Here is a 144,179-nt window from a genome sequence, read left to right on the forward strand (position 1 = left end):
ACAAGTGAAACTGGCATTCTTTATAATTCAGGTGTGTAGCAATGAAGAATACAGTGACTACTGATAAGAGTTTGTGCCATAGCTTTGAGTTATCTGAGTGCCAGTTTTATTATGAAATAGTTTTTACATCAGTATGACTATGAGATGCCCTGGGATCAGTTTTCCACACTTTGAGAACTCTGGCCTAGTCCACTCTGATTAATACAGTATTTTATATACACTCCTGTCTCAGCTTCCCATCCCCAACAGCAGTGCTGCTGCTCAGAGTTGTTTCATGAACTGGTGCCAGTCCACGATGCACAACAAAATGCAGAAGTTGAGAGTGAGCATTTAGAAACTTTTATACTAAATTTATGTTTGTAGAACCTGACCCCTCCCCCCAAAAAAACAAGGATGCTTTGTACACCTTTGTTTTTTGTTTTCTAACATTTACTTTTATTATATTTTACAAAATATCTATGACAAATTAAAATTTTTAAAGCTCTTAATTTCCAAGTAAGAAAATAAATTTTTTTAATCCCATTTGTAACAAAGCCAATACCATATAGTCTACATTATTGTGCCTACATACAAGATCTTCATATCAGGAAGGAATTCCTCCTACTTTATTCCTTTTTTTTTTTTTTAAACTTTACATAATTGTATTAGTTTTGCCAAATATCAAAATGAATCCGCCACAGGTATACCTGTGTTCCCCATCCTGAACCCTCCTCCCTCCTCCCTCCCCATACCCTCCCTCTGGGTCGTCCCAGTGCACCAGCCCCAAGCATCCAGTATCGTGCATCGAAACTGGACTGGCAACTCGTTTCATACATGATATTATACATGTTTCAATGTCATTCTCCCAAATCTTCCCACCCTCTCCCTCTCCAACAGAGTCCATGACTGTTCTATACATCAGTGTCTCTTTTGCTTTCTCGTACACAGGGTTATTATTACCATCTTTCTAAATTCCATATATATGTGTTAGTATACTGTATTGGTGTTTTTCTTTCTGGCTTACTTCACTCTGTAACCTTTTTAAAATTGCTTTAGCTCTTCGAACTTTTTCCTTTCTGTGTAAATTTTAGAATACTTTTGTCTGTCATCTGAAAAATATATTTCTGCAATTTTGAGAGAAGTTGTGATAAGCCTATCAATTTGTGGAGAATTAACATCTTTACTATGTTAAGGCTTTCAATCAAGGGACATGGTATATATCTACATTTATTAAATCTTTGATTTCTTTCATCAATATTGTGTAATTTTCAGTGTACAAGTCCTGTACATGTTTATTATGAAGTATTTTATTTTTGAGAGGTTATAAATGGGATTGTAGTTTTAACTTTAGTCCCCACATGTTCACTGCTAGTATATAGAAACACAATTTTTTAATGTTTTTAAATGTTTATCTTGCATCTTGAAACCTTTCTGATTCACTTATAAGTCCTAGGAGTTTTGCTTATTTGTAGATTTGTAGGGACTGTTTTATTTTTTTCTTTTCCAAGTTGTATACATTTTATTTCCTTTCTCATCATTGCATAGGCTAGATCTTTCAGCATTATATTGGTTTCTAGTTTGATTCTATTTTGATTGTAGAACACATTCCATATTATTTCACTCGAACTTGTAAAATTGTGATACCGGTAGACTGTAGTAAGTAATGTACATATACTGTAATACCAAGAGCAACTACTAAAAGACCACACAAAAGATGTGCACACCAAAACATCACATATAAATAAAAATGGAATTTAAATAAATCAAAAAGACAGGAAAAATAAAATAGAGAAACAAAAACTGAGGGAACAAACCAGAAACAACAAATAAAAGGTAGACTTAAGCCCAACCTTTCCCTTCTCCAGGGGATCTTCCCAACCGAGGGATCAAACCCAGGTCTCCCGCATTGCAGGCGGATTCTTTACCAGCTGAGTCACCAGGGAAGCCCACATTAAATGTAAATGATCTAAATATACTAATAAAAGAAAGAGATTGGTAGACTAGACTTAAAAACATGATCCAAGTTCAGGTGAAGTATAGAAAACTTACCTTCCTTTACATTTCGTTACCTTCTATGGTTTGCAAATGTTTTAAATATTTCCTTTATATATATATTTAGAATTACATCCAGTTGTGTTATATTTTTGCCTCAAATGTGAAACATGATTTAGAACACTCAAGAGAAGAATGAAAATCTATCATAGTTCCTATATTTTTTTCTTACTTCTTTCTTCCTTCCTGGTATTCTAAGAGTCTTACTTTTATCACATCCTTTCAGTTTAAAGAATTTCCTTTAATCATTACTTCAGGGCAAGTCTGCTGGTGACAAATTCTCTTTGTTTTCTATCATCTGAAAATGTCTGACTTTACTGTTATTCATGAAATATACTTTCACTGGGTATAGGAGTCCAAATTGCAGTTACTTTATTTCAGTACTTTAAAAATGTTATGCCACCTCTTTCTAAACTCCATGGTTTCTGATTAGAAATCTACTATCATTCACATTCTTTTTCTCCTACAGGTAAGGGATCTTTTTCCTCTGGCTGCTATCAAGTTTTTTCTTATGTCTTTAGTTGTCACAGATTAACTCTGACATTTCTTGGCATGGATTTCTTTGGGTTTAACCTTTGGAGAGTATATTCATCTTCTTAAATCTGTAGGTTTGTGCCTTTTGCCAAATTGGACAGTTTTCAGTCATTATTTCTTCAAACACATATTTAGTTCTATCCTTGTTTTACTCTATTTTTGGAACTTTTAATGACATAATTATTAGATCTTTTTGCTATAGTCCTACAGGTCCCTGAACCTCTATTTTTTCAGTGCATTTATCTCTGTTCAGATTGGGTACTTCCTATCATTCTATCTTCCAGTTCACTGATTCGTCCTTCTATCTCTTCTACTCTGTTATTAACCCATTTCCTGAACTTTTTATTTCAATTATTATGTTTTTAAGTTCCATTATTTCCATTTGGTTCTTCTTTATGTCTTATATTCGCTAGGACTTTCTATTTTTATTTGTTTCAAGCATGTTAACAATTTTTTTTGAAGCATTTTTATCATGGCTGCCTCAAAATCTTTGTTAGATAACTCTAACATCTGTATCATTTCAGTTTGGGCATCTATTAATTTTTCATTCAGTGTGAGATCTTCCTGGTGCTTGGATTGATACATTATTTTCAATTGAAACCTGTACATGTTCATATTATGTTGTGACACTTCAGATTTTAAACCTTCTATTTTGATTGGATTTTTTCTGATACCGTTTTGGAAGCAAAAGAGGGCACGCTGCTCAATTCCTGCCAGATGGATATGTAAATGCAGGTTCTCCACTTGGTCTTTGGGTTGACATCCATGTATAGGTTTCCTCATTACTGTAAGGGGTGGGAGTAACTGCTCCCCATATGCTCTCAATGGACACCTTGGTGGGAGTGGCCTTGTTACTTCTGATCAATGATAAAGATTTAGGCCTCCTCTGGCACCACCCCAGAGGGTACAGGAAGCGGAGCCTCATTACTGTCAGATGATGGTGGAAGTTCAGACTCTTCACATGGTCTCCACTGATACTACAGGATGAGGATGGGGGACTTGTTACTGGCTGGCATAGATGAAGTCCCAGCTTCCTTATCATCCTTCTCTGATATTACCCATTGTGGGAGCTGGGGTACCTAACGAGAGTCTCACAAAAGTGCAAACAAAGGCTCCCCACTCAACTTTTGCCAGTGTGGTTGGGCCACAGTTTGTGGTGTTTGGCTGCACCAGAGCAGTTATTATCTAAAGTTCAATCTCTTGGGACTTCCCTGGTGGTCCAGTGGTTAAGACTCCCTGTTGTCAATGCGGGGGGCGGGGGGGGGGGGGGGCAGGCGGTGTGGGTTTGATCCCTGGTTGAGTAGCTAAGATCCCACATGCATGCAATGTGGCTAAAAAAAGTTACAAATCAAAATAGTCTTATCACTTGCTGGGCTTCTCCTTTCCTGAGCCTTTGGCTACAGAGATGAGGCTTTTATTCGGGTGTTTTTGTTTTGTTTTGTTTGTTTTTCTGCCTCACTAGCACTTCTGGATTGCTGGCTTCTTCAGCTCCAAGTCTGGGATGTAGGGTGAAAATAAAACCGAGTGAACTCACCACTATGTTGCTCCCTGGTCCTCAGCCAATCTGGTTTTTTCTCTCCACCTTTCAGAGTCTTCTGATGCTTGTTTTATATATAATGTCCAGGAATTTTAGTTTTATTTAGCAGGAAGATTAGGGAAGAGTACCTCTACTTAATCTTTCCAAAAGTAGGAAATCTGAAACCAGTTTTATTGGGGGGAAAAACCCTTATGAAAAACAAATAGTTTCTTTTACATTCTCTCCTTTTCTCCCTCCTTCCCACTGAAGTTGTAAGATCCTGGATATAACCTTACAGTCCTTATTCGTACTCTTTTAAACATTTACAAATGCACAATACACCCATGAACCAGAGTTTGTCATGGTTTTTGCCCAAACAAAATCATATTCTATATATTTTCTATGTAACTTGAAACCCTCTTTAATAATGCATAATGAACATTCTTTCAAGTCAATAGTTATTCATCTAACTCATATTTTTTTCATAGTTTTGTTAAGTTACCTAATATTTCATGATATGGAAGGATCACGCTATCTATTTTCAATTTTATTGTCTCAATGAATAAAATTTATATAGAATAGGTTACCAAAAGCAGGGCCAATTAAAACAAAGCAAACCATATGTATATTTTTAAGTTAAACAAATATGGCATGGTTATGGTGCCAAAATGACTCACGATTTGCATTTTCACCAATGATACATGAGAACACATATTTCTTCCAGCATCCTCACCAGCTCAAGGCATTTCCCCTCATTTCAGATTTTTGCCAGTCTGCCACGGGTAAAATAGTATTGATACCTTATTTTGATTGCCATATATTTATTGGCCACTTGGATGGTCCCATTCGTGCTTTTTTCTATTTTTCTGTTGGCATTAGAATATTGTTCATCAGTTTGTGACAGCTCACTCTACAGTCTTAATTGTCATATGTATTACAGATATGTTTTCCTAACTCTAACCTATTGCCAGAGCATTTGTGAACATTTTCCTTATCACACTTACAACATTGCATTTTCCTTCTCTGACAACTGCTGCCTCTGCAAAGGCTGTGCCCCTTAAACTAAGGACCATTTGCTCAAGTCTGTAGCCCCAGTGCTAAGCAGTAATCTGTACATAGTAGGTACTCATAGGGTATTTAAATTGGTTGTTGAATTTCCATCTCAGTAAAAGCATCCCTTCATGTTCCCTCTCCTTTGTGCCACCTGAGTGACACATTAATTACAGATGTTCCATTAAGTGTCACCCTAAACCTCAACAATTACAACCTGAAGCAAACAGCCCAGACAAAATGACAACATGCTCTTCCCCAGAGCTGCACTGTGGACAGGAGGAAGGGCAAGAAAATTGCACAATCTGCTTGCATTTAGATGGAAGAAGTCAGTTCATATGGGGCACTGTGGGAGAGGGGAGGCAATGTGCTTATTTGTTATTCCAGATTATAAAGCCTGTTTTGGTGTTATGTGTCATTTAGAGAACAATCTGACATTCAGATGGCTCAAAGCTTTTATGCTGAGTGATCTGCTTCTGGCGAGGGAGTAAGATAAAGGACGAAGAAGTAATTTCTCCTGAGTCTTACGGACTATGCTCCCTCCTCCAGGAAAGGGGGAGACTCCTGGTCAGCCAACACTGCCAAAATAAACGGTGACAAAAGTGGAGGTTGGACGAATGATGAATGGAGGAGGCAGGGATGTGTGGAGAACGAGAAGTAGACAAAGGAGACTTCCCTGGTGGTCTAGTAGTTAAGAATCCACCTGCCAGTGCAGGGAACGCAGGTTCTATCCCTGCTCCGGGAAGATCCCACATGCCTCAGAGCAGCTAAGTCCACGTGCCTCAGTTACTGAGGCCACACTCTAGAGCCCACAATCACAACTATTGAGCCCACATTCCTAGAGCCTGTGCTTCACAATAAGAGAAGCCGCTGTGATGAGAAGCCCGCACATCGCAACTAAGAGTAGCCCCAGCTTGTTACAACTAGAGAAAGCCCATGTGTAGCAACAAAGACCCACTGTGGCTGAAAATAATAAAATAAATAAATAAGAGAAGAGAAACAAAATTAAAAAAAAAGAAGAAGTTGAGGAAGATGTGGAGGAAATAGCAGGGAGATGTGTTCAAGGGACTGACTGGACAGCAGTTTGTGGGGATCACCCAGAGAAAGAAAAAAAGAACCCAGTCTCCAAAGTGGAACAAATATCAGTTCTAATCTTACTTGTGTTACTTACTTATCCCCTTGCCATGTGGTCCAAACTAACTGGTCACCTAAATGGCACATGAACTCACAGCCGCGGGCGCCAAACCCTCCTCTATCTCACATTCCTGTGTGTTGTTGACACAGACAGGATTCAAACCCAGCTGAAAGTCAGACTGGGACTTGAACCCACAGGCTGGGACTCAAACCCACTGTCTTTTAATTAGAATCACTCACCGGCTCTCAGGTTCCTTATGAAGCTCAGGTTCCTAATGTCTCAGTGCAAAAGGAATTCAGTGAGAGAGAAAGTAATAGGTAAGGAGTGGATGTATTTGGAGAGACACACATTCCATAGATGGAGTGTTGTCCATCTCAGTGGAGCGGTGAGGGTGGCCCTGGAAGAAACACACTGCACAGAGTGTGGGCCATCTCAGAGGTGAGAGGCCCAGAAACAGGGAGTGGCTAGCTTTTATGGGCTGGGTAATTTCACAGGCTAATGAGTGGGAGGATGATTCAAACTATTTGGGGGAAGGGGTGGAGACTTCCAGAAATTGAGCCACTGCCCACTTTTTGGTCTCTTATGTCAGCCTCAGAACTGTCATGGTGCCTGTGGGTGTGTCATTTAATTAATATATTACAATAAGTATATAATGAGGCTCAAAGTCTACTGGAAGTTGACTCTTCCACCATCTTGGGCATAATTGGTTCTAACCACTTTATGTCCTATCCTCAGTGGCTATGCTCAGTGCTGAAGAATTGATGCTTTCAAGCTGTGGTGTTGGAGAGGACTCTTGAGAATCCCTTGGACAGCAAGGAGACCAAACCAGTCAATCCTAAAGGAAATCAGTCCTAAATATTCATTGGAAGGACTGATGCTGAAGCTGAAACTTCAATACTTTGGCCACCTGATGTGAAGAATGGACTCATTGGAAAAGACCTGATGCTAGGAAAGATTGAGGGCAGGAGGAGAAGGGCACAATGGAGGATGAGATAGTTGGATGGCATCACTGACTCAATGGACATGAGTTTGAGCAAATTCTGGGAGACAGAGAAGAACAGGGAAGCCTGGCATGCTGCATGGGGTTGCAAAGAGTCAGACACAACAGTGATGGAACAACAACTCACTGGCTATGTCATTCTTTTAAAGGTTTTGCCCTGCCCCCTTCCCTTCTGTTTCATTGCCACAGAAAATCTCCCTGTATTCCATTCCACACCTGATTGTTCTGTGTGCTTGACTGCTGTTGCTGGGTTGGAGTTTTCTGCTAGGCTGGCCTCTTACATGGAGCAAGATCATCCTTTGTTTCTGGAGGTCACTTTAAAGTACTTAGGATAAAAAGTCTAGTTTTTCCCAATTCCATTTCTATAGCAGATCCTTGCCTCTGAGATCCTGATGTTAGGAGAGCCCAGATGGCTACATAATGCAGCCAATCCCAGAGAGGCCATGCCTGGCCTTGCCAGGGCATCCCCTATTGGGCTAATTAAATGCTCCCAGGGAGCAGAGACATGCTGCCCCATATGGCGGCTCCTGCAACAACCACGTGACCTGAGTGTGGTGGGCAAAAAGGGAAATGGTTCCAGGCAGAAACACTATTCAAAATGAATGTGATTCATGTCTCACAGGAAAGTAAAATGGAGATAACACTCTTAAGAGTTATCTGGGAAAACTTTTAATTAAAAATATGCAAGAACTGGAACTTCCCTGGTGGTCCAGGGGCTAAAACTCTGAGATCCCAATGCAGGGGGCCCAGGTTTGATCCCTGGTGCTGCAACTTAGAGTTCACCTGCTGAAACTAAAGATCCCTCACGCAGCAATGGAGACTGAAGATCCTGCATGCTGCAACTAAGACCAGGAGCAGCCAAACAGATAAAAAATTTTTTTTTTTTTACTGTGAAAGAACTATATAGAGAAAATATCAAAGGCAAAAAAGAAAGTGAGTAAAGTGAAATACACCCAATTAGGAAAAGTCACTATTTTAAATAGGTGCCATTTCTGCCTGCTTTGGAGCGAATGTTTGCATTACCCCTAAAGTCATAAGTTGAAGTCTGCTTTTTTGTTTTTTGTTTTTTAGTCTTGCCTTTCCCCCCCCCCACCGCCCCCGCCACACCCCCCCACCCCGCTACACCATGCAGCATGCAGGATCTTAGTTCCCTGACTAAGGATCGAACTCATGCCCCATGCAGTGGCAGCAGGGATTCCTAACCACTAGACCACCAGGGAAGTCCCTTATGTTGAAGTCAATCCCAATGTGATGCATTTGGAGGAGGGACTTTGGAGAGGTAATTGGGAGTAGGTGGTGTCCTCATCAAGGAATGAATGCCCATATATAAAGAGGAAGAGACACGAGAACTCTATTTCTCCACCACGTGAGGCTAGCAAGAAAGTGGCCCATTACAAGCCAAGAAAAGGTCCCTCAGCAGAACCAGACAAGGCCAGTACCCTGATCTTGGACTTCCAGCCTCCAGGACTGTGAGAAATAAATTTCTGTTGTTTGAGCCACCCAGTCTATGCCATTTTCATATAGTAGCCCAAGCTAACTAAGAAATTCCCTGAATACCTATAGAATTGTAAGTATTAACAGTTAGAATTGAATCCCAGTATTTTTGGAACTTAGTAACTTAATAAAAACCTTCATCTGGGAGGAAAACATATGCCTAAGAACAGCCAAGAAATCTTGAAATAGAACAATGTTAAAGGACTACATATAAACAACAGATTATGATGCTGCAAGAATAAAACAGCAAGATACTAACCCAGGAGTAGGTGAGTGGATTAATAGAACACAATTTGAGTGCCCCAAAATGGACAGATCAGTGTGTGGCAAAAATGGAATTTCTCATTGATGAAGGCAATAAATGGTGTTTGGTACAATTGTCTATTCATTCAGGAAATAATTAAGCTAAATTCCAACCTTACACCAGACAGAAAAATCAATTGAAACAGTATTAGAATCTAAATAGAAAAAATAAACACTAAATGTACCATAACACATTTACTTATTACAACAGTCCTAAAGGATAGCTATTTGATCCCCATTTTGAAGATGTAGAAACTCAGGCTATGGACAGATCAAGCTGCTTATCTGAGGTCACACAAGGTCACATGCCAGCAGTTCATAAGAGAATCACAGACACTTTTTTCTCCAAATGAACCTATTAGGTGAATTCACCTTACAACTGTCTTTTGATCTAGTTCCTAACAATCATTTGGAGGTGGCAAATGATTGTCACCTCTAGCCTAACACAGAGCCCAGGCAAAGAACCTGGTGAGACCTCAAGTTCAAGAGAAAATTCAGGGACTTCCCTGGCAGTCCAGTGGTTAGGACTCTGTGCTTTCAATGTGGGGGGCATGGGTTCCATCTCTGGTTGAGGAACTAAGATCCCACATGCTGCAGTGTGGCCAAAAGAGAGAGAGAGAGAGAAATTCAGGTAAAAACCTCCAGTTTCAAAACCGAGGTTTCTACCCAGTGAGGGAAATGAACAGGTGCCATGGAGAAGAATGGGGGGATTTTGAATCAGAATTAGTAGTCTTCAGGTGCTTTAGCATTGTAGCTTAGTGATCTTAGTAGAGATTGTCCTTCAAGAAGATGAACAGGTACCTCCTAAAGGGACTGAGCTGGGTTGGGGTTGGGGGGGAAGGGAGGGCCCAGGGGGCTGCCTCCCAGCCCATTCATTCTTTACAAAGAGTTTCTCCCATGGGAATGGAGACTCAGTCACTGCACACTTCTTCCAAGCCCAGGACTGAGAGAAGAGCTCACTGATTACAGAAGGCCAGTGACACAGCACCCCATGTGTTCAGTGCTATGTGAGGGTCTCCAAGGGGTGCTGTACAGGATGGAGGTGTATACAACTGACTCTCCCCAGCCCTAACTTTCCCCAGCCCTAGCTTCTACTGCCTCACAGCTGTCTCCACATGCGTGCATGTGTGCTAAGTCACTTCAGTCGTATTCAACTCTTTGCAAAACCTTGGAATGTAGCCTACCAGGCTCCTCTGTCCATGGGATTCTCCAGGCAAGAATACTGGAGTGGGTTGCCATGCCCTCCTCCAGGGGGGTCTTCCTGACCCAAGGACTGAACCTGTGTCTCTTAGGTCTCCTGTATTGGCAGGCAGGTTCTTTACCACTAGTGCCTTCTGGGAAGCCCCCAATCTCCTCTAGGCCCTCCTATGTCTCCAGTACTTCCCAATTGCCTGTTTTAGTTTCCATCCTATCCTGGATTACCTCCAAGCCTCTCTCTGTCTGCCCCTAGCACACAATTTTCCACAGTCACTCCCCCGTGCTTCACATTCAAAACAGTCTCCTCATGTCTCTTCTACTCGCTACCTAATTCACAGAAGAAAGAACTCCTTCAAGAAGGGCTCAGAAAGATATGTATGAGTTTTCCAGGCAGAAGATCAGAAAATGGAATCCCAGGAAAAATTGACAGGGAGAGAACAGAGGGAAAGTGCTCTGTGGACAGTAAACATTCAGAACGGCCTGAGTGAAGCATTGACTGGCATGGAGGTCTGCGAGGTGGACACCAACCAAGTTGTGAAGGACCTAGTATTTGGTGCAATCAGGAATTGAGCTTCATCCAATAGGAAATGGATAGTCATTGCAAATGAGGTTTTAGAAGGCATGAGCTTTTTCTTCTACTGGCTTTACAAGATACAAAGGACATCCACACCAATGGCCTCTCACTACACCAATGGCCTCTTATCTTGAAAACCCTAAAGATGTCAGGAGTCTAAGACCCTCAACTGAAGGTTATTTCAAGTGATTCTGGATATAAGGTTGGTGTTATCTGTGTGTGTGTGTGTGTGTGTGTGTGTGCACGTTCAGTCATGTCCAACTCTTTCACAACCCCATGGATTATAGCCCACCAGGCTCCTCTATCCATGGGATTTTCCAGGAAAGAATGCTGGAGTGGGTTGCCATTTCCTCCTTCAGGGGGTCTTCCTGACAGGGATCGAGCCTGTGTCTCTTGCACCTCCTGCATTGGCAGGCAGACTCCTTACTGCTGGGCCACCTCCACTCCTAGTAATCTCTGTTTCGGGTGACTCTGGACAGCCATGCTGCCGATCAGTGCCTCGCATGCTGCTCTCTGGATGCTGCTGCTGTCTTCAGACCTATCCTCCAGGCAGTCCCCTAAGACTAAAGAGGACCTCAGCTCCTGCCTCTGCTCAGGACAAACTTACCTCCACCACTGATCAATAGCAAACACTGCTCTCATATCCTGACATTTCGACCCTCTGGTCATTTCAACTCTGACAAAGATTGGAAAGCATGGCAAACAATATTCCTCTCTCTCAACCAATCTCTTTCTCAATCTCTCTTTCTCTCTCTCCGTCTAATTCACTAGGGCTCACTCCCATCTAAGTCTCTCTAAGTTTCTTTGTATCTCTATCTCTGTCTCTTTCCTCCTCCTCCTCCTCTGTTCCTCTCCTTCCTTCTCTCTCTCTTTAATCTTTTTTCTTTTACACACATGTGCACAGAACATTTTTCACAGTCTCATTATTTTAATTCAGTTTGTGATGGGTTGATTTTTAAATTACTGGTATAGATAATCAATGCTAAATAAAATTGATAACAGCTAATACTGCACCCAGCACAATCTGTTACTGACTAAAAATTGACAGAGGAATCAAACTTTATTTTTTAAAAAATTTAGATCTGCAAATTTTGACCTAGGGGAAAAATGGACTTAATAGAATTAAGGACTATCACACAAAATAGAAGCCAGAATCCGTAAAATTTGCTACGGATAATACCTAATCAATATATCAAATTTTGTTTCAAATTTAAAATGGAGAAGAATTGATCCAAATGAAAATAAGTTCAGTGAGAGTTAACATTTCTGGAAATGGTTTAACTTGTGCTGTGGAGAAAATTGATCAAGGGATTAAACTGGCTTAATAGAATTTACTCCAGAAAACACTTTCTGGATGAAAAGTCCATCTGAGTTGATATAATGCTAATTAAAAGTCTTGGATTCAAAATGTTCTCAGGTCAAAAGAGCAGGAGCAAGTCTCTTAAAATCAAAACAAAGGGGTCATAACATCCACTGGTATAGCAACAGACTTACAGGGACACCACCCCAGGCTACTTTATTTTGCCTGGAAGCAGACCTTTTGATCTTCTAAAATAATTTTTCAATGAAAACCATATGATTGAAGGAATAAGTCAGTCACACGGAAACATGTCAGCTTCTTGCTGCTGCTGCTGCTGCTGCTGCTGCTGCGTCGCTTCAGTCGTGTCCGACTCTGTGTGACCCCATAGATGGTAGCCCACCAGGCTCCCCCGTCCCTGGGATTCTCCAGGCAAGAACACTGGAGTGGGTTGCCATTTCCTTCTCCAATGCATGAAAGTGAAAAGTGAAAGTGAAGTCGCTCAGTCGTGTCTGACTCCTAGCAACCCCATGGACTGTAGCCCACCAGGCCCCTCCGTCCATGGGATTTTCCAGGCAAGAGTACTGGAGTGGGGTGCCATTGCCTTCTCCGAGAGCTTCTTAGGCGCCAGAAATATTAGCAGAACAGAAAGTAACATGTGAGAATAACGTACTAGGATTATAGAAGGACTACTCATAGAGATGAGAGGATCAAGTAAAACAATCCCTAAAATGCCTTTGGCTTCCCAGGTGGCTCAGCGGTAAAGAATGCGCCTGCCAATGCAGGAGCCTCAGGAGACACGGTTCAATCCCTGAGTCGGGAAGATCCTCTGGAGAAGGAAATGGCAACACACTCCAGTATTCTTGCCTGGGAAATCCCATGGCAGAGGGGCCCGGTGGGCTACAGTCCACAGTGTCACAAAGAGTCAGACACAACTGAGAACTAAGCATGCACGCAAACTGCGTTTAACTCCAGACCAAGGAAGACAGCACAGGCGCTAGTTCTGTGCCGGTAGGAACAGCAGCGTGGGAGTCATAGTCCTACTGATGGCATTATTGGAGAAGCTACACAGAAGATTTACATGTCAGCCCTAAAACCAGGTTCAATTTAGAGAAATTTCTTAGACTTCCTGCTCTCCTCCTCAAAACCAGCTCCAACCAGCTCCTTCTCATTTCCCAGTGCTCATCCAGGTGCACACAAAGGCACACCCCCCTACCACATGTGTATGCAAAGCTCTGCTGTGGTCTCTGTGTTCTGGCTGTCCTTCCTGGAATGCCCTCTCTCTCTCATCCCTACCTGAAAAAATTCCTGTGTCCTTCACAACCCAGCTCAAAGGTCATTTCTTCTATGAATTTTCTATTGGCTCTTCCACTATGCTCCCAGAGCCTTTTATCCATATTTTATCAGCTCATATTTTAAAAATTAAGTTGCTATTTCCCCCTTAAACTGAGTTCCTTGAACATTTTTCTCTTCTTGAGTCCCTGGCAGCTGACACCCAGTAGACACCCAGGAAATGTTTATTTGGGCTAGATTTACTAATAACACTCACATTAGGATAAATCTTCCTTTTAGAGAGATTCATTAGGGTAATCTGGCCTATTTGGCAGAGAGAATTAGATTATAGTGCCTTCAAATAGGAACACCTCTGACTAGTGATGTTCTGATGAAATGCCCATCTAATGCTAAAAGAAAGGTTCCAGAACATTCCACAGAGCTGTGCAGACATTTACCTGTGAAGACTTGTGACCACTGTGTTTGCAAGAAGTTTCCCGAGTCAAGGAGACTCAGGGGCGATGCCCACCCAGCCCCCAACCCCGTGGACATAGCCTCAGAAACCCTGGAGAATTTCACCACATTGACATCTAGAATGATTTGATGCCAGGTGATACATACTATTCCGAATTACCATTGTGGCAAGATAATTTATTGAGATGTTAATGTGTTGAAGAATTGCAAGAACAAAAGTGCATTTTGTGCTTTGGAGTGTGAACTTCTTCCTCTCTTAGTCTAAGAAGGCAGTCAGGCTTTTGTTATTTTTTTCTTCAAAGTGTTTTCAGAGCAGAAAGTCAAAGCTCCTGAAAGACAACATCTCTCTCTGGCCTTTGTGAAAACCTCAAATCACAGAGAAGATGATGTTGGCCATTCCGGAGGAGGATGGGAGGATGATGAATAAGAGGAAATGCTGAAGGAGAGTGATTCCAGCACCACAAGGAAGAGATGGGATCCTAGGAGTGGGATTACCAATCTACATCCCCATAGAGCCTGAAAGACTCGGTAGAACTTCGTGTGGTACATCAGGGGGGCTGGGTTTTGAACACCCCCAGACTTTCATCTTTTAGGATTTAATAAGCTCTTTGGCCACCTGAGGTGAAGAGCCAACTCATTGGAAAAGACCCAGATGGTGGGAGAGACTCAAGGCAAAAGGAGAAGAGGGTGGCAGAGGGTAGGATGGTTAGATAGCATCACCAACTCAGTGGACATGAATTTGAGCAAACTTCGGGAGACAGTGAAGGACAAGGAAGCCTAGTGTGCTGCAGTCCGTGGGTTTGCAAAGAGTCAGACACGAATTAGCGACTGAACAACAGCAACAGACTTTCAACCCCAGTGAAGATTTTCATGTGAAGGCACAAAATGGAGGCTGAATGTCCCAATTTCAAGGTGCCATTCAAGTTTATTATTACAGATGAAGAGTATTGACTAAGATTAGAAAGAACCTCCCCAAATACACTTGCTGTTGTTGTTCAGTCACTAAGTCATGTCCAACTCTGCCATCCTGTGTACTGTAGCCCACAAGGCTCCTATGTCCATGGGATTTCCCAGGCAAGAATACTGGCATGGGTTGCCATTTCCTTCTCCAGGGGATCTTCCTGACCCAGGGATCAAACCCATGTCTCCTGCATTGGCAGGTGGATTATTTACCATTGAGCTACCTTACTCCACCTAATTTTTTGCCTTCAGGGAAAGTCAGAAGAGTAAAGTGACTCTCAGTAAAGATAACATAGAGCTTCCCACCAGCTAAGCATATTGCTGGTTCAGCACGGAATTTAAGAAAATAAAGAGGAGTGACATTTCTTGCATAACCTGGATGGTGCTTGTGAATCATTGGCTACATCGTATGAATGCCTTGATGGAGAACACATGTGGCACCTGGCCTCTTACACTGGAGGCACCTCCCAGATGTGTTCTTTCTGACAAGACTGCTCCTGCAACTTCTCAAGGGCATTGCAAACATGTCTGTTTCCTCCTGGCCTGGAAGCTGCTATGTGGATGTTGACTTTCCTTGAGCGTGTTACAACTGGACCCACATCAAAGTCCTCAGTTTCAGAACTTCCCTGGCAGTCCAGTGGTTAAGACTGGTTTGGTTCCTAGTTAGAGAATTAAGATCCCACATGCCACAAAGCCAAAAAATAAAAAATTTAAATCCTCAGTTTCACAACCAGCATTGAGATTTAAGGAACTCGTGGGTGAGTGCTAATATTTAAAGTTCCAAATCTCCTCAGCTTTTTTCCTTTTTCATAAAGTTTTCATTTTCATAATATAGTTCATTTGATCAATAAATATATATTTAATGCTTATTGTGACTCAAGCACTGTGCTAGGCCCAGAGCAATGGGGCACAGCTATTTCTAAATAACAACACATTCTATTTTATTCTCATAGGGGCTGAGTTAACAGCTGATTCCCTGGGAATTGTACATTGTGTGTTTATAGCAAGAAAGCAAAAGGAAGGAGCTCTGTCTTTTGGTCCAGATATTTTGAGAACCTCATTTGTCAAGGGCAGTGACGGCTATCTCCCCTGAAGGGGATGACTTCTGAAATCATGGTGGAAAGTTAGAGAGAATATCTGTACTATATCAGCACATGACATCACCGCCTACCTGGTCCTCTGGCTCCCAAACTGGGTGACATGTGATTAGAAGAATCCTGAGGGAGTTTTTTAAAATATATTGGTTTCCAACTCCTACCCCAAACCAATTAACTCACAATCTGGGGCCTGCCAGACTTAAATGTATTAAACCAGCTCCCAAGTGATTCCAAAATACTGGTGTCTGGATCCTAATTTAAATCATTGGTATGTGGCCTGATGAGGCATTTTTAATGTATAACAACAACATAAACATTTTATTATTTCATTGAGCTTCTTAGTTTCTTAGTATCACAATGGAATGATGAGAAAACAAGAATTGCCAAAAAAAAAAAAAAAAAAAAACCCCGTGAGTCTTCAAATCTGACAAAAAGCAGAGACTTCAAGGCAATTGATGGGGAGAGAGGGAGAGGCTTGACAGAAATGCCATCACAGTCCCAGCATCATGTCCCTCCAGAGCTGGCTAGGCTGGAGGTGGGGAGATGGAATGGCGAGAAGGTGGCACTGTTGGAGCTGTCCTTGGCATTTCTGCCTGGTGACTGATACACAGGTATTAATTGGGCATTTTAAAAGCTCTCCTCTTGGACTAAAATGTGGCCCCTGGATTGACAATATCATCTGGGAACCTATTCAAAAGGCAAATTGTCAAACCCCATCCAGTAGTCATGTACAGATGTGAAAGCCGGACCATAAAGAAGGTTAAGTGCTGAAGAATTGATGCTTTCAAACTGTGGTCCTGGAGAAGATTCTTGAGAGTCCCTCAGACTACCAGGAGGTCAAAACAGTCAATCCTAAAGGAAATCAGCCCTGATGCTAAAACTGAAGCTCCAATACTTGGCCACCTGATGTGAAGAGCTGACTTATTGGAAAAGACCCTGAGGCTGGGAAAGATTGAGAGCAGGAGAAGAAGCGGGGGACAGAGGATGAGATGGTTGGATGGCATCACCAACTCAATGGACATGAATTTGAGCAAACTTCGGCAGATAGTTAAAGGACAGGGAAGCCTGATATGCTGTAGTCCATGAGGTCACAAAGAGATGGACACAACTTGGTGACTGAAAAACAACAACAAACCCACCCAGCATCAGAAACTCTGAAGGCAGGGTTCAGCCATCTGCATTCTGACAAGCTTTCCAGGTGTTTCTGAAGCAAGCTAGAGTTAGACAACTACTGCTAACAGTCGCCCAAGCCAGAAACCTGGGAGTAATCCTCATTTCTCCTCATCCACAACCTCCCCACACGTAGCTGAGCCTGTCTATCCTAATCAAAAACGCATCCCAAAGTCTAATCTTTATCACCACTGTTCTGGTCCAGATGGTCATCATCTCCTGCCTGGGCTGCCATGACAACCTCCCAAACCAGTGGTTCTCAACACTGGCTGCACACTGATGCCTGTACCCCATCCCACAGGTTCTGTTTAAATAGCCTGAGGGCAGAGAAGCAGCTGGGCATCAGTGTTCTTTAGAGACCCCACCTCCTGCCACAGGGAAGTGTAACATGTAGCCTGGGGGGAAAACCTCTGTCTGAAATGGTCTCCCCCTCCCACTTCTGCCTTTGTAGAAGGGCTACTGCCAGGTTCCAAGCCCAAGGGGTACCATTCACAGTGCACTGAATATAAAGGATATCCCCTGGGTGGTGCATTGGGGCAGCCCTATTCTCTCCTAAAGGTGGCTCAGTGGTAAAGGTGGCCTGCTAATGCAGGAGACACAGGTTCAATTCTTGGGTTGGGAAGATCCCCTGGAGAAGGAAATGGTACCCCCAACTCCAGTATTCTTGCCTGGGAAATCCCATGGACAGAGGAGCCTGGCAGGCTACAGTCTATGGGGTCGCAAAGGAGTTGGGCATGACTTAGACACTAAACAACAACATTCTCTCCTAAGCAGGAGGAAGGATCTTCTCAAAACATAAATCTTATCAAGTCTCTTCCCTGCTTAAGCCCTTAAGTCTTACCCTGAAAGTCTTTATCAAGGTCTAAATGCCCTGTACCTTCTAGCCCCTACCTGCAACCTCATCTCCTTTCCCAACACTATTCTTTCCCCAAACTGGCCTTAATCAGTTCCTGAGATCCACGAGGTCCTTTCCTACCTAGATCTCTTCGTGCAGCTTGCTCCCTCTGTCCAGAATGTGGTTTCTCCACTGGCCTCATGGCTGACATCTTCTCATCCCTTGGGTCTCAGGTCCAGTCTCCTGTTCAGAGCCACTGTCTTTGGCCACTCCCCTTTTTTCTCAATTATTCTTTGTCAGTCCCATGGTTGTTGTGATTTTTTTTTTTTTTTTTTGGAGGGGGCTGTGCTGCGTCTTGGTTGCTGCATGCAGGTTTTCTCTAGGTGCACTGAGTGGGGGCTACTCTCCAGTTGCACTGCTAGTGCTTCTCACGGTGATGGTTTCTCTTGTTGTGGAGCACAGCCTCTAGAGCACTCAGACTTCAGGACACTCCAGGGATAGCTAGAGCATGGGGTCAATGATTGTGGTACATGAGCTTAGTTGCCTGCAGATCTTCCTGGACCAGGGATCGAACCTATGTCCCCTGCATTAGTAAGTGGATTCTTAACCACTGGATCACGAGGGAAGTTCTGGTTGTTGTCTTATAGCACTTATCATAACTTTTAATTGATTCATCTATCAGTTTAGTTACTTGTTTCCTCTCTCTCTCTCTCTTTTCTCAACCAGCCTAGTTTAGATTGAAAGATCTGTGGAGTCAAGGATAATTTTTGTTTTGTCCACCTAAGCACCCTACCTGACACATAGTGTACAAGAAAAATTTGTTCAAAGAATTAATTAATCATTCCTACCTAGATCTCTTCATGCAGCTTGCTCCCTCTGTCCAGAATTTGGTTCCAAGAACTGGTAAGACCAAAAAAGTTCCCTAAGTCTGGACCTCCACAGAGAACACATATTAGAAACAGGAAACTGGAACCCTCAATGGCCTGAGCACAAATTCAGGAAGAAGGACCAAGGAGTGATTCCAATATTGCAAACTAAGGCTGGAGAAAATAGCCCTAATATGTGGATATTGAACCCTTTGTTGTTCAGCTGCTACACTGTGCCTGACTCTTTGAGACCCCATGAACTGAAACATGCCAGGCTTCCTTGTCCTTCACTATCTTCTGGACTTTGCAGAAACTCAGGAAGAAGGGCCAAGGTATAATTCCAATCTTGCAAACTAAGGCTGGAAAAAATAGCTGTGATGTGTGGATATTGAACCCTATTGGTAGAAAAATAGCAGAAGAGAATAAGAAAGTACAGCAACCTAGGGGACCACAGAAACATCAGTAGATATTCCTGGGAACAGAAGTTACAGCAGCCCAAGCAATGCCAAACTGCTCGCAACAGGAACTGCATGTGTCCCAGGACTGAGGGGTTTGCAGAACTGCTATTCCCACAGTTTCCCTAATACACACATTGAACACCTTCTTCTATGTGCCAGGCACCAACATAGATGCTAGCTTAAGGGCCATGAGAAAGACAGACAATGAGCAAGCATGGAGTCTAACAAGAAAGCTAGATAACAAACAAGGAATTTGAGTAAAAGAAATTCAAATTTTGTGGGGCTGGAAGTTTATATAATTCAGGGAGGAGGAAGGAATGTCCTCTTAAAAAAATACAAAACTACAAATACAGAGCCAGATACAAAACTAAATATCTATGTATGTGTCAAACTCATAAAACTATACAGCAAAAAAGCATATGTAGGGACTTCCCTGGAGATCCACTGGTTATGAATCTGCCTCGCAATTCAGGGGGTGTGGGTTTGATCGGGGAGCTAAGATCCCACATGCCTCATGGCCAAAAAACTAAAACATACAACAGAAGTAATATTGTAACAAATTCAGTAAAGACTTTAAAAATGGTCCACATAAAAAAAAAGTCCTTTAAAAAACAGTATACGTAAATTAAAAAATAAATTCTGAACCAAAGCAAAAATCAGTGTATGGCAGAGAAATGCACTCAATAAATGTTATGTTGCATTACCATCTCCAAAGCAAAAGGCAAGTATGTCCTAAGACTGAGTAGAAAAATCACAACAAATTACAAATTTTTCAGTTCAGTTCAGTTCAGTTGCTCAGTCGTGTCCAACTCTTTGCGACCCCATGAACCGCAGCACGCCAAGCCTCCCTGTCCATCACCAACTCCTAGAGTCCACCCAAAACCATGTCCATTGTGTCGGTGATGCCATCCAACCATCTCATCCTCTGTTGTCCCCTTCTCCTCCTGCCCTCAATCTTTCCCAGCATCAGGGTCTTTTCAAATGAGTCAGCTCTTCACATCCGGTGGCCAAAGTATTGGAGTTTCAGCTTCAACATCAGTCCTTCCAATGAACACCCAGGACTGATCTCCTTTAGAATGGACTGGTTGGATCTCCTTGCAGTCCAAGGGACTCGCAAGAGTCTTCTCCAACACCACAGTTCAAAAGCATCAATTCTTCGGCACTCAGCTTTCTTCACAGTCCAACTCTCACATCCATACATGACTACTGGAAAAACCATAGCCTTGACTAGATGGACCCTTGTTGGCAAAGTAATGTCTCTGCCTTTTAATATGCTGTCTGGTTGGTCATAACTTTCCTTCCAAGGAGCAAGCGTCTTTTAATTTCATGGCTGCAATCACCATCTGCAGTGATTTTGGAACCCAGAAAACTAAAGTCTGACACCACTTCCACTGTTTCTGCATCTATTTCCCATGAAGTGATGGGACCAGATGCCATGATCTTCGTTTTCTGAATGTTGAGCTTTAAGCCAACTTTTTCACTCTCCTCTTTCACTTTCATCAGGAGGCTCTTTAGTTCTTCTTCACTTTCTGCCATAAGGGTGGTGTCATCTGCATATCTGAGGTTCTTGATATTTCTCCCGGTAATCTTGATTCCAGCTTGTGCTTCTTCCAGCCCAGCGTTTCTCATCATGTACTCTGCATAGAAGTTAAATAAGCAGAGTGACAATATATAGCCTTGATGTACTCCTTTTCCTATTTGGAACCAGTCTGTTGTTCCATGTCCAGTTCTAACTGTTGCTTCCTGACCTGCATACAGGTTTCTCAAGAGGCAGGTCAGGTGGTCTGATATTCCCATCTCTTTTGGAATTTTCCACAGTTTATTGTGATCCACACAGTCAAAGGCTTTGGCATAGTCAATAAAGCAGAAATAGATGTTTTTCTGGAAGTCTCTTGCTTTTTTGATGACCCAGTGGATGTTGGCAATTTGATCTCTGGTTCCTCTGCCTTTTCTAAAACCAGCTTGAACATCTGGAAGTTCACAGTTCACATATTGCTAAAGCCTGGCTTGGAGAATTTTGAGCATTACTTTACTAGCATGTGAGATGAGTGCAACTGTGTGGTAGTTTGAACATTCTTTCATATTTACCTTTCTTTGGTATTGGAATGAAAACTGACCTTTTCCAGTCCTGTTGCCACTGCTGAGTTCTCCAAATTTGCTGACATATTGAGTGCAGCACTTTCACAGCATCATCTTTTAGGATTTGAAATAGCTCAACTGGAATTCCATCACCTCCACTAGCTTTGTTCGTAGTGATGCTTCTTAAGGCCCACCTGACTTCACATTCTAGAATGTCCGGCTCTAGTTGAGTGTGAGTGATCACACCTTCGTGATTATCTGGGTCGTGAAGCTCTTTTTTGTACAGTTCTGTGTATTCTTGCCACCTCATCTTAATATCTTCTGCTTCTGTTAGGTCCATACCATTTCTGTCCTTTATTGAGCCCATCTTTGCATGAAATGTTCCCTTGGTATCTCTAATTACAAATTTTAAAAAGACTGACAAATGCCACAAACCACAAAATCCAGGGGAAAAAATGTATATTTCTTTCTCTACGTATTTCACCTCAAACTCTTTGGTTGCTTCTTTGTATGAAGACAATTTTGTATAATTTTCTACAGAGAGATTAGAAAGTTAATTTAGTATTTCTTCTAGGATGGTTGATTAAATTTTATTTCTTAATTAATTGTTTCTTTAAGCGTCATCATTTTTTATTGGCATGTTCAGTAAATTTTGAAAACTGTTTGTCTTAAGCTGGAAGACTTCTATTAAGTTGCTTTCATATGTAAGTTGTAAGATTTGGAAGACTCTTCTATAGAAGAGCTTTTATCAGTGCGCATTTCAAACTTGGTTTCTCATTCATTACCCAAATAATTCTGGTGTCAGGTACTAAAGGGCACATTTCAAATATGAATTTAGTCCTGGCTCTGCACTCTCATGGCACATCACCTCTGAGTTGTTACAGTAGGCAGTAGAAGTACACTTGAAATCCATTTTTATCATGGAATTGCTAGCAATAGTTTAACCATATGCATAAGGAACTGCAAGCTACATAAATATATCTCATTAACCTCAAACTAAAATGCATCCTTGACTTAACTCCTACTTAGTTACAGAAAACTGCCTGCAGTTTCTCCAGTGTTACTCAGTCTAAAGGAAATGCAATGGAGAGGGCAAGTCAGAGCAGACACAGACATGAGTCTTAATGAAATGCACTTAAGATATTTTACTATTGGGCTTCCCTGGTGGTCCAATAGTTAAGTATCCACCTGCCAATGCAGGGGACATGGGTTCAATCCCTGGTGTGGGAAGATCCCACATGCCACAGGGCAACCAAGCCTGTGCACCACAGCTACTGAAGCCCATGTACTCTAGGGCTGGCAAGTTATATCTACTGAGCCTGCATGCCTAGAGCTCATGCTCCACAACAAGGGAAGGCTCTGCATCAAGAGAAGCCACCAAAATAAGAAGTCCATGCAAAGTGAATAAGGAAGTAGGATTCGGAGGATGTTTGGCTTTGGCTTGGCCACAGGCTCCAGGCATTCAAGCCCTATTTTCTGAGGATCTCAGAGCTGACACAATGAAGATGGATTGAAGGGGCCAACAGCAGAAGCTGTTGCAGTGTTCCAGCCTAGAGGTGATGGTGGCTTAGACCAGAAGGGGCTGGATTCTGGATTTATTTTGAAGGCAGAGTTGACTGCATTTACTGATTGGATAGGAGTGAGAGAGAGATCAAGCCCTGAACCTTTGGAGTGGGAGTACTGACTCCAAGACCCTAGACTACCAGAGAACTAACCCTGCTGCTGCTGCTGCTGCTAAGTCTCGTCAGTCGTGTCCAACTCTGTGCGACCCCATAGATGGCAGCCCACCAGGCTCCCCTGTCCCTGGGATTCTCCAGGCAAGAACACTGGAGTGGGTTGCCATTTCCTTCTCCAATGCACGAAAGTGAAAAGTGAAAGTGAAGTCGCTCAGTCATGTCTGACTCTTAGCGACTCTGTGGACTGCAGCCTACCAGGCTCCTCCATCCATGGGATTTTCCAGGCAAGAGTACTGGAGTGGGGTGCCATTGCCTTCTCTGAGAACTAACCCTAGGGAATATAAAATAGTGAGAACTCACATACAAAAAACCACTTGAATACAAAATCCAGAATCACCCAACCACCACAGCACCCTGTGCAGGATGCCTCATCTAAACAACAAACAAAACAAAAATACAAACCAAATCATCAGCAGACAGGATTACCACCTCACTCAGTCTTGCCCATCAGAGGAAAAACAAACAAACAAACAAAAACTCAGCACAAATCTCACCCTATATGAAGCTTACACAAACCACTGGACCAACCTTAGGAGGGTAGAAACCAAAAGAAAGAAAGAATTCAACCTTCTTAAAAGAAAGAATTCAACTTTCCTTGAAGCCTGGGAAAAGGAGACCTCAAACACAATAAGTTAAAAAAAAAAAAAAAGGTAGAGAAATACTGCACAAATGAAGGAACAAACTAGTAACACAGAAGTCCAAATAAATGAAGAAATAGGTAAACTACCTGAAAAAGAATTCAGAATAGTGATAGTAAAGATGATGAAAAACCTTGAAAACAAAATGGAGAACATGCATGAATCAATTAACAAAGACCTAGAAGGATTAAAGTATAAACATACAGAGACAAACAACACAATTACTGAAATTAAAAATACTATTGAAGGAATCAATAGCAGAAATCTGAAGCAGAAGAACTAATCAGTGAGCTGGAAGATAAAATGGTGGAAATAACTTCTGAAGAGCAGAATAAAGTAAAAAGAATGCAAAGAACTGAGGATATTCTCAGAGACCTCTGGGACAATATCAAATGCACCACATTCGAATTATAGGGGTCCCAGAAGAAGAAGAGAAAAAGAAAGGGTATGAGAAAATTTTTGAGGAGATTATAGTTTAAAAATTCCCAAACATGGAAAAGTAAATAGTCAATCAAGTCCAAGAGTCACAAAGAGTCCTATGCAGGATAAACCCAAGGAGAAATATGCCAAGACACATACTAATCAAACTAACAGAGACTAGACATAAAGAAAGAATATTAAAAGCAGCAAGGGAGAAGCCACAAGTAACATACAAGGGAAACCCCATACACTTAACAGATGATCTTTCAGAAGAAACTCTGCAGGCCAGAAGGGAATGGCAGGATATATTTAAAGTACTGAAAGGGAAAAATCTATAACCAAGATTACTGGACCTGGAAAGGATGTCATTCAAAATCGATGAAGAAATAAAAAGCTTTTCAGACAAGCAAAAGTTAAGAGAATTCAGTACCACCAAGCCAGCTTTACAACAAATGTTAAAGGGACTTATACGGTTAAGAAATACAAGAGAAGAAAAAAGATCCACAAAATCAACCCCAAACAATTAAGAAAATGGCAATAGGAACATCAGTTCAGTTCAGTTGCTCAGTCGTGTCCAACTCTTTGTGACCCCATATCAATAATTACTTTAAATGTAAATGTATTAAATGCTCCAACCAAAAGACACAGACTGGCTGAATGGATACAAAAACAAGACCCGTAATATGCCGTCTACAAGAAACCCACTTCAGACCTAAAGACACATATAGACTGAAAGTGAGAGGATGGAAAAATATATTCCATGCAAATGGGAAGCAAAGAAAGCTGGAGTAGCAATCCTCATATCAGACAAAATAGACCTTAAAATAAAGAATATTACAAGAGATAAGGAAGGACACTATCTAATGATCAAGGGATCAATCCAAGAGGAAGACATAACAATTGTAAATATCTATGCACCCAACATAGGAGCACCTCAATACATAAGACAAACACTTACAGACATAAAAGGAGAAATTGACAGTAACACAATAATACTAGGAGGCTTTAACACCCCACTCACACCAACAGACAGATCATCAAAGCAGAAAATTAATAAGGAAACACAAGTCTTAAATGATACATTAGATGAGATGGATCTCATTGATATCTTCAGGACATTCCATCCAAATGCAGAAGAATACACCTTCTTCTCAAGTGCACATGGAACATTCTCCAGGATAGACCACATCTGGGGTCACAAGTCAGACCTCAGTAAATTTAAGAAAATTGAAATCATATCAAGCATCTTCTCCTACCACAACACTATGAGACTAGATACCAATTACAAGAAAAAAGTTGTAAGAAACACAAACACATGGAGATTAAACAACACATTTCTAAATAACCAACAGGTTACTGAAGAAATCAAAGGGAAATAAAAAAATTTCTAGAAACAAATGACAATGAAAACACAACTCAAAACCTATGGGATACAGCAAAAGCAATTCTAAGAAGGAAGTTGATAGCAATACAATCCTGCCCTAAGAAACAAGAAAAACATTGAACAGACAACCTAACTTTACACCTAAAACAACTGGAAAAAGAAAAACCAAAAAAAATTAGTAGAAGGAAAGAAATCATTAAGATCTGAGCAGAAATAAATGAAAGAGAAATGAAAGAAATAATAGTAAAAAAAAAACAAAAAACAAAAAACTAAAAGCTGGTTCTTTGACAAGATAAACAAAATTGACAAAACTTTAGCCAGACTCATCAAGAAAAAAAGAGAGAAGAATCAAATCAATAAAATTAGAAATGAAAAAGAAGAGGTTACAACAGACAATGCAGAAATACAAAGGATTATAAGAGACTATTATGAACAACTATATGTCAATAAAATGGATAACCTGGAAGAAATGGACAGATTCTTAGAAAAGTTCAATCTTCCAAGACTGAACCAGGAAGAAATAGAAATTATGAAAAACCCAATTACAAGCACTGAAATTGAAGATATGATCAAAAATCTGCCCCCCGCCCCCACCAAAAAAAAAAAAAAAGAGCCCAGGACCAGATGGCTTCATAAGAGAATTCTATCAAATAGAGAAGAGTTAATGCCTATCCTTCTAAAACTCTTTCAAAAAATTGCAGAGGAAGGAACACTTCCAAACTCATTCTACAAGGCCACCATCACCCCGATACCAAAACCAAAGACAACACACAAAAAAGAAAACTGCAGGCCAATATCACTGATGGACATAGATGCAAAAACCCTCAACAAAATTTTAGCAAACAAAATTCAGCAACACATCAAAAAGCTCATACACCATGATCAAGTTGGGTTTATCCCAGGGATGCAAGAATTCTTCAAAATATGCAAATCAATCAATGTGATACACCATACTAACAAATTGAAAGATAAAAACCATATGAAAATCTCAATAGATGCAGAAAAAGCCTTTGACAAAATTCATCACCCATTTATGATTAAAACTCTTCAAAAAATGGGCATAGAAGGAACCTACCTCAACATAGTAAAAACCATATATGATAAGCCTACAGCAAACATTATTCTTAAAGGTGAAAAACTGAAAGCATTCCCACTAAGACTAGGAACACCCTTGTCCACTTTAGCCACTATTATTCAACATAGTTTTGGAAGTCCTAGCTACAGCAATCGAAGAAGAAAAAGAAATAAAAGGAACATTACATAAAGTCACTTCAGTCGTGTCGGACTCTGTGTGATCCCATAGATGGTAGCCCATCTGTCCCTGGGATTCTCCAGGCAAGAACACTGGAGTGGGTTGCCATTTCCTTCTCCAATGCGTGAAAGTGAAGTCGCTCTGTCGTGTCCAACTCTCAGCGACCCCATAGACTGCAGCCTACCAGGCTCCTCCGTCCATGGGATTTTCTAGGCAAGAGTACTAGAGTGGGGTGCCATTGCCTTCTCTGAATAAAAGGAAAGCAGATAGGAAAAGAAGTAAAGTTCTCACTGTTTAAAGATAACATGATACTGTACATAGAAAACCCTAAAGATTGTATCAGAAAATTACTAGAGCTAATCAGTGAATTTAGCAAAATTGCAGGATACAAAATCAATACACAGAAATCACTCACATTTCTATATACTAACAATGAAAAAATGAAGAGCAATTAAGGAATCGATCCCATTCACCATTGCAACAAAAAGAATTAAATATCTAGGAATAAACTTACCTGAGGAGACAAAAGAACTATAAACAGAAAATTATAAGACACTAATGAAGGAAATCAAAGATGACATAAACAGATGGAGAGATATTCCATGTTTCTGGGTAGGAAGAATCAATATTGTGAAAATGACTATACTACCAAATGCAATCTACAGATTCAATGCAATCCCTATCATATTACCAATGGCATTTTTCACAGAACTAGAACAAAAAATTTCACAGTTCATATGGAAACACAAAAGACCCTGAATAGCCAAAGCAGTCTTGAGAAAGAAGAATGGAGCTGGAGGAATCAACCTTCCTGACTTCAGATTATACTACAAAGCTACAGTCATCAAGACAGTATGGTACTGGCACAAAAACAGAAATATAGACCAATGGGACAAGATTGAAAGCCCGGAAATAAACCCATGCACTTATGGGTACCTTATTTTTTTACAAAGGAGGCAATAATATACAATGGGGCAAAGACAGCCTCTTCAATAAATGGTGCTGGGAAAACTGGACAGCTACATGTAAAAGAATGAAATTAGAACATTTCCATTTCCTAACACCATTTTCTACATTTCCTAACACCATACACAAAGATAAACTCAAAATGGATTAGAGACCTAAATGTAAGACCAGAAACTATAAAACTCTTAGAGGAAAACATAGGCAGAATACTCAATGACATAAATCAAAGCAAGATCCTCTATGACCCACATCCTAGAGTAATGGGAATAAAAACAAAAGTAAACAAGTGGGACCTGATTAAACTTAAAAGCTTTTGCACAGCAAAAGAAACTATGAGCAAGGTGAAAAGACAGCCCTCAGAATGGGAGAAAATAATAGAAAATGAAACAACTGACAGAGGATTAATTTCCAAAATATACAAGCAGCTCATACAACTCAATATCAGAAAAACAAACAACCCAATCAAAAAGTGGGAAAAAGATCTAAACAGACATATCTCCAAATAAGACATACAGACAGCTAACAAACACATGAAAAGATGCTCAACATCGCTCATTACTAGAGAAATGCAAATCAACCTAGAGGGGTAGGATGGGGAGGGAGATGGGAGGGATGTCCAAAGGGGAGGGGATATACGACCGGGCGACTTCCCTTTCACTTTTCCCTTTCATGCATTGGAGAAGGAAATGGCAACCCACTCCAGTGTTCTTGCCTGGAGAATCCCAGGGACGGGGGAGCCTGGTGGGCTGCCGTCTCTGGGATCGCACAGAGTCAGACACGACTGAAGCGACTTAGCAGTAGCAGCAGCATGGCTGATTCATGTTGAAGTTTGACAGAAAACAACAAAATTCTGTAAAGCAATTACGCTTCAATAAAAAACAAATAAATCGAAAAGAAAGAAGTCCATGCACCCCACCAAAGAGTAGCCCCCACTCATCACAACTAGAGAAACCCTCCATGTGGCAATGAAGACCCAGAGCAGCCATAAATTAATTAAGTAGCTTACTTTTGCAAATTTTCAAAAGGCTTTTGCAAGTAAGGGCACCCTAGGCTAGCAAGCACTGGGGCTGATGGAAATGGTTACTGTTTTATTATATGTTCAGCATCCTTCCTCCCTTCCTTGGACAGAACCCATCTTTCCAGACAAGAACACATTCTTCTAGGTGATTTGAAGTAAACATGTGAACTAGGAAGGCAAGCAAAGCACAAATACCGCATCCCCCTGGTTACATTGGGTACAGGGGGACAGGGACAACCAATTGATATGAGAAATGTCAATTAGCATCTTCTCTAGTTTGACACATGGTTCTGGGAGAATGATGTACTTACTGTCTCTGTGACTGTGGGCTATAAGGTTACTGTAAACTAGAACTAGAACTTCAGTGGCACAAAACACCAAAAGGAAGAAAGGAGGAAATAAGGTGGAAGGAAGGAAAGAAAAAGAGGAGGAGGACTTCCCTGATGGTCCGATGGTTAAGAATCCGCCTGTCAATGCAGGGGACACGGGTTCAATCCCTGGTCTGGGAAGATCCCACATTCCATAGCGCAACTAAGGCCGTGCACCAAAACTACTGAAGCCCGTGTGCCCTAAAGCACATTCTCTGCAATGAGAGGCCAGCACAATGAAAAGCTCATGTACCACAACTAGAGATAGCCCCCATTTGCCACAACTAGAGAAAACCCTCTCAAAGCAATGCAGACCCAGAGTAGCCAAAAATAAATAAATAAAATTTAAAAAAAATTTTTTAAAGAGAAGGAGTGAAGAAGGAAATGGCAACCCACTCCAATATCCTTGCCTGCAAAATCCCATGGACAGAGGTGTCTGGCTGGCTATAGACCATGGGGTTGCAAAGAGCTGGACACGACCTATCGACTGAGCGTGCATGCATACTAGTTGAGTTTCCCAGTAAAAAGCTCTGTGTTGTGGACTTTGATCAGTGTTCTCAGCTGATCTTCAAAACTCTATGAAACAAGGAATACTTTTGGCAATTAAACTTTTTAATTATAAAATACATACTAATTGCACACACAAAAAAATTGTTTGCACTGCTGGTGGTTGGCAGATTCAGACTCTGAATGAGTCTCTAACTCCCAGGACAAGACTCATGCCCTAGTTTCCTTTTCCTGTCTTTTTAGTGGTCCTGTCTCCTGCCCATTCCCAGCTCTGTTGTACCATTTCTCTATCCTGTCTAAGCCTTTGGTTTCAGCTATGAATAAGTGCCTACTTCAATCATGAATTAGTGATGGCTTAAAATACTACATTTTTGCAAATAAAACTCAAAACTGAGAGCTGATTAAGGGCAAGAATACATTGTTTTATTCATCTTGGGATCCCCCAGCACTTAGTATGGCTTCTGATTCAGAGTAAGTGGAGATTAAAAAATGTGTAAATGAATAGACATTTAAAAAAGAAGAGGAAGTGGATGGGGCGGGGGGAAAAAGAGGAGGAAGAGGAAGAGGCAGTAGTAACAGTTAAGGTAAGGAGAGATGGAAGACAGACAAAATGCAGGACAGAACTTCAGCTCCGATATCCACCATGGTTCTATCCATGAGGGCCACAGTCTTCTTACCATGTGACTCGAGAAATTCCCTCTCTGCTTAAACAAGTTTGAGTACCTGCTCCTCACAAGGGAAAAGGGCCTGACCATTCAGAGAATGTGCTGCAAGGGGAGTTAACCTAGTCTATGGAGTTGGGAAGGAGCCCTAAGAAAGTGACCTTTAAGCTGAAACCGGAAGGGATAGTGGGCAGTAACCTCCAAATCATTCCAATTTTCAAGTAACCCAAAGCTGCCAGGTTGGCTTCAGAATAGAGAATGTGATCTGATGGATTTAATGAGATCTCTGCTCCCTTCGAGAATGAAGAAAGCCCATAACCGTGCAGGAATTCTTCTCCTCCATACATGCAACTTTGCACATGGACATTCACTAGAGCTGAGAAGTAGGGGAGAACATTTGTACCCTCCGAGGTCAGGCTGTGGTTCAGCATCTAAGCTTACCTGAGGCTCCAGCCTCTCCCCTCAGTCACTGGAAAGTCGTCGTGGTCCCGACGCTGATATCAAGGACCAATACCAGAGGATAAGGGGTGTCTGGAGGGATAAAATGGGAGGTTGGGATTGACACATACAATAAAACAGATAACTAATAGGAATCTACTGTACAGCACGGGGAACTCTATTCAATATTCTGTAAGGGTCTATATGGGAAAAGAATCTTTAAAAAAAAGAGTTGATATATGTATATATATAACTGGTTCACTTTGCTGTACACCCGAAACTAACACAACATTATAAAGCAACTGTATTCCAATAGAAATTTTAAAAAATAGATAGAAAAAAAGGACCAATTCAAGGAACACCATATAGAATCATAAATTAATGGCTACTACCACAATAGTGGTAATAATAAACATGATGCATATTTTACAACAGTTCTATGCTATTCTCAGGGAGAGTTCTACCATATATTATTATTTTCCTATAAGCATAATAACATTTTGTATAGCTCTTACTTATAATTTGTATAAAACTTTTGTATACAGATCTTTTCCCAACCAAAAAGGCAAAGAATTACACTTTGTAGTCATTTTTCCTGTGGTATCATTTAAATTTCTTATCCCCATTTTGTTGATGGATTATCCCCTCTTTATTGATAAGAAGATGAAGGTGCAAAGAAAACCAGAACTGAAAATATGAGAAGGTCCAACAAGAGAGAATAGTTATACAGCATGAGAATCATTCAGAACCTGTAATCATTCTTGGTCACAATCAAACTTAATAATATTATATTTTACAATTTTTTATTTATTTATCTTTGGCCGTGCTGAGTCTTCGTTGCTGCATTCAGGCTTTCTCTAGTTGCAGCAGGCAGGGGCTACTCTCTAGTTGCAATGCACGGGCGTCTCGTCGCAGTGGCTTCTCTTGTTGCAGAGCACAGGCTCCAGGGCGTGTGGGCTTCAGTAGCTGCAGCACACCGGCCCGGTAGTTGCAGAATGCAGATTTAGTTGCTCCACAGCAGGTGGGATCTTCCTAGGCCAGGGATTGAATCTGTGTCCCCAGTGGATTCTTAACCACTGGACCACCAGGGAAGCCCACAATATATTTTAAAATAAATTTCAAAAATGGAGAGAAGCTTGTGGTTCAACATGGCACACAGAGTGTCCCCAGTCTTTCCACATCCCATTCCCTTCATGAGGTGTTAGAAGAGGGGGTGTACCAGAGAAATACACACGGTAATAGACAGAATGGAAAAGCTGAAGACACAATAAAGGAACAGCATGTTTTTGGCATCAATTTAAATGGACAATTAGAAACTCCAGGCTTTAAAAATTATAAGAAAGTCATGGTATAAATATCAAACTAATTAAATGTGGCATGATTTTAAACAAACTGATGTTAAGAATAGGAAATCTTTAAACCTCAATGCTTTTGTCGTTCTTATTTGAGCAATCCAAGGGCTGTGACTTTAGATTGACAGGGAAAAACATGTAGCTGTAATTCAACCCTTGGTCCAGGCATGAATGATAATTAAGTCATCGTAGTAATGAGGATACTGGTTTGTGTTTAGTTTTTAGTGTCAACCTATTGGCGAAGAATTTGACTGTGTTTGAAGAACAGGATGTAGCTGTTAACCATCTTGGCAATATGAAAATAGCAGGGGAGCAGTCAGGGGATGGGAGATAGGAGGATAAGCGGAGACAGAAGGAAAAAGGAAAGGAAGCAGTAATGTCCTCATCTCACAAAGAATGCAGGAAAATAACACTGATGAAATAAGAAATGGGAGGATAGAGAATAGCATTTAAACAATATTATAGACAGTAACAAAGGCAATTTTTAAGGAACTAAAAGCAAATGACTAACTATTGGGAGGAGAAGGATAGAAGGGGGAGTGTTTTTACCTGAACTAAATTCTCATCCTTCTTAGAAAAGAAGAGATTAAAAATTGCCTGCAGCAGATAAACCAAAAAATAGAGATCTAAGTGTATTATTTAGAGTTTTGGTGGCAATAAACAGAAACAAAGTTACCTCTGGAGAGAAGACTGCAGGTAGGTGAAAAGCTGTTGCTTTTTGTCAATAAGTGTGTCTGTATTATACGACTCATCACTATGTATGTATATTCCTTTGATTAAAATTTTAAAAATTTTAATAGATAAAATTCTGGAGATGGATTCTCTGAATCAATGACAATGTTGTGATAATATCTTTTCATGATGTTAGAAAAGAATGGACCTGACTTAATAGTGCCCTGGGGAGCAGTGGTATCCCCCACAATACAATTCTGTGAACATTTATTGAGTAAATAGATTCTCTGTGACAGGACCTCTGTTAAGCCATGGGGAGGATAAAAAGATGAATCAGACATGGTTCCTGCCTCCAGGAGCTTACAGGAAAGTAAAAGAAAAACATGAACACACAAGATAAGGTGGAATATACTAAAGGCACATAGTTCCATCAAAACACAGTGGGGTGGGGGAAGAGAAGGAAGGGTTGGTTATGGGATTCAATATGAGGCAATGGGGAAGTATAGCTGATGCTGTCAGAGCCCTACCCATACCCTCTTAGCTCTCTCCATCCCTGTGTATACTGACAACATCCCAAAGAAAATACCTGTAATTCTTCACATGAGGGTTAAGGGGATCTAGACAAAAAAATACCGTTATCTTGAGTGATCCTGGACTATAGCATCTCATGATGATTGGTAGGTTAGTAAAGAAATTCTGTGACCACAGGATTGTGGTCCTGTTAAATAAAGTACTTCCTGAAGTGAAGAATGGGTAAAATTTGGACAAGCTGAGAGCATTGCAAACAAAGAGTAGAAGAAGCAGAGACAGGGAAGGTAAACGTAGCTTTCTCTATGGAATTTCCCATGGCCTCTGAATCCCTCTATTTATGTATTTATTTTTGGTCGTGCTGGGTCTTCACCGCTGCTCTCAGGCTTTGTCTAGTTGCAGCAAGCAAGGGCTTCTCTCTACTTGCGGTTCGTGAGCATCTCACTGCAGTGGGCTCTAGGACATATGGGCTTAAGTAATTGCAGCCCGTGGGCTCAGTTTCCTCAAAGCATGTGGATCTTCCCAGACCAGGGATTGAACCTATGTCCCCTGCATTGGCAAGTGGATTCTTAAGCACTGGACAACCAGGAAAGTCCCCAAATTTCTCTTTTGAAGAATTCACCTATCACTCTTAAAAGTATTGGGTTCATACCCTGTCTTCTTCAGCTGGGTAAGAGTATGAAACTAAGAACTGAATTATTTAGTAACTGAATCCCTAATAATAACTCAACATCTAGAAGATGCTCAACAAGTTGATGAAATGGGAAATCACAAAATGAGAGAAAGAACGGGGAGAGATGGGATGGAAGGTTAGTGTACAAGTCCACTCTTTGCCCTGAATGGCTACCTCCCTTCCTGTAGAAATGGCAACTGGCATCTTATAATAGGCCCTCTTGTTTCAGAAACTCAACCTCTGGTCGAGTGCCATATACAAATATGGAGACAGAGTTTTACATGAAGTAGAAAAGTGTAGCTTTACTTCTTTGCCGGGCAAATGGGGCCACAGCAGGATAATGCCTTCAAAACTGTGTGTCCCCCTCTGGAGGGGGTGGTGAGGAGTCTTATAGTGTTCAAGGAGCAGGACATGATTCACTCCTGGACATTCTTCTGGTTAGTTGGTGGTGAGGTAACTGGAAGTCAGTATCATCAACCTTCTGGTTCTAATTGGTCTATGAGCCTGTGGGCAGCATAAAGTTAACTTCTCCAACCTGGCCTGGAGTTTCAATATCTGCAAAACAGCTCAAGGGACATGGCTCAGAATATTAACTATAGTCCTTGCATTGCATATGCATGCTAAGTTGCTTCAGTCTTGTCTTACTCTTTGTGACCTCATGGACTGTAGCCCGCCAGGCTCCTCTGTCTGAGGAATCCCCAGAATCCTCTGGGATTCTCCAGGCAAGAATACTGGCATGGGTTGCCATGCCCTCCTCCAGGGGATCTTCCCGACCCAGGGATTAAACTTTCATCTCCTGCATTAGCAGGCAGGTTCTTTACCACTAGCTCCTCCTTGAGGAGGAACTAAAGGTCCTTGACTTTGTTTAATGGCTTAAGTATTATTGTCTTCCTTTCTCTTATTTTCTCACTTCTCTGATTAAATTTATTGTTTCTCTAAAGTTGTTCTACAGACAAAAGGCAGGTGGAAGACATGGGTGAGGGTCTATTCTGGGAAGGCCTCCTAGGGTCCTGCCTAGTTACACTCTCCCCATGACCATTTGTCTTTGGTCACTTCTCCATGCACCACCCTTCTCACAACCTGTTTCTGTCTTCACTGGATCCTTCTTTATTTCCACTCATCTCTCTACATTTGATACCTCAGACTATCTCTGGCTTCTTCACTCATGTGTGATCTAGAGTCAGATTTGCCCCTTTGATCAAAAAATATTGAGTTCTTACTGTATACCAGGCAACAGACATAATTTCTGTTTCCTCTGAACTTACATTCTCCTGAGGTAAGCAGATTATCATGCTCAGAAAATATTACAGACTGCGTTTGAGTGATATGGAGGAAATGGACAAGATGTTACGAGGTAGACTAATAGGTGATCTAAATTAGTCCCATGTTGTGGGGGAAGGGAGAGTTATAAAAGACTTTTCTGGGGGAAGTGACATTTAAGCTGGGATCTGGAAGAAAAATAGCAGTTACTCAGGTAAAGGGGGAAATGTTTGAGAGATACGCTGGAGAACTTGGACCAAACCATTAAATCATTCAGAGCCTTACAGATCACATTACATTTTGCCATAGTAATAAATATCAATGGCTTACAACAGCCAGATATCTATTTTCAGCTCATGCTGTATGTCCATTGTGGGTCTTGTCTTCATGTTGCCTTCATGCCTGATGAATCAGCCTTTATCTGGGCTGATGCCAGCCTTATAAAAATGGAAGAGAGAAAAATAAAGAGCTCTTAAACCTTCTGCTTAGAAATAACACATATCATGTTGACCCTCATTCCACTAACCAAAGCAAGTCACTTTTGTGTTCAATAAGGTAGGAACATATGATCCTCTTACATGGGGGAGGGGGGCGGGTATCCCTTCAGTCACATAACCAAGTTTATCATCAGAAAGGTAGGGAAGTAGAATCCTCTGCTAGGGAAGGACATCAACTACTTTGAACACAAATACAATTTCAGACAAATATTTTATTCTAAGAGCAATTGAAAGTCATTGAAAAGTCTTTGTGATAAGATTCATAATTTTAAAAAGATCCACTATAGTGTGGGTAATGGTTTGAACAGGGTCAAAATTAGATTTTGGCTGGTTACCATAATGGTAAAGCTGGAGCTTCCCTGGTGGCTCAGACAGTAAAGAATCTGCCTGCAATGCAGGAGACCCAGGTTGGATCTCTGGGTCAGGAAGATTCCCTGGAGAAGAGTATGGCTACCCACTCCAGTACTCTTGCCTAGAGAATCCCATGGACAGAGGAGCCTGGCAGACTACAGTCCATGGGGTCACAAAGAGTTGGACGCAACTAAGCAACTTACACAAGCACGTTCAAAGCTGTACTTTTTGAGCTTCCCAGGTGGTGCCAGTATTTAAAAAAAAAAAAAAAACTCCTGCCAATGCAGAAGATGTAAGAGACTTGGGTTCAATCCCTTGATTGGGAAGATCCCCTGGAGAAGGGCACGGCAACCCACCAAGTATTCTTGCCTGGAAAATCCCACAGATAGAGGATCCTGGAGGGCTACAGTCCATAGGGTTGTAGAGTCAGACATGACTGAAGTGACTTAGTGTGCACAGTGAGGAAAAGAGAGGAATCAACAATGTTGCCCAGATTTGACTCTCCCTACATTCACACCATAGTTACCTACTCATTCGTAGCCACCCTCTTCTCTCACTATCCGGGTGTACCATTCTGCTCTCCATTCCAAATCCTGCCACTGTATCAAGTGATTTCAGTATACATTTGAGCAACCCATCTACTGCCTTTCAAATCTTGTGTGTGTATGTGTATTAAGAACCATGAGCATGAGATTTTCATCTTAACCAAGTTTTAAGTGCACAATATAATATTGCTGATAATAGGCAATACACCATATAGCAGATCTCTAGAACTATTAATAATTCATCTTGCATTTTTTTAAAAACAGCTCTTATTGAGGACTCTCAATAGAGAATAGAACACACTCTACACCTCAGTCACCTACTTTACTCGCTGTTTACAGGGAAGCCTCCAGGCTTTTGGAGGACATGGCAACCCACTCTAGTATTCTTTCCTGGAGAATCCCATGGACAGAGAAGCCTGGTGGACTATGGTCCATGGGGTTGCAGAGAGTCAGACACAACTGAGCAACTTTCAGTCTTTTACCAAGATATATACTTTTGCTGAGTCCTAAAAAATTGATGCTTTTGAACTGTGGTGCTGGATAAGACTCTTGAGAGTCCCTTAGATAGCAAGGAGATTAAGCCAGTCAATCCTAAAGGAAACCAACCTTGAATATTCATTGGAAGGACTGATACTGAAGTTGAAGCTCCAATACTTTGGCCACCTGATGCAAAGAGCTGACTCATTAGAAAAGACCCTGATGCTGGGAAAGATTGAGGGCAAGAGAAGGGGTGACAGAGGATGAGATGGTTGGATGGCATCATGGCCTCAATGGACATGAGTTTGAGCAAACTCAGGGAGATAAGGAAGGACGGGGAAGCCTGGTGTCCTGCAGTTCATGGGGTTGCAGAGTCAGACACGACTTAGCAACTGAACAACAATACTTTTGACTGCATGTATTTCTCAGCAAAAAAAAACAACAACACATATAAACTAGCTTCTCCTTTCTCTCTTCAGAGCAGTTCTTCAGAGTTGTCTCCCAGGCTGTGGTACTCAGTAAGATCATGAATAAAAACTTAAATTCACAATTATTATGTTATGTGTTTTTCTTTAAGTTGACATTATGACAACAGAACTGAGTAGTTGTAACAGAAACTGTGAGCTTCCTAGGTAACTCAGCAGTAAAGAATCTGCCTGCAATGCAGGAGACACGGGAGATATGAGTTTGATCCCTGGGTCAAGAAAACCCCCTGAAGGAGGAAATGGCAACCCACTCCAGGGTTCTTGCCTGGAGAATCCCATGGACAGAGGAGCCTGGCAGGCTACAGTCCATGGGTCGCAAGAGTCAGACACGACTTAGCAACTGAGCATGGGCACACGACAGAAACTGCATGGCTCAGACATCCAAAGTCATTGCCCAAGACCCCTTGTTTCACCATTGCATCCATATAACCAAACTTGGCATATGGCAAGCCTTTGAAAAATTATTTGTCCATGTTAATCTCTCTCTCTCTCTCATTCTCTCTCCCCTATAAACTGTCAAGATTTTTTTTTTTAACTTAGCTTTATGGTTCAGTAGAATGGATTCAGTAAGTCTTGGAGACAATGCCCTTCATGGAATGTTTCACTAGCACCAGGACACTTCATCAAAACAGGGCTCATTTTATTTTCCACCAGTAAGTAACTGCAAACAGAAATGGCTCTCCACTTCTCCAATGAGCAATGGTCCTCTGGGAGACTTGACATTCTCCATTTAATTACCAATAACAGTTAGATGATTTCCTCTGGGTGTTACTGTGTCTCAGTCGGGAAAGTCACTCACACAAACAAGAGGAGGAGGTGTGTTCACTGTTCCCAAGGCTGCTCACCCACACCATCAAATCAAACAAAAGGAATTTTACTTTCGGTCTTCTTTTGCTCTCATACCATCACATCTCCTCCTTCTGAAAAAAGTTTCAGTTCATTTGGCTCCGGATTACCTCAAAAGAATGAGTCCTTTTCCAGCCTGTGGAGAGATACCAAGAAAACAGCTACATATTTAAAACAAAGCATTTTACCTATGTCAGCCCTTTCCAAAGTTTGTCAGTAACGCCAGACCAGCGTGAACCTGGAATGAGACATACACCAGTCTCAGGGCAACCGGGGAAGAAACTGGTGAACATCATGAGTTATAATCTTCCAAGGTCCCAGCCACTCCTTGGAGGCTCAAATAGCCCCCTTCCTTAGCATGGTGTGATTTTATTAATAGTTCTATTAATCTCCCTCAACTGCTGGGGAGATCCCAGACTTAGATCTTGGGAGGCTCCCAGGCAATTATTCAATAACTGATTCACTCTGGCTCCTGAGGAATGTTAGTTCTCATGCAGCATAATCTGGTTTCTGCAAAATAAGACCAATCATCTCTTCATCTCTTATTTGTTTTTACAGTGGTGCTCTGAGGAGAAATTTTGGTGAGATGAGTAACTGGGTCGTGTTGCACAGTCACTCAGTCGTGTCCAACACTTTGAGACCCCAGGGACTGCAGCATTCCAGTCTTCCCTGTCCTTCACTATCTCCTGGAGTTTGCTAAAACTCATGGCCCCTTGTATATAGAGGTCAGGGTTTATATACAGAGATCAAGGTTTCTCAACCTTGACACTTTGGACGCTTAGGGGAGGATGATTCTTTTGCTGGGAAAGATGGAAGGGAAAGGAAAAGGGGGAAGCAGAGGATGAGATGGTTAGATAGTATCAGTGACTCGATGGATGTGAATTTGAGCAAACTCTGGGATTTGGTGAAGGACATGAGGAGCCTGGTGTGCTGCAGTCCACGGGGGTGCAAAGAGTCAGATATGACTTACAGACTGAATAACAATAACACAACAGTTCTTTTGGTGGGGGCTGTCCTGTACATGGTAAAAGGCTTTGCAGCATTCATGGCCTCCACCTTCTAGATAACAGTAGCAGATCCACAACCCCACGTGGTGGCCTTGCCTTTCAAACCAAGCTCATCTATAGCTACCCCTCCAGGCTCCAATGCCTAGCCTACCCTGGTTCACTATGTTCTAACCCCACTGTCCGACCTTTAAACTTGTTCCCAAATGTATATTTGCTGCCCCTCTGGCTGAAAGGTTCTTCTCCCAGGTCTGCACATGGCTCCTTCCTATCACCCAGATCTCAACTCAAATCATCACCTCCTTAGAAAGGTCTTCCCCAATCGACCTTCCTAAAGCAGCCTGTCTTCCACTCTCCACCCTATATTCCATATATCATTGCCCAGTTTGTTTCCTTCATAGCATTTACTAGGACTTGAAATCATCATATTCATTTGTTTGGTCTGCGGTATTTTCCTAGACTATAAGCCATGAGAGACCGTGGTCCATCCTGCTCTCCTCTGCATCCCCAGTGCCTACCTAGGGATTGCGTATAGTAGGCATTCAATAAATAGTTATTAACAAATGACTCAATGAATGAATAAGTAAGATTAGAACCTAAGTCTGCAAGGACTTTACAGGATTCCTTCCAAGAGCCCAACAGAATTGGATTTCAAGAGAGAAATTATCTATCATGAGAAACCATTCCGGGTTAAGAATATATTTCCTGCATTCAGATACCGACTCTGCCATTCATCAACTGTGTGACCTCAGGCAAGTTGCTAAGTTCTCCAACTCTCTGTTTTTTTTTTATTAATTTTTAAATTGGAGTATAATTGTTTTACAACGTTGTGTTAGCTTCTGATGTACAACAATGTGAATCAGCTATATGTATACATATATCCCCTCCCTCTTCTTTCTGTTTTCTTGTCAATAAAATGGGAATAATAATGGTCTCTTCCTCTAGGACTGTCTCAAGTATTAATCGAGATAATAAACATAAAACTCTGAGTGGTATTTTATACTTAAATATAAAAACTCACAGAGTAATCACTTCATGGGGAAAAGATGGGGAAACAGTGGAAACAGTGTCACACTTTATTTTGGGGGGCTCAAAAATCACTGCAGATGGTGATTGCAGCCATGAAATTAAAAGATGCTTACTCCTTGGAAGGAAAGTTATGACCAACCTCAACAGCATATTCAGAAGCAGAGACATTACTTTGTCAACAAAGGTCCGTCTAGTCAAGGCTATGGTTTTTCCAGTGGTCATGCATGGATGTGAGAGTTGGACTGTGCAGAAAGCTGAGCACCGAAGAATTGATGCTTTTGAACTGTGGTGTTGGAGAAGACTCTTGAGAGTCCCTTGGACTGCAAGGAGATCCAACCAGTCCATTCTGAAGGAGATCAGCCCTGGGATTTCTTTGGAAGGAATGATGCTAAAGCTGAAACTCCAGTACTTTGGCCACCTCATGCGAAGAGTTGACTCATTGGAAAATACTCTGATGCTGGGAGGGATTGGGGACAGGAGGAGAAGGGGACGACAGAGGATGAGATGGCTGGATGGCATCACTGACTCGATGGACATGAGTCTGAGTGAACTCCGGGAGTTGGTGATGGACAGGGAGACCTGGCGTGCTGAGATTCATGGGGTCGCAAGGAGTCGGACACGACTGAGCAACTGAACTGAACTGAACCGAAGTACTGTGTGGCCGGTGTGTGCTGTTGTTGTGGTATGGTGTTTTTACCAATCAAGAATTTTTCAAAATGATGACAACCACTGCAGTATACAAGATTCCAGTGCCTCCCCATAAATCTACTTTGAAAGAGGAAAAGCAGCCCCACAGAACTTTCTACCAGGAACTTTTCCCCTAAAGCTATTCCTTCTAGTTAAATCTGACTTTATCTTGGGCCCCAGCAGAAAACTACTTACATCGTAGTAACCTTTAATAGACCAAAACAATATAATTGGCACCTCCTAGCATTCTCTTCTCCAGGGTGAATAATTCGAATGCCTTGAATGACTCGTTGCTTTTCCCTCTTTCTGATCTTTTATATTTATTGTTCTCAGCTTGGAAACAGATCCAAAAGAAGGAGGAGCGCTGCTGTTGTCTTGGTAACTGTGAAGGGATGGACAACCAAGTTTGGATGAAACAAGAGAAGTTGAGCTGTTTTTGTTTTTTCATTTTTCTTTCTGATCAAAAACATCTCTTTGTTTTGAAACAGAGACACGTGGCTGACACTGTCCTTTTTGTATATTGCCTCCTGATCTCCCCCTTTCTCAATCCTCAATGGGAAGGGAGAATTATCAAACCATTTGATGGGAGAAAGTGCTTGATGACACCTCAGTTTATCGCCACTTTTAAGGCTTAGTTTTGTATTCATCCTACAAGGCACATAACCTCTCTTCCTAGTTTCTCTTTTGGTTTACATTACAAACAGTTGGGCCCCTACCTATTCCCTAGCTAAACATATTAACTCCTAAAGATCAGGAATCATGTTTGTTCCTTATATTTTTTAAAAAATCATTTTTAATTACACAAATAAAATAACACCATACAATAACTTCAACAATCTATATGCATACCCACTACATGCCACCACTAATTCCACATCATCAACACACACGTTAATTTTTGTTGACATAAACAGAATTATATCATATGCACTGTTTTCAAAGTTGCTTTGTGTGCATCACGTAACCCAGATATTAATAGTATGGTCCCTGTCTCCTTTCATTTTTGTTATCATTTCCAACCCTTTATTTTCAGATTTTATGTATATATTTTTGCCTTGGCTTTTCTCTTATAAATAGCATGTAGATAATGTTAATTTAATAATGTATAATAATTTAAAATAATGCTATTTTAACCAAGCAGAGTGACAATTTAATAGAATGATAAGAGCATAGCCTTAAGCACCAAAGAGCTTGGGTTTAAGCCTGGATTCTGACTTTAAGCAAATGGCTAAGTCTTTCTTAAGCTTCAGTTTTCACATCTTTAATGGGAGAGTAAAAATAGAACCCACCAAGCAGAATTTGGGCAAACTCAGGGAGACAGGGAAGGACAAGGTCCATGGGACCACATAGTCGGACACAACTTAGTGACTGAACAACAACAAAGGAAATTTCACATGCTTTGTGGTTAGGAGTACACACTGAAGCAGCACCTCAGGAGGGCAATACAAGAAAAATATAAAAATTGAAGAGTATATATACCTTCTTTAACTTGAAGTGATTTTTTAAAATTTTATTTATATTTTGAGATAATTTTAAGAAATAATAGTTGTAATAATATTGTAAATTATAGCTGTAAGAAATAGTACACAGGGACTTCCCTGATGGTCCAGTGGCTAAGACTCTGTGCTCCCAATTCAAGGGGCTCAGGTTCGATCCCTGATCAGGGAACTAGATTCTACATGCCACAATTAAGAGTTTGTATGTCACAACTGAAAGATCACTCATGTCACAACTAAGACACGGTGCAGCCAAAGAAATAAAGAAATAGTACACAGAGATCCTATGTAATCTCTATTCGGTTTCCCCATTGATAACACTTTGAAAAGCTACATAGTACAATATCGCAGTTAAGATATTGACAAAGACTCCATCCATTCATCTTATACAGATTTCCCACTTGTACTTATTTGCGTGTGTATTTAGTCTATATATATTTAGTGTATATATACGCATGTATATATGTGTGTGTATTTAGTCCTATAAAATTTTACCACATTCAGGTTCATATATCCACCACCACAGTCAAAACAATGAACAGCTCCGTCACCAAAAGAATTATTATCTTTGCTTTTTCAAAAAATATTTATTTATTTGGCTGGGCCGGGTCTTAGTTGCAGCATGTGGGATCCAGTTCTCTAATCAGGGATCAAACTTGGGCCCCAGCACTGGGAGCACAGAGTCCCAGTCCCAGGACCATCAGGGAAACCCCTCTCTGCTTTTGTATGAATAAAAATAATATTCAAGTTTCTTAGATTTGATGATATTTGTAGTATTAACCAGCTTTTTTCCCCCTTTGCCTTTTTATAACCACTCCCACCTACCTCCCACCCTCTACCCACCCTACCCCCATCCCATCCCTAAACCACTGTAATCACTAATCTGTCTGTAAAGGGAATGATACATTATGTAGTCTTTTAGGATTGGCTCTTTTCATTCAACATAATTCCTTAGTTACATCCAAGATGTAATGTGTACCAATATCCTTTTTTATTGCTGATATGTGCCTTGGTTTGGAATGCAAAGCAAACCACCGTTGGCTTATTCATTTACCTGTTGAAAGACATCTGGGCTGTTTTTAATCTAGCAATGCAAAAATCTGGAAATGCATCCCTCAGATACAATAGTAAAGAAACAAAAGAAACCCAAAATTCATCAGTGAGGACCTGGTTAAACAAACTGCATTAGTTCACCATAATGTATATGTATCTTTGTAGAGATAATCCTTACATTTAACTGATAGAAGAATAAATCTAGTATTTTTTTATGTGCTCTTTTAAGTGTTACTGACAGCAAGGGAGATGGAGAGACAGTGTTTTCGTGTTTCTAATAATACCATTCTATAAATTCTATATTCATGTCCAATATTTCTCTCTCTCATATTGCATTGGCCAGGTTCTCACTAGAATTGTAATTATCAGTAGCTAAAGCAGGCATCCATGTGTTGCTTAATGACAATGTTTCTAAAGATTCACCATTAAGTATATTTCCTGTATACTTATGTGAATATTCCTTCTATTTCTAGAGTTTTTGATCATGAAAAGATGTTGCATTTTAGCAAATGTCTTCCCAGTATCCAATGAATGATTTTCTCCTCTAATCAGTACATACAGTAAGTTATATTGATAGTAACATTCATCCCCAAACTTGAATTTCTCAAATAAATCTTGGTTAATCAAGATGAACTTTTAAAATATACCATTAGATTCAATTTTCTAGTTTATTTTTTATAGTTTTTACCTCTATATTCATAAGTGATATCAGCCCATAATTGCATTTTCTTGTCTTGATAGGATAGCCTTACAAAATAAGATTGGAGGGTCCCCATATTTCTTCTATGTTCTAAAATATGTCAGTGAGCTCTTCCCTGACACTTGGCAGAACTTGCCTGTGTGCTCAGTCACTTTCAGTCATTTCAGTCACTCAGGTGTGTCTGACTCTTTGCAACCCCATGGACTGCAGCACGCCAGACCTCCCTGTCCATCACCAACCCCCGGAGCTTGCTCAAACTCATGTCCACTGAGTTGGTGATGCCATCCAACCATCTCATCATCCTCTGTCATCCCTTTCTCTTCCTGTCTTCAATATTTCTCAGCATCAAGGTGTTTTCCAATGAGTCAGTTCTTCGCATCAGGTGGCCAAAGTTTTGGAGCTTCAGATTCAGCATGAATCCTTCCAGTGAATATTCAGGGTTGATTTCCTTTAGGATTGACTGATTTGATCTCTTTGCAGTCCAAGGGACTCTCAAGAGTCTTCTCCAACACCACAGTTCAAAAGCATCAATTCTTTGGTGCTCAGCCTTCTTTATGGTCCAACTCTCACATCCGTACATGACTACTGGAAAAAGCATAGCTTTGATTAGATGGACCTTTGTAGGCAAAGTAATGTCTCTGCTTTTTAATATGCTGTCTAGGTTGGCCATAGCTTTTTTTTCCAAGAAGCAAGCATCTTTTAATTTCATGGCTGCAGTCACCATTTTCAGTGATTTTGGAGCCCAAGTCACTTTGTGTGAAAGTCACTCAGTCATGTCGGATTCACCTTTGTGACCCCATGGACTATACAGTCCATGGAATTCTCCAGGCCAGAATACTGGAGTGGGTAGCCTTTCCCTTCTCCAGGGGATCTTCCCAACCCAGGAATTAAACCCAGATCTCCTTCATTGCAGGTGGATTCTTTACCAGCTGAGCTACTCTTTGCAACCCCATGAACTGTAGCCCACCAGGTTCCTCTGTCCATGGGATTCTCCAGGTGAGAATACTGAAGTGGCTTGTGATGCCCTCCTCCAGGGGATCGGAATTCCCAACCCAAGGATTAAACCCGTGTCCCCTGCATTTCCTGCATTGCAAGTGGATTCCTTACCTGCTGAGCCATCAGGGAAGCCCCAGAACTTGCCTATATAACTACAAAGGACTTGTGTCCAAGATGATAAGGAGGGAGAGCTGGTTGGTAGATGGACCTCTAACTATCTTTTCTATTTTAGTGGGTGTTTCTGTTGGTCTTCTTGGGCCAATTTTTGAGAATTTATATTTTTCCCCGAGATTTTTAGCCCATTCATCTATGTTTTCAAATGAGTTGATATAAAGTTATATAGTTGAATAGTTATATAGTTGAATAGTTGATATAAAGATATATAGTTATATAGTTGAATCATATCAAACATGCATTCAACATATGTGAATTCAACTATACATGCCCCAATTTTTTTATTTTTTAAAGAAAAGAGGGAGCCTGATAGTTTAAACTGTGTGGACAATACCTCTGGTTATTCTAATTATAGAGGCTATGCCTCACCTGATAATGATGTGACTCTACTGTTCATGCAGCCAGTCTGTTTCTACATTTGAGTATTTCCCCACTCCAAGCATGATTCTACAGGTTAAAGGTATTTTTTTAAGTTATTTACTTATTTTTGGTTACACTGGTTCTTTGTTGCTATGCACAGGCTTTCTCTGGTTGTAGCAAGTGGGAAGTACTCTCTAGGTGCCACATGCAGGTTTCTCACTGTAGTGGCTTCACTTATTGGGGAGCACGGGCTCTAAGCAGCAGGCTTCAGCAGTTGTGGCTCATGGGCTTAGTTGCTTTGCAGCATGTGGAATCTTCCTGGACCAGAGATCAAACCCATGTTCTCTGCATTGGCAGGTGAGTTCTTAACCACTGGACCAACAGGGAAGTCCAAAGGCGTTTTTCATATAAGTTGGCCACTAATCAAATAAGCAGGGATGAGATTCAAAAGTGAGGAAAAATATTAGATTTTTGCAAAAGCATATCTGTCTCCAATATGAGCACAACTTACAAAAAAAAATGTTAATGACAATTTTTGTTACATGCAGTTTTTATCTCACCTCCTGACTTCTGTAAAGCTGCTATACAAAGTAGTCTCCTAATTTTAAAAACCTCCCCTGTATCCATCCTGCATCTTTCCTAACACTGTGTGTGTTCTCTCTCTTTGCCGTGATCATACTTTCAGAAAGTTTGTGTGGTTTTTTCAGTCTTTCAAAAAATCTAGCTTTGGGTTTTCCTGATCATCTCAACTGTTTGTTTGTTTTTTTTTTTTCTTGTTTCATTTGTTTCTGCTTTCATTTTTTATTAACTTGATACATCTGTTTTATATGTAGGTTCATTTTGGCTTTGTTTTCTTGCCCACTTCTGATGGAGTGTAGTTTAAGATTTCAAAGGGAAATAGCAGTCCATCAGTTTCACATCTTGGAATCTATCCTAGAGGAGGATTCACACATTTGTACATTTGTCCAAAGAGAAAATATAAAAATTTTCTTTTCATACTATTGTTTATAACAAAAAAAGAAGAAAACCTAAAAGTACATCAATATGAATATAACTTACTAAACTATGCTATATGGAAACTATGGAATAGCACATAGCAGATAAAAAGAGAAGGAGAGTTTTGCGAATGCTGCTTTATTTTTTTCCCTCTAAATACCTATCCAGTTGTCTTTAAGGTTTTCTTTGAATAATATGACTTTTCTCCCCCACTTGGAAATGCTATCCTCATAATATACTAAATCTTCATCTGTTCTTAGATCTATATTTCCATACTTCAGTCAATGCCATAGAGCTATCAATCTATTTCTCTTGTCTATATATTGCTGTTATAAATTTTATTGCTTTATAATGTATTTTAATACATGATGGAACAGGTTATTTCTCATTACACTTCTTTTAGAGAATGTTCCTGGTAATTGCCACAAGTTTCAAGAAAAAACACTATTGAAATTCTGATTGAAGTTGCATTGAATTTATAGATTTCTTTAGTGAAAATTGACATCTTTACAATTTTGAGTCTTCCTATCCAAGTGCAAGGTTTGACACTCCATTAATTCAAATCTCTTCTTTTATGGCCCTCAATAGAGGTTTATAGTTTTATTCATATGGATCCTTCACATTGCTTGTTAAGTTTATCTGTAGATATTTTATGAGCATTGTCTCACAAGTATATGGAAACAGGTATATCCCAAACTAAACTTTTAATCTACCTCCTGAAATCTGTTCCTTCACCAGGTCATCCCCAGTGCTAATTAAGGCACGTGTATTCACCTGTTGCAACTGTCAGGCATCTGAGTCTCCCTCAACCTCACATCCAACTCATGACCAAGTCTAACCATTCTATTTCTAAAATATATCACAAACCTGCTGACTTCTCTTTACACTATCACTCTCTTTGTCCAAGCCCCGCCACCATCTTTACTCATTTCAATGACTTCAAAACTGCTTTCTCCATGTCCTCTCCTTTCTTCCTCCAATCCATTCTTTTCATGGCAGCACTTTTTTAAAGGTAAACTCATCATATCACTCTCATGCTTAAAAATCTACAATGGCTTTGCATTGCACTTACTGCAATTCAATGTCTTTAGCAAGACCAACAAAGTCCTAAATGATCTGGTCCCTAACCAGCTCTTTGGCCAGATATCCCACCACTCTGCTTCTGAGCCATTGGACTAACTGCAGTTCTTCAAATTATTGATTGTGGTTGATATATTATTATTTCTAATTCTTCACTTCATCCATGTAAGAGAATTATATAACTTTGTCCCATTGATATTGGACTTGCCATGTGATTCACTTTGGCCAATGGAATGCAAGTATATGATGCAAACAGAGGCTTTAAGTGAGGGCATGGTTTGGCTTGTCCCCCTGCAAGTTGACAGAACAGTACACTGTGATTAGCTGCTGGTCGCAGATTGAGAGACAAGTGCAGCAGATCTGAGCCCATCCCTTACACTAAAATTGTTTTGTCCTAAGCAACCTGAATACCCTTGAGCAGAACAATTTGCTGTTTCAAGCCACTAAGATTTTGGGATTGTTACACAGCATTCATCACAGCAATAATACATTAATGCACTAAGTTCTTTCCTATATCCAGGACTTGATATAGGATATAAGTTCCTATATCAGGGACTTTGCTTAATGTATGTTCTTCTCTAGACTATAAGCCTCACGATGGTTAAATCTGTGTCTATTCTGTGTACCTCTGTAAAGACAGGGCCTAGTATAATACTCACTATGTGGTAGTGGCTAAATAAATACTCATGAAATAAATTATCAGAGGTATTACAGATACCATCCTTGATGTCATTAAACTTTGTAACACTGTTTTAGGTATTTAATTGGTTTATCTGTCCTATTACCAATAATTTGACTGAACTCCCCTATTGTTCCTAATCACTTTTAAGTTGATTCTTTTGGGTTGTCTGTAACTAAAGTCATGTCATGTAATTGTCATCTGTTAAATCATGGTCCCTATAAACCATACCTTCCAGTATTTACACACTTGTGTAGTCAGTCCATTGCCCTTGATTCTGGGCAAGGCCTGTGATCTGTTTTGTTTGTTTGTTTGTTTGTTTTTGATGCTTTTTATCTTTATTGACATATAAATACTGTGAATGTAGGGAAACATGTTTATAAAATACCAAAATGCTATAAATTAATAAAGCAATAATTAGGTCCCAAAAGAGATACCAGATCAGATCAGATCAGTTGCTCAGTCGTGTCCAACTCTTTGTGACCCCATGAATCGCAGCACGCCAGGCCTCCCTGTCCATCACCAACTCCTAGAGTTCACTCAGACTCATGTCCATCAAGTCAGTGATGCCATCCAGCCATCTCATCCTCTGGCGTCCCCTTCTCCTCCTGCCCCCAATCCCTCCCAGCATCAGAGTCTTTTCCAATGAGTCAACTCTTCATGTGAGGCGGCCAAAGTACTGGAGTTTCAGCTTTAGCATCATTCCTTCCAAAGAAATCCCAGGGCTGATCTCCTTTAGAATGGACTGGTTGGACCTCCTTGCAGTCCAAGGGACTCTCAAGAGTCTTCTCCAACACCACAGTTTAAAAGCATCAATTCTTCGGCGCTCAGCCTTCTTCACAGTCCAACTCTCACATCCATACATGACTACTGGAAAAACCATAGCCTTGACTAGACGAGCCTTTGTTGGCAAAGTAACGTCTCTGCTTTTGAATATGCTATCTAGGTTGGTCATAACTTTCCTTCCAAGGAGTAAGCGTCTTTTAATTTCATGGCTGCAGTCACCATCTGTAGTGATTTTGGAGCCCAGAAAAATAAAGTCTGACACTGTTTCCACTGTTTCCCCATCTACTTCCCATGAAGTGATGGGACCAGATGCCATGATCTTCGTTTTCTGAATGTTGAGCTTTAAGCCAACTTTTTCACTTTTCACTTTCACTTTCATCAAGAGGCTTTTGAGTTCCTCTTCACTTTCTGCCATAAGGGTGGTGTCAGCTGCATATCTGAGGTTACTGATAATTCTCCCGGCAATCTTGATTCCAGCTTGTGTTTCTTCCAATCCAGTGTTTCTCATGATGTACTCTGCATATAAGTTAAATAAACAGGGTGACAATATACAGCCTTGACGTACTCCTTTTCCTATTGGGAACCAGTCTGTTGTTCCATGTCCAGTTCTAACTGTTGCTTCCTGACCTGCATACAAATTTCTCAAGAGGCAGATCAGGTGGTCTGGTATTCCCATTTCTTTCAGAATTTTCCAGTTTATTGTGAACCACACAGTCAAAGGCTTTGGCATAGTCAATAAAGCAAAATGGATGTTTTTCTGGAACTCTCTTGCTTTTTCCATGATCCAGCGGATGTTGGCAATTTGATCTCTGGTTCCTCTGCCTTTTCTAAAACCAGCTTGAACATTGGGAAGTTCACCGTTCACATATTGCTGAAGCCTGGCTTGGAGAATTTTAAGCATTACTTTACTAGCGTGTGAGATGAGTGCAATTGTACGGTAGTTTGAGCATTCTTTGGCATTGCCTTTCTTTGGGAATGGAATGAAAACTGACCTTTTCCAGTCCTGTGGCCACTGCTGAGTTTTCCAAATTTGCTGGTATATAGAGTGCAGCACTTTCATAGCATCATCTTTCAGGATTTGAATAGCTCAACTGGAATTCTATCACCTCCACTAGCTTTGTTAGAAAGTGATGCTTTCTAAGGCCCACTTGACTTCACATTCCATGATGTCTGGCTCTAGGTCAGTGATCACACCATCATGATTATCTGGGTCATGAAGATCTTTTTTGTACAGTTCTTCTGTGTATTCTTGCCATCTCTTCTTAATATCTTCTGCATCTGTTAGGTCCATACCATTTCTGTTCTTTATCGAGCCCATCTTTGCATGAAATGTTGCTTTGGTATCTCTCATTTTCTTGAAGAGATCTCTAGTCTTTCCCATTCTGTTGTTTTCCTCTATTTCTTTGCATTGATCGCTGAAGAAGGCTTTCTTATCTCTTCTTGCTATTCTTTGGAACTCTGCATTCAGATGCTTATATCTTTCCTTTTCTCCTTTGCTTTTCGCTTCTCTTCTTTTCACAGCTGTTTGTAAGGCCTCCCCAGACAGCCATTAAAAACTGTAACTTAAACACATAAATGTTTTGCTAAAGATTCATTTGGAAATTAGTCCATTTTACTTTCTTTTTTTTAATTTATTTTTAATTGGAGGTTAATTGCATTACAATGTTGTGTTGGTTTCTGCTGTACAATAACGTGAATCAGCTCTAAGTTATGAGCTGCTTTTAATCAATAGACTATAGGGGAAGTGACACTGGGCCAAGATTTAAGGAAGCCTAGAAGATTCTACTTTCATGTATTTGAGAGCTCACACCCATCTTGTAAGAATCTGGTTCATCTGTTGGAGAGATCACATGGAAAGGCCAGGGAGAGAGACACACATGGTTGCAGGTGGAGGGAGGGTGTGGAGAAAGGGAGGAGCCACCACAATCGGCAGAATTTTGAACAAATGAAATGGTTGTTGTCCTAGGCCACTGAGTCTTGGGGTAGTTTGTACACATCAATAGATCACTGAAACATCTGTAAATTACAAGTTTGTGTCCTCAGTTAAAATTGCTGTGTTACTTGATGTGCTGTGCTTAGTCACTCAGTTATGTCCAACTCTTTGTGACCCCATGGACTGTAGCATGCCAGGCTCCTCTGTCCATGCAGATTCTCCAGGCAAGAACACTGGGGTGGGTTGCCATGCCCTCCTCCAGGGGATCTTCCTGATCCAGGGGACCAGACCCATATCTCCTGCATTGCAGGAGGATTCTTTACCAGCTGAGCTACCAAGGAAGTCCATGTTACTTTATACACCTATCTAAATATATTGACTAGGGCTTCTCAGGTGTCTCAGTGATAAAGAATCCGCCTGCCAATGCAGGAGATGTGGGTATAGTCCCTGGGTCAGGAAGATCCCATGGAGAAAGAAACAGCAATCCACTCCAGTATTCTTGCCTGGGAAATCCCATGGACAGAGAAGCCTGGTGAGCTACAGTCCATGGGTCACATGACTGAGTGACTAAACAACAGTAAATGTATCAGCTAGTCTTTGATCCCATTTTGTGATCCATCCAAAAATACATCATAAATTGCAGTATTTGCTTAGGAAAATAAATTCAGAGAAAAAACGCATCAAGCTATTCATATTGGTTATTTCAAGAGTGTGTATTATGGAGGAAGAGGCTTTCAACTTTCATTATATTTTTCTGTAATGTTTGAATTTTATATCACAACATGCATTATTTGCCTCATTTTACTCCTTACTTTAGAGGAAATTTTTTAACATCTCACAATTATGTGAACACTGGCTTGCTTTCTTTTTGCTATAGGTGTAAATGTGTACCAGTTTTACTTATTTTATGTTAAGTATATGTATCTTTATTGTTATGCAACCAAATGTTTAAAAATCAGCATTGGATTTTCAAATGTATTGATTATCTATTTTTCATTTATCTAAATTAAGTATTTTTTATCCTTTGATCTGTTAACCTAATATTTATGGTCATTAGGTTATATATCAAATGATCCATGTATTACTGATTGTCCTGGTAAAAGAAAAATCTTAATACAGTAGGGGATCTGCCATAGGAGAATTCCATGAAGAAGGATTGGGGTTTGAGAGAGAAGCAGATCAGCGTCCCCAAGCTCCTTCCAATTGGCCCAATAGACAAGGAGTCTACATATTCAGAGCATAAGCACTTTCTGAATTCTTCAAATAAAAACCCATGTCACACCAAATGCCTTTTAATCACAATCCACATTCACTGCCTGAGCTACAGTGATTTTCAACTGTGCTAACAGAACCCAACCAAATAGTTCAAGCAAACACCATAAAAGATGTTGTGTTAGGGAAAGAGAGGTATGAGGCTAAATAAACAAAGGAACTAACCCCAAATGAAATAGAGTTAATACAAGAAAATCAGAAGAGAATTCTAAAACAAGTATAGTTGACACACTAAGAAATATTTGAGTAGATATTACATTCTCAAATCAAAATTAGACTGCCAACAATAAAAATAAGCAGAATTCTTGAAATTTAAATCATGAATACTAAATTGAAAACCCAACATAAAAGCTGAGTAGCAGGACAAATGAAGAACACAGGAGCAGGACACATGAAGACCACTTTGGGGATCCAGAAATCACAACAGGTTTTTCTCTAGAATGTAGCACTAAAGTAAAATTAAGAATTTCTCTACACCTGACACCCTCTCCATCCATCCAACATAGCTCGAAAATTTGAAGTCACCTTGTTGAGCATGCCCTTGGAACAGGAAGACAGAGGCTGTCACTTCACTTTAAAATAATCTTTAAATAAAGTTTTTAAATTAAAATTTAAAATTTTAATAAAATTAAACATATAAATAATATCTTTCAATGAAATTTGAATATTACATGGAATATGCTAAAATAAGACTTTTCCATGGTTTGAGGTGAACTGAGTGACTAATAATGACCAGGAAAATCCTGACGCTTCCCTGGGACCTCTCTCAGGGCTCTAGAATGGGTTTGAACAAACAGCAGAAAACAAGAATAAAACTGTCAAATGATTACCCCTACAGTCCTGCTAGTTCCATCTAATGGCTTCATTTGGTTTTCAAACTATAGAGTACATCGGAAACTCCAGAAGAGCTTGTTAAAAGTAGATCCGGAGGCCCCAAGCCTCAAAGAGTCACACTCAGGAGGCCTGGAGGAAATGCAGCAATCAGTATTTTAAACAACCCCCACCAAATAATTCTAACCAAGTTTACTTGCTCACCACACCTTAAATAATACTCTTCAAACCCACAGCCCAACCTACAATTGCTTTCCTCTGTGCCTCAACGCAGGCTTTTCATTTCCCTTAAAAATCCATTTCAATAGCCCAAAATGCCATTTCTTTAGCAAAGCTCTCCTGGATCCCCTTCTGGGCTCCTATTTTCTTCCTGTACCTGGGGGCATTTGTAACCTCCCCTAAAGTTTAGCACTCTGGATAAAGTCATAGGCTTTGGATTAAAAGCCTGGGGCTCAGGTCCCAGCTTTGCCACTTTACTAGCCATGTGACCTTGACCAGATCATTTAAATGTCACAGGCCAAAGCAACAGTTGAGAACGGGAGACTAGAAGCCCAAGATGCTGGAATGAGAATATACATACAATAAATCCAAAGGACCAGAGGTGAGAAATGAGGTTAGAGCTGCAAATCAGGGGAAGAGTTCAAACCAGGGACAAGGAAGAGAGAAGAAAGAAAACGTTGAGGTAAAGAAATCAGCAAAACAGAAAGGAAGATAAGAAATCAGCTGAGAAAGGGGGAGAGATTTGGGTACAGAGCATTTGCAGCTGGCTCATATGACTCACAGGACTCATGAGGGCCACTGTACACACTTCTCCCCTGATCCTCCTTCGGGGACATCACCTTGTACTTAATTTCAGCCACTTCAGTGTTTACACTGGGGAAACTGGCAAACCTTGCAAATCAGAGTTGTTGGTTTTTTTAAGCAAGTTGGTTGTCCAACCTGTCCCAGCCCAGCACTGAGTCTATCTAAGGAGATCAATTGTTCTTAAGCACCAAATTTTGTGAGTCATCTTTTTTGGCAGGCAGGTTCACACAAACAGGCAGAATAAGCTCATTCAAATGGCCATTTGTTTTTGTTCAGCTGCTAAGTTGTGTCTGACTCTTTGCGATCCCAGGGACTTCAGCGTACCAGGCTTCCCTGTCCTTCACCATCTCCCAGAGTTTGCTTAATTTAATGGCCATTGAGTTAGTGATGCCTTCCAACCATCTCATCCTCGGTCTCCCCCTTCTTCTCCTGCCCTCAATCTTTCCCAGCATCAGGGTATTTTCCAATGAGTCAGCCCTTTGCATCATGTGGCCAAATGGCCACTGAGGGGAAAGGAATGAATGCACAGATGCATGAATGAATTTTCCTGAAGGTGTTCCTAACATGAATTCCTAATGGAAAGGAATTATAAGTATTTTAGTAATTGCAGCTTTTTTTTTTTTTTAAACTGGAGGATATCCTGTTTATTTTTTTTTAATTTTTTTTAATTAATTTTATTTTATTTTTAAACTTTACATAATTGTATTAGTTTTGCCAAATATCAAAATGAATCCACCACAGGTATACATGTGTTCCCCATCCTGAACCCTCCTCCCTCCTCCCTCCCCATACCATCCCTCTGGGTCGTCCCAGTGCACCAGCCCCAAGCATCCAGTATCGTGCATTGAACCTGGACTGGCATCTCGTTTCATACATGATATTTTACATGTTTCAATGCCATTCTTACAATGCCAATGTAATTGCAGCTTTTCAGGTGGCAAATGAGAGAGGCATTCCCCACAGTCTGCAGTCAAGAACTCAAGCATCATTATTCAATCACAGACACCTCTTCATGAAGCAAATAAATAGATATTTCCATGGAATTTGGCAAAGCCAATTTTTGCAACCTCCTTTCCCTTTTAGCAAGGAGAGTGGGAAAGTTCATGATGGAAGTTTCTCAGCTGAATGAAAGTCATAAACAAACATGGACTGGACTCCCCCAGTAGATGAAGACTCTCTGATTGCTCCAGGATCAAATACATTAATACAAATCTGAGGTCTGACAGATTTCAGACCTCAGCAGTCTCTCTGCACTCTCTCCACCAAAACCATTTCAGCTGACTTGATCAAGGAATATGCTACTGATTTTTTAACATTTGGACAGGAAGTGGTAGTGGGCAAATGGTTAACTTAAGCCAAGACTGGATTACAATTTATCTCTGAGAGCCATAACATACTTTCTGCCTCTTTGCATATGTGCTAAGTTGCTTCAGTCATGACCAACTCTATGCAACCCTATGGACTATAGCCTGCCAGGTTCCTCTGACCATGGGATTCTCCAGGCAAGCATACTGGAGTGGGTTGCCATGCCCTCCTCCAGGGGATCTTCTCAAACCAGGGATGGAACTCACGTCTCTTATGTTTCCCGCATTGGCAGGCAGGTTCTCTACCATCAGCGCTACCTGGGAAGCCCTTGTGCCTCTTTACCTGATCTATAACCATGTAGTTAGTGTAGACTGAACATGGATTGGTATATGCTTTAGAAAAAGCCAAGGATGTACCTAGAGGTTATCATGCTAAGCGAAGTCAGAAAGAGAAAGACAAATACCACATGATGTCACTTATATGTGCAATCGAAAATACAATGCAATTCAATGTATCTGTGAAACAAAAATAGACTCAGAGATACAAAGGATGACTTGTGGTTGCCGAGTGAGGGGAGGGGAGGGAAGGAATGGGAGTTTGAGATTAGTGGAGGCAAACTATTATATATAGGATGGATAAACAACAAGGCCTACTGTATAACACAAGGACCTATATTCAATATCCTGTGACAAGCCATATTGGAAAAGAATATGAAAAAGAATATATGTTTAACTGAGTTCACTTTGCTGTACAGAAGAAATTAACACAATATTGTTAATCCACTATACACCAATAAAATTTTTTAAATTAAAAAAAAGAAAAAAGCCAAGGGACTTGCCTAGATTCCTCAACACATTTTGAACTTTACAGATCTTTATTTGGAGGAATCGTTGTATAAACTCACTAAATAATTTTAGTGTATACTTTAAAAAGCTGGAAAATGTGAATGTGTCCTTTAAGTGTATCTATTATCAGAGCAGCAAGACAATAAAACAGCTGCAGGTAGAGCCTAAGTTGCGATGCTTGACACCTACAGGTGCTCAATAAATTCTTGGTGTTGAGTGGATGTGGAGGAGAGAGAAGAAGAAAGCTTGTAGGAAGGCTCTCTCTTATCCTTTTTCATCTTAGACCAAGCTGCTCAAAAACAAAACATGATTAGTTAGGAATCAAATGTTCTCCTTCCTGGGAAGAAGGCTCAGAGGAGGCAAAATGAGCAGGATGCTGTAGGCAGTTATACTGATTAGGAAATTAGGAAGCAAAATAATCTCTTCTCATCAATAAGTGAAAGCAGGTCATTAGAGGCTTCTTGTGAAATGTGAAGACAGTCTCCTGTGAGGACTGTTGATGCTCTAAGGTTCAAACAGCAGAAGCTGAGTCCCATTTGGGTATGAATTCAGGTTTTAAAACTTATCCTTCTCCTGAGTCCTAGTAGTACAATTAGAATTAAATTAAATTGGATCATGAACATTTGAACTGTATAAAGAAAAATACCACATCATATTGAGGCATTCATATGTCTTAAAGTTTTGCTCTAACCCTTCCATATTTTTATTTTTTAATGAAGTATAGTTGACATATACTAGTTTCAGGTGTACAACATAGTATCTTGATATTTTTATAGATTATATATTGGCTATATTCCCTGTGCTGTACATTACATTCTTGTAACTAATCTGTGTTATACCTAACAGTCTGTACCTCTTAAGCCCCTTTACCCCTGTTTCCCCTCCTCCCACTCCCTCCCTTCTTGCAACCACCCATCTGTTCTCTGTACTCTATTTCCTTTGTAATGTTTGTTCATCTGCTTGTTCTTTAGATTTTGCATATAGGTGAAAACATATAGTATTTGTGGATATTTTTAAGTGTTTATATTCATAGTCAGTTAATTATGACTTATTTTATTTAGAAGGTTTTTTATTTTTCAGTGTAATTGGCTAAGGTTTGCAGTAGAGACTAAGGAAATGAGCCTCTGATCCACCCCCTTCTCTGAGAACTGCCTTTGCTCTTCTGGACCTCAGCCTCAGTGACTTTCCTTTGTGGTCCTGATTTCCAGCATGGCTGAGTGGATCAGCATGAACACTGGCTCAGGCTGAGACAAATTCTCTCTGGAGAATTTGAACTTGGGAAGCGAGGAACAGACTCTAGGGAGTGTGGGAGGATGTTTGAATGCTAGACACGTAACTTGGGAGTTTGGGGCCAACTAAGGGTTTATTTAACTTATATGCAGACTATATCATGTGAAATCCTGGGCTGGATGAATCATAAGCTGGAATCAAGACTGCTGGGAGAAATATCAACAACCCCAGAAATGCAAATGATTCTACCCTAATGGCAGAAAATGAAGAGGAACTAAAGAGCCTCTTGACGAAGGTGAAAGAGGAGAGTAAAAAAGCTGCTTAAAATTCAACATTCAAAAAACTAAGATCAGGGCATCCAGTCCCATCACTTCACGGCAAATAGATGGGGGTGGCGGGAAATGGAATAAGTGGCAGATTTAATTTTCTTGGGCTTCAAAATCACTATGGATGGTGACTGCAGCCATGAAATTAAAACATGTTTGTTTCTTAGAAGAAAGGCTATGACAAACTTAGCATATTAAAAAGCAGAAACATCATTTTGCCAACAAAGATCCATCTAATCAAAGCTATTGTTTTTCTAGTAGTCATGTATGGATATGACAGTTGGACCGTAAAGAAAGCTGAGCACCAAAGAATTGATGCTTTCAACTGTGGTGCTGGAGAAGACTCTTGAGAGTTCCTCAGGCTGCCAGGAGATCAAACCGGACAATCCTAAAGGAAATCAACCCTGAATATTCACTGGACGGACTGGTGCTGAAGCTGAAGTTCCAATACTATGGCCAGCTGATGCAATGAGCCCACTTATTAGAAAAGACCCTCATCCTGGGAAAGATTGAGGGCAGAAGGAGAAGAGGGTGACAGAGGATGAGATGGTTGGATAGCATAACCGACTCGATGGATATGAGTTTAAGCAAGCTCCAGGAGACAGTGATGGACAGGGAAGCCTGGCATGCTGCAGTCCATGGGGTCACAAAGAGTTGGACATGACTTAGCGACTGAACAACAACAACAAAGGTCTGTAAAAGCGGACAGAGCCAGTTTAGTGCAAGAGTATAAAGCACATATGCCGACCAAAAAGTAGAGATGGAAATAAGAGACCTGAGAACAAGAAACAACTCCCTGGGTTCCCAATGGCTTGACAGATTCTGCTTCTGGCCTCCCCGGGTTCTAACTGTTCTTATGTGAAGAATCCCAGCATTCCTTCTAGAAAATCTTTTTTAACTGAAGCAAGTTGAAAGTGGGTTTCTGTCACTAATCACCAAAAGCAGCAGAAGCTAAGTATTCTGACACAGTTACTCCTAGCCCCTGGGAAAACCTCACTGGTCCAGCAGCCACAAGTCAGGCATCACCTGTATCCTATGCTACTGTTGTTGTTGTTGCTCAGTCATGTCCAACTCTTGGTGACCCCATGAACAGCAGCACACCAGGCTTCTCTGTCCTCCACTATCTCCTGGAGTTGGCTCAAACTCATGTCCACTGAGTCGGTGATGCCATCCAACCATCTCATCCTCTGTCATTAGGCAAGAACAAAACAGAGGTGCGTCCTGGAGCTGGACGAGTGCCTGGATCCTAGTCTCAGGTCTACCTCAATCCAGCCATGTGACCTGGAGCACACTGTACACCTCACTGTGCCTTTGCTTCCTCTTCTACAGTATCCCAAGTCCACCTCTTTCCATTTGCAAGGTGCTGAGTGGGTCCTCAGTAGATACTGATCTTCTTCCATTAAAGTGACAGTTTCTTCCACTTAGGAAATGTGGGGGTTTAGCTCCTCTATTGATCTGATTTTTCCTTTGAGACTTTGAGCTCTTACAATAAAGATCTTAAAAAATACCCAGAGTCTTTCATGCTCATTCAGGGTCCATTTCAAAAGATGGAGCCAGGCTGCCTGGCAGCATGGATCTACTGGTTGTCTTGCTGCAAGACAGAAACGAACCAAATAACATGAAGGGACATGATCAGGGAATGGAGGATTTTATAAGCTTTATCACATTTAATCCTTACAAACAATCATATTCCTAATATACAGATGAGCAAAATGAGTCCAGAGTATCTTAGTAACTTTCCCAGGTGTCACAGGGGACAGCTGGGAGGGCCAGAACTATACTCAGGTCTGAGTGATCTTAACCACTGCTCTCAATTTTCCCACTGCCTGCAGCTTGGTATACAACCCACCCTTGACCTTTGCAGAAATTCTACTGTCCAGACCTTGTTTTTGTGGCTTTTATATGACTCACTGATCTTCCAGAAAGCAAGCAATGGGGAAATGCACCACTTTCCCTCATCCAGATATGAAATCCTTCCTGACTGTGACTGCTATCTCCATCCCTTCACCTCTCCATTATCAGTCTCCTCCTCTGGAAAAATAAATTTTAAAATAACATCAACATTGGCAAAGTGTTCTGAGAATGACACAAATAAGCTATGGGAAGCACTTCAGGAAATGTCTAGCAGATAGTGAACACTTGAAAAATGTTGGTTATTAAACACAGCATCTGCTTACCTGCCTTCCCCTGGCATAAGTGGCATCCTTCACTTTGAATCAGATTTACACCTTTATTCAGCAAGGAGATCAAACCAGTCAAGCCTAAAGGAAATTAATCCTGAATACTCATTGGAAGGACTGATACTAAGGTTGAAGCTCCAAGACTTTGGCCACCTGATGCAACAGACGACTCACTGGAAAAGACCCTGATGCTGGGAAAGATTGAAGGCAGGAGAAGAGGGTGACAGAGGATGAGATGGTTGGATGACATCACCGATTCAATGGACATGAACTTGGGCAAACTCCGGGAGGTGGTGAGAGACAGGGAGGCCTGGTGTGCTGCGGTCCATGTGGTCGCAAAGTCGGACACGACTTGGTGACTGAACAACAACAACACCTTTATTCATTTATTCCTTTAATCCACAAACAAGTATTAGTGACCGTGCTATGAGAGTACAGACATGGGTCTAAATCACCATTTGAAGCTAGGGAAGTGAAGAAATAGGGAGGGGTGTTCAGAGAAAGAATAATGTAGTTTAAGACTAGGATGCAGGAGAAGATATAACACATTCTAGGGAACAAGTAGCTCATTTTAAGACATAAAGTTAGAGCATATCATTCTTAGGATCAGAATGATTGATAGTTTTCCATATCACTCACAGTTGTGATATAAGCTGAGGTCATCACAAGGAATGGTCTACAAGACCTCTGATGATGTGCCTCTGCCCACTTCTCTCTGCCCTGCTCTCCTCCAACCCACCAGCCTTCTCACAGATCCTTGAAATCATCCCCAGGGCCCTTGCACTTACAGCTCCTCCTCCAGATATCCGCATGTCTCAATATCTCAGCTCCTTCAAGTCTTCATTCAACTATCACCTGAGATATATCAGTGAGATATTCCCTGAACACCGTCTTTTAAACTGTCCCACCCTCTCCTCTCACCCCCTACTCCTTTCTTGCTTTAAGTCTCTCCACTGAACTTATTGCCTTCAGATAGGTTCCATTTGTCTACCCAACTAGAATGAAGCTCTGAGATTTTGTTTCTGTTCACTGTTACATTCTCAGCACAAAGAAAGGACTGTTCCTGGCACCTTGATAAAGGTTAATTGAATGAATGAATGTGGTCGGTCACAAAATAGCTAAAACAAAAGAGAAGTTGTCAAGAGCCAGATCACAGGGAGGCCTGTGGGCTAAGACAAGGAGATGGAATCTAAGCTTAAATCCTGTGAGGAACCATGAGGGGTGACGGCAGGGTGTGGTGTGATCAGAGTCACACTGTAAACAATCCCTTAGACTAGGGTGTGGAGAACAGGACAGGCAGCGAGACCATTTCAGAGACTGAAGCTGTGATCTCCATGAGAAGTCAAGAAGGCCTTAATGGAGGCTGTGAGCACAAGGCTGGGGGAGAAGGAGCCGAGTGACAGGCATCTAAAGGGAGAATCTGTGGGGCATGGTGACTGGCTGACAATGGCAAATACCTAAGGGGGGCAGGCGGTGTCTTAAATGACTCCTTTGGTTTCTTTTAGAGAATATGAGTGGCAATTTGAAGAAGGAGCGAGTTTGATTTTGCATATATTGAATTTTATGTGCCAATAAAGATGCCCGTAACTAGTCACAGAGATTTGATGTTTAGTGGAGATCTGAGTTAGACCAAGGAATCTCATTGCATAAACGGTATTTGCAGGGGTTCCAACTGAAATCGTAGGTCCTGGAATTGTAATGGAAGCCTTACAGTGGCACCCTACAGTGTAGGGGGTGAGAGATGGTAGGAAGTATAAATAAAAACTGATAGGAATCCAATGGGAAACAGATTTTACTCTCTCTCCAGGTAGAACTTGGAATGCGTTATTCTAACATAATCCCCTATGGTAACTGACCCTGCATAATAATTAGGTACAGTGCTATTGGTCATCTACATTGTGGGTGAATTTGGTCTTGTGTGCCAGCATAGGAAACTAACCACCTGCTGCATAATACTGTTTCCCTGATAAAATGTATAGCCCATTCACAAGCTGAGGACTGCTGACACTACAAGATGAGAAATCCTCATAGCAGCCCACATTTTTCAGAATTCCAGCTGTACCTTGTGAATTCTTCCACCTGAAGGACAACTGTTTCATAAAATGTGAGTAAAGTATGTTTCTAATTCCCAAATGGGTTGCTGATGCTGAGGAATGTAGATCATCTACATAGTATCACAGCTGAAGCTCTGAGATGGGAGGGATCCTTGAGCAGTACAGCACAGAGGAAATAGAGGTGAGCTCCTAAGGCATGTTAACTGAACTCTGGGAACACAAATATCTGAGAGTACATTATAAAACTTGGTAAATGTGTTACACACAGAGTCTGTGGAATTCATAGTGCAGGATCTGGATAAAACAACTGGCTATAAATAGTCGGGACCTTTACTTACTTCCACAGCCCACACCCAGATCTTGGTTTCTAATGGTGGTGGTTTAATCACGTCATGTCCAACTCTCTGTGACCCCATGGACTGTAGCGCACCAGGCTCCTCTGTCCATGGGATTTCCCAGGCTAGATTACTGGAGTGGGTTGCCATTTCCTTCTCCAGGGGATCTTCCCAACCCAAGGATTGAACCCAAGTCTCCCACATTGCGGGTGGATTCTTTACAGTCTGGAGCCACCAGGAAAGCCTGGTGGGATCTTTGGGTTGTCACTAAAAAAAACTCAACCTGATTTAAGAAAAAGAGAGAAAGAAAGGAAAGGAAAAGAAAAGAAAGGATGGAAGAAGTTAGGAAGGAAAAAGAGGGAATGCTATTGGCTCACATATCTGTAAAGTCAGGGGAAAACTTCTACAGCTTCAGGCATTACTGGATCCTGAATGATGGTTTCTGGTCAGTTTAGCTTTCTACCATCTCTTGACTGATTTCTTGTGTGTTGGCTGCTTGCCGAGCAAGCTGACCCTTCACAGAAGCAAGATGCCTGTCATTAGTTTCAGGTTTATGTTTTATTTTCCCAACACATTCACAGAAAGAGGATGCCTCTTTTCCAATCACTCTAACAAACGGAGTGAACACAAGTGATTGGACGAGCTTGGGTCACGTGCCATCCCTAAAGTGACACTAACACACAGAGGGAATAGAATCCATATCAGCCACACCTGAGTTACATGCAACCTAAAATGCAATCAGACCTGAAGTAGGAGAAATAAGTGATTCCCCAAGGAAATTATGGATTCTATTACCAGAAGGAGGATTAGATGCTGGGCAGCAAGAATACCAGATGTCTCAGGGGAACCAGGCTGGAGAAAAACCTTCCTTAGGGGCTTCTCTTCCCAGAAGGCCTCTTTAAGGGCTGATCCAAAGGTGTTAGTGATCTCAGGGAGTCAAAAAAAATTAAAAAATTTCACATTAAGTGTAGAGAGAATGAGTTTGACTGAGGACATATCTCCCACCTATGAATGGGAGAATGCCTATCTCCAACCTTTCTGTTTCACCCACCTTCTTCTGCTATAAGACCCAACAAGTTGACTTTAATACCCAGCCTTCCCCCGTATCCAGTGTCACATTGATCTCTGCTGTTATTTGGCAGAATGATTGAGAAGGAGAAAATAAGAAATTAAGTTTGGCAATTCTTGAGATTGGTGCTGAGTATGGAAACAAAAGTTACTTCTGAAACTTGTGGGTGTGCTTTCTTTTAATTTGGCTGCACTGAATCTTAGCTGTAGCACATGGGATCTTTAATTGTGGCATGCAGGATCTTTTAGTTGCAGCATGTGGGATCCAGTTCCCAAGCCAGGGATCAAACCCGGGCCCCTGCACTGGGAGCCAGATCTTAGCCACTGGATCATCAGGGAAGTCCCTATAGGTGTACTTCCATGTAGAGTCTACCCCCACTTCCCCTCACTCTAGAAATTCATACTGTATGTGGCTCACCCTCAGGTCATACTTCTTTAAAAAGATGAATTGTTATTCTACATGCAGGGAGATTGAATGATAGGGCCTGCCACATCCTCTATTTTCTGTGACAGGGAAAGGGGGATGGGTTGGAGCAAAGAAGGACTGGGGTGGACTCAGCTCAGGCACCAGCCAAGGGACCAGTGTTGGTAGTTGGTTTAGTAAAGCAGGCTGTACAGGTCACAGGATGGGTCTAAGATGAGAAAAGTAAAGTCCTAAGTAGTGACAGGGATACCAAGAGAAGGCAAATGAGGAGTCTAAGGACACTGCATGAAGCAACACAGGCTCCAGAGTCCACGATCCAGTTGCTCTAACAGAAGTGCTGCAGCCAGGTGGGAGAGTGTGAGAGTCGGTCCCTAGAGGTGATTCAAGCTCAAAGACAACAGGAATTAACAAGGAGAGAACGCATAATGAAAGCCGAGTAGGTACATACTAATGTATGAATGGACTCGTGTAGATAATACATGGGACTCTGGAGTAGGGCCAAAGTCATGATGCTTGGACATTCCTCCATAAATCTAAAAATGTAGCCCTTTAAATTCAACCTCTGATATCAACCAATAATATGTTCAAAAACCTTCCTAAGTCCTCCTCTACCGGAGCCAACTTTATAGCCTGATGTTAAAATAGTGTTTTCCCACGAATTCTTTATTAAACTTGTTTCTTGACTTATGATCTGTCAACAAAGGGGTTGTTGTCTCCTAAAATATGGATCCAGCTTTTTTAAGGCCCACACCTTGGCTGGGCACTCCTTTAAGAAAGCTTCCTCTTTTGATGGCTATTTTTCTGCTGAAACAGATCATCAATTCTTTCAGTCTGTCTTCTTGTCATGCCTGAAGCATTTATGCCTTACTTAAGCCTTTCATTATAATCAGCTGCCCTTACTTTGCTATTCCCTGCAAGGGCTTTGCCTCAATCACATAAGCATTAGAACAACTGCCCTTTTAGCTATGGATCAAGTTTTCTTTGGGGTGCCCTATGTAAATGAGAACACTTCAAAATGCTAATTTATAATAAGTCAAAAGTTGACTGACAGAGTAATAATACTACTGCTATGAGTGGACTGTTGAGAGGCTAAAAGAATGGATCAAGAAAGAACACAGCTGGGAAGAAGAGGTGAACTGATCAAAAGCAAGGACAGAAAAGGAAGAAAGAGAAACACAGGCAGTGGCTGCCATCAGAGGTGTGGGGATTCTATTAGGCTGGAACTGGCAGGGGAAAAGACAAATTTCTTTGTTACCATCATGATAGCTGTGTAACAGAAAACAATATAAGATTTGGAAGTCTCCAGGAAAAACAAATGAATTTGATAGAGTAACTGATAGGATAAAGCACTTTTAAAAACTATGTATATGAGAAAGGCAAGTATTACAAATAAAAAGGACAAAAGAAGGATAATCGGAAATTTTTCAAGATAAGAAATATAATCACTGTATACCTTTTGACTCTTCATAACAATAATAGATATTGTTCACCAGTATTCATACGATTAGTTTACCCTTGAAGAACACAGTTTGAACTGCATAGTTCCATTTATACACCAATTTTTTTCAGTAAATATATACTACAGTACTACATGACCCACGATTGGTTGAACCCATGGATGTAGAACCATGGATACACAAGGCCAAATCTAAAGTGATACATGGATTCTTGATTGTGTGGTATCAGCATTGCTAATCCTCATTTGGCTCAAGGTTCAATTATATAAACAGTGGCATCACTATAGTAGTAGGATGGGAGATAGGGAGTATAAGTGAGCTAAATCCTCAACTATTACTTCAGGATGTACAAAAATAATACCTGAAGTTGATACATCAAGAAATAGGTAAAGGAACTTATCATTTGGGAAACAGCTTGAAGAGTTCAAAACAGCTGCCTTCAGAGAACAGGAAAGGAGGGTGGAACAGAGACTGTTGCTTCTCATCACAGTTCTTGTGTTATCTAACTACTTTTAGTTAGCACCGGACTTAGTGTCAGGAAAAGTTTTACCAAGGACCTGCCCTGTGCTAAGTATTGTTGTTACTTAGTAAGTTGTGACCGACTCTTGTGACTCCATGGGCTGTAGCCCGCCAGGCTCCTCTGTCCCCAGGATTCTCCGTGCAAGAATACTGGAGTGAGTTGCCATTTCGTCCTCCAGGGCATCTTCCCGACCCAGGGATCAAACCCACGCCTCTTGCATCTCCTGCGTTGGAGGGCAGATTCTTTGCCACTGAGCCAAATGACAAACACTTCTCTGGCTTACTGCCAGATACGAAGCACTTCACATTTATCAACTCCTTCAATCTCTGCAACAACTTGATGAAGTGGTTAATCTTATTTTTCCCATTTAACAGAAAAGGAAATTGAGGCACAGAGGATGAAAACCTTGCCTGAGGTCACAGTTGAGAGTGGTTGCGCTAGCATCTGAGCCCAGGTAACCCAGCTCATAGCCTCTGCACTTTGCCTGCTCCCTAACAAAACCAAGGCATGGATATTATTATCTCAACTTTGGAGACAAGGAAACATGGGGACATAAAAAATCATTTTCTAAGATCACATAGATAGTGGATAGGATCTGTATGACTATGAGTTTGATTAACTTTAACACTCACGCTCTGTCTCTCCATGGCATCATGCAACTTTGTGTTTAAAAAGATTAGACAGTTGTGAACAAGGCAAGAACATCCATTTCTGTCACTGCTATGTAATATAGTGCTGGAAGTTCTAGCCAGTGCAGTAAGGTAAGAGAAGAAAAAAGGTGAGGAGAGAGAAGAGAAGAGAAAAGAAAAAAGCATACTGATGAAAAGAAAGAGAAAAGGAAGAAATAAAGTGGTCCATATTTACAGAGGACATGATATGCTACATAGAAAATTCCAAGTAATCTACAAAATACAACTAGAATAAATGAGTTCAGCGAGGTGACAGGATATAAGATAAATATTCAAAAATCAGTTCTATTTCTACACATTAATAATAACATATAAAAGCCAAAATTTAAAATACAATACCATTTATAATCACTCCCTTCTGCCCAGGTGACACTTGATGTGCTGAGACATGAAGAGTAAGGAGTCTATAGAGACTAAAGCAGGAATGATCAAAGTAAAAGAAGTAAAACACAGGCTCTGATGTGATGGAATGAGTCTGAAAGTGTTCCAAGAACTAGAAAAAAGTCCAGTACAGCTGAAGCAAAATGAGTAAGATGGAAGAATGGACTGAAGGGAGTTTGGAGAGAGAAGCAGGAGCCGTGGAACCTTGAAAAGGCATAGTGAGGCATCTTCTCCTCGGGAAATGATTGAGGGGAAATGAAACAATTTGATTTCACTTCAGATTGAACGATCACTCTGGACACTGCAGAGACAGCTTTGGAGAGGAGCAAGAATGAAGACAAGAAAAATGGGTGAAGATCATCACTGAAGTAAATAATCCAGGAAAGAGATAATGGTGCTGATTCTAGCTAAGATAGTGGCAGGAAAACAGGGGATTAAGAATGAATTTTGGAGGTAGAGTCAGCAGTACCTGTTGATGGACTGAAAAAAAAAAAAAAGAGGACAAGGAAAAGGGAGGGGATCAAAGACAACTCCCAGGTCTTTGGCTTCAGCAACTGGAGAAACAATTACGCTATTTGCTAAGATGATGAAAAACAAGGGAGAAATAAGTAAGCAGAGGAATGCAGCTGAGAAATCAAGTTTTCAGTGCGGGACATAATAAGACTGAAATTCCTAAGGGACAATCAAGTGAACATGACAAGTAGACTCTCCGGATCCAAAAGAGAGCTGAGATACAGACTGAAAGGGGACAACTTCAGCATATAGATGGGTGGTTCTTGATTCTGGCTGCTCAATACATTACCTAAAGGGCTTTTCAAATGTGCTACTGCCCAGACGTTACCACCATATCAACTAAATCAGAAGCTCTGGAGGTAGAAACCAGACATCAGACCTTCTGAGGAACTCTTAGATTTAGAGATTAGAGGAAGGAGAGGGACCAGCAAAAGAAGATTGAGAAGTGGCCAGTGATAAAGGAAGATGCCCAGGAGCTATGGCTCATGGAAGCTGAGTGGGGTATATTTCAAAAAGGAGATAAAACATTGCTACACTGGATGTTATGATAATTCAATGAGCAACACACGCAAAGCACTTTGTAAATTTTTAATTTATAAACACTGGGCTTTCCAGGTGGCGCTAGTGGTAAACAACCTGCCTGCCAATGCAGGAGACAAAATTGATGTGGATTTGATCCCTGGGTTGAGAAGATTCCCTGGAGGAGAGCATGATAACCCACTCCAGTATTCTTGCCTGGAGAATCCCATGGACAGAGGAGCCTGGTGTCCATAGGGTAGGGTTGCAAAGAGTCAGACACAACTAAAGTGACTTAGCACAGCACAAACAAACACTAGATGAGATGTTAGCATCATCTAAGGAGAAAAATTACTCTCCTCCTGGTACAACAGTCCTACCTGGGCCACAGAGGAAGGATATTTCCAACAAACCTGAACCTTAGGTAAATGCTGGCAAGGGAGGTCTACCCCTGGCACTTCTTACACTTAAAAAAAATAATAAAAAATATTATGGCTATGATGATTAAATAAATTTATACCCATTCTCCTTAGCTCAATGCTTAGCATTTCAACATCAGAGTAATAATAGTTATCATTATTATTTGCTCTAACAATACTAAATTATTTCTAATAATAATAAGCATTTATTTCATTACTTAGTATTATTATTAATGCAAACATAGTGCTTTCTATTTGCTAGGCAAAGTTCTAAATGCTTTACATATACTTACTCTGTTAGTATTCCAAAAGGTTAGCTATTGATTTGTTGTTGCTGTTGTTAACTCCAAATGACTTGTTAATTTCAAGTGATTTGGTTTCCCGAGTGGGCACTAGGGGCTTCAGCATCCCAGAACCATTGTTCTGATGTGCAGGTCAATAACAGCCTCATGAGGAGGCTTCTCTGGATGTGGCAGAGAAGATGGGATCTGTCCCGAGGGAAGTCTATGGGCCTCCAGCGCCGTGAGTCAATTCCTAGGACCATATGAAGGACAGCAGGGCTGTCCTATAGGAGAGCTGTGTTCCACAGTGATGTCTGAATTCCTTCATGGAGGCTATGTCATAGGCAAGTTCACATCTGGGCATAGAGACAATTTCATCTGGGTTCTTCAACTCAACTACCGATCACTCATACATTTCAGGTACTTAAGCCTCACATTGGCTTTGGAAAGTAGAGATGGTTATTCCCCATTCTACAAGAGAGGAGACAGAGGCTTAGGTTAAAAACTTGTGCAAATTCACACAACCAGTTAGGATCAGAGTCAGGACTCAAACTGAATACCCTAAATCCACATTCAGACCTTCTTGTCTACCATGCTAATCTATTTTTTTTTACCAAATTTTAAGGAGTTAGAGCTATGGCCAAACTAAAAGAAATCAATGACAAAGACCCCAGAAGAGATCACCTTCAATACACCAAGGGAAAAAAATGGGCAAGGAATATGAACAGGTAATTTGCAGAAGAGAAACACAAATACCAAAAAAAAGAGGTAAATAAAATATAAATTTTAAAAAATATATGTATATTATTTTACACTCATCAGATTCATTTTAAAATGTAAAAGTCAGAAAACAATAAGCACTAGAAAGGATAATGGGTACAACCCTTAGACATTGCTGTTGGAAGCTATAAATTGATGCATAGAATCCAGAGAACAAAGCAAGGTATCTATAAAACTTAAAAACTCATAACCCCGTGATTCTACTTCTAGATATTGTTCATAGAGAACTTCTCTCATTTGTATACAAGGAGACACATATGAGGATATTTCCTACTGGTAGCATGGGAAAAAGTAACTACTTAAATGTCTCTTTATCAGGGAATGAATAAATAAGATTGTGTATTCATTCCATAGAACACTGTCTAGAAGTTAAAGTGAATAAACTAGATCAATGCATATCATCATGAATGAATCTAAAATATACATACTTGACTGAAAATGGCAAACTGGCAGAATGATACATGAAGCACAATATCAATGAAAGAACTGATCTTTAGAAGCAGAGGTTCTAGGATTAGTGCAGAGTGAAGAGGGAATGTATTTGGAACCAGAGCAATCTTTGGTTAAAACTCTTCAACAAATCATTTCTGAAGTCTCCCCATTTCTTTCTGATATCATCTTTACTTCTGTCTTCCTTTTTTCCCCTTCCAGTTTCTCTCTCTCTCCTAAAAACCCCTAATTTCCATGAATCAGTTTCAAAGAAACTGTAAATTCTCTGACATCAAAAGTAAAGCTTTGTATTTCTAAGTATTATCCCTGGGGAATGGGTCCATAGTTTCCATCAGATTATCTGAAACGTCAGTGTCCCGTTAAGATTAAAAATCCAGAGGAAAAAATTTTTTCAAAAAAACATGCAGTTCTGATACTGTTTCCTTTGTCTATCATGCCCTGGGAGTAACAGTTATTTCTCATCAGAAGAAAAAAATAATAGAGAGAGAAAATGTAAAGTGATTTGTTCTACCCTGTTTCCACTAGCCCCTTGCCCTGGGAGAAAATGCCCTGCCTTTGGAAACGTAAATGTCTCCATGCTCCCCAGGCCTCCCATCCATCATTACAGGCAGGCACGGGCAGCAACAGCCGGCCTGCCACTCATGACCCTTTCCATCAGATGTCTAGCTCTGGCCAGTTTGTTGACAATTATGAAGATTTTTTCCCAACCCAGCCAAACAGCCTCTGCACCATCAGAGCTCTCCAGACCTGGGGAAACTATAAGAGACCAGGAAAACATACCTTGCTTTGTAGAGGACGCCCCAGCAGAGGGCCCAGACCCAGATCCAGACATAGCTACAGGGGCTCCCCAGGGCTCCTCTGTAGCCTGGAGCTCTGGGCCCCACAGTTCTCTAAATTCATAGTCTGTCTGGAGAGACCAGTGGGATAAGGACATTTAATACATATACCTGGGGTGAGGTGAGGGTCAGCCAGGTGGCTCTGCTGAGCTTGGCTGGCTTGCTCACATGGATGTCAACTGGCTATCAGCTATCTGGATTAGCCTCTGCCAGGTGTCCGGGCTCTGCTTTGCTCCAAATGTCTCTCATTCCCTAGCACTCTAGCCGAGGCATGCTCTTACGGTAAATAGGAAAGTACAAGACAGCAAGCACTGAGCCTGCACTAAGCCTCTGCCTGCATCATATCCAATAATACCCCTTTGGTCAAAGCAAGTCACAGGACCATGCCCAGAGTCAAGGACAGAGCTTGTTACCCTGCCCACAGTGAGCAGGCTCTGCAAGCCAGGATCAGGCTCTGCCTTTTATCAGGGATGTCTTTTCAATTTTTTGAGCAAATAAGAGACGACTTTTCACCTATCTGATTAGTGAAGGAAAAAAATTTTTGTAACACTGTGTTCCAGGCACCATGTAAATGAGGACAGGGAGTGTTAAGAAGGGATGTGATGAGGCTTCCGTGGTGGCTCAGTTGGTAAGTAGTCTGCCTGCCAATGCAGGAGATACAGGTTCAGTCCCTGATCTGGGAGGACCCCACGTGCCACAGAGCAAGTAAGCCCATGTGCTTTAACTATTGAGCCTGTGCTCTAGAGCCCAGAAGCCGAAAATACAGAGACCACATGCTCCAGAATGAAGACTACATGCTCCTGAACGAAGGCCACACACTTGTGAATGAAGACTACTGAAGCCTGAGTGCCCTCGAGCCTGTGTTTCCTAACAAAAGAAGCCCACATATTGCAACCAGAGAGTAGCCCCCACCCGCCACAACTAGAGAAAAGCCTGCCCAGCCAGGAAGACACAGCACACCCAAAAATAAATAAATGAAATTATTTACAAAAAAGAAGAAGAAGGGATGTAAAGAAGGTGAGCAAACAAGCCTCACTGAAATCTTGGGTAAGAGTCATACTGGGAGAGGGAAGAGCAAAGCAAAGATGGGCTCCCAAGGGAGAGCTGGAGCCAGGGGAGAATACAGGATTTGAAGGGAGAGAGATGAAAGGGAGACCAGGTTGTACAGGGCCACGGTAAGGAGTTTCTTATAAACTCTTGTACCTTTCTAACCTTTCAAAACCAAATGTGTGTTCCTTTCAAACCCATAATTTTAAAGAACTACAGACAGCAAAAACAACAATCCTGAGCTGCTCTCCAAGATTTCAATATTAATGGATTCTATGAGCATTTTCGGAGAAGGCAATGGCATCCCACTCCAGTACTCTTGCCTGGAAAATCCCATGGACTGAGGAGCCTGGTGGGCTGCACTCCATGGTGTCGCTAAGAGTCGAACACGACTGAGCGACTTCACTTTCACTTTTCACTTTCATGCTTTGGAGAAGGAAATGGCAACCCACTGCAGTGTTCTTGGCTGGAGAATCCCAGGGACGGGGGAGCCTGGTGGGCTGCCGTTTATGGGGTCGCACAGAGTCAGACACAACTGAAGCGACTTAGCAGCAGCAGCAGCAGCATGAGCATTTTATCCTAATTCCTGGCCACCACATCCTCGAGCTTCCTGGAGCCGGCAGAATATTATCATTGTTGAGCACAGGCTGCCCTCTGCTGTTCACTTTTGGATGCGCACCTATGAGTATCCCCTGAAGCAGCAAAGTTATTGTCCCAAGAGAAGGCAGATAAACCATTGTCAGAATGCCTTGTCTTCCTTGCCAGCAAGTTTGATATCTCAGGAAGCCCTTGAAGGACAGAATACAAGAACAGGTCTCCCAAAGCTTTGCACACTCATTTTCCATCATATATTACACTTTTGAAAGGACTCAATTACTACAATGTCAACTTGCTCATTTGGTCCTCCACAAACCCATGCAGGGCAAAGCAGTGGGGCCTTGGTAGCCCATTTTGCAGGTGAGAGGACTGAGGCTTCAAGAGACTGTAAAACTGGCACTCAGTCCCATTAGCCTGTGCATAGTAAACCAGGGTGAGAGTCACGACCCTCCAAGCCCACTCCAGCACAGCTGAAGGGCAGCGAAGGGGAGATGATTTGTTCACAGTCTAAATATGAAACAGAAAATAAAAATCCTTTTTTCAGGATAAAAAGCTGTGACTTGTCATCATACCAACCACGCCTCCTTCTCATGGTCTCTTCCTACCTTGATCCGAGTCCCATCACTGGCCCATAGTGATTCTCTGGTTTCTGATATGAAGATTTTGCAGCTTTTGGCAGAAGGATGGAGAGGCGGGAGAAGGCCGTGACCCTACACTGTGGCCCACGTCACTCTGTACGTCTTGAGGAGCATTTTCTAACTTTAATCTGTGCTTCATTCCAGAGCATCTCCTACTTCTCTATCTATCTTCCCCACCCAGGAAGTAGCAAAAGCTTCTAAGATCCATGCCCTCAGGGTAGAGTTACAGAGATACAAAGAGAAAGAAAAGCATGGGTGCTCACTTTTTTAGTTTTAAAAATAGGCTTTTGAAACTCACAGCAGAGAAAATCATTTGAGGGAAAGGGTTTCTGTTTCTCCAAACCCTAGGCTTAGGGTGTCAGTTATGAAGGCCCTGAAGAACCCAGGCATCAGACTTAGGTCACAGACCACAAAATTAAAGGGTGAGAGGTTATGTTTTCCTGCCCTGGAAAAAGAGGAGAATTCTCAGAAACAGTGAGGGAAAGAAGGTAGTTGAAGCCTGACAATCTGGAAACTTTATCCAAGAAGAAACAAGCTAGGAGACACTTCGCAGAAGGATTTTTTTGGAAGTCGCATGCTGTGTGGAGTGTCATGTAAAACTCTCCATCGCTTCCCGACAAAATCTTCAGTAGGATCTGCACTGCCTATTAATGCTTAGAGAAGTGTGACTTACTTTTCAGGGGATGTGAAAAAAAACAAGTGCTGCGTTACCTGTACCTTAAGGTGAAAACTGAAGTGATACATAAGGAGAAGCCAGTATACCAACTGCTGTAACATCCTTGGCCTTGGGAAGTTCAAACCTGAGAGAATGAAATCTCCTTATCAAAGCCATCATTAAAACATAACTTGAGAAATGTCTATTTAGTTCTTTGGCCCATTTTTTGATTGGGTCGTTTATTTTTCTGGAGTTGAGCTGTAGGAGTTGCTTGTATATTTTTGAGATTAGTTGTTTGTCGGTTGCTTCATTTGCTATTATTTTCTCCCATTCTGAAGGCTGTCTTTTCACCTTGCTAATAGTTTCCTTTGATGTGCAGAAGCTTTTAAGGTTAATTAGGTCCCATTTGTTTATTTTTGCTTTTATTTCCAATATTCTGGGAGGTGGGTCATAGAGGATCCTGCTGTGATGTATGTCGGAGAGTGTTTTGCCTATGTTCTCCTCTAGGAGTTTTATAGTTTCTGGTCTTACGTTTAGATCTTTAATCCATTTTGAGTTTATTTTTGTGTATGGTGTTAGAAAGTGGTCCAGTTTCATTCTTTTACAAGTGGTTGACCAGATTTCCCAGCACCACTTGTTAAAGAGATTGTCTTTAATCCATTGTATATTCTTGCCTCCTTTGTCGAAGATAAGGTGTCCATATGTGCGTGGATTTATCTCTGGGCTTTCTATTTTATTCCATTGATCAATATTTCTGTCTTTGTGCCAGTACCATACTGTCTTGATAACTGTGGCTTTGTAGTAGAGCCTGAAGTCAGGTAGGTTGATTCCTCCAGTTCCATTCTTCTTTCTCAAGGTCGCTTTGGCTATTCGAGGTTTTTTGTATTTCCATACAAATTGTGAAATTATTTGTTCTAGCTCTGTGAAGAATACTGTTGGTAGCTTGATAGGGATTGCGTTGAATCTATAAATTGCTTTGGGTAGGGCCAAAGAACTAAATAGACATTTCTCCAAAAAAGACATACAGATGGCCAACAAACACATGAAAAGATGCTCAACATCACTCATTATCAGAGAAATGCAAATCAAAACCACTATGAGGTACCATTTCACACCAGTCAGAATGGCTGCGATCCAAAAGTCTACAAGCAATAAATGCTGGAGAGGGTGTGGAGAAAAGGGAACCCTCTTACACTGTTGGTGGGAATGCAAACTAGTACAGCCACTATGGAGAACAGTGTGGAGATTCCTTAAAAAACTGGAAATAGAACTGCCTTATGATCCAGCAACCCCACTGCTGGGCATACACACTGAGGAAACCAGAAGGGAAAGAGACACGTGTACCCCAATGTTCATCACAGCACTGTTTATAATAGCCAAGACATGGAAGCAACCTAGATGTCCATCAGCAGATGAATGGATAAGAAAGCTGTGGTACATATACACAATGGAGTATTACTCAGCCATTAAAAAGAATACATTTGAATCAGTTCTAATGAGGTGGATGAAACTGGAGCCTATTATACAGAGTGAAGTAAGCCAGAAGGAAAAACATAAATACAGTATACTAACGCATATATATGGAATTTAGAAAGATGGTAACAATAACCCGGTGTACGAGACAGCAAAAGAGACACTGATGTATAGAACAGTCTTATGGACTCTGTGGGAGAGGGAGAGGGTGGGAAGATTTGGGAGAATGGCAATGAAACATGTAAAATATCATGTAGGAAACGAGTTGCCAGTCCAGGTTCGATGCACGATGCTGGATGCTTGGGGCTGGTGCACTGGGACGGCCCAGAGGGATGGTATGGGGAGGGAGGAGGGAGGAGGGTTCGGGATGGGGAACACATGTATACCTGTGGTGGATTCATTTTGATATTTGGCAAAACTAATACAATTATGTAAAGTTTAAAAATAAAATAAAATTGGAAGAATAAAAAAAAAAAAAAAAACATAACTTGAAAAACATGCTAAAGGCTATTCTAGAAATACAAAATATTGTATGTACATATTGGAGACAGTAACTAGCTCTACCTGGGAAACTGAAGAACATTTCACATTTCAAGGTGAAATGATAGCTTGACAGATGGAGAAGTAAAGAGAAAATCGTTCTGTTAGAACTAACAGAACAGTCTCAAAATAGTCACGTTTCTCTTGACTGGGTAACAAAGTAAACAAGGGCAGAATCTTAGGAAAACTGATTGGATTAAATAAATGAATAGGCAATGAGTTAGAGCGCTAAAAAATAAAATACAGATGATAAAAGAAAGCATGAACTACACCGTAATTGTGAGATTTGATTTAAAGAAGAAAGTATTAAACTAAGCAAAGAGGTTTATGTTAATGATGACAAAAGTACAACCCACATGAAGATCTAACCATCATAAATGTTTATACGCCAAATAGCATGTCTTCAGACTGCTTACAGCAAAAACAGCAGAAACTATAAGAATTAGACAAAAACACAGTGTAAATGTTCATTCAGTTCTCTCAGCCCGTGACAGATCAAGTAGATAAGACATTCATAAGGATATAGAGCTTACAAACAATATAGCTGTTGAAGTTGAGCTTACAAATACAGGAATAAACATGAATATGATATTCAGCCAAAAACTACTTGCTGAGCATCTACTATGTGCTTAGCACTACTCTAGGTGTTCAAGGTACAGAAGTGAATAAAACAGAAATAAATCCCCATTCTTGGGGACTTACATTGTAGTGCAGAAAGAAAGATATATGATCATTGGGCTAAGGTGATGGCAGACAGGTTTTTCTACCATAAAGTTAATATTTTTCCTTTTGTAAACAATAAATTTCCTTTTGGGAGATACTCCAAGATGATATAACTAGCCTGTTTCTCATCATGCATGTATTTACCAGTTTTAACATTCATTAATGACTCTTACCTAAAAAAAATTATTACTCTGGTTATTGCCAAATGGTGATTTTCTAGTTCCCTCATGGCTTCTATTAATAGATTTACTAGTTGGAATTCTACTGTAAGCAAAATGTTTCCCTCCTCACCATTTATTTTTTCATATAGTAATATCTATATGGACTCATGGATTCTTATTTTACTCATCATCCAGAACTATCATTATTTATTTTGTTGTTCAAACCGCCCCAGATTTGGTCAGTGGGAGACTCTTAAAACTGACTCCTGAGGCCTTTTCCCATGTCCCCATCATCTGAGCACTTTCCTTGCTTGCTGGTATATGATATTCCAAGTTAATACTGTACTTTCCCTACCCTTGCCTTGGAGTCACACATTTCTCCAAGACATCTTGACTCTTTTTATTGGAGAATGGGATTTAGATACCAAGATATGAGTATTAGGTGTACTCATTATTACTGGGTTGTCACTGCTATGAGACCATCTCAGACATTAGATAGAAAAGAAAGACATATATATATACATAATACTATTTACTATTTTATTTCTGTATTTTTCTACCCATATTTAAAACCATGAATTCACATGGATATTTCCAGGTCGAATCCAACACCACTGGATTTATTCAACCCTTTCCTTTTTCCACATTTCCCCCCGTTTTTCTGGCAGTGAGAAGCTTGTCTCTCATTTTTCACAATATATTTCCTTTGGGATACACATAAAACAGTTTCAGAATTGTTATTTTAAAAACACACACACACAAATTGAAGAATTCAGTTTCTAAAACATAAAAAGACTATTGGGTATGTCTTTTTTATGTTAAAAAAAAAAAAGAGAGAGAGAGAGGAGAGAAAATTAGAGTCCAAAATATGCACTGAAGGATGCTACAGGTATAAAAACAGATCTTTTCAACAAATCAGCAAGAAATCCCAAGTTCACAGATAAGAATCTCTCATTCCTTTTCCAGCTGGATGAGAAGCTCACATGTGATGCTGGTTTAGCTGAATGTAAGTCTGAGTTCAAAACTGCTTTGCCTCACAAATTTGAAATCATTGGTAAATTGCTTTGCAGGGACTTTTAGATTCATCCTCCATATTAACTTTTGCCTCATAGTTTCTTTTCTTTCCTTTTTGTTGCCCATTTGTACTGCACTTTGGGACAAACCATCACAGATTTGTTTTCAGTGGTGTCTTTTCAATGGTTTAGTCTATCTTGAGGGATTTTTTTAATGTCAGTGTGCTCGTTTCAAGATCTTTAGTGCTTCTTTTTCATATCAGCCTATAAAATGTTTTGTGAATGCTATTTCTTGTCCAATAACTCTTAAAATATGAGTTATTTGTATTTTAAAGTCTTTCTATCCCATATTTCCTATTTTCCTGTTTCTTATGTGTTAGTTTTTTCAGTTTACTCAATTTGTTACCTACTTTTTAATAACATTATTTCCCAAATATTTTTGTGATTCCTGAAGGTATGCTTACCTTTCAGTTGACAAAAAGAATAACCTAAGAGCTCCAAGAAATTTAAAAAATGTAAAACCAGTTACCCATATAAGAAAAAAATGATCATAATATCATCAGACTTCTTAACAACACTATCAGAAGACAGAGAAGCAATGTCTATGAAGTTTTGAGAGAAAATTATGTGGAGTCCAGACTTCTAGCTCTAGTCCAACCTATGAAGAAAACTAATGCCATAAAAAAGCTTTGAATCCATGAAAGAGAAAACCCCTAAAAAATGACAGTTAGTTGGAGAGGCAAAAGAAAATGTTAAATTCTATAATTAATAGTTTCAGAAATATTCAATAAGAAACCACATTAAAAACACATTAAAACCACATTAAAGGGCTTCCCTGGTGGCTCAGTGGTAAAGAATCCACTTGTCAATGCAGGAGACACGGGTTCAATCCCTAATCTGGGAAAATTCCACATGCCCTGGAGCAACTAAGCCTGTGAGCCACAGCTATTGAGCCAGTGTCCTAGAGCCCAGGACCCACGACTACTGAAGTCCGCAGGCCTCTGCAAAAAGAGAAGCCGCTGCAATGAGAAGCCCAAGCACCACAACCAGCGAGTAGTCCCCACTTGCAACAACTAGAGAAAAACCCAAAAAAGAAATGAAGACCCAGCAGAGCCAAAAATAAATAAATAAAATTATTTTTTAAAATCATATTTAAAACTCCTGTTAAGAAAAATAATTATTAAAACTATTTAAACTTTAAATAATTAAAACTTGGAAATTTATAAAATATATTCACTATAATTTGACAATATATGGACAGCACAGAATCACGGAGCTAAGAGCCTGAATTTATGATCAAACTAAGAGACTCCCAGAATGAACATAAAAGAACAAAAAGATTAAAAGTCTTCCATAAATAAAGTTCAGAGAAGTAGAGAATAAATACAGAATTTCTGCCATTTGTCTGTCAGTAGCTCAGAAAAAGGAAACACAGAAAATGGAGGGGATAAAATAATAAAAGAAATAGTAAGGGAAAACTTTCCCCACAGTAAGGAAATGTAAATCTATGAATAGCCAAAATACACATAAAATGTTATAAAACAAAGTTATTTTTCAGACATTCAAGGAGTCAGAAAATTGGTACTTGTTCTTTTAAAAACAAAAAAAAGCGCTCATTTTTTTCAAAAAAAGAGGAAAACATAGCATCTAAGATACAATGGCTCTAACCTAGTAACACATAAAGTGAGTGAAAGTCGCTCAGTCGTGTCCGACTCTTTGCTACCTGTAGACTATCCAGTCCATGGAATTCTCCAGGCCAGAATACTGAAGTGGATAGCCTTTCCCTTCTCCAGGGGATCTTCCCAACCCAGGGATCAAACCCAGGTCTCCCGCATTGCAGGCAGATTCTTTACCAGCTGAGCTATCAGGGAAGCCCAATACATAAAGGGAGACCCCCTAGACATTTGTGTAGCAGGTTGCAAAACAATTAGTTTAAACCCAAGGTGGAAGTCAGAGGCCTCTGGCAGAGCTGGAGATGTCTTTGTAAAAAAAGACCATACTCAGCAGAGAGTGGAGTTGGACATCTGTTAGAAATATGGTTATGCTTAGGGAAATTATAAAGACAAGCTTCTTGAGCTACAGAGAGAAAAATAAAAAGAAAGGCAATTAGAAATTCCAGAACCACTTTCTCCCAAAGAAAGCTATATAAGGAAGTTAGAGTCTAAATATAAAGCCAACCTAAGTGTGAAGTGATTTTTGAGCAATTGATGGATTCTAAGAAAAGATAATCCAATTTATTTTGATGCCACGGAACACTTACCTTCAAGCATACATGTTTAGCAGCATAAGATCCTATTTTCCTTTTGACAAGTCCAATCATAGTACTTAGCTCTGGAATGAAAGATATTTATATTATATTTATCATACCATAATAATACATGTATTTATTCATTTTCAATTATTTCTGTGTTAAATCTATTAGCAAAATATAAATATTATGAAAGTGGCAATACACAGAAGTTGGGAGCCAGAGGAGAGCAAAAAAATGTAGGAGTACTAATTTCTACATCTTTGATAGTATCAGATGATATTGTCTGAAGATAGATATTGGAACAATAAATTAAAGTTTGTAGATCATATTAACTTTAGAGGAATAATTGCTAGAACTATAAATAATTAGCTAGTTAAATTTGGAGGTGGGGACTTTTAAGTAAGATTTCCTTTTTCCTTTTTTTTTTTTTTTTGGCCTGTTGACAAAGATTTATTCACTTTATTCCTTTGTCTAAAGAAATTTTCCATAGGTTTGACCATATTATCACTGGTTTCACAAAGATATTATGGCATTTCTTTTGTTTTTTAATCTGGAACTATTTTACTTTTTAATTTTTATTTTATATTGGACTACATAGTTGATTTATTAATACAGTGTTGTGTTAGTTTCAGGTGTACAGAAAAGTGATTCAGTTATACATCTACAGATATCTAATCTTTTCCAATTCTTTTCCCATTTGGGTTACTACAGAATATTGAACAGAGTTCCCTGTAGGTCCTTGTTGGTTATCTATTTAAATACAGTAGTATATATGTCAACCCCAAACTCCCAATCTGTCCTTGTCTGCAACCTTTCCCCTTTCATAACCATAAATTTGTTTTGTCTGTGAGTCTGCTTCTGTTTCATAAATACAATCATTTGTATCATTTTTTAAAGTACCACATATAAACCATATCATATGATATTTGTTTTTCTCTTGTCTGATTTACTTCACTTAGTATGATAATCTCCAGATTCATTCATATTGCTGCAAATGGCATTATTTCATTCTTTTAATAGCTGAGTAGTATTCCATTGTATATATGTAAGATAAGACTATCCCTTAACTTTCAAAATAGAGCTTCAATAAATACTGTCTGTATATAACAAATAAAAACAGTAAAAAGCATAAAAAATTATTTGCTATGAAAGTAACAAGCATAATAATTCAAAAGAAAAATGGTTCAAAAGTAGATTATGCTGAGGAATGGAGTCAGGGGTCTGGAAAAGTTTTGCTTTTCATGTTATGCCTCCTTTCTATATTGCTTAGCTTTTTTCCCCCACATTGTGCTCTAATTTAGTGATGAGTTTTTAATGTGTTAAAATATTAGGGCAACCACTGAAGAACAGAATAGGATCTATAACTTCTAAAAACCCAATATGGAAAAAAATGAACCAAAGAAACTCAATCAATGCAATAATATGCAGCAGAATAGGGGAGGGAGACAAAGAACAAGTATCATAAACAGAAACATAAAGTGTGATGGGGATAAAAAGATACAAAACTTAAAAGGCAAATGGATCCAAAGGTTAATCTATTTTATTAAATGAGAGAAACATATTTAAAAAATAAATTGACAAAAGCTTTGGCTATGTTATATATAGCTGCTGCTGCTGCTAAGTCACTTCAGTCGTGTCCGACTCTGTGTGACCCCATAGACGGCAGCCCACCAGGCTCCCCTGTCCCTGGGATTCTCCAGGCAAGAACACTGCAGTGGGTTGCCATTTCCTTCTCCAAAGCAGCAAAGTGAAAAGTGAAAGTGAAATCACTCAGTCATGTCCAACTCTTAGCGACCCCATGGACTGTAGCCCACCAGGCTCCTCCATCCATGGGATTTTCCAGGCAAGAGTACTGGAGTGGGGTGTCATTGCCTTCTCCAGTTATATATATAACAATAAAACTCAAATCATGAATTCAGGGAGGATCTTAAGAGAAAAAGAATTGAGAAGAAGATAGAACAGAGAGATGTATATTCTTAGGACCACAAAGATGAGGTGAGCCCAAACCACAGCTGAATCTAGCCAGGTTCAGCCAGGGGTCTAGCTGTGACTGAATGGGGCCAAAGCCATGTCTGACCACCCAGAGAGTGTTATGGGCTGAATTGTGTCCCCCTCCCACCACCAATCATATGTTCAAGTCCTAACCCCTAATACTTTAGGATGTGACTGTATTTCAAGATAGGGTGTTTTAAGAGGCTATTAAGTTAAAATGAGGTCATAAGGGTGTGTCTTGATCCAGTATGACTGGTATTCCTCTAAGAAAAGGGATAAGAGACAGATACACACAGAAGATCACGTGAAGACAGGGAAAAGACGGGTATCCACAGTCAAGGAGACAGGTCCAGAAGGAAACCAATCCTATGGACACCTTGATCTCAGACTTCTAGGCTCCAGAACCATGAGCAAGTAAATCTCTGTTGTTCAGGGCACCCAGGGTGCAGTAGTTATGGCAGTCCTGGCAAATGAAAACAGAGGGTCTCCTTTTACTGATAATGATATTATAATTAGAAGTCACATGCCAATGACATGGGCAGAATAAGCAGCAATTACCAGTAGAATAGCACATGGTCTAGCCAGTTCCACTTTAGCAGAAGGTCTGGCGAGTGGTTTGGGAGGTTTATGAGCAATTAGCAAAGGATTAAGAGAGAGAGAGATGGGCTTGGGCTATAAACTCAAGGAAGCTGGGCTGAAGCTGTGAGCCCCAGACATTTTTAGCTACTGCAGCCCTATTCTTTCACTGACATGGTCAGAACTAAGGTAGAAAACGTTGGCAAATCCATGTTGCATAATCCTTTTATCTGGTGACCACTGATTAGTAGAAGGAAACCCCCACTAACAATAAGCAGGCCATTCTCCTGATGGCTTTGTGAACTAGTTTACTAGTGGCTGGATAGTCATCTGCCTTATCTGCTTTTTGTATCCTTCCCTTTTTTACCAAGAAAGTTTGGGCCTAATTAAAGAAATGAGGATATATAGCAGGCAGTCAACAAAGTACATCAATAATCTCCAATTAAAAGACAAAGACTCAAAGTAAGGATAGAGAAATAGATCAGTGGAACAGAATAAAAGCAAGAAGACTCACACCTACTCAATCCACTTATTTTAAACAAAGGTGTCAAGTCAATGCAATGAAGAGAAGAATTTTTAACAAGTGATGCTGAACAATTAGGGAAAAAATAAAAAGAACTTCCTCCCTCTCTCTCCTTTATACACAAACATGAATTTTAAATGAACCATAGACTGAAATTCAAAAGGCTCAAAGTCCTACTTTTTTCAAGTGAAACACTTGAACAGAAATATCGTATATCAATAAACACTGGAAAAAGTGCTCAACATCATTATTTATCAGGGAAATGCAAAAGATGGAGACTTACTATTTCTATGTCCTGCTACGCAAATATGGGCTGTGCATTCCTACAAATGAAAATAACTCCCTTAAATGTGGGAGATGAAAGGGATGGAAAAATCAACACTCTCATTCTTTTTTTTAATATTTATTTGGCTGCCTTGGGTCTTAACTGCAGCATGCAGGATCTTGGTCTTCACTGAGGCATGCAGGACTCTTAGTTGCGGCATGTGGGCTCTAGTTCCCTGCGTTGGGAGCACAGAGTCTCCGCCGTTGGACCACCAGGGGAGTCCCCAGCACTCTCATTCTTCATTAGGAATGTAATTGGCACAGCTTTTGGGAGAGCAATTTAGCAAAACTTAACATCATTTTACGCAATCATCTTCGACCCAGTAATATCAGTTATAGGGATAATCTAAAGAGAACTCACCCCTGTGCACAAAAATGCCTAGACAAAAGTATTCACTGCAGATTTGTTTGGAGTGAAAATCTAGAAACTCTCTAAAATATTTGCCCATAAATATGGGAAAAGGTTAAGTTATGGTGCATCCATTATACATATGAGAGATGCAATTGTTAAAATGACAGAGTACATGCCTACTTACTGACATGGAGAGACCTGTAAGGCATACAGACCTGCTGCTAAGCAAAAAGAAAGAAGTCACCGAACAGTGTAAATGGCTCTATTTACATTAAAGACTAAACTCTGGGAGATAGTGAAGGACAGAGAAGCCTGGCATGCTCCAGTTCATGCGGTCACAAAAAGCGACTGAACAACAACATCTTTAAAGACACATAAACAAAAGCGAAAGTAAATTTCTGGAAGGATGCACATAGGAATGTGGCAATGTCCACCTCTGTGCACACAGGGAGTAAGGATACCTTTCATCACTTTTTACTCTTTCTGTTATTTGTTTATAACTAGGATGAATTTACTTGTTACCACTGTAATTATTTACAAAATAATACAATAAAAACTGCTTTTTAAAGTACTGAATATGAATTACTAACAGAACTAACACAAGATTATGTGCCACACCCTCTGCTAAAGAGTCTTCCATACCTTTTTTCATTGAATCTCACAAAACAAGCACTGGTACTCAGTTTTTTAACTTTTTATTTCATCCTGGAGTATAGCCGACTAACACTGTTGTGATACTTTCAGGGGACTTTCAGGGGACAGCAAAGGCACGCAGCCATATGTATACATATACCCATTCTCCCTCCAACTCCCCTCCCATCCAGGCTGCCATATAACATTGAGCAGAGTTCAACACTGGTACTCATTTTTTATTACATGAGAAAGCTGAAGCTTAGAAAGTTTGTTGGTAGTACAATGGCCCCTTAAAAATCATCTGAGGAGTGATTCTGAAAAAGACACTCTGATGATTGGACCTCATGTCAGATCTACAGAATCAGAATTTCTGTGGATGGTGTCCAAGCATCTGTATTTTGTAGTTACAGCTCCCGACAGTGATTCTAATGTGCACACAGGGTTGAGAACCAATGACTGCCATTGATTCTGAGTCTGAGGTCATATTGCTTGCAATTGGAAGAGCAAAGGTTGGGATTCACTGACACTTAATACGCAAGAAATGATAGAGATAGAGATAAAGAGATGGCAGAGATGTAGGCAAAGATATACATACTGAATTTTTTTCCAGCTATTGAGAAAGAGCATCTCAAGCATAAAACGGTCCATGCACTAATTCCTCTTCCTTCTCCAGAACCCATCCTCTGAATCTGTCTTCTGCAGTTGTCCCTGAAACTCCCGTGGGATGATGTTTCAAATAGTTAACGACCAGACACCACAGGCACAGACCAATCAGAATGGACCCTGAACTCAGCACTGGAGTGGGAGTCAGGCTTTCAGCTTTTGATCAGTGAATCCTAGAGAGCTGAGGCGGTCCCCGGGAAAACAGCAGTGGGATGCCACTTAGCAAGCTCAAGACAGCAGCTGTTTACTAACCAACATGGAAATAGTTCAATATTTTAACAACTCATACAGTAGTAGCACCAGTGTCTGTCTGCACCTAGACTAAGATCTGAGGATTTGGTGGGGGGTGGGGGGGATGGGCGGGGGTGAGTATTTTTGAAGGTTGTTCTACAATGGTCTGCCTATCAGGCCACTATTTTATGTCTCTACCCAAAGACTGCTTATTGACTGTCAGGAGGAAAAGTAAGAGGCTGGCACACAATCTGTGATCCACACCGAGCTGCCCCACCAGCTGTTGTGTGCCTAGCAGCCCCGGCTCCCAGCCTGATTCATTCCCAGCTCCTAGGGGGTTTGTCACTTTGCTGGTTATTGCTATGTTTCCATCCTGAAGTGGCAGCTCCAGTTGTGTTTCCCAGATAATTTCAAAGATGCTAATTGCCACCTGCTGATTTCCTGTATAAACACTGTACTTTACACATGAGATTAATCAGAGAGCTGTGGACTGTTCTGAGGAAACGTGTGTATGTGTGTGTGCTCATTGAGTTTCATTACTGTGGCAGATTTAAATCATAGGCAATGTTTGCTCACAAAGCTGCATTAGTAAAATGACAGGGAAAACAAAATTACAAAATACCATAAACTGCAAGCTCATAGACTGTATAAACAACTACTCCAGTCAGCCGACGATGCACTGACTAAATTCTAGAACCAAGCATGAGGAAGGTAGCCTCTCTAAAGGAGACTTTGACGCACAGATGCTTATGTTTCTAAAAGAAACCAAACCTGAAAACATTTTCAAAGGTTTAGAGAAAGTACATTCTCTTCAGATTCAAGATCGGCCTTGTGTCAAATCCTAGCTCTTTCAGTGACTACCTGTAATATTCATGCAAATTACCTGGGTCTCCAAACCTCCATTTCCTCATTTGTAAAATGGACATTATAATATCTAAGTTACCTGAGACAACATGCATCAGGCCTAATTGCATGTTAGTCAGAAATGTATGGCTTGTGACAGAAATTTAATTCAAAGTGACCTCAGCAAAACAAGAAATTTACTGGCTCAAAATATTAAAAAATCAGGCCTCTGGCTTCAGGTCTATGAGCCCAAATGATGACTATGGAGCACTTTGACACCTTCTCCACTTTCTGGCCCTGCTTTCCTCTGCCAGACCTCATTCTCAGGTAGACTTTACTTATGGCAAGCTAGTAGACTAGCCAACAGCCCCACACGTTTTATCCTCTCAGCAACCACAGAGAACTGGTATAGATTGCATTTCACTTGGAAAATGACCCACTAGCCCATTCTCAGATCACATAGTTGGGTAGGAAAGTGTCTACTCACATAGCCCTAGTCAAGCCCCGGAGATATGTACAAAATCAGTCACATATATGATAACACAGATGGACTTCTGACCCCAAAATCACTGAGAAGTTTGAAAGACAGCCAGCCTCCTAAGTTGGACCATAAAGAAAGCTGCATGCCAAAGAATTGATGCTTTCAAACAATGGTGCTAAAGAAGACTCTTGAGAGTCCCCTGGATAGCAAGGAGATCAAACCAGTCAATCCTAAAGGAAATCAACTCTGAATATTCATTGGAAGGACTGATGCTGAAGCTGAAGCTCCAATACTTTGGCCACCTGATGTGAAGAGCTGACTCATTGGAAAAGACCTTGATGCTGGGAAAGATTGAGGGCAGGAGGAGAAGGGGTGACAAAGAATGAGATGGTTGAGTAGCGTCACCAACTCAATGGACATGGATCTGAGTAAACTCCGAGAAATAGTGAAGGACAGGAAACCCTGGCGTGCTGCAGTCCATGGGGTCTCAAAGGGTCAGACATGACTTAGTGACTGAACAACAACATAAGAAGGAAAAATCAGTATTCCATCAGAATCTCAACCCCAGATTGGTACTCAACCTTCTGTATAAGCAGACGTCCCGAGTGACAAGACAGACAAGTTTGCTCAACTCAGAGATGCTGGTCAGCCCTCATGCTCACATGGGATGAGATGATTTCGGTTCTAGGCCAACAGTGGAAAGTGGTAGTTCGCAGACTCAAACCCAGGCCCATTTGGCCAAGGTAGTCATTTGCCATTTTCTGTTTCCAAGCATCTTTGAAAGCTTACTGCATTTCCTAAAGGAAACTCTCATAGTATTCCAGCCAGTGGTCCTGGTCTCCACCTAGTCACTTTGTCCCTTTATCTAGCCCCATCCCCACAAGTGGGGCAAGATGGGGTCCTCTACCCCTTCATTTCCATTGTCCCTCCTCCTCAACTTCCCCCCTGATGTGAACAGGGTCTTCAGAGTGTGGTAATGTATCAAATTTATCCTGTGATAGTTGGTCAATATTAGCCACAGGATTTCATGGTCTTTAGGTATCCTGCTCTAAAAAAAAAAAAAAAAAAATTAAAATGTGAGAAATCAGGGCAAATGGGTCTTATCAGGACAGATTAAAAAGAGTAGGTGCACAAGAAGTCTAGCTGCTGCTGCTGCTTCTAAGTCGCTTCAGTCATGTCTGACTCTGTGCGACCCCATAGATGGCAGCCCACCAGGCTCCCCCATCCCTGGATTCTCCAGGCAAGAATACTGGAGTGGGTTGCCATTTCCTTCTCCAATGCATGAAAGGAAAAGTGAAAGTGAAGCCACTCAGTTGTGTCTGACTCTTAGTGACCCCATGGACTGCAGCCTACCAGGTTCCCCCATCCATGGGATCTTCCAGGCAAGAGTACTGGAGTGGGGTGCCATTGCCTTCTCCACAAGAAGTCTAGAGCTCTTGTTAAATAAGAATGGAGGGATGCCAAGGTAAAGGGGACTTCTTGGTGTCTATGAAAGTAAAACCTTAGCCTGATTGAAAAATAATACACATAAAACAGAAATGTTGGTAGCAGCCTCTGGACTCTAATGCCCTTCCTGACCAGCTATGAGGAAAATTAAAGTCCTTTCTATAATGAGTTGAGTTTATTTGCCTTTCTGGTCACTTGGTTAAAGTACCAGAGTTAGCTACAGCATAAAGTGACATGCTCCTTAGCACAGCTCCTGATTCAGACCACCCGGATCTGAACCCAAGATCCTCCACTCCACAGCTAGAATGCCTTAGGCACATTACTTAACTTCTCTGTGCCTCCATTTCCTTGTTAGGAATAATAGCATCTGCCTCCCAGTGTTGGCACAAGAAAGAAATTAACTAACATCTATACAGTAACTAATTCAAACTAAACCTGGCTCATAATAAAACTGAATACACTTAGCTGTTCTGCAAGCAGCAACCTAGTCTCCCTTCCTTCAGGAAACTAAGCTCCTTGTCTGCATGAACTTGTTGATTGGGTAATACCTCAGGACAGTGTTAGGTCTCCCTATGGACTCACAGAGGCAAAGCTGAGGTACCATAGGGATGTGACTTGCACCCATGGAGCTTTGATTTTCTTACAAATTGCTACTTGCTTTTGTGCACTTGATTTTCTGATTGGCAGGGATTTTTCTTCTGTTTGACAGTGCTGGAGTAAGCTCGTCCGTTGGCTTACTCTGAAAGGGGGGAAAGGTCGGCAGCAAACTTTTCTTGCCCTTAGGCTGAAAAGACTTGGCACAGTAAATTACAAGAGGTGAGCTAAGCTGGTCACAGGAGGGCATAAACGGACGTCAGACTGTGCTAACAACTAGGAAGCAGCATCACAGAGCATTAGCAGGTGTTACCAGAACTCCAGAGGCAACGGCTATAGAAGCCGGAAGGGTTGTTATCCAGGCATAGAGATGAGGGTGGAGACTACTCCATGGGCTGGCATAAGCCAACTTTGCCTGAAGGCTTGTCTGCAGCTCTTGTAGCTCCAGGTATCTTGTCAAGGTCATCTTTGCATTCTGGCACTTCCAACCTCCCTCCTTCACCAACTTATACACTCGGGTCACTCTGATCCCTTGCCTGTACTCCACTCAGTCACCTCTAGAATTCCTTTTATCAAGTCAATTCCTACTCATTCCTCAAGCTTAATTAAATTTGTTTCCTCCAGAAAGTTTGTTGCCCACTTCCAAATCCTTTGAACTGATGGCTCTCTTTATACAATCAAGTGGAATTAAACACTGTCTTATGGCACTCCTTACACTCAAGCCTTGTAAGACAGCAAACATCATTGGTTTTACCTGGGTAGCATCTTTTCTTCTTCCCTCTGGTAGCAATACCTACCTGATTTTTTTCTTTGGGAAAAAAAAAATGCTTCCAAACTCTTGGTCCACGTGGCTGTTGGAGGAGGTCATCAAAAGGACATGACCACCAGGTGACCTCCAAGCTGGACCAGGGCAATCAGAGGCTCTTCAGGCCCTTGCCCTGTCCTTGAAGTATAAGTATACATCCTGTCCTCCAGTCGTACAGTGAAAGCTCTTCAAAGATACAGCCTTGAGAGAGTAATGTGCAGTAGAAGGCCAACTAGACTGAATACATGATTGAACCCAATCAAAGCCTCTATATAAACTACTAAGATTCTAGGGTGGGTACCAAGATCTACTCATCCACAGGCACTAAGACAAGCCTTGTATGTAAGTTCTCTCACATGCTATCAGGCGCTGCAGAGTGTGGAGACCCTCCAAATGCTCCTGCCCCCAATCCTGGGGAGAACCCTGTAGTCTGTAGGGAGGGAGTCGGGGAGATTCCCGCTAATGCCTGTTGCACGAGTCCGGTTGGGGTGGTGACCCATCCACATGGACTGCAGTCGCTCTTCAGCCCAACACTGACACCATCTGGAGGGAAACGGGAATGGACTGCAGTTGCCAGAGGGCTGAACTCAGCATTTGGTGATCACTTCCAGCAGGTGCAGTGGTAAAGAATCTGCCTGCCAATGCAGGAAACTCAGGAAACACAGATTCGATTCCTGGGTCAGGAAGCTCCCCTGAGATGGAAATGGTAGCCCATTCCAGTATTCTTGCCTGGAGAATTCCATGGACAGAGGAGCCTGGCAGACTACAGTCCAAGGGGTCACAAAGAATCGGACACAACTGAGCCACTGAGCACATGCACGCACACACACACGCACACGCACACACTTGAGCTCCGGTCATTAGCCCTTTGCACTGACAGTTGGGCTGTTCTAAGGGGATTGACCCCACAGCTTAGAAAATGGAAAGCTGAGGGGTGGCTGATTATGAATAAGCCCTTGTGGAGTCAGGATATGTGCAAAGTCACTTGAGTTTGCCTGTTAAGAGCTTGAGTCAGTCCTCACTATCCTCCAAATCCTAGCTCAGAGTGTGCCAACACCCCAGGGCAACCAGAAGTTGACGTGGCTTAGGTGCAAGCCCTGGCAGCTGATCCTTCAATAGATACAACAGATGGGTGCACAGAAAAAGTGACCACAGTACTGCCTGTGTGGGATGGTGCACTGCCAAGGATAACTGCATGCCCCTGAAATACAGTGACTTGGTTAATGCTGGAACAGCATGACCTGCGTGTTTAATGCCGTACCAGCATGACCTGTGTGTTCCAAATATTTCCAAGGCAGCTGCAAAAGTCTAGGGTCATCCACTGGAGTTCCCAACTGGCAAGGGACTGGAAGACTGATTGATTATACTGGCCCCTCCCTCTGAGTAAGGGCTCCAAATATGCCTTGTTTTGTGTGGTTACTGTATCTCGCCTAACCCAAACTTTCCTCTGTCACTATGCAAACCAGGCAGCCACCACTAGGGGATTAGAGAAACTGACTACCCTCGTCAAAAAAAAAAAAAATCAGTGATCAATGGTCACTTTTCAAAGGTCATGATATGCAAGACTGGGGAAAAGAACATGACATCAAATGGAGGTCCCACCTCCCTTATAAGCCACAGGCTGCAGTGTCGCTAACAGTCAGGCCCGACTGAGCGACTTCACTTTCACTTTTCACTTTCATGCTTTGGAGAAGGAAATGGCAACCCACTCCAGTGTTCTTGCCTGGAGAATCCCAGGGACAGGGGAGCCGGGTGGGCTGCCGTCTATGGGGTCGCACAGAGTCGGACACGACTAAAGCAACTTAGCAGCAGCAGTGTCAGTAAAAAAAGGAGGAGGAAACATTAAAGAGGCAGATTAAATTACTTACAGGTAAAACCTCCCTGGTCAGGTGGACTAAAGTACTGTCCCAGCCTTTAATATATGTGAATGACAACCAGTAGGGTCTGTTGCCCTATCTGCCAGTAAGGGGATCCCTGCCCCAAAACTCAATGCCCTAAGGGTAGGCAGTCTCTGGAGGCAGACATTGCCCTGACTCCCCCATCTGGATCAATGTGCTGAGAACACCAAGCCCTGCTGCACCTGGGAAGGGTGTTATCTACTGGAATCTGTGAGGGGACATCCCACTGGGATGGGTGGATTCCTTCACACCCCTGGGTGAGGGGGCACTACTCAGTCTCCACCAGGATCCTGTTGTCTTGCTGCAGGCCGGACCAGCTGAAATGTACTCTCCCTGGAATGGAACATGTACCATCAAAGAGGGGAGAAGGTGAGGTCCTGGTCTGGCATTTCCCACCCACCCCCCGATCCATCTCCTCACACCTGACAGTGCTACCTTCCCAACAAGCACAACTGGGTCAAGTTCTAAATGCTGCAGCCACATTAACATCCAAGGGTCAGACCATAGTTGCAGTTCTTACAGAAGGGGAAGACCTCTCCATATAAGTTCCTACTATGTTTCTGTCTTATTGACCTTGGTCTTCTGCTGCTCCTGTGGTTTCCAGTCATGGGATGGGCACCTGATGGAGATACCCTTCTACAGTGGGCCCACCTGATGTCTGGCAAACCAATCAATCCACCTGTTGGGTATGTGGGCAGCTACCCATCTCAACTCGTCAGGACTGGCATAGTGGGTATCACCACTCCAGGGAGGGGACTGGAAGGCTCTAAAGCAGTACCTTAAGGAATGACAAGCCAGGACTAATACTCTTCATTCATCTGATATCACCAACACTGATTCAGAACACTGGCCCCTACGATCAATAACACTGAACAGAGCACACTTTTTCTGTTAATCAAACTACACAGCCAGGCCATCAAACTGCTGACAGGATGAGTCCTAAAAATATCACCGGAGTCATGGGTGGTTCTCAAATTTGGTTTGCACTCAAATTTGGGGTGGGTTCACTTGGGTCCATGCCAGGTGGCGGACATCTGAGCACATGGGCAATTCAATGTTGGGAACAGAAAAATCACTCTAAAAAGAAAGGGCCAAGACTTCTCTGGTGGTTTAGTAGTAAGAATCCATCTGCCAATGCAGGCGACATGGGTTCAATCTCTGGACCAGGAAGCTTCCATATGCTTTGGGGCAACTAAGCCCATGTGCCACAACTACTGAGCTTGTGCACCCTAGAGCCTGTGGCTCTGCGGTAACAAAAGCCACGTCGATGAGAAGCCCACGCATCACAACTAGAGAGTAGCCCCTACTCCCCTCAACTACAGAAAGCCCACATGCAGCGATGAAAACCCAGAGCAGCCAAAAATAAAATAGAAAAAAAAAAACCAATTATACCATGGGTGTGGGATGATCACTGAACTGTGTGGTCATTCTGTCACATTAAGGGCTAGTGACTGATTTGGCACTAATTGGTCACACCTCATATCTGCTAGATGACCTGGAATGTGACCCAGTGGCTGTGTGGCTCAGATCTTTGGCCATGGCTTCCACCTGTGGTTGGGCCACTGTGACCCTGGGTTTTTCTGAGCCCAGGGGAGAATCCACCCACAGTAACAAAAGCTGCCAAACTCCCTGTGGTCAAGACCAGATGGGCACACCCTGTTTTCCACTGGTAACACTCCATCTGGCCTCCATCTTTATCCCCTCCATTGGCCTGGAGGACATCACAGCACACACAGAAGCCCTTACTAAGTTCACCCAGAAACTCTTCTAGGACAGCTAGCAAAGGCTGTCCTTACTAGACACTGAAGTATGTCCAGTGAGGAAATCCGTCTTACAACATAGGATGGCCTTGCATGTTGTTACTACGAGGCGGCACCTGTGCCATGACCCAAACAAAATGTGTGTTCACACCGGATGAGTCAGCTAACGCAGCATCTTTAACAAACCTCACGAGGACACAAGCGCTTGCCCTGAGTGATCCAGCCCCTAGCCTAGGGGGTTTAATAAACCAATGGCTCAGATCATGGGCTTCTTGATGGGAAAAACTGTTACTTATGTTGAGAGTCATTATCTTGGTGTGTGTTTTCTCTTGTATGTGCCTCTACAGCTGCTGTGGCTTCTGCCTCTAGTGCAACCAGATAACCACCCAACAAGCCACCTCCCTGCTGGCAACACCCCTTGCTGACCACTCAGGGCCCACTGTGGAAGTGGGGGCTAGGTGGAGTGTCAGAGGAGGTCACCAAGAGAACATGTCCGCCAGTTCACCCATGAGCTGGACCCCACTAACCAGAGGCTCCTCACCCCCTTCCTTTGTCCTTGGAATGTATGTTTTGCCCACTGCCACAAAGTGCGGGCCGTTTCAAGGACAGAGCCTTGAGAGAGCAGTATGTTGTTGAAACCATCTGGACAGTATTCATGACTGAACCCTATTAAAGCCTCTACATAAACTATTAAGATTCTGGGGCTGGGTGCAGAGATCTAGTCATCTTGTGGCCCCTAAGCCAAGCCTTATGTGTCAGTTCCCTTGCCTGTTACACCCACCACCTACCCATTTGGAGTGGCTGCCTCTTTTTGGTCTCTCTTTGTCTTCCATGTACAGGGACATGTTTACCGACCCAGAAGTGGCTCAGAAAGCTCAGCTCCAGAAATTGGACATGTGGCCCAGGTCTAACCCATCAGGTATTCCATCCCCCTGGTCACAATGATTGGTTGAGGAATGGCACATGACCCAAGTCAACCAACCTCATCAATGTCAGCCCCAGGATTTTTGCTGGATTGGGAAAAAAATAAAAGAGCAGGTACTCTCTTCCAAAAGACCAACAGCTACCATAGGATGGAAAGAACCTTTATGAAAATAAAGCCAAGTCAGAAGAAAGCAGAGCTGAATAAAGGGAGGAATCGGATACCTGATTATACCTGAGGGCATAATCTGGATAGAGCTGTGCCTGAACTTAAACTTTCCCTGGACATTTCAGTTATATGAAACAAATTCCCTTCACTCAACAAATATTTATTGAAGGCCTACTGCTTCAAACACTAAAACACATTAGTTAACATTTTTTTTAACTTAACATGATATAAACTAGATTTCTTCACTTGCAACTGAAATAGCTTTCAAAAAAAGACTTCATGTTGCTTAATTCCTGCATTGTCATTTAGCATCCTTCATGTGGATGGCTCTTTTTCCTAAGTAGATCATGAATTCATTATTAGAGACCTTATATTATATCTCTCTGTATCACCAACTACGGTATGTACATAATTGTAAATAACTGACAAATCATTTGTTAAGTCAATAAATAAAGGCTACATTTATTGGGCATCCAAATCAAATAGCCCAGTTCAGAAGAAATGTCCAAGGAGACTGGCCAGTGAGCTCTGATTAGACCCTGGATTTCAGGAGGCATCAGTGCTCCATGAGCACAAACATAGCATGATAATAAAATCAACACTGATCCACAGAAAAGGAACATATCACAGTCAGAACATATGCACGTGCCCACCTCTGCTCTCAGCCCAAGTTCCTAGAAATGACCCAAGAAAAAATATTGTTAAATAATAAATACATAACATTGATGACAATCAAGAAAAAGTACAGCAAAGGAGCATAAATTCTGAACAGAAGAAAAAAAGAGCTAAAAAGATGCCAGGGTGATTTTGTTAAAGTGTACATCAGATCTTGTCACTTGCTAGTTTAAAATCCTTAAATGTCCATTTTTAGAATCAGTTACCAGGACCTACAAGACTCCTGCAACATGGTCTGGCCCCTGCCTGACACTGCGTCTCACTCCGGTCCCATTGCTCCCCTTGCTCAGTATGCACCAGCCACACTGGTCTTCTTTCAGCTTTTATGTTTTTAATGTATTATTTTTTTAATCTTCTGGCTGTGCTGCACAGCATGTGGGATCTCAGTTCCCCAACCAGAGATTGAACTCATGCTGCCTGCACTGGCAGAGCACAGTCTTAACCACTAGACCGCCAGGGAAGTCCCTCCTTTCGATGGTGTGAACACTCCACGCTTTCCGACCTCCAGGTCTTTCATTCTCTTGCCTTTTCTCCTTCCAGAAATGCTCTTCCACTAGCTGCATATCTGTGGTTCCATCTCATCCTTCAGACTCCAGCTCACAAATATCAAACCTTAGAGAAACCTCTCATTGATCAGCCTTTCTAAAGTAACCTCTGTCTAGTTACAGTCTATTCCATCATCTTATTTATTTTCTTCATAGCACTGATAACAATCTGATGTTACGCTATTTATTTATGTTTCCTCGTATGTTATTTTCCTCCTTCTCCAGTCTCCACCTAGAATGAAAGCTTCTTAAGGGCAAGACTCATGTATGTCTTTCACCACTGTATCTTTGGTATTCAACACTTTACCTAGAACATAATTAGCTTCAATATCAGACCAGTCAATCCTAAGGGAAATCAACCCTGAGTGTTCATTGGAAGGACTGATACTGAGGCTGAAGCTCCGATACTTTGGCCACCTGAGGTGAAGAGCTGACTCATCAGAAAAGACCCTGATGCTGGGAAAGACAGAGGGCAGGAAGAGAAGGGGATGACAGAGGATGAGATGGTTGGATGGCATCACTGACTCAATGAACATGAGTTTGAGCAAACTCTGGGAAGATAACGAAGGACAGGGAAGCCTGGCATGCTGCAGTCAATGGGGTCACAAAGAGTTGGACACAATTTAGCAACTGAACAATAGGATGGTGTTTAAAGGATGGGTGCATGAAACATTATATAGAAACATTAACAGACCCTAGAAATCATCTTACTCAATTCCCTCTATGCTGAGTACTCTCTCGAATACTGTTTCCACAGTGGATCTGGCCCAGGAGTCTATACAGAAGCAGACTTTCTCCCAAAGACAGAGAGATGCCCTCACCTTCCTACAGAACAGGCATACTTTCCACTGCCTTCCTCATAAAGTTCAAATGCTCTCTACACCTATGTGCACAACTTCATCTTTCATCACTTCTTTCCCCTGAGCTAAGGTCAAAGGAAGGCACACTCAACTTCACACCATTACATGAAAATACCACTCATGCTCATGGTTTTGCCAATCTTTGAAATACTAAACATCCCTCAGCTTCCCTCTATGAAGGTTCTCCTGGTAGCCAGAGAGGCTATACTCTGTACTGTCACAGGCCTTCATGCATCCCTCCACTACATTTATTCTTGTTGTTTAGTCACTAAGTCACATTTGACTCTGTGCCTGTCAGGCTCCTCTGTCCGTGGGATTTCCCAGGCAGGTTTATATGACAATTCCATGACTAATTTTCCCCATTTTACTGTTAATACTCCAAATAAAAAAGTTATGTCTTACGTCTCTGCTTATCCCACCAGTGCCTAGCATAGCACCTCATAGCGATGCAGAGAAAAACCGTTGACTATTACATATGCATATCAAGAAATAATTGAGAGTTTTTCATTATTGTATTACTCAATGTGTGAAAAGAGCTGGAATATTTAATTGGTTATTATTCTGTCAACTATCTGACCATCATTAGCGAACCAGTGGGAGAGGCACTTCTTAATCTGTGAAATGGAAATTTATTTCAATTAGTTATAATTTGGTTAAGAAATCATATTTGAAAATATTTATACTATGTCTGAAATAGACACACCAATACAAACATACTCAACTTTTTTACTTTTCACTTTCACCTTGGATTTTTTTAACGAAGCATAAGTACTGATAGAATTTCTTGGAACTATAATGTATTAATATATACTTAATATACAATTAATGTTCACTTTTATGGTAACCCTACATTAAATCTCATTGGCCAAAAGCAAGTTATAGCTGCTCTAGTTGCTGGCTAAAGGCTGGCAGATCAGCACCATGGACAGAGGAAAATGGTGCAAAAGGTCACTCCAGGGCTACTTGTAAAATAACAGCTGTGATAGCAGATGTACTAACAAGGAGAGACTGGTATGAATGTTCCTCTGGGGATCATGGGAAGAGCATGACATTAGGGTTTGGGTATTAAGAAAACAACCACTCTGCCAAGATGGTTCTGAGTAGCATGATCTGCTTCATTTACTGACCCAGATTGATTCACTACTTTTTCAACAATTTGATCTTCTGTTCCCAAGGTGCCAACATTTTCATACTGAAGTAAATGTAAATACCTAACTAGAAAATATGAATAACATTTGTTCTTTTTACCTGTCCAGCATCTATGACCCTTTTTTCCTTTCCAAACCACCTTTCAAACAAATAAGACATCTTTAAAAGATGACACTACAGAATTTTTGATACTGTTGGGAAGCATTTATGATGATATTGAAGTTATGTTTACGGTGGAAGTTCCTGTCTTTTAGCAGTACATCCTGACACTTACAGATGACATGGTATCTGGGACTTGCTTCAACATAATCCAGGATTAGGGGAGTGGACAGAGGTATAGGAAAGACAAGACTGACCATGAATCACTAACTGTTAAAGGCAGAGCATGAAAACATGAGAGTTAATTCTCTCTATTCTTTTATATGGGCTTTCCTGGTGGCTCAGACAGTGAAGAATCTGCCTGTAATGCAGGAGACCTGGGTTTGAGCTCTGGGTCGGGAAGATCCCCTGGAGAAGGAAATGGCAATCTACCCCAGTATTCTTGCCTGGAGAATTCCATGGACAGAGGAGCCTGGTGAGCTATAGTCCATGGGATCAGAGAGTCAGACATGACTGAGCAATGAACATACATACACACTTCTATATTTTTGAAGTTTTCCATTAAACACATACATATAGGTGTGTATGCATGTGTCACTGAAAGACCACACACAAAAAAATAAAAAGTGATTCCTGAAGAATGTATAACCCTGCTCCTAACAGATAATGCAGGGCAAGCCTTAATACCCTCTGCTCCAAGAGTACCTTTAAGGAAGCTGAGCTATAACTGTCCACTGCAGACTTGAAACTTTGAGCTATAACTCTCCACTGCTCCCTAATGTACCTGAGCTGCTTGTGACACTTGCTTCTCCTAAAAACACCAGATGGCTCAAGGAGCTTATAAAAGACCTAATTTCTTAGCTGACTCAGAATTGTGGGTGGCCACTTAAGTCTGAAATAACCTGGGGCAGTTATATCACCTCACTGAGGAGTCAATGTCCTTAACTCTAAAACAGAGGTAATCTTACCTGCCTTGTAGGATTTCCATGAGAACTAAACTTTGCCTAGTCAGGTCTTACTCCTCCTTTGTTTCTCATCTCTAGCTTCACCTCTTCAAGAAACTTTCCCAGACCTCCTGACTAGGCCATTTCCTCTAATACACAGACTCTCAGCACCATGTTCCTCTCGTTGGCAGCCGCAGTTACAACTATACATTGTGTAATGTCTGCCTCTCTCAACAGCAGCAGGGGATGCTGTTTTCTCACCATCTATCACTATGTCTGGAAAAGGAAAAAAAAAAAAAAGAGGCTCAATAAAAATTATTTTAAAGAGACAAAAGAAATGAAGCAAAGTAAACTTTGTAGCCAGCTGTGTAAAGACAACTTCTGGTATATACTAGATGCCCAGTAGAGTCTCACCTTGGAGAAGGCAGTGGCACCCCACTCCAGTACTCTTGCCTGGAGAGTCCCGTGGACGGAGGAGCCTGGAAGGCTGCAGTCCATGGGGTCTCTGGGGGTCGGACACGACTGAACGATTTCACTTTCACTTTTCACTTTCATGCATTGAAGGAAATGGCAACCCACTCCAGTGTTCTTGCCTAGAGAGTCCCAGGGACGGGGGAGCCTGGTGGCCTGCCGTCTATGGGGTCGCACAGAGTCGGACACGACTGAAGTGACTTAGCAGCAGCAGTCTCACCTAATGTCTCTTGGCTGTTAGAATCTGCATGTCAAAATTTAACTAAGACTTTCTCTGAGAAAGAAAAGCCACTAATTGTATTTTCTAAAAGGCTATCTACCCAAGTCCCCACCCCCAGCACAGGGAATTTTTTTTTTTTTTTTTTTTTTTTGCTTTGCACGCTGACGTATGCCAAATGCCTAAAACTGCCTGGCACCTAATCAGTAAAAGGATGGAGAGAGGGATGGATGGGTGGGCACTGTTCGGGGGTTTCACATATAAGTTGGGTGACTGGACAACTCCTCCCGGCACCACCAGGAGGAAGCCGCAGCCCGTTGGGGGACTGAGACAGAGATGACACCCCCTCCGAAAATTTTTGCACCCCCCTCACCCCGCGCAGACTTGCTGGGTGCCCGAGACAGTAAGAATCTCCCAGGCGAAGAGTAGACCCTCACGCTGCACTTCAGGCAACTGATGGGACATTTACAGATGCAGATATTCACAGCAGCTCCCACAGGGGATGGGCCAGTGCGGCGCCATGTCCCTCCGCGAGGGCTGCAGTCCCGCCGTCCGATCGCCTCACGCAGGAGTCCCGCCAGCACGCGACAGCGCCAACGGGTCACGGAACCCTCCGCCAGGCAAACGAGTTCTCACACGCGCGACAGAAAGAACCTTGCACCGCCTCCTCAGTAGCGCTCCACCGCCTCCTCAGTAGCGCTCCTCCACCTCATAGTCTCCCCGCCTCCCAGATTCCCCGGCTGAGCGAGGACGCCCACTCCCCTTTCTTGTGCAGTTCCACCGCCCCCAGCAAAGTGCCTGTGCTGTGTCCCTCCGCCCCGCGGACGCAGCGCGTAAGCTCCGCCGCGCCCCTTCTCATTCCTAAAGTGTCTCAGCAGCGAGTCACTGCGCTGCGCGCTCTCGCGAGAGTCCACTGCGCAGCCCCCTCCCCCCAGCACCTCGCTAGCGAGGGAGCCTCCCCTGAACCCCACGGCGCACGGGCGCGAGCGGCGCATGCGTGGCCGCGGCTCCCAGAGCCCCCCGCGCAGTCCGGGAACAGAGCGGATGAGCCGCCAGCGAGGAATCTGTACCCTCTACACTGCGAAGCGTCGTTTGGTCCCCGCAGCTCCTCTCCCTTAAGGGGCAGGGCCGCTTCGCGGCTTTCCTCAGCGTGCGGAAGTTTCCTGAGGACGGCCCAGGCCACCTTGAGCCAGAAAAGCCAAACGCTGGCCTCGGATAACGCCGGCCCCTACCAGCCGCCCACAGCGGCCTGGACGCGCCGCCGTGTCCCGAGCCTTGAACCCGGAGCCGGGAGGGGCTTGCACACCCGGCCCCACCCACTCGGGGCCTCGCCTCCCCGGGCCCCTGACACACCCCCTCCCAGCCCCACTGACGGCCCCCGCCCTCCTGTCCTCGGTCCCCTAGATTTTCTGGTCCTCTAGCCTCGCTGTTTCAGACATTGCACTAAAAGATGAATCTTGAAAAACTACATCGCGGGGACATATATTGTGGCGAGAAGAGGCCGAGTTTTTGGACCTTAAAGTACAAGTTCACCTTTTCAAGGGCCTAGGATAGATTTGAGCAATCAGCTTAGGGTACCCTGTTCCTGCTGACACTGCTGTTTTCACCTCCCTTCTTTCCCATACTTCCAAAACCATTAGGCGGCTCTCGGAGGTTTGACTTCTTTGAGTCACCTTCGAATCAGACGTGAGGTTGACCGGGTTAGAGCATGGCTGCATCCCTGGACCCTCAGACCGACGCGCCCCTGGAGGTTGAAGGATGCCTCATAATGAAGGTGGAAAAGGAGCCCGAGTGGATATCAGAGCCCACTCTGGAAGGATCGGATAGCTCTGAGTCCGAGACCTTTCGCAGATGCTTCAGACAATTCTGTTATGAGGATGTGACTGGACCCCATGAAGCTTTCAGTAAACTCTGGGAACTTTGCTGCCGGTGGCTGAAGCCAGAAATGCGTTCCAAGGAACAGATCCTGGAGCTGCTGGTGATTGAGCAGTTCCTCACCATTTTACCGGAGAAGATTCAGCTGTGGGCACAGAAACAGTGTCCGGAAAGTGGAGAGGAGGCGGTGGCCCTGGTTATACATTTGGAGAAAGAGACTGGAGGACTAAGACAGCAGGTGAGAGAGGCTTTTCCAAATTTTTATGTTTAGCAAGGAGAGGGTGGAAAGGAAAGTGGACAAGAGATGCATTGCAGAAAATGCAAATTACAGAAGGATAAATAGTAATGAAAGACCTTTAAAGGAGATCTACCTAAAAGGGATCAGAATTTCATATCAAATAGGAAGAAAGCTTTGGTTGAACTATTATCTTGCAAATGACACTAAAGATTATGCATCTGAGTATTTGTTTTAAATCTTTGCATAATGTTTCCCCAAAATTTTGAGAGAACAATACATTATGCTTCATAGGATTTGACTTCTGCAGCTTGCTCCTAAAGAGGGCTGTTTTGATCTCTCTCAAAATAAAAAATTTTTTTAAAAAAGAAAGGACTTCATCAGTTATCCCAGGGCTTCCTGTAATCCTTTAATATTCCAGTCCAGTCTTCTGAAGTGCCGTCAGTGTCATCATCCTTGTCACCCTTCTCCATTTTAATCTCTGATCCTTATTGTCAGTGACTTTGCATGCTCGTCTAATTGTTTTTCAACAGCCCTTTCCCTAACCTCATGAAATCCTGCAAGATTTGCACTTTCACCTGCCAAGGGATTTGCATTTATGTAAAGACCTGTCTATTAGCAAGTTGCTGTGCTGGTCAGAAATAGACACTCAATGTCAAGATTAATTTTCTAAGTTTTCATTTCACTAGTGAATTAGTGTTCTGAGAACTTTCACTTCTCTGTGAACCTAATAGTATCAGAATACTCAGTATTCTGATAACAAGGAGGCTCTGTATTTTACTCTTAACAGACTTTCCCTCTCTGTATATTCCCCCTCTCCGGTTCCCTTCTGCCTAGACTTTTTGGATAGCACAATGGACCCGATGTCCTCAGAGGTCCCATTGGGAATGGAATGAAATTTTCACTCCTTTTCACATCTTCTATCCTTCTTTGATATCTTTCATGGGGGAATTTGGCCCTGATCTGGCCCTCTTTTCCTCCCTTTTTCCATTATGGCATTGACTTTATTACCCAGGTTAGCAGTCCTGTGCATTCGGAGAAGCAAGCCCCCCTTGGAGCAGCCTGGGAGGTGGCAGACTTTCAGCCACAGCCAGTGGAGCCCCAACCCAGAGTGATGTCTCAAGAGGAAGCTGAAAGCCTCCACTCAGGACGCCAGGAGCAGCCGAACCAAAAGAGAGAGCTTCGACCCTTACCCAAAAATGGTAAGAAGAACGTAGTGCATGCCCTATGCAGAGACCGTGGCAGATTTGTTTTGTAGCCCTAACATTCTGACTTGTTCACTGTAGGGCCCTCTCGATACATACTTGAAAATAAATTGAATATTTGGGGAGAAGGACTTCATTAGTTTCAAGAGTTGGGAATATGGGTGACGACTCTTTGCGACCCCATAGACTGTAGCCCACGAGGCTCCTCTGTCCATGGCAATTCTCTCGGCAAGAATACTGGAGTGGGTTGCCATGCCCTCCTCCGGGGAATCTTTCCAGGCCAGGGATCGAACCCAGGTCTCCCACATTTTAGGCAGATTCTTTACCGACTGAGTCACCAGGGAAGTCCAAGTAAAAGGGATCTTAAGATGAAATTTGAGAAAGTTTAAATTGTCCAGACTGGCCTTAAGGTCTCCTAATGTTATTTAAGAGTCTGCATTCTGCAATCAGCTTGTGGGTTTTAGTCCTGCATGTATATGGTTTCTTAGCTGGCTATAAACACCTTGAAAGATTGGAAGAGGTAATGAGATTTATTTTCAAAAGTGACTCACAAAGGTATCACAGAAGTGACATGTGAGAGGGATAAGACTTCGCAGAGAAGGGACCACTGATGTTCATGTGTGCCCTGGACATAAATAAATCAAGTCAGATACAAGGAAATGAAGACCCATCCTCCCCACCCCCTGCAGCGTAGTATCAGGCTTAAGAGTGGAAAGACCACTGGACCTAGAGCACAGTATAAAAAAGCATGGGTTTATATCCTTTCTCTGCCCTTCTTTCTTTGTGATCTGAGCAAGTAATATTAATTAACCTCTGTATTAATGCATAGAGATTAAGAGATTAGGCTTTAGAAGCAGAAAATCTGGGTCAAAACCTAATTCAGCCATTCTTTATCTGTGTGACCTTGGTCAAGTTGCTAAACTTCTTGAACTTTCCATTCTGTCATCTCTAAAAGGAAGATAGTAAGATTTTAGCATAGATTAAAAGAAGCGTCATAAAAAAAAGAAAAAAAAAAGTCAATGCATAATAGTGCTCAATAAATGTTAGTTTCCTTTCTCCCGCAATGGCATAGTTATTTTTAAACTTTCAAGTCTATCTGATTTACACAATCCCTCATCAAGAGGCAAGATTCACTGCTACAGGCATCACCTCCTTATCTGTCCTGAAATTCATGTTATGATAAAATGCTTTGCAAATATTAATGGTTTCTGGATTCTTCAGTGTTTGTTCATCAACATCAAAGTTCCCGTGTTCACAAGGATTAGATGCTGTCAGTTACTTTACCTGGTAAATGTATGGTATTTCTGGGTTTTGCTATTCCAGGATGATAAGGAGTTCCTAAAGTGGGAAAGTTTGTCTGTGGAGGTTCTTACTGGAGGTATGGAGGACAGGAAATTTGAGGGATAAGTATCTCAGAAAGGTGAATGCCTTCTAAAAGATGACATAGGATTTCAACCAGGTGTGCCAAAGGAAATAATATGTTTCCAAGGAATTGGTTCCATTTGGTTTCGTAGAAAGTAGTAAAGCAAGCTTCTGAGTTCTTGGCCACAGTAACATTTATTTTTGAAGTTTTCCTAGATAGTGCTAGGGCAGAAGTTAGACTACAGATTGTCTTATACTATATAAGTTTATTTATTTTCCTTCCACCTTTCTGGGGGCACGTTTGCCTGTAATATTCAGTACTGTGTGTCTATATTTGTTAACTTTATAAGGATAATATGTACTCAGAGGGGATGAATTTATGCTAGAGATTGCAAACTGGTAACTCATGTGCCAAGTCAAACTTGTTTCTCAAAGAGTTTGGGGATGGAGGTTTTGTTTGTCTGTAGTTCTCAAGGTTTAAGACTTGAGATTGTACATAAAAATCCAGCTTTCTGACTTATCTTGAAAAACATTAGAAGCTCTGGCTATGGCAGGGCCATAGTCTTTAACAGGGAGGCATCACCCAGAACCGAACACTGGACCTGTGCTCTCCAGTTCCCCACAGTCCTCACCTCCCCCCTTTCATGATGTACTTTACCTGCTTACTTTCTAAAAGCATCTGCATTTGTGAGCCCTGCTCATGGTTTGGAGCATTGTTCTGAACTCATTGAGAAAATGACCGATTTTGTTGGTTTTTTTATACATGCCCATCCATAAAAGGAGAAGCAGATGAGTAAAAGGGCCAGAGCCCACAGCACTAATAGTTTCTTTTCTTCTTACAGCTCGGCCTTCTCCCTGGGTTCCTTCTCCTGCTAATGAATGGAACACCATAGATCAGGAAGTAACAGCCACTCCAGTTCCTGTCCGGTCCCAGGTAAATTGTAACAGTTCTCTCTGGCCTAACTTCCTAGGATATTCAGTAACAATGATTTCTTCAAACCTCTGTACCCACTCCAAGAGACTTTTCCCCCATTACTCCTTTTCCAGAAAAGACTGCACGCAGCCTTCTGAGTAATCAGACTCCTTGCTGGATCCTTTCTCTTATGATTCTTTATAGTACCTTCGCTTCATTTGGCACATAATGTATACTTGGTTCTTTGATTTCAGTTTTTATCTAGGGCTTTCCTATCCTTCATCCATGATCATTCATCCTTCAGAACCTGTGTGGTTATCTTGGTAGTCATTACTCTTAGTGTGTTACAGGGACCAGTGAAAGATGTCCACATGGCAAGAGGTTTTTCCTACAAAAAGAGTGTGCATCAGATTCCTGCTCACAAAGACCTCTACCGGGATATTAGAAAGGAGAGTGTTGGGAACATGGTCTCCCTGGGTAAGGATTCTATCCCTTTTCAAATAAAAGATGTGAGGATTTCTAGTGTATTCACTTCTGCTGATAGTAAAATAGTTATAAAAATGTTATTTTAAGGACCATGGGTTTTCTAGTCATTTCTGTGCTCTAGCATACCATGTTCTCTTACCTCACTCATTCCTTTCTTCCAATTTATATTATAGATTTATGCATATTCTTATAATTTAGTGATTAAAACATTAGAGAGGTTTATAGATGATTGTCATGTTATTTAAATATAAAACTCACCTACATCCACTAGACTAAAAACTCTATCAAATCACAAGGTATTTTTAGGATTTGTTTTTGTTTAACATACAGTAACCCCAACATTGTGCACAGAGCCTGTCTGTGGGTGGTGCCCAGCAAATATTCATTGAATGGATGGAAATCTTATAAATGGAAGAAAAAAAGTGATTTAAATATAATACCCTTGTGAATTATTTAAATAGCACACATTTTTACAAGCACACATAACCACTTGTTAAGTGTAATTTTACAAGCAGACTTTTGAAGAACTGTATCATCTGCTTTAACGGCAGGGATAAATATGCTTCATTCATATGTAAGCTGCAAGTCAAAGATTACTTATGAATAGAATTAAAGGCCTAAAATGTGTACAATACACACTATAGATACTACAGACCTGTGCTGTTTAATAGAGTAGCCACTAGCTACCTGTGGCTATTTAAATTTATAAAATAAATTAAAATCAAATGAAGTTTAAAATTCAGTTTCTCAGTGGCGGTAGCCATATTTAAGTTATTCAGTGACTGTACTGGACAGCATAGTTATAGAACTTCATCACAGAAATTTCTGTTTGACAATACATGTAGACACTAAAGTATAGAGATTACAGAATGGGCCATGTCAAACTGAATGAATGAAGATAAGCCAACAGTTGTTTGTGATCAGAAAGCAATTAAAGCACTTGGAAAAAATTGCCAATTTAAGATGATACCAATGACACACCAGTAACAAAGCACTCTTCCCAAAACACAGGACCCTTGATTTTAACTTTCACTTAGGGCATCCGTGCCTCATTGCTGACCATTCATCCTTCAAAGACTGGTGTGGTTATCTCAGTAGTCATTGCTACTGAGTAGTTACAGAGACCAGTGAAAGGTACCCACGTGGCAAGTTGCCCACACGATAGGTGTTTCCTAGTGTTGCCTTGGATCGCACAGCATGCAGACCTAGTAAAATGATGGATTAGAGGCCTTGGTGAAAGCTGCCGTGAGTGGGTTAGAGACCATACTCTGCACCTTTAGCTGTAGCCCAGTGATTCCATGTGTAATAATTATATATGGAAAGGCTCAGGGACACCTGGCACAGTGTTTTATCTTAGACTGTAAACTAAAGGCTCATAAATCTAGCCTGAAAATTTATTTGGGCCTTGCCCAGAGTTGTAACTTAAAATTTGTTCATAAATCTGGATTTCCAGCATCTCTTAAAAAACCTACCATCAGGCACATTCTCACACTGCAGCAGGTGACCAGAGCAAAGTGGAGGAACTTGTGCTGAACGGCCAGGGCTCTCACTCCAGACTGCCTAGTCCTTGTAGATGTTTGAACTTCCATTGTCCATGCCCTTCTCTCATATGAAAATGAAGAACAGATCCTCAGCCCCAGAGTTCTTTCAGCAAGGATTTGATTTAATGCTGCTTCTCTAGGAGGGGCTTCCTTGATAGCTCAGTTGGCAAAGAATCTGCCTACAATGCAGGAGACCCCGGTTTGTTCCTGGTTCGGGAAGATCCCCTGGAGAAGGGCTAGGCTATCCACTCCAGTATTCTTGGGCTTCCCTTGTGCTTCAGCTGGTAAAGAATCTGCCTGCAATGCGGGAGACCTGGGTTCGATCCCTCGGTTGGGAAGATCCGTTGGAGAAGGGAAAGGCTACCCACTCTGTATACTGGCCTGGAGAATTCCATGGATTGTATAGTCCATGGGGTCACAAAAAGTTGGACACGAATGAGTGACTTTCACTTCACTCTCTAGGAAAATTCCATGAAGCTCTTGTGTGTGTTTTTTATAGAGGAAAACTAAATGTTATTACATACCTATTAGACATTAGACAAGTTATAGATGATCACTTATTTAATATTACTAGCACCTTGTTGGGATTCCCAGGTGGCTCAGTGGTAAAGAATCTGCCTGCCAATGCCACAGGAGACATGGGTTCAGTCCTGGGTCAGAAAGATGCCCTGGAGGAGGAAATGACAACCTATTACAGTATTCTTGCCTGGGAAATCCCATGGACAAAGGAGCCTAGCGGGCTACAGTCAGCGGGGTCACAAAGAGTCAGATGCAACTGAGCATGCACACACAGACCTTTGGATAGATGATATTATTCCCTAGGAAACTGAGGCTCAGAGAGATTAAGAAACTTCCCCTTGTCAAAAAGTAAAGTTAAGTTTTGGAGCTAGGATTCAAATTTAAGACATTTTGATCTCCACAGTACTATAAGGTAAAAAATTCAAGTTGCTTTCCTATTATTGCATCTCTTTCCCATTAATTTTGTTAGAGTGTTTCCAAAACTTCATGACTTCTCACCTCCCACAGCCCCAGTGTGTGTGTGTGTGTGTGTGTGTGTGTGTGTGTGTGTGTGTTGAGTGAGGGAGTGAGGAGATACAGGGAACAGCTGTAAGCACACTTTATAAGTAACAAACACCAGTTCATAGGAGCATGCTGTGAATCTAACAATGTTAGATACTTGAGAGACAGTCAAAGGTAATAAGTGTTTCTTACCCCTAAAGATTTTCCTTTAAGAACTAGCTGGGGAAGGAAGTGGTACATGCATGAGATGTGAAATGGTAGTGTAAGTTAGTAGGTGATTGTGCAGAATAACTCATGCAAGAATCTAGTGTGCACTGTCATGGTTGAGGAAGACTTTAGAAAAAATACCAACTGGACAAGATCTTTAAAGGATAGCTGTGAACAAGTGGTCCAGGAGAGCATGCTAAGCAGGACCTTGGGGCATGCAGTCATGATCTCTCTAGCCTGAAATGTGTTTGTCTCACTGTAGGAAGTACAGTGTCTGCAGCTAACAAGATAGCCCGGCTGGAGCCAAGAAAGGAGCCATGGACCATAAGTCTGCAGTCCTCTAATAAGAGGACTGTCCTGCAAAGCAACTACATCAAGGAAAAGTCAGTTCATGCTATTCAGATCCCTGCAAGGAATGCAGGGAAAACATGGAGAGAACAGCAGCAGTGGGGTCTGGAAGATGAAAAAATAGCAGGCGTGCATTGGAGTTATGAGGAAACTAAGACTTTTCTTGCAATTCTCAAAGAGTCTCGCTTTTATGAAACACTTCAGGCTTGTCCCCGAAACAGCCAGGTATATGGTGCTGTGGCTGAATGGTTACGAGAATGTGGCTTCCTCCGAACACCAGAACAGTGTCGGACCAAGTTCAAAAGTCTGCAGAAGAGTTACCGAAAAGTGAGAAACGGCCATGTGCTAGAACCCTGTGCCTTCTTTGAGGACATGGACGCTTTGTTGAATCCTTCCGCTCATGCTTCATCCATGGATAAGCCAAAGGAGATTCTGTCTCTCCCCAGACTGAAGAGAATTGGCATCAGTGCTAAAGAACAGATCAATTTGGTGGAGGAGGAAGAAGCTGCAGAGGAGTCTGATGGTGATGAAATGGGCATTGAGTTTATCCGGAAGCCTGAGCTTCATGGTGCCCCTGTCATATTTCAAAACCTGAGTGGTAAGAATGGCACTTTTATTCTGGTATGAGAATGGATGATGTGGTCTTATGGAAAAAGGATAAGACCCCCAGAAGTGACCAAACGCAGGGAGTTCTGACACACACACCTTGCCACTCATCACTGTGATTGGCCACATAACTGAAAGTGCTCCTAGGTGTTCGTTGCTGCCCCCAGTGCAGTCTGAGTAACAGCCATGAAGGATTCTTTTTCAGGTTAGAGCACAGCATGGATTTTGAGTATTTGGAGTCTGTGGAAGGAAAATAAATGGAGTCCAGGGGTACTAAGGATCTAACATTATCTGAGAATTGTTATAGTGCAGTCAGTTGTGTTAGATTATAAAAGTCAGGGACCCATTATCAAGGACAGCCAGTAAAAGAATGTGTCACCAACAAAAAAGAATTGAAAAAAATGAAATTCTGAAAGAAGAAAGAGAAAAAGGAATACGAAGTAAATGCAACAAATGGAAAGAATAAAAACAGGATGGTAGATGTGTATCCACATGTCATTAATTATAAATTTAAAGGACAGGTTTTTCAGATATATTTTTAAAAACCTGTATTTACAAGAGATACATCTTTAATATAAAAACACAGAGACATTAAAATTAAAAGGATAGAAAAAGATATTATGCAAAAGAATGGTGTTGAAATTTGGGGACTGGGAAATGCAGAACTAAACCACCAGTTGACAATCATTGTATGACAGTTGACTTACCATATAACTACTTAGAACTCAATTTTCTGTCTTTAAAATACGGCTTAAATTATAAGCATAGTTGTTAGTGTTAAATGAAATAATATGGATGAAGGCATTCTGCAGATGCTAAAATGCAATAGAACATTGCCTGATGTCACAGTTATTAGTACCACCTTATGAAAAAAATGATAGTTTCTTAGATAGAACGGAAAAATAAACCAGACTAGAAGAGCTGAGACTGTAACCATTATTGTACGTATTCAAAAGAAACAAATCTCAGGAAAAAGATGGGAAAATGTATTACACATGTACAGGTAATCACCATTCTGGAGATCCATAAACATGAGGCTCAGACAGTTTCAAATTTGGGAATCCAGTGAGACTGAAGGGAACCAGTGAGGCAGAGGATAGAAAAGATTTCCTACTACAGATTACAACACCCCAAAAGCATGTTTAACTATATTCAAATATACTCTTAAAACTTTAATTCTGCTATAAAAGCAGGACATCTGCTTGTCTTATAGATCATTTCATCTCTTGAAGTAGAGGACTCAGTAACATCAAAAACTACTCTGGATATAGTTCTGCTCTTCAAAGAAGATGGGTTAAAGAGGTGATAGCAACTCTCATGCTGTTGGGTGTCTTAGTCCATTATTCCTAAAAATTTTTAAAAGGCAGGCAGCTGAGTCCTTAATAACCATAGCAATGGCAGATTTAGGGGCTGCATTTTTATTCTGCCAGATAAACTTTGAGATCAGTATATCAACTTTAAAATCCTTTTGGGTTTTTTTACTAAATAGATTCAAGAATTGATATCTGTACAGTTTGAGTCTTCCTACCCAGAAGTATAGTATCTCTCCATTCTTTCTAATTCTTTTATGTCTTTCAATATAATATTATAGAATTTTTATACAGATCCTCTCCTTTCTTGCAAACCTTATTCCAAGACATATCATTGTTCCAGGGAATGGGATTTGTTTTCCTGTACTTCTTAGATTTTGTAATGTATGAAGGCTACAGACAACTTATATCTTTGAACTTTACCCTTGAATGGCTGCAGACACCTTGTATCTTTGAACTTTATCCTTGAATGGCAGGTGTGCACTGGGGCTACGAGGAAACCAAGACTTTCCTTGACATACTCCATGAGACTCGGTTTTACGAAGCACTGCAAGCCTGTCATCGGAAGAGCAAGTTGTATGGGGCCGTGGCTGAGCAGTTGCGAGAGTGTGGCTTCCTCCGAACTCCGGAACAATGCCGGACCAAGTTCAAAAGCCTTCAGAAGAGCTACCGCAAAGTGAAAAATGGTCACGTGCTAGAGTCCTGCGCATTCTACAAGGAGATGGATGCTCTGATTAACTCTCGGGCATCTGCTGCTCCCACCAGCTCCCCAGAAGAAGCCCCGTCACCCTCAGTTCAAGAAAGAGAGGACATGGAAATTGAACCCCAGGAACCTACAGTCTGGGAACCTGAGGAGGACTCCCAGGAGGTGCTTGTTGAAGACTCTGGCAGTGAGAGAATGAGTGAGGAGGAAATCATGCAAGAACCAGAATTCCAGGGACCTCCATGTTTACTGCAAAGCCCAAGTGGTAAGGATCATTGGGGCTCTGGGGTAAAGGAGGAATCAGTGGGATTACTGACAAATTAGGAGAGCTGGCACATCACATGTGCATGTATGTTCATTAAACAGTATTTGTGTGTCCTGTGCCATTTGAGGAGAAGAGTAAAGTAGCAGTGAATAAAACAAGAGTCCCTGTACTCATGGTGCTTCTGTTCAAGGGCAGAGCTTACATTTTCGTGATTTAGTCTTTGGGATCTCAGCCTTGGTTTTTGTGTGTCGGGGGCAGATAATGTTTTATATCTCCTAGAAATACTGTTGGGAAGAACTTGGAATTATATGTGAGAAAAACTCAGGTCAAGGAGACATGTTGGTAAGCTCAGAGCAGAAATTTCTGTTATGTGTGATATGCACAAGAAAAAGGCAGAGACAGAAAGACTTTATTCTGGTTTTGAGCTCCACCTGCGGGTGTCCCACCAACCACTGGATGCCCTCACAGGCATCTCACCAGCAGCCCAGCCTTAAAAGTTTCAAAAGGAATATCAACACCTTCCTTCCCACACTGTGGCTCTTCCTGGTGCCCTCCCATAGCACATCCGACCTGGAAAGCTAGGGATGTTTTTTGATGCCTTCTCTTTTGTTTACATCCAGGCAGATGACATATTTTCTCAACTGTTGGGGAATTTGCATCTGCCCCCTCTTTAGTTGCCATAACCACTAGTTTAACATTTCTCTGTCTCTTGCCTAAACTATTGTAAAAGTCCCCAAACCAGTTTTCCTCATTAGACTTGTGTTAAGCTTCCACAGCCATCCTTAATCTGAGCTTGTCTTTTTAGCCTTACCTGTCATTATTTTCCTTCCTATACTCTATGCTGATTCAAAACAAACGTTTGAAAAGAGAGTTCACACACATGCTCTTTGGTGGTATTTTTATGAGAATTTGTAGTAAGCAAGATGAAATTGTTGATTCTGGAACTGCTGAGTTGATAACTTTGGAAACAAAGTCCTTCTGTACCATCTCTGGTGAACCTTGTATTTTAAGATGAGCTCCAGACCTGTCACCAAATTACCAGGCTCTGTGTAAGCCAACTGCTAGGCTGTAACTTCCTCCAAGGCCCAGATGGACCCAATCAGAACACTTCCAAAGATGACGTGATTAGGGCTTCTCACGTAAGTCAGTGGATTCACTGATGGCTGTCCATGGGACTGAAAGAAAGTAAGGCCCAGTGAGTCAGAAAAGAGTCCCCCTTGCCTGAGGTCAGTGAAGCACACAGAGGCCTTAAGGTACCGGGACTGTCAGCTGTATTATTTATATTAACCCAGAACTGGTCTGAAATTTTTATTGTCTTCTTTTTTTCAGATTTTGAAATTGAAAGTAGTATCAAGGAAGATGCAACACAGGTGATCTGTAAGGACATGGAGCAGCATAGGGCATTCATAGAAAAGTCTAAAAGGGTCGTTTCCCAGAATGTTGATCCAGGTAAATATTGTAAAAGAGATTGTGTCTCAGGAGGACAGTGGGAAAACCTTCACGGAATCCGACAGGGAAAACTGATGCCTCAGCCTCGAGATTTGGGGAAAGCCGTAGTGCATCAGAGGCCTCTTGTGGGGAAGAGGCCCTTCCGGCTCCTCAGATACGGAGAAAGCTTTGGAAGGAGTGCGCGTCTCATGTGCCGCATGACCCACCAGAAGGAAAACCCTTCTAAGTGTAGTGTCTGTGGGAAGTGCTTCGGTAGAAGCAGGAGTCTAGTCCGACACCAAAGAATCCACACGGGAGAAAAACCTTTCAAATGTCTCGACTGCGGGAAAAGCTTTAACGACTCCTCCAACTTTGGTGCCCACCAGAGAATTCACACAGGAGAGAAACCCTACAGATGTGGAGAGTGTGGGAAATGCTTCAGCCAGAGCTCAAGTCTCATTATACACCAGAGAACCCACACTGGAGAGAAGCCCTACCAGTGCGGAGACTGCGGGAGGAGCTTCACCAACAGTTCGCACTTCAGCGCCCACCGGAGAGTCCACACCGGCGAGAATCCCTACAAGTGTGTGGACTGTGAGAAAAGTTTCAATAACTGCACGCGATTTCGTGAGCACCGGCGAGTGCACAGCGGGGAGAAGCCCTACGGGTGCAGCCAGTGTGGCAGACGTTTCAGCAAGAGTTCTGTGCTCACCAAACATCGGGAGGTTCACGTAAGAGAAAAGCTGCTGCCGCCCCCGCCAGCATTCTGCTCCCCGGAGAACCCCCTCAAGGGCAAGACTGATGACTTCAGGCAGACTTTATGATGATGAGCTCTTCTCTTCCTAAACATCCCCTTAGCCATTTTACCCTGATCTCACTCTTGGAAGCAGTCTTTTCTTAGCTAGAAAGAGTCATTGCCAAGATAAGCTTGAGAATATAAATAAGCTAAAGGCTAGGATCCTGTTCTCACCTCTGCCTCTTACTTGATTAGTCTGTTCCTCTCCTATGTGTCTCAACCTTTTCCCTTTAATAAAGTAAAGAAGATACAGGGTCTGAATGCAGAGGGAAATTCTCTTCAGTATGTCGAGGCCACTGCCATGGGATCACTAAACCCAGCAACATCCAGAATCCTTCAGCGCAGGGGAGAGTTGTTGCCAAGGAGATGAAAAATGTTCAAAGTCGTTTTCATTATCTGCCATGTGTGATCCCGGATGCAACTCAATCACAGTTTCCTGTTTGGGTAGAAATTTCGGGAGCCTGATAAGAACCACATTGGATCTGTCTTGGGTTTGAAGGTATTCACAAAAGGAGATTGAAGATTTTTTCGTTCCCTTCAGGAGTCTGTTGCAGTGTACCTTTTTTGTGTCAAGAAGTTGATCTAAAGAGCTCGGGTAGTGTTTCTGTATTGTCACTGAAACAATGCCCTGCCCTCCATAGAGACAGGGCACAACTGATCACCCATTGTCCTTTGTAGACTAACCCTCTCTGTACCTGAAGACTGACATGCCCTTGGCTGTTGCCTCTCCAGCCCAGGAGTAATGCAATTCCCTTTACTGTTTCTTGTAAGTCCTATACTTACCTCTTCATTGTTCTGGGTGCCCTTGTCTGACTCTTCTGAACTACCATGCCTTCCTCAGACTGAGTAGCATGCATGCTCCTGGTGTGTCTCATTAAAGTGGAATTCAGACACTTTCCAGTTCTGAATGTGCAACTGCTCTGGTTTTTATCTAGAATATGACTGATAGGTGGCAAATTTTCTGCCTCCCAACCCCACATTTAGATATAATGTTATATAATTTTAGATAGTTTTTTAAAACTCTGAGGAGCCAGGGAAGAAGTGAGTTAGAGACCTGAAACATTCACTATTTCAAAGACCAGTTGGACTCCTTAACCCTGCTTTAGATCAGGTAGTCGCCTTGGTCCAGACCAGCACCCCAGGGCAGTTTGTTAAGTATACCGTTGTCTTTTTTTGAGGCCAGCTCTTGTTCATGTGGTCATAAACCTCTCTGTAGAGCCAAGTAATTTGTACAACTCTACAGCTCACTGAGTGAAGGTGGAAATACTTTCTTACACTTCCAGCCCAGAACACTTTCTGTTTTCCACACTTAACCTGTTGGTCTGAAAAGTCTCCTTGACACCCCCCAGCACTGACCCAATAACTACTGAAGGAAGGGTTCAGATGGGGAGATAGTTCACTTACGGATGTTGCAGATAAACACCTGGGATTTGTCATCCAAAGCTGTTACTTCGGGATGCGACCAGTGGCATTTATACCCTTAAGATGACCGTGACCTCAGGGGACTTTGCTTTGGGAAAGGAGAAGTCACAAGTTTAGTGGAAAAATAACCAGAGTCAAGGCTGTGTGTAGATCATTTTTTCACTTTTCTCCTTTCCTTTGTCAGATGCTGTCTTATTAGAAGACATCTGAGTATGTTTGAATTTTCTGAAACTTATCCAAGAAGGTACCAAGGAGGATATAGGCAGGAAGGAAGGAAATCCAACCTATGGTGTCAGAATAGGCTGTGGCCTGTTGGAAGGCAGGTGACTCAGGTAAACGTTGATAAATGTTTCTTTCTGACATGCGTTAGGAGCGTTACGATTGTTCACATCTCACTAGGTTGATTTCCGCTGCGTTGTCCAAATTATAAATCCCTAATAGTTAAGTGAAGTTTCACGTCACTAGTGTGCCCAGCACAGAGAGGTGTGTGTGGTGCCCGTGGGTGTGTGCTTGTATTGTGTAGATGTTCTGGAATCACTGCTCTAGAGAAGATGCACATTAATAGAGTCACCACTTAGTAATAGGTACCCAGGGTTGATCATTATATCAAAGCATGATTCAGGAAAGTAGATGATTTACTATAAGTATTAATTAAGCACGGTTATGTGTAAGGCTATGTTCCTAGGCACAGTGAGGGATATAGAAATGAAAAAAGGCTTGGTGTCTGTGCTCAAGAAACGTGCAACATGGTGAACGAACTATTGCAGCAAAAGATAATGCCAATTACATTCATGTCCGTTATGGAACATTATTTGTTCATTAATGAAAGAGCCACCTTCTCTTGCAGAAGAGTTTTTCTCAATGCCTAAAATCATATTCTCTACCTCCGTCTCTTAAACTTCCCCAGTGGCCAGAAAGGCTCAGGAACCATTCCTTCTCCAGGTGGAATAATCCAATTCTGTCTGTCATGTCTGGGATCATGCCGAGGTGGAATTTGGGTCCCCTTACCTATTCTCAGTTGTAAGTGGGCATTTGGACTTGTATTAAATTAACTGAATGAACTTTGCTTCTATAGAAGGAGACAGTCCTGCCCACCATCTTAGACCAAGGCTGTTTGTATTTTGTCTTTTTTCAGGTGGACATGAAAGTCAAAAGTGAAGTCACACTCTGATTACTGTGTCTCATATCACATAACATTGCCTTCATGACAATCCATACAAGTTTTTCCCCTAAGTTTCAGTAGCAGGGAAAGCTCTGATCCTAAAGCAAAAACAATGTTACCTTACAAACACTGTGACTTTTTTTTTTTTTTTTAAGCAACTTACTACTATTCTTTCTTTGTTCTGGCTGCTGGAACAAAGAAACTTACAAAAACAGAACTTTTAAGTCACCTCAGCCAACCACTTAAACATGTATTTACTTAATCCTGTCTTATATCTTTGTACCCCATATCCTATTTTTTTTAAGTGTACGTAAGTAGTCATTTTATTCTCTGACTTCTTAACCAAGACCCTTTGGAGCCTGGCTGTATCCCTGCCTGCGCTTACTGTGTTACTCCCACAAACACCCTAATTCTTACTGGCATTTTTATTACACATACAACCTACTTTATTCATCTGGAAGGAAACATTTTTTTTTTTTTTAAGAGGAAAACTTCACAGTATGCTTAAAACAGCTCAGGGCAGCCTGCCACCTAGAATAAGCATTAGACCAGAAGCTGTAAGACAGGTTTCATTCTTGTCACTACCACTTTCTGAGTGTTGTTGGACAAACCAGTCTCTCTCTGGGCCTGAGTTCCTTATCTGAAGAGAAGTTGAGCATGATTGCCAAGACCACTCCAGCTCCTATGAGGCTGTGGGGCATCAGAAGAGAGAAGTTATAAGACCAGGCCGCCACCCTGGCTTGCCACCGCAGGCAGCGTTCAGGCCATACTGAATCCATTCCATGAGTCCATCCCGTACTTCAGCAAGAGGTTGCTGTGAGCAGTCTAGGAGCATGCTCAGTGAGGAGAAGGGACAAATCACTCATGTTCAACAGCAGGCGACAGACCGTGGCAGGTAGCTGCAGTGAAGAAAGCCAATTTGGGGACCCTGGTGCCCCATGACAGACAAGCCTCAACTCTGAGGGAGCCGGGGACACCCCAAGTGCAATGCTAAGCCCTTACCTCTGAATGCATTCCTAGTATAAATGTATGTCCACTCATTGTTTTGTGTGAATGTTCACTTAGATGTCTTCTTGAAAACTTGTATGTGAAATAAATGTCTAAATAAATGACTCGCATTGGTTTTTGCTATAATTTGAAGGCTGTCTTCATTAAGGAAAAAGAGAACTTACTCAAAGGTAATAAAAGCTGATTCTCACAGCTATGGAGAATCTCAGTCTCTTTTCCGGTCCACTGTTCTGCCCTGGGTCTCGTGTGAGCCCACAGCTATTCCCCTGCAGCAGTCCTGTGACAGCCATCACTGCCACTGTCGTAGAAGATGCTTGGCTCTAATTCCAGAGTAGGTTAGCCTACTAGATGAGATTAGTAGAGGCGCACACTGGGTGTATGCTCGGTGGGGCACTCACTCAGCCTATCCTGGTGGAATCAGTCAACGTGATTCCCCCAGACACAGTGCTGCTTTTGCTTCACTGTTTGACTTAAAGAGTTCCAGTGGCTTCCACTTAGCCCTCCTTCCCATAGCAGCTCCAACTCCATAGGTAACAGAGTCAATGTAGAGATTTTGCCACTTGTTGAGGATGTTTTTCCAACTATACTCTTAGAAACTGAGAAGAACTGCAGGGTGAATTTCGAGCCAGCTCACCTAAATATGAGGTGGATTCCAGACAAAGAATCTCTCCCGTCTAGACCTTATAAGCAGCCGACTGCAATAGCACCCACCCAAGGTTCTCGAGAGTGATAACTGCTCAGGGTCAGTACCTGAGAGTCCCTGTACATTTTCTGTACTTTCCTTGAGCAAATGACCGTGACCTTTTTGGAGGAAACAAAGGCTCAGAATATTCATGTTAGAGTTCTTCCACAAGATTATCTGATCTTCCATTTCTCTATGGAGGTTTAGGTCTGTGAACTGACTCACAGAGTTAGTTAGATGAGAGATTTTAAATCTCAGGCATCAGGAGGTAGCGGGTATGGGAAGCATTCTTTGATGGTCCAGTGGTTAAGAATCCACCTTGCAATGCAGGAGACACTAGTTTGATCTTTGGAAAGATCCCACCTGCCATGGGACAACTAAGCCCACGCACCCTAGAGCCTGTGCTCTGCAACATCAGAAGTCACCACAATGAGAACCTGTGCACTGCAACTGAAGAGAGCAGCCTCCACTCACCATGACTAGAGACAGCTCATGTGCAGCAACAAAGACCAAGTGCAGCCAAGATACATTTTTTTTAAATCTCTAAGGGGAAAAAAGATCTATCTTAAGGCTACAAATGTTCAATTCCTACAAGTACCAGTTAAGACAATTAGATTTCAAAGGAAGAAGAATGAATCCTTTGTGTTTCAAACACCAAAAGGAACACAGCTAATCACAACCTCCAAACCCCATGATGGGTGCAGGGATTTGGAAAGGAGGCAGTGGTTTGGGGCCCAAGACTGGCAAACTGCCTACCCTGCTCTGAGGTGGTAGATGCCGTGGCAGTGTGGGAGTAGAGGCGACGGGGAGCAGGCTTGGAAGGCCGGCCTTAGGAATTGGTTGGGTACATGCACATGGAGCCGTGGGACAGGCAGGTGTGCTCGCGACCCCTCTTGCTAGAGATCACCCCAGCCGAGACAAGCATGACTCAGCCGAAGAACGTGCCGTCTCTGAGGACCGCTGCCAACAGCCCCATGTGGTAGACAGACGAATGGCAGCCGCAGAGGGCGCACAGTAGGGCGTTAGGACCTGAAGATCATGGAAAGAGGGATGGGTAAAGCAGATGTGGTCTATTTATGCAATGGAATATTAGCCATAAAAAAGGACGAAATAATGCCATTTGTGGCAACCTAGAGATTATCATATGAAGTAAACCAAAATCAAATAGGTGGTATAACTTATATGTGGAATCTAAAAAAACTGATACAAATGAATTTATTTCCAAAACAAACTCACAGACACAGAAAACAGGATTACCAAAAGGAAAGGGTGTAAGGAGGGGTAAATTAGGAGTTTGGGATTAACAGATATACACTAAATGTAAGATAGATAACAACAGCCTACTGTGTAGCACAAGAAACTATATTCAATATCTTTTAATAACCTAAAATGGAAAAGATGCTGAAAAAGAATATCTGAAATCACTTTGTTGTGTGCTTGAAACTAACATAACATTGTACCTCAACTATAATAATAATTTTTTTTAATTTTAAAAAGTTAGGACATGAAAGTAGAAGATTGGCATACTTCCCTTTTGGATTGCTTAAACTCAGAGTTCTTGGACAATCTTCCGAGGGTAAGATGCAAGAACATAATACTAGGCCCCTCAACAACATAGCATGTGAGGACTCGGGCCAATCCTGGCAGAAGGACTAGGCCCTCAACAACATAGCATGTGAGGACTCGGGCCAATCCTGGCAGAAGGAAAAGAAGCAGTACTTATGCTTCCTGCAGTAGAAAGAAACACTAGAGAATGTGTCCAAAATCCTGGATTCTAATTGAGTTCTGCCTTTAGATCACTGTGTGATTATAGTCAAATTATTTAGTTAGCCTCTCTGGATTTAGGGGTTGGACAGCATGAGTGGTTCCCAACATTTTCCCCTCAAGAGGTCCAAAGGTCCTTATGTGAAGGTAACTGAGAAAATACATGTGGTGCAAAGTCCATTCAGAATCTCCTTGTCAGAGATCCACCCCCTTGCCATGATTCTGATACCTGCAAGTTTCAAAACCTTTGATTAGATGACCATAAATATAAAAACCACCACACTGTCCACTTACAGTTTTGAGGCAGTGTACTAATGCTTTATAAACATCTTATTTATTCTCAAAAGCATGCTGAAGGAGGTTTTCCATTGTACAGGTAAGGAAGTTGAGACTGAGAGAAATTCAATGCTTTCTTCAAACGTATACAGCAGACAAGCAGTTCTCAGACAAGTTCGGAAATTTAAACCTGGATCTTTCTTAAAATCCAAACTCGTAGCAACTGCATTTTACTGCTGTCATAGAGTTTCAAGCTCCAGCATCCTCAAATTCTGTGACCTCATTGTTCCTGAGAAAATGAGAGGTGGGGTAGAGGTAAACAGGTGATCTGTTTCAATTTTGGATTTGACTTAGAAAAACATCTACTTCTGCTTCACTGACTACACTAAAGTCTTTGACTGTGTGGATCACAACTAACTGGAAAATTCTTAAAAAGATAGAAATACCAGACCACCTTACCTGTCTCCTTGACAAACCTGTATGCAGGTCAAGAAGCAACAGTTAGACCCAGACATGGAACAATGGACTGGTTTAAAATTGGGAAAGGAGTATATCAAGGCTGTACATTGTCACCCTGTTTATTTAACTTCTGTACAGAGTACATCATGCAAAATGCTGGGCTGGATGAATCACAAGCTGGAATCAAGATTGTTGAGAGAAATATCAACAACCTCAGATACGCAGATGATGGACTCTAAAGGCAGAAAGTGAAGAGGAACTAAACAGCCTCTTGATGAGGGTGAAAGAGGAGAGTGAAAAAGCTGGCTTAAAACTCAACATTCAGAAAACTAAGATCATAACATCTGGTCCCATCACTTCATGGCAAATAGATGGGGGAAAAGTGGAAACAGTGGCAGATTTTATTTTCTTGGCCTCCAAAATCACTGCAGACAGTGACTGTAGCCACTAAATGAAAAGACGTTTGCTCCTTGGAAGAAAAGCTATGACAAATCTAGACAGCATATTAAAAAGCAGAGACACCACTTTACCCACAAAGGTTCGTATAGTCAAAGTTATGGTTTTTCCAGTAGTCTTGTACAGATGTGAGAGCTGGACCAAAAAGAAGGCTGAGTGCCAAAGAATTGATGCTTTTAAACTGGTGCTGAATAAGACTCTTGAAAGTCCCACCCATAGACAGCAAGGAGATCAAACTAGTCAATCTAAAGGATATCAACCCTCAATATTCATTGAAAGGACTGATGCTGAAGTTGAAGCTCCAATATTTTGGCCACCTGATGGGAAGAGCCAACTCGTTGGAAAAGACCCTGATGCTGGGAAAGATTAAGGGCAGGAGGAGAAGGGGGCAACAGAGGATGAGATGGTTGGGTGGCACCACCGACTCAGTGGACATGAATTTGAGCAAACACTGGGAGACAGTGAAGAACCAAAGTGCTGCAGTTCATGGGGTTGCAGAGTCAGACAGAATTTAGCAACTGAAGAAGAACTGCGGCAGAATGAATTTGAAAGTCATGAGGATCAGCTTATGCCGTTCATTCAGTCAACGAGTACTCAGTCCCTTCTATACAGCAAACAGTAAACCAGATAACATGGAGTCACAAAGAGGAATTAGCATCGCTCTTCCTCTTGAGAGCTTATGGTCTAGAAATTGACATGGAGACCCAGAGTTGAAATCCAATTACAACTGAGGAGTGAGAAGAGTTGTAATACACATCCTCTGTCCCTCTCCTTGTGGGGGGAAGAGGCACGTAGGTGACGAGGCAGGAGACGTACTGTCCCTTATTCAGCAACAGTAACATGTGATGGCAAAGATCATGTGAACCCTGTGTTTTTCAGGTCTACTACATCCTTCTAATTTTCTGTATATTCATTCTCTGATTTTTGAGAGTTTGATATTGAAATTCCAACTAAAAACCTTAATTTATCTACTTAAAATATAATTGTAATATATATAGTGAAACTATATGTAACTTTGTTCTGTATTTTCCAAGTCTCTTGTAAATGTGTCATCATACTTTCATCATTTAAAAAAATAAGAAAGAGGAAAAAAAAAAAGAGATCATGAACTCTGAAGTCAGATATACCTGATCTTAAATTTTGGCTCCACTAATGTACAATGTGACTTTGAGTAACATCTCTTGAAATCTCCATTTGTTCCTCTGGAAAAAAGGAAAGACTAAGAGTTCCCTGGTGGCTCAGATGGTAAAGAATCCACCTGCAATGCAAGAGATCTCCCCCTGCGTCAGGAAGATCCCTCGGAGAAAGGAGGGGTTACCCATTCCAGTATTCTTGCCTGGGAAATCCCATGGACGGGAGCCTGGTAGGCTACAGTCCATGGGGTCACAGAGTCAGACACGACTGCTACCTGTATTCACTTCCTGAGACAACCATGAAAAATGACCACAACCTTGGTGACATAAAAAAGAGCAGAAAGGCCTCTTCACCATTCTGGAGACCAGAAGTCTGAAATCAGGGCACCATCCATCCATACTCCCTCCAAAGGCTGTGGGGAAGAACCCTTCCTCACTTCTCATAGCTCTTTTTGGTGACCCTGCTACTATCTTCGGAGAAGGCAATGGCACCCCATCCAGTACTCTTGCCTGGAAAATCCCATGGACGGAAGAGCCTGGTGGGCTGCAGTCCATGGGGTCGCTAAGAGTTGGACACGACTGAGTGACTTCACTTTCACTTTCCACTTTCATGCATTGGAGGAGGAAATGGCAACCCACTCCAGTGTTCTTGCCTGGAGAATTCCAGGGACGGGGGAGCTTGGTGGGCTGCCGTCTATGGGGTCGCACAGAGTTGGACACGACTGAAGCGACTTAGCAGCAGCAGCAGCAGCTACTATCTTGCGGCCCCACAACTCTGCCTCTATCCTTCTTCCAGATACGCCTTCCCTGTGTCTCTATGTCCTTTTCTGTCTCTTATTAAGTCACTCTCCCGGGAGTTAGGGCCCATTCAGATCCAGTATGCTACCTTTCTTTGCGTCTGCAAAGCCCTTATTTTCAAATAAGGTCACTTTTTTTTTTTTAATCTTTTGGCTGCACCACGTGGCATGTGGGATCTTATTCCTCCCCCAGGGATCAAACCTGTGCCCACTGCAGTGGAAGCACAGTCTTAACCACTGGACCACCAGGAAAGCCCCAAGTAAGGTCACATTCTGAGGTTCCAAGTGAACATGAATTTTGGGGGAACACTCTTCAACCCACATACCTCACAGAATTATTGTTGCAAGGAGTAAATGAAATAATACATGGAACGCCTTCTGCACAGTGCTGAGCACACAGTAAACACTCAGGAAATGTTAGCTGTACGCATGTATGTGTGTGTGAGTCGTGGATATATATACATGTATATACAACTGTTTTGTTGCTTTTTAATGTGTATGTATTCATTTTTGGCTGCACTGGGTCTTTGCTGCTGTGCACGGGCTTTCTCTAGTTGTGGTGAATGGGCTTCTTGCTGCTTCTGATTTTATCAAGCTATTTCCTCCCATCCCCTCCTTTTTAATGGTGATTGTAGCAAGATTTTCCTGAACGTTTACTGTATGCAAGGTGCTGTGGTAAGTCCTTCTCATGTGTTAACTCATTTGATCTTCACAGTATGCCTGTTGCTAAGGAAACTGAGGCTCAGAGAGTTTAAATAAATTACCCAGGCACGGGCACATGGCTAAGAAGTGTGGGGAAACTGGGATTCGAACCCAGGTTCAGCCGACTCCGGGGTCCTAATTCTTAACTGAAGTAGGTCCATCAAGCGTCATGCTGGGTCTTGAATTTGCCTTCATCAAGTTCTTTGCCTTCCCTCTCTTCACTTGAATATTTTGAGCACATCATTCGCCATCCCTTCCTATCTCACCCTGCTCCTTTGATCTGCTGCTGCTGCTTCTAAGTTGCTTCAGTCGTGTCCAACTCTGTGCGACCCCATAGCTGGCAGCCCACCAGGCTCTGTCGTCCCTGGGATTCTCCAGGCAAGAACATTGGAGTGGGTTGCCATTTCCTTCTCCAATGCATGAAAGTGAAAAGTGAAAGTGAAGTCGCTCAGTCACGACCCCATGGACTACAGGCCACCAGGCTCCTCCACCCATGGATTTTCCAGGCAAGAGTACTGGAATGGGGTGCCATTGCCTTCTCTGACTCCTTTGATCTACTAGATATATTACAAGTTCTTACTAGACGTTCTTCCAGCAAAGACTCCTCCTTTCCTGACTAACCCTAATGGCTCTTCCCCATCATTTGAAGTTTCTGTTCTATTATTGCACAGTTCCCCTGCTCAGTGGTAAAGAATATGCCTGCCAGTGCAGGAGACGTGGCTTCAGTCGCTGGGTCAGAGAGATACCCTGCAGAAGAAAATGGCAACGCACTCCACTATTCTTGCCTGGGAAATCTCATGGACAGAGGAGCCTGGCGGGCTACAGTCCCAAATGTGACTTAGTGACTAAATAACAATAAACAGTCCTTATTCACAATTCTGTTTGTTCTTAATCCCAAGAGTTAATGTTTAAGTATAACTGTATGTCTTTAGATTACACAAACAGTGTAAGAGCCCAGCCTCTGGAGCCAGACCACTGGGTTTGAACCTCAGCTCTGCCACTTCCTGAGTGACCTTGAGTAAGTCATTTGACTTCTCTGGTCTCACTTTCCTCATATGCAACATGAAAAATAATAATATAACAACAATAATATGTACCTGTACAGTTGTTGTGAAAATGCAATAAATTACCACATGTTTAGTACACAAAGCAGATCCTGGCATGCAGGAAGTACTTGATAAGTGTTAGCAGCTTTTATTCTTAATGTGAGTGATTTTTCAAGTCTTTATTGAATTTGTTACAATATTTCTTCTGTTTTGTGTTTTGGTTTTTTGGCCAGGAGGCCTGTGGGATCTTGGTTCCTTCCCCAGCCAGGGATCAACCCACACCCTCCTGCATTGGAAAGTGAAGTCCTAACCAGTGGATCGCCAGGGGAATCCCACTAGCTATTTTTATAGTCACCTTCACATTGTTTTTTTGTTTGTTTGTTTGTTTGTTTCTGGCTGTGCTGGGCCTTCGTTGCTGTGTGCAGGCTTTCTCTAATTGCGGTGAGTGGGGGCTTCTCACTGGGGTAGTGTCTCTTGTTGTGGAAAATGGGCTCTATGTGAGCAGGCTCTGTAGTGGTGCACAGGCTTAGTTGCTCTGCAGCATGTGGGATCTTCCTAGACCAGAGATCGAACCCCTGTTCCATGCTTTGGCAAGCAGATTCTTTTTTTTTTAATCTTTTGTTCTCTTTCTTTTTGAAAAATTATTTATTTTTAATTGAAAGATAATAATTGCTTTATAATATTGTGTTGGTCTCTGACATACATCAACAGGAATCAGCCATAAGTATACATATGTCCCCTCCCTCTTGAAACTCCTTCTCACCTGCCTTCCCATCCCACCCCTCTAGGTTGTTACAGAGCCCTCCCGCTGCCAGGTTTTTACAGACCCAGCCCTGGTTTGAGTTCCCCGAGTCATACAGCAAATTCCCATTAGCTATCTATTTTATATAGATCCTCATAGAGAAGACACCGGAGAAGGCAATGGCACCCCAACAAGTACTCTTGCCTGGAAAATCCCATGGAAGGAGGCTGCAGTCCATTGGGTCGATAAGAGTCGGACACAATTGAGCAACTTCACTTTCACTTTTCACTTTCATGCATTGGAGAAGGAAATGGCAACCCACTCCAGTGTTCTTGCCTGGAGAATCCCAGGGACAGGGGAGCCTGGTGGGCTGCTGTCTATGGGGTCACACAGAGTTGGACACAACTGAAGTGACTTAGCAGAGAAGACACACACGCTACTTGTAAGGTATGAAGTTTGGAATGTGTCACTTTATTCTTTTTTATCTTTAGTTATTCTTTATATTCTTACCTTTCATCAAATACCTCTGTCTCCCTAGACTTGTGCTATGACATATTACATATTTCCTTAGGAAATCCTTGCAGCTCTGGGCCACCCCCATATCCACCCTCCTCCTCAGCTAAAGTGGGTAGATTCATATCCTGGATAGCCCTGGGAACTAAACCAGACCCTCGAGTCTGCAATGGGCTTTTCAGCAAGGTCTTGAGGTCTGTGATCTGGAACTGATTTTGAGTCCAAACAGGACTCTAGAAAGGACTTAGCTCCAGACTGAGTTCCCACGAGTCTGGCCCAACCTGGACTTTTGCTTCCTCCCCAGCAGTGTCCATTTCTGAAAGGAAAGGCCAGCCAGTGGGCACACAGAAGGAAATATTGGACTATTTATTGCAAAGCTGGATTGACAGCTCAGGCAGCAGGGAAACAGACCACAGAAGGCCCTTTTGTAACAGAGAAATCAGGGACTAGAGAAGGAGAAAGAGGATGAGGGAAATGACCAGAGACACACTAACAGTCACCTCCTCTACTCCTGGGAACTTCCCTGGCAAAAGCTCTTCTGTTGCGCTGTTTCTACCTCCCTCTGGGTGGCGCTGGCGACACATTCCCTAGGCTGAAGTCTCATGAGCACAAAGGAATGCGAAGGACCTAGCACCTCTGAGAAGCCAGGCCCAAGTCAGGGGAAGCGTATCAGTCAGTCCTTGGAGGCTCTGCCCTGGCAGGAAATGCAAAGCTGTCTGGTCTGTGGTCCCGGATGGATCCACTGAAGGTCCCTGGGGTGGCAGGAATTCCACCATCTCAGCCTCACCGTCCCTTTAGGATTAGACGAATTTTCGCATCTCCAATGAAGAACCTACAAAAAAAGGTGGCTCAGTGAGGTCTCCAAGTCTCTGGAAGAGAGTCCTTCATCACATGTCTCCAGGTCCAGAAGAGATGCCTTCCTGGGCCTTTCCAGCCTCAATAGCCAGATCTCCTGGGGTAGAAGGAGAAACTCTCCTGTTGGGTTTCCAACCCCTTTTCCCTAAGATCCTCATCTGTACTATTTTGAAAACATCAGAGAATGATTCCTGATGCTTTTCACTAAGCCACAGCCCAAGCCGGGACTGCAGATGGGCAGCGATGCAAGCAGTCTAGATCAGCCCAGCCCAGTGCCTGCCCCTGCCCAGACAGCAGGCTCTGAACCAACTCGCATCCGTACACAACTTGGAGCAGAAAGGAGAGGACCCTATGGATCCTTGAGGCTCACAGATGACAGCTGGAGGAGAAGCAGTCAAGCAGATATTATCCTCCTGATAATAACATCAACCTTATCCATTGCACAGTCAGGGAGCACTGCTCACAATGTGTCTTATGTGAATGGCATCTCCTGACATGCATGCTCTTGGAGGCACCATTGACATGATTTTCTATGTGGATAGGATTCCCTGAGTTGTATGACACCCCTGTGGGGAGCTATTCCTCCCCTACTCTCAGTCAATACAGTTGTTCAGGAGGGGCTGACCTCACCCGAACTCCAGGATTAGGCTCATGCTCAGACATAGCCAATAAGAGAGCTGACCCCAGGGCTACAGAGACCAGTTCAGAGGTAGACATGGCTCACACCGGGCCAGTTCAACCCAGAGAACAGCAGATCCAGGACTTTTGTAAGAGCTGTTGTTCTATTTCCTCTGGTCTCAGTTATTGAGCTGCTAGGCTGGAAGCCTGGAATGCCTGGTAGGCATCTTTGCTTCTACTGGAGAGCCTTCTCCTAAGCACAAAGCCTACCCAGAGGTCAGTAAAGCCTGTGAGAAGGACCCAGCCCTACAGACATTGTGCGAGCTCCCACCAAAGTCAGGGCTACCTGTGAACTTTTCAGTTATGCCAGCCAATGAGCTTCCCTTTATGACAAAAGCTGTGTTCAAATGGATTTCCGTCACTTGCAGCCAAAGATCCCAGAGCCATAATCTTTGCCTCTTCTCTGCTCTCAACCCAAGCGAGACCCGAGCCCCCTACCCCTGGATGCCCTGGGAACTATCCCCATGCCCACCAGATGGGCCACGACCCCGTGTCACTTTCCTACCTGATGAGCACTCCTACAAGCAGGCTGGCCAGGAGGGGCCCCAGCCAGTAGATCCAGTGGTAGTCCCAGTGGTTGGCCACCATGGCAGGTCCAAAGGCCCGGGCAGGATTCATGCACGCTCCAGACACAGCACCCCTGCCAACACCCAGCCACACTCGTCAGCAGAATGCCAGCCAAGGAGCCCCGACGCACCCTGGTTCATTTCCCCTATGTGGGCCTAGATCACACACTGCCCAGAAACCCTCTCTACGCTATGATAGCGTGGACGTTCCCAAGAAGACACAGGTGAAGAGACTTCTAACACGAGGAAGTGAAAGGCTTGACTCCTCCCTGGGGTCCTCCCTAAGGTCTGCCACTCCCCCGACACCCCTCTGGAAGAATGGCCAGCAAGCAGGGCTGGCTCAGTGATGGCAGGAAGGAAAATGGACCTACACCTTCTCCAGAGTTGATAAAGTCAGGCAACTCTTAGCTATATGAACTTAGGGTCAAGTGGATCTAGATTTAGAAATCTAGAGATTTCTAGGGGTGACATTTGTTTCACCTCTGTGTTTCAGTTGAGGTGAGCGTGCATATCTCATAGGTTGTTGTCAGGGATGGATGAGACAACACATACAGAACCCGTGTTTCTCATATAATTCATTGCAAGTGTTAACTCTAACCCAGCTGACCTGGTTGAGGTCTTTGTTGTGCTGCAAGCTTGGGGCCCAGCATCTCCCACAGGGTGGGTGTTCCCCAGGAGCACCTCTCTAGTCCTGGTGTCTGTACCCTCGCCCCATTGACTCAAGCTGGGGTCCTCACTCAGGCCTCACCCCACAAGGACGCCACCTGTGGCCAGTGGTCAAAGCCGGATGAATGAGTCAATAGGTTTGTAAGTGAACCAAGAGCCACTAGGGGGCAGCAAAGCCCTGCTACTGCTCTATACGCCTATTTTCCCAGCCTCCCCAGGCGCCACTTCCCAGACGATGACTCAGGGTCAGAGGGCAGAGCTAGGAAAGGCTACACCTGGTTAGAAGCTGGCCTTCAGGAAGGAGTTCCCTCATCCCCCCTTTACCAAGGGCTCTTGTCCCAGATCTTTCACTTAATTTGCCACTGCCCAATGACGTTTGATGCTTCCTGGTGGCTCAGATGGTAAAGAATCTGCCTGCAATGCAGACCTGGGTTCCATCCTTGGGTTGGGAAGATCCCCTGGAAAAAGGAATGGCAACCCACTCCAGTATTCTGGCCTAGAGAATTCCATGGACAGAAGAGCCTGGCAGGCTACAGTCCATAGGATCACAAAGAGTCAGACACAACTTCGTGGCTAACACACACAATGACTTTAATGAGGGACTTCCCTGGTAGTTCAGTGGTAAAGAATCCACCTGCCAACACAGGAGACGCAGGTTGGATCCCTGGGTTGGGAAGATCCCCTGGAGAAGGAAATGGCAACCCACTCCAGTATTCTTGCCTGGAGAATTCCATGGACAGAGGAGCCTGACAGGCTATAGTCCCTGAGGTCACAAAGAGTCGAACATTACTGAGCAACTAAACAAGAATGACTTTAAATAAGTCACCTGTGTCTTCTCTGAGCCTGTTTCCTCAGTTATGCTGCTGCTGCTGCTAAGTCGCTTCAGTCGTGTCCGACTCTGTGCAACCCCATAGACGGCAGCCCACCAGGCTCCTCCGTCCCTGGGATTCTTCAGGCAAGAACACTGGAGTGGGTTGCCATTTCCTTCTCCAATGCATGAAAGTGAAGAGTGAAAGTGAAGTCGCTTAGTCGTGTCCAACTCTTGGAGACCCCATGGATTGCAGCCTACCATGCTCCTCCACCCATGGGATTTTCCAGGCAAGAGTACTGGAGTGGGGTGCCATTGTCTTCTCCATTCCTCATGTATAAATGGGGAGAAATAACCCTTTGTCTTCTTAATGCCTTTCCAAGCCTACTGAGAGGCTCTTGATAAACAAGACAATGTGAAAGCTCTTTGTAAGTCTGAAGCTAAAATCTGGCTGCCTGCTGGCAAGTCTACAGAAATGATTTCTTGATACTACAAAATTAGGAAATGCACATAAAAACCCAGTCTTCTGACTTCCCTGGAATGAAATTAAAAAGGTCACCCCAAGCCCATATTCCCACACACTGATAACTTTTCAGAGGAGCATGGTGGGGGCCTCCTAAGACTCCGCAGTCCCCACCACTCCCTGTTGAATGCCTCCTATGGCCCACTTCCCGGTTAAACTGTCTGCATGGCTTCTATTGGCTACCGAGCCTGTGACCCTCAGGGAGGCTCTGCAGGCCTGCGCTCCTCCAGGACCGAGCCTCGGCTGAGGGCTGAACACTGCAGTCCCACTGCCGAGCGGCACTCACCCCGCCAGGATGTCCACGGTGACAGAGAAGCCGATGCAGAATGGGGCCAGAGGACCTAGCGTCTTCTCGTTGATGGCGCCCGTGCACACGGTCAGCACCAGCAGTGTCGTCAGGATGACCTCCGCCACCACTGCCCCGGCCACTTGCTCCGACTCCTGGACTGTCACAAAGGCCGCTCCGGTCGCATTCCAGAACCTGTCCTCGGGACTCACCGCCTGTGGAGAGCAGTGCTCAGCCCCACAGTGGGGGTGGAGAGACGACTGGGAACTGGGTTGGTCCGGGGGTCGGGGGTTCACACGCTTCAAAGCCAGGGAAGGGTTCTGTCCAATGTGCAGCCAGACCACATCCCAGCTCCACCAGTTCCTACTGTGTGGCTCACCTGAGCTACTGGACTTCTCTGAGCCTCATTTTGCTCATCTGTAAAATGGGGATAACCTAGTGGTGGCCCCAGGTGTTGTGAACCAGAAACATATGAAACTTAGATGACCTTTTTTTGAAAAGAATACAGAAATACCTAATTTTTACAAATTTTGCAAACACATACATACACTCAGGTGAACACATTGCCAGCCCCCTAAAAGACCTCTTTGAAGGGATGAGAAGAGCCATGGAACTTAAGCTCACTGGCTTCCCAGGAAGTTGGCCTCTGGGGTCATCACGACCCCTGGGAGGGCAAACAAGCTTCTGGACCCAGAACTCAAATCTGGGCCCTGCTGCGCCTCAGCTCATCTGAACTTGAGCAAGTCACTGCCTTCTCTGCCCCTCGGCTTCCCCCTCTGCAAAGTAGGGGTGCTGATGATAACAGTTTCTGGCCCAGGTGGTGGGTGCTCTCTCTCTAAGGACGGCTGCTGGCTTCTGGTCAAGCTGGAGATTAAATGAGAGGATTCTGTCAAGTGCTGGGCAGGGGTGGGGTGGGCAGAGAGGAACACTCAGTGAGCTCACTGCTGCCCCACACTCGTCTCCATCATGTCGGATGAGTCTGCAAGTGGCCTGGCCTGAGGGAGAGTCCCGGCATTGCTTTCCATAGGGAATCAGAGCAGTCCCCACTCTAAACAGACAGGGCAGCAGGGTCTCAAATGGGGCATGCGGTTACCAGGGCAGGGAAGATAGCAAAATGGGGATCAAGACCAAAGTCTGCAGTGGGCAGCGCTTAGAGCCACAGACCAAACCCTAGCCAGGCTAATAGGCACTCCCTTCACTCCTACCCACCCCAAACTCCCCTACCCCGCCACAAACCAAGCAAAGCCTTCATGTTGAAGGACTCCTAGTTAAGACGTAAGAACAGCAGGAAAGAGAGAGACAGAAAAGAGAAGGAAAAAAGAAAGTCAGGTGGGCAAAGATGGAGAAAGAAGTCCATGCGTGGAGTTCGGTGTATAACTATAGAAATTCTGTGGCTGAGAGGAAGAGCTAGCCTTCCTGTTGGAATGGGAGATTTCCAGTAAATTGAGTGTTAACTCCAATCAAAGGTAGAGTAACTCAGTTTAAAGGCAGGCAAACTGGAGAACACACAGAGAAGTTAGTTCAGGAGTTTCTCAAGGAGAAGAACCATATGCATCCTGAATCCTCAGCTGGTGCTTAGTGAGATGTTCGTAGAAAGAGTGAACAAGTGCGTGAATGGATGAATTTTAAAAATCAGCATTATCTAAAGCCACAAATGGACTCAGGAAGAGAAACTTTCAGTTTTGAATTCTGATTCCTGGTCTCCCCAGGGAAGGCTGTATCCAGACATGGACAGAATAGGGTGGGTTTAGAAAGAACCAAAGGTCCTTTGAGTGTTCCCTTCTGGGTAGAAATTTGGTGGGCTTCCCTGGTGGCTCAGATGGTAAAGAATCTGCCCGCCAATGCAGGAGACCCAGGTTTGATCCCTGGGTCGGGAAGATCCCCTGGAGAAGGAAATGGCAACCCACTCCAGTATTCTTGCCTGGAAAATTCCATGGACAGAAGAGCCTGGTGGGCTACAGTCCATGGGGTCATGAGAGTCGGACACAACTAAGCGACTAATGCATTCACTTTCAGTCCCATTGGAAGCAACAAAAAAGAGCCAGACAGTCCCTACTCCCCATCCCCACGCACCCCAGCAGCCCTGGCAGAGCCAAAGCCCCCAGCCCAGCCCCCTGGGGGATCACCCACCTTAGCCAAAGTGGCCCCGATCAGCCCCCCGCACAGCTGGGAGATCCAGTAGGGAAACAGCATCGTCAGCTTGAGGCCTCCAACCAGCATCGCTGCCAGGGACACCGCAGGGTTGAAGTGTCCACCGCTGTCGTCCAAAAGAAGCAGGAGTCATGAGGCCAAGGCTTAGAGCCTGGGTCCCCACAGCACCCTGGCTGGCCCTGCAGGGCCAACGTCAGTCAAGGGCAGCCCAAGCAGAAAACAGGCGCCGGATCATCCCCACGTCCCCTGAGGTGTGGGGTGGTGGAGGGAAGGTAATGAGAGGGGAGGCTGGGAGGGGAGGGCAGCCCCATTCCTGTCCTACCCCCAGATCCAGGACGGCCCAGAGGAAGAACGTGATGGAAAAGCATCTCTCAACTCCTTCTCGACCCCCACAGAGCTGTATCCAGCCCTTCAGAGCTGTGGCCACGGAGCACAGCAAGACCCCGAGCTTCAAATACATAGCCCAGGAGAGGTATCCCAGGCTCCCCATAAAAGTAACCAGGCCCTGAACACTAGCTCCTGACTGGTTGAACTGCTCAACCAATAAAAATCCTAGTTTGGGTCTGAAAGTGTGACTAGCGTTGTGTGTTAAACTTGAGCTTAAAGGTTCCTGGAAATGGCATTGGTAATCGGGAGTGAGGTTAGAGGTTCATGATTATATTGGGGGTTGGGATCTGGGGTTTGGAATGTGCAGGGAGGTTAGACAAAATCGAACCTAGGTCAAAGGGCTGGTTCAGGTTGGCTCCGTGGGGCAGTTCCATTGGTCCTGGGTAAAGAGCCTTCCTCTTGACCAAGCTGCTCAACCCATCTGAGTCCCAGGGCCAGGAGGCCCCTGAATACCCTGCTACACCCACTGGCATCCTGTCCAGCCCCACACAGATAGAAGAGCTGTCCTGAGAGGCTGGCTCAACAAGCCCTCAGGAGCATGGGATGGACACTCCCAATAAGAGGGACAGTGACCCCAAGACCCCCATGTCTCCCCAGCTGTTCAGAGCCCACTAATGGGCCTGCCCACCCAGCGGGCACAGGACACTGAGCTGAGACTGGACAGAAGACCCTGGCTCTGGACACAAGACTTGGTCCAACATGCCAACATTTCAGGACAAGCTGCCCCAGCTTGTCTGGCCGAGCTCTGCACACAGGCCCTTGGGGAGCTTCCTGTAGGGTCAGGAAGTGCTAGCTGATCTCAGACTCAGTCGATTCGGGTCCATGACCAAGCTTAGCCTGGGCTCTGCCAAAGCAGAGAGGTGGGGGGCAGGGGCAGGGGCAGCCTCCCGCCGGAGACTGCAGAGTTAGAAGCCTGTCTGCCATCAGCCCCTCCACCAAATCACCCAGTCCAAAAGGCGTGAGAAACTCACTCAGAGCATGGCTCGACCAGGAGAGGGCTGGAACACCACACATGTTCAGGAAATTCACTTCACACTCATTAACAATAAAACAATCATCCATTGTTTACTCACTAAAAGCTTACTGAACACCTACTCTGCGCTAGGTGCTGGGCTGGGTGCTCCAACAACCTCAAAGTCGGTGTCTGCTTCATGGTAGGTACCCAATAAATATTTGTTGACAAAAAACAGATGGTTGGATGAAAGGCTGGCATTTCAGATAGGCAGTCTCCTGCAGTGCAAAGCAATGTCCTCTCTGGCCAGCTGGCCTGGGTTCAAACCCCAGCTCGGCCACAGAACAGCTATGTGACCATGGGCAAGTGATAAAACCTCTCTGTGCCTTAGTGATCCCTATCTCATAAACTCTGTTGCAAAAATAATTAATACAGGTTCCTACAGAGTGGTGGCAGATAGTTGGTATTCAACAAGTATCAGCTATTATTATCATCTCCCTTTTATTCCACCTAACATAGGTGCAGTTACTTGCCCTGGTCACCCTGCTAAGCCATGACAAATGTTGCCTTCATCCCTGAACCAATGAGAACAGAGGACTCTGATTTTCATCCCACCTGCAGCTTCCCTTAGATATTTAAAGAGAAATGTAACAGTTCTCTTTCCATTCTGTTTTTCTGAGAAACAGTATTTTAATTTCCTTACTCAGATCAGTTTTCTGTGAGAGATTAAATACAAACGAACCAGATTCTAGATCTCCCTGCCAGACACCCCATCCACTGGGTCGTTTCTCCTGGGAGTCTGCGACCTCCCGGTGGAGCCTCCATTCAGGGGAGGGCTAGGCAAGGGGAGCCCCTCGGCCCTCCCTACCCCCCTGGTGGGTTCTTCTGTGAGGCATTGCCTTCCCCTAGGTTGGAGCAAAACCCTCTCTTAATGGTAACTATGGGCTTTCCAGGTAGCTCAGTGGTAAAGAATCCACCTGCCAATGCAGGAGACATAGGTTTGATCCCTGGATTAGGAAGATCCTCTGGAGAAGGAAATGGAAACCCACTCCAGTATTCTTGCCTGGGAAATCCTGTGGACAGAGGAACCTGGCAGGCAACAGTCCATGGGGTTGCAAAGAGTTGAACACAACTTATTGACTAAACAACAATAACAAAGGTAACAGTAACACAGCCACCAATCACCACCAAGTGAGTGATTGAGCGCTCACTATGGACTGAGCACTTCACAATATTTCATTCTTGTACCTCCACCAGGAGGGGCTGGGTTTAGGCAACAGACAGCTTGGGTTTGCATCCTGGCTCTGCCCTGGGTCCTTGGATGAGTTACCTGATCTTTCCCCTTCACAGTGAAAAAATGGGACTAATAATAGTACCAACTGCCCAGGGGTGTAAGGATTACATGAATTGCCATACACAAAGTGCTTGGAATAGTTCATGGTAAGCATGAGCATTACACCTGCACTGGCTTGAGAAATAAGATTTAGAAAATGCTGTTCCCATTTCATAGGTGAGCAGTTGGGTTTGGAGAATGACTTAAGCAAAGCTGCAGAGCTCATGGACTGAAGAGCCAGGATTCTAACCCAGGCAGTCTGATCCCCCAGCCCACATTCTTATCCACACTGTTCTCGGGATCCTGGGTGTGTGCCCCCGGATGCCTGCCCACCACGCCACTCCCTGCCCCCAGCTCCCCTCAGCCAGCACCAGGCTGAGTGCCCAGAGCTGTTCCCACCTGATATTTCCCAGCGTGGCAATGACCAGCCCCAGGGCCAGCCCGTGGGCCAGCGCTGGCTGCAGCCGCCCGGTGTCCGGCCCATTCTCGATGACCGACAGGCAGCCGATGAAGATGAACAGAGCAGAGCCCAGCAGTTCCACCAGGCAGGGCTGCACCAACCGCTCGTACCAGCACCCATGCCACCGGCCCCTGTTGCTGGGCTCCTTCACCTTGACGCTGCCCGACTCCAGGTCACACATGGATACAGCTGCCTGTGGGGGTGGGCAAGAGAGAGAGGGAGCCGGATGAGAGGAGAGCCCAGAAGGAAGACCCCAGCACCTCCACCTTTAATGAATCCTCAGCCACCCGCTTGGAGGCCCAGGCTGCAGAGGAAGAGGCCAGGAGTGGACCCACCTCTGTAAACATTGGGGCGGAGATGACTCTTGGAGGGACTCTGTCCTGCCCTGGCTGGGAGACCCACACCTGCTGTCCCGGACAGGACACTCTTATCTCCAGGACCCGGGCTGCCAGCCCACTAACAGGCTCTGCCCCTTTTAAAGGGCTCCAGACACTCCCGAGGGTGCCGAGAAAGCAATAAAGACCAGTGGGAGGTGGCCCTGAGGTCATGGAGAGGAAGCCTTTTTTAAAAAAAAAAATCTCAGCTGGGCAGGGCAGGGGGGTGGTCAAGGATTGCTGAGTTTTCTACCAACAAAGGGAAAAGGCGTTGTCTTCACTGCGTCACCTGGAGAGAACTCTAGGTCTTCCCCAGCAGGAGATGGAGGGGTCCAGAGGAGACCAGCATGTGTAAGTGAACACGGGGGGCTCCCACCAAATCGGGACCACAAATGGGAAGTAAGGCTGAACTCAACTTCAGTGATGTTTTCCACCAATTTCCAAGGACACCTCCTCATATCTGAGGCCCTGACACCTCCACACACTCACACTGACAGGCTGATCCAGGGCTGAGGGTGTAGACGGATGATTGTTCTGGGAGATTGCAGAGGCAATGGTAAAGCCCGCGGACTTTGGAAACAGGCTGCCTGGAGTTCAACCCCAGCTCCTCCACAAACTCCTGAGTAACCCTGAGCATTTGCTCACCCTCTTTGTACCTCAGTTTCCTCCCCAGTGTAGGGATGATAGTGGCGGGGCCAATGAGGTAGAGTTGTGTGGTTTAAATGAGTGAAGATCAGGGCACTTCCCTGGTGGTCCAGTGGTTAAGAATCCACCTTCCATCGCAGTGAAGTGGATTCAATTCCTGGTTGAGGAGCTAAGATCTTGCATGCCGCAGGGCAACTAAGCCTGCGGGCCGCTACTACTGAGCTTTCGCACCGCTATGAAGACCCAGCGTAGTCAAAAAAATTTTTTTTAATTTAAAAAAAATAAATGAGTTAAGATCATAAAGTGTTTAGACACAGATGTTTATGATAGACACAGGGTAAGTGCAATACCAGTGCCAGCTGATTTAGAATATGTATTTATGCGAATTGATATTTACCGAGAACTTTCTACATGCCAGGCACTTGGTTAAATACCTATACGTATTATCTCATTTAAACCTCACAATAACCCTATGAGGTAGGTACGATTATTACAGCCACTTGAACAGATGAGGAAGTGGAGATTCAGGAAGGTTAAGTTCCCCAGGATCACAGAGCTTTTGTGACAGCAGAACGTATGGGCTAATCACAAAAGGACAAATACTGTGTGATTTCACTTATATCAGGTACTGGAATAGACAAATTTATAGAGACAGAAAGTAGAGTGGTGGGCCTGGGAGGAGAGGAGAATGGGGAGTTAATTTTTAATGGATACAGTTTCAGATGGGGAAGATGAAAAAGTTTTAGAGAGGGATGGTTGCACACCAATATGAATGTACTGAATGTCACTGAACTATATGCTTAAATGGCTAAAATGGTAAATCTTGTGTTATACATATTTTATCACAGTTGGAAAAGAAAGTGTATGTTAAGCCACTACACTCATAATTTTTTAAAAAATCTTGTGGGTTAAGCCTTTCTAAAGGGATGGATGGATAGATGGATGATGGGTGGACAGATGATGGAAAAGATGCATGGAAGATGGGCAGATGGGTGGATGCACGGATGGGAAGAAGGAAGGAAGGGAGGAAAGAGGGAAGGGCAGGGGAGAGAGGTGGGTTTCCTTATTTATCCATTCAATAAATATCTAAATATCGACTGTGAACCAGTCACTGTCCTAAGAGCTGGAAGGAAACGTAGCAGTGAACAAGAGAAGCAAAGATGCTGTTCAGTGTTTATAACTATTATCTGCATGTTGTATACAGTCACAGAGAAGTAATATCTGGGATAAGAGAATTTTAATGAAAATTTCCACCATTAACTGATAACTCATTATGTATCTAACGCTGTGCTAAGCACTCAGCACGTATTTACAACTCAATAAGTCCTATGACTTCTTATCCCCATCTTCAGATAATAAAAACGAGATACAAAGAGGTTGAAGAACCTGCCCAAGGTTGTGTAGATTAAAAAAAGTATCTACTTCAGGACAGAAGCAGATGCATCCGGACAAAGGTTTGACAATTTGCTGAGAACTCGTTTCGGCTCGCCGCCCAGGAACACAGTGCCTCTGTTGAGCATCTGCACATCTTGGAAGGTTTCAGGGCCACTCTCTTGCTGGTTATCTCGAGACTTGTTCTCGCCCTGCTTCACACCCACAGCACACTGTACACATTGTTTCTTACTCCCTTCCTGCCGTGTCCCTGAAACATGGGATAGCGTCCAACCCTCAGCTCCCCAACTCCCTCACTCTTTACTCAAGTCCTGCCAAGCACTGCTTCCAGAAGATTCCTCTCCTATTTTCACCCAGGCCTTCATCAGTTCTTGCTTAGGCTCTTGAAAAGAAAATCAAATGTTTATTACACACCTGCCAACTATAGACCCCGTACTGGACACCTCTTACGCATTCCCTTGATAGTTAATATTCCCAATAATCTATTATTTTCTCACTTCACAAGTGGGAATGCCCAGCTGGCATTACTGTAACAACTCCTCATCTGGTCTTCTTGCTTCAACTGATTTCTGTTTTGTTTTTTTTTTTCAATTTTTCAATTGAAGTGTAGTAGATTTACAATGCTGTGTTAATTTCTGCTGCTCAGCAAAATGACTAAGTTTTATATATATATATATATATATATATATATACACACACACACACAATCTTTTTCATATTCTTCTCCATGATAATTTATCCCAAGATATAGAATATAGCTATACAGTAGGACCTAGTGGTTTATCCATTCAATGTATAATAATTTGCATCCACTAACCCCAAATTCCCACCCCATCCCTTCCCCCCACCCTTGGCAACAAGTCTGTTCTCTATGGCTGATGTCTCAGCCAATTTCAATCCATTCCTTTAAAACTAGCAGCCAGCAGGGCTGAGTTTAGCATTTGGGTCCAGGTTTGGGGATCAGGTTTCTGCACCTATACCCCCAGCTATTCTCTCTCAGCCTCAGTTTCCTCCTCTGTAAAAGTGGGCTAACGGTGGTACCCATCCCCATAGGATTGATGTGTGGATTGAGACAGCCCTTAGCACAGTGCCCAATTCAGAGCAGGAGACCAGTAACCAGTAGCTTTTATTATGGTTTGCATTAGTCAGAGTAGACTCACCTGTGTAACAAATAACCACCACCCCCCCAACATCTCAATGGCTTAACATAGTGAAAAGTGACTCATTATTCACAGAATAACAGCAGGCCCCTCATCACATGGTGACTCAGGGAGCCGGGTTACTTCCATCTTGAAGATCCACCATTTAGGTCCTCAGATCTTCTCCACCAGCCAGTAAATTCGGGAAGAGAATGTGGAGGATTGTGCATGGGGGTTTTGTGGGGTAAACCTGTGACTCAGTCATCTCCAACTCTGCAACCCCTTTGACTGTAGCCCACCAGGCTCCTCTGTCCATGGAATTCTCCAGGCAAGAATACTGGAGTACATTGCCATTTCCTTCTCCAAGGAATCTTCCCGTCCCAGAGTTCAAATCCAGGTCTCCTGCATTGCAAGCAGATTCTTTACTGTCTGAGCCACCAGGGAAGTCCTGCCATAGACCTAGAAATGGCAAATACCATTTCCATTCCAGTTGATTGAATAGAACTCAATCACATGGCCACAGAATAGTCTGGAAAGGACTTCCCCGGTGGTCCAGTGATTAAAACTCCACGCTTACACTACAGGGGCACAGGTTCCGTTCCTTGCTTAGGAACTAAGATCCCGTATGCTGTGCAGCATGTCAAAAAAAAGTCTGGGAAATGCAGTCTGACTCTGTGCCTAGAGGAAAAAAGAGGCATTTTGTGAGCACTCAGATATTTCTACCACGTGGTGGCTACTGTTGTTCCCCAGCCTGTCAATCTAATCCTACCTTTCCTTGACTTCAAACTTTCTAGCACCTTCTGTGGCAGTCAGGGCAAAACCAAACTCCCATACCAGTCATATCTGGACTCAATTCCTGCCACACAAATCATAAAGGATTTGTCAGAAGAGCCGTGCACCTCATCCCCTCCCTTCTCAGGCCGTTCCTTCTGTTGGAGCTCTCTTTTTCTCTCTTGGCCAACTTCTGCTCCTAACTCAAATCTCAGATCAAATATTTGTCCTTTTTCCCGGGCCAACAACATGCCAAGTGCCCCTCCCCCGCTAGAGCCAGGATTGGACTCAGGAGCTACAAAACCAGTGGTTGTCCTCAGAAAATCTGAATGTCATTCAAGCCGAACAACGTGTCTCCACAACATGAGAATTTTTCTGTGGTCTGAGGTCCCCATGTGCAATGTGGTGGTCTCCCCAAACCACCGGGATGATTAGTAAGTACACTGGGGAAATGGTACCATTCTCAGAAATTGTTTTACTGGAAAACTCTTCAGCCTTCCAATCCCAGGTCTGGTTGACATGACCAAAGCCTCTAATTTTTATCTCTGCTTGGATGGCAACATTTTAAGACATCTTTGCATCCTTAGGTACCTGTCTGCCATCTACCATCAAGTCTAAACAGAGTAAAAGAACAGGTTGCCTTTTTCCTAAAAAACCACTTTCTCCTCCTTTCTCATATTGATGGCTGCACTATTATGGAGAAAATGTAATGCTGGTGCCATGGCAACCACCTTGGGATCACGAGGTGCAACTTGCTAGACGTGTGAATCCTTGATGACATCACCAAGGCACCAGACAGTCCTAAGACCAGCTACTCCAGACTTCTTGTTAAATAAATATACTCTTCCCAGAGAACACCCCAAAGCAAGTGACTTCATAAATGGTCTGTGGGATATTTTAAATTTTCAAGGAAAATTACTTGATGCTCATATCTGTCAGACACAGTGTGAATTACTAGCTAAGTAGTTCACACTTTTCTATTAGATGGTCTTACATTCCTTTCAATGACATCATATCTTTGCAACCTGGTTTTATGGGGGTTGTCTTAAAAAGAAAAGTGCCACATGAAAATCAGTGTGGAAAGGAAGTGAGATTGGCAGTGTTCAATCCTATATCAAGCCCTGAGAAAGTGTGCAGTGCTCCAAAGGCATACATATCCCATGGTAAGCAACTGTAGTATTTAAAAATGAAAGTTATTAAAGAGTACAGTTAGTTATTTGTGTTATTAAATAACAATTGAGTTATTTAATTATAGTTATTTAAGAATGAAATAAAATATTTTTTCTTTCAATATACATGAATTTTCTTTAATGGTGACTAAGTTCAGTTCAGTTCAGTTCAGTAGCTCAGTCGTGTCTGACTCTTTGCAGCACGCCAGGCCTCCCTGTCCATCACCAACTCCTGAAGTTCACCCAGACTCACGTCCATCGAGTCAGTGATGCCATCCAGCCATCTCATCCTCTATCATTCCCTTTTCCTCCTGCCCCCAATCCTTCCCAGCATCAGAGTCTTTTCCCATGAGTCAACTCTTTGCTTGAGGTGGCCAAAGTACTGGAGTTTCAGCTTTAGCATCATTCCTTCCAAAGAAATCCCAGGGCTGATCTCCTTCAGAATGGACTGGTTGGATCTCCTTACAACCAAGGGACTCTCAAGAGTCTTCTCCAACACGACAGTTCAAAAGCCACAATTCTTCGGTGCTCAACCTTCTTCACAGTCCAACTCTCACATCCATAGATGACCACAAGAAAAACCATAGCCTTGACTAGACAGACCTTTGTTGGCAAAGTAATGTCTCTGCTTTTCAATATGCTATCTAGGCTGGACATAACTTTCCTTCCAAGGAGTAAGTAGTTAGGCAATAAATGTTGTGTTTTTTGGACTTAACTAATAAATGTAACTATTAGATATTCTTTCTGGCCAAGGAACACAGTGAACCAAGAAAGTCTGAGAGCCTCTGAGTAAATAGTACATGTCCTTCTCTTTCAGGCACTGGGGGCTGAATTTTCTATCCTTTGTAGCAGAGAACAGTTATTGCTGATAAGCTCTGTCCCAATATACCAAAGATACTGGGCTTTCAGTTTAATAATTTCTTCTTAAAACAAGTCACTCTCAGTAGTGATGCAGATGCTTGCTCATTCAGGCCGGTCATGAGATCTGTGCTCTGTGGACAGCCACAGAAGCACGCAGCAGAACAGTGACCAACCAGGTTTTTGGACACTTTAATCAATGGAAACTGATAAGAGACCAGACAAGAAAATCAGGCAACACTTTACTGAGACTCCTGCTCCAGCAGGAGGGAGTAAAAACAAGTAAAATGTCCCCTTGATCACTCCCAGGTGGGGGGCTGGGGGGAGGGTGGCGAGCCAGTTCCTTAAATAAGGTGAAGGTAGGAGTGGATTGGTGGGTCGGGCCAGAGGGGCAGCTTGGGTGGTCTGCCCACCCCCTTAGCAGCGTGGTATGCAGGTGTATGCACAGACCCTGTTTTGCTCCCAGCACCTCAGTTAGATTTTGGTCTTTTTATATCTTCTGTGTCCTTAATTTGGCCCAACTGTGCATGCAGGCAGTTATTGTTAGTCCTTTATAGTTTCTTTGTATTTTATTGCTCCAGGAGATGTTTGTCCAGGAGCAAGCACTGCAGCAAAGGGTCTCAGGTCCCAGCCTCTCAGAACATCTCAGTGTCTTCTGAAACTGTGCCTTTATTTCTATTTAAATAGCTCTGCCATTTGTTTGCAGCTATGATTGCTCACTTGGAGCTCAGGGCAGGTTGGTTGGTAGAAATGAATCTGGTTTTCACCTTTCTGGCTGCTCAGATTACAGATTTAGTTTGAACCTGAGCATCTTCCTTCCCTGGAGAAGCCACCAGCACCCTATTTTCTCCCCTGCCGTATCAAGTTCAAATATCAATGTCTTTGGAGTCACTAGTAACCAGAATCAGACATGCAGGCCCCATTGTGTCAACTTAAAAAAAAAATGCACAACGTGAGAGTTGTGAGTTTAGTTTTATTTGGGGCAACATGAGACTGCAGCCTAGGAGACCCCACCGCGGCTCTGAGAAGCTTCTCCAAAGAGTCAGAGGGGAAAGGCCCGCATATATGTGATTTCAGTGAAGGGGGAATACACTGACTCAAGGATGTATTTTCCCAGAAGCTTTCTGCTGGTCTCATGAAGCTTTAGTTAGTCACGAGGAACAGTCACCAGCATGAAAGATTTTAGTGCTTTTCTAGATATGAGGAGATACAAGGATTGGGCTCATAAAATCAGCTCCTGAAAATATCTATCTAAAGACCTGTCCTGCCGGGTTTTACCCTGAGTACAGACTGCCTCCTTTCTGCTCTTCACCTTGAACTCCTTTCAGATAGTGTTGGAGGTCAGCAGCTGCAGCAGCACATGAGTTAATCCTTATAGAAGTAGACGGAGGAGGAAATGGCAAACTACTCCATATTCTTGCTGCAAGAACCCCATGAACAGTATGATGAGGCAAAGAGTGCCCATTATTGTTGCTCATTTGCTCAGTCATGACTGACTCTTTGCAACCCCATGGACTGCAGCACACCATGCTTCCCTGTCCTTCACCATCTCCCGGAGCTTACCCAAATTCAAGTGCGTTGAGTAGGGGATGCCATCCAACCATCTCATCCTCTGTCGTCCCCTTTTCCTTCTGCTTTCAATCTTTCCCAGCATCAGGGTCTTTTCAAATGAGTCAGTTCTTCGTATCAGGTGGCCAAAGTATTGGAGTTTCAGTTTTAGCATCAGTCCTTCCAATGAATATTCAGGACTGATCTCCTTTAGGATTGACTGGTTTGATCTCCTTGCAGTCCAAGGGACTCTCTAGAGTCTTCTCCAACACCACAGTTCAAAAGCATCAATTCTTTGGCATTCAGCCTTCTTTATGGTCCAACTCTCACATCCATACATGACTATGGGAAAAACCATAGCTTTGACTAGACAGACCTTTGCCAGCAAAGTAATGTCACTGCTTTTTAATATGCTGTCTAGGTTGGTCATAGCTTTTCTTCCAAGGAGCAAGTGTCTTTTAATTTCATGGCTGCAATCATCATCTGCAGTGATTTTTGAGCCAAAAAAAATAAAGTCTGTCACTGTTTCCATTGTTTCCCATTCCATTTTCCATGAAGTGATGGGACCGGATACCATGATCTTGGTTTTTTTAATGTTGAGTTTTAAGCCAGCTTTTTCACTCTCCTCTTTCAACTTTCATCAAGAGGCTCTTTAGTTCCTCTTCACTTTCTGCCATAAGGGTGGTGTCATCTGCGTATCTGAGGTTATTGATATTTCTCCTGGCAATCTTGATTCCAGCTTGTGCTTCATCCAGCCCAGCATTTCACATGATGTACTCTGCATATAAGTTAAATAAGCAGGGTGACAATATACAGCCTTGACGTACTCCTTTCCCAATTTGGAACCAGTCTGATGTTCTATGTCTGGTAATAACTGTCATGTTCTAAAAGTGCCCATGGCAAGCGCCACCTTGTAGCTGACAGTCAGAACTCTTTACAGCCAGAAAGTCACTGGGCTGAAGGAGAAGTCCACTAAGTCTC

The 144,179-nt window shown here is 42.6% G+C and overlaps 2 protein-coding genes and 1 long non-coding RNA gene across 4 annotated transcripts; 1 reads left to right on the forward strand and 2 right to left on the reverse strand.

Annotated features, from left to right (window-relative positions):
• Positions 1–38,190: 38,190 nt before the first annotated feature.
• On the reverse strand, positions 38,191–100,331 carry LOC113883443. Of its 2 annotated transcripts, none has more exons than XR_003508642.1 (4): positions 100,246–100,331; positions 80,014–80,084; positions 68,853–69,311; positions 38,191–38,553 (listed from the first exon to the last, which is right to left on the reverse strand). It is a non-coding gene; the product is annotated as an uncharacterized LOC113883443 (long non-coding RNA). The 2 variants fall into 2 exon arrangements; XR_003508643.1 differs by lacking the exon at positions 100,246–100,331 and adding an exon at positions 98,512–98,893.
• ZKSCAN2 (zinc finger with KRAB and SCAN domains 2) lies at positions 100,153–117,190 on the forward strand. The gene is made up of 7 exons (XM_027527155.1): positions 100,153–101,288; positions 102,301–102,487; positions 104,695–104,786; positions 105,116–105,242; positions 108,282–108,965; positions 110,760–111,251; positions 112,581–117,190. Exons 1-7 carry the CDS (start codon positions 100,884–100,886, stop codon positions 113,501–113,503), a joined length of 2,910 nt encoding a protein of 969 aa, XP_027382956.1. The 5' UTR covers positions 100,153–100,883; the 3' UTR covers positions 113,504–117,190.
• An 8,792-nt stretch (positions 117,191–125,982) lies between these two features.
• On the reverse strand, positions 125,983–135,747 carry AQP8 (aquaporin 8). The gene is made up of 6 exons (XM_027527596.1): positions 135,638–135,747; positions 135,242–135,495; positions 132,150–132,276; positions 130,020–130,234; positions 127,676–127,810; positions 125,983–126,469 (listed from the first exon to the last, which is right to left on the reverse strand). Exons 1-6 carry the CDS (start codon positions 135,647–135,649, stop codon positions 126,421–126,423), a joined length of 792 nt encoding a protein of 263 aa, XP_027383397.1. The 5' UTR covers positions 135,650–135,747; the 3' UTR covers positions 125,983–126,420.
• Between the last annotated feature and the right edge of the window lie 8,432 nt (positions 135,748–144,179).

Source organism: Bos indicus x Bos taurus, chromosome 25 (genome assembly GCF_003369695.1).
Source record: "Bos indicus x Bos taurus breed Angus x Brahman F1 hybrid chromosome 25, Bos_hybrid_MaternalHap_v2.0, whole genome shotgun sequence".
Taxonomy (NCBI): Eukaryota; Metazoa; Chordata; class Mammalia; order Artiodactyla; family Bovidae; genus Bos; species Bos indicus x Bos taurus.

Excerpts from the sequence above, each read along its gene's own strand:
- ZKSCAN2 (XM_027527155.1), top strand. The coding sequence starts at position 100,884 with ATGGCTGCATCCCTGGACCCTCAGACCGACGCGCCCCTGGAGGTTGAA. Across the intron at positions 101,289-102,300 it reads CTGGAGGACTAAGACAGCAG|GTTAGCAGTCCTGTGCATTC; the intron begins GTGAGAGAGGCT and ends TTTATTACCCAG. Across the intron at positions 105,243-108,281 it reads TGGGAACATGGTCTCCCTGG|GAAGTACAGTGTCTGCAGCT; the intron begins GTAAGGATTCTA and ends GTCTCACTGTAG.
- AQP8 (XM_027527596.1), bottom strand. Across the intron at positions 132,277-135,241 it reads GCCACGCTGGGAAATATCAG|CGGTGGACACTTCAACCCTG; the intron begins GTGGGAACAGCT and ends TTTGGACGACAG. Across the intron at positions 127,811-130,019 it reads ACCGTGGACATCCTGGCGGG|GGGTGCTGTGTCTGGAGCGT; the intron begins GTGAGTGCCGCT and ends GGGTGTTGGCAG.